The sequence below is a fragment of the Vigna umbellata genome, chromosome 10, assembly GCF_029865625.1.
Source record: "Vigna umbellata cultivar VRB3 chromosome 10, Vumbellata_1.0, whole genome shotgun sequence".
In the NCBI taxonomy this organism is placed as follows: domain Eukaryota; kingdom Viridiplantae; phylum Streptophyta; class Magnoliopsida; order Fabales; family Fabaceae; genus Vigna; species Vigna umbellata.
Genome location: NC_142174.1, coordinates 12,197,469 through 12,340,166, shown reverse-complemented (window position 1 = coordinate 12,340,166; position 142,698 = coordinate 12,197,469). Strand labels below are relative to the sequence as shown.

The window sequence follows — 142,698 nt, the reverse complement described above, 5'->3', positions numbered from 1 at the left end:
TAATTAAAGAGAGTTGTTAAATGTGTTTTTCAAGAGCAATGTCATAGCAATTTCCTACATTTGAATTGGTTCTAAATAATTTTGAATATCAAAAAAGATTTCATTGATTTCAATATTAATGAAGCTCGAATGTCACCTTATCATCATCTTCCAAGTATTTTTTAAAAAGGAAAAAAATATTTTAACAACTTTTCTTTATAATTTTCTTTTATAAATGTAAGTATGATTCATCAGTTTCAAATATTTTTCTAAAATAAATTCAAATAAATTAATAAAATGATCACATTGTTAAAAGAAAATTATTAAAAAAGTATGAGATATCATATCAGTATAAGTATCACGTATTAAGTTAGTATCACTATCACATGTCAAAATTAATATATTGTCACATCACATGTTAGTATACACAATATATGTCAATGTCCAATATTGAATTTAGTTTTAATTTTATTAATTATTTTTTAATTTAGTTCTAAATTTTATTAATTTTATTCAATTTAGTTCCAAATTTTATTAATTATTTTCAATTTAATTCCAAATATAGTTAATTTTGTTTAATTTCTCCCCATTTTAAATTTTTGAATGAGTGTTCTTCATTATTTGTGTTAGAAGACTTTGAACAATATAGATCAATATTTGTGTTAGAAGACTTTGAAAATTTATAACATTAGTTGAGAATTAGTCGAAGCGCAGAGCAAAAATGGTAAGGGCCTCGTTCATGGCTGTAAAGATAATTTAAAATTGATTCAGCAATGAAAATTGTGTTTTGAAAGATATAATTGGAAAATAAGATTGAAATGGGACATAGATACAAGAAAAAGTTGTTTTTAGATGCTTATTTGTAATTTTATGTTTATGTTTTAATATGTGCCAACAAACAAACCTCTTGCTTGTTTATTATTGAATTTCTAACTATTTCTATGAGGCTAAATATATTAATGTTCACCATATCTCTAAAAACTTTGAAGAAGGAAGAAATTAATGTTTACCATATCCAAGACTTGGTTGAAGTAATGTAGTGAAGGAGAGAAGTGAGAGAGGAGAGAAGTTGGAGAGGATTTTTAAGAAGTAAAGCTCACGGAGAAAGAGACTTTGACCTCTATTAAAGACATAAGAGAAAATTAAGTTTGCACAATAGAAGAAGAAGATGAACCATAATGACAAAATTCCAGTCACTTGTGTCATATCATTTAAAATTTCATATCAACGTAACATCAAGTCAATTTAACTGCAAAAATCCAATTATATCAATTTTTGACAAATAGAGATTCAATTAAAACAAATATAAAAGAAACCAATTTAAAACATCGAAAAATACGAATTTTGAGATTGCATTAATCTGTTTTTTAAATTAAATTTTAATATATATTATACTATATTTCTATCCCGAGGGATTCTTTCTTTTTGTTGTTTTTAATTTTCTTTATATAATATTTTTAAAATTAAATTAATTATTATACTATTTTACTCTTTAATTGATACAATTTTTAAAATTTAAATACTTTTTAAACTGAAATAACTATCTATAAAAAAAATTATGCAAAATAAATAAAATTTACTTACAATAAAAATATAAATTTATTTATATTTATTTCTTTAATGATAATAATAATTTTATTTTTTTATTGTATGTGTTGCCATTAATATAATTAAAGAGAGTTGTTGAATGTGTTTTTCAGAGAAATGTCAGGGCAATTTCCAACAGACCAGTTGGATTGGTTCTAAATAATTTTGAATATTAAAAGAGGATTTCAATATTAATGTGAAGCTCAACTGTCACCTTATCCTCATCTTCCAAGTATTTTTCAGAACTAAGACTTTGTCAAGCAGTTGTGTTTTATAACATAATAACTACCCATTAACATCTCTATTGTTCTAGCTTTGTTGTATTCAAACCATGGCTTCCTTAACCCTCCTTATACCAACACTTATTTGTCTTCAATTTCATTTTCTTTCATTCGCTTTTGCAGAAGTTGATATCGGTTCCACAATTTCCACCGACAACAATGGAGTGTGGCGTTCCCCTTCGGGTCATTTTGCTTTGGGGTTTCGTGCATTGAATAATAACAGGGATCCGAATACAAAGCTGTTCATGGTTGCCATATGGTACGACATGATACCCGACAAGACCGTTGTTTGGAGTTTAAAAACAGAAAAAAAAAAACTTGTAGCAGCACCAGCGGGATCACAGTTTCGGATTTCTCCGGCGGGGCTAATACTGGCGGGTCCCGAAGGAGATTCCATATGGCAATCATACCTGTCAAGTGTTGTCTCCGTAGGTTCTATGCTTGATACTGGCAACTTTGTTCTATGGACTGGGAACTCTGAAAAGGTGTGGCAAAGTTTTAATTACCCCACCGACACGTTGTTGCCTACCCAATCTCTCCAACTTGAAGGCACGCTAACATCTCGATTAACAGACACTAATTACACTACTGGAAGGTTCCAACTTTATTTTAAGGAGGGTAATGTCGTACTGAGTCCTCTTGGATGGCCTTCTCAACTGCTTTACGACCCTTACTATGTGTTGAATGCCTCTGGTGCTGCTTCAACGTTACTGTTCAATGAGTCGGGGAATATCTACGTAAGCACCACAGTTGGGACTATAATCCAACCTCAAGGTCCCCAATGGAATATCTTGGATCTCGATCCTGAGGTGAATTACTACAGAGCAAGGCTCGACTCCACTGGAGTTTTCACCCAGTATTATCATCCACGGAACAACACTTCTCAGTCAGGGTGGAGAATCATGAGGTTTGTTCCTGACAACATTTGCAATGCAACAATTTATCAGTATGGTAGCGGTTCCTGTGGCTACAATAGCTACTGCTCCATGGAAAATCAGAGGCCTACCTGCAAATGCCCTTATGGGTATTCGCTGCTGGATCCGAGTAATCAACTTGGTGGATGCCAACCAAATTTCACCCTTGCTTGTGGAGCTGATGTTCAAACACCGCCAGAAGAACTATATGAAATGCATGTATCTCTAGATTTTAATTTTCCTGGGGTGGACTATGAAAGGATACAACCTTACTCTAGGCAGGACTGCCAGCGGTTTTGCCTGCAGGATTGCAGGTGTGCTATGGCCATTGCAGGACGCGATACTTGTTGGCTGAAGAGATTTCCCCTTGGTAACGGTAGACAAATAAACGTCACAGATCATCATGTTGTGTATATCAAAACAAGAGTTGTTCGCGACTTTTATACAGGTGCAAACGGGGAACCTTCTCCTCTCCCGGATTCAAAGATAGAACATGAAGCTAAGCTGTTTCTTTTGGGGCCGCTAATTGGTTCTCTTGTCCTAAACAGTATTCTCTTTGCTACAGTTGCTTTGTTTATTCTCAAGATTCAGAAAGTGAATAGGGTTTCCAAAGCCGCCCCTAGTCCTTTGGAAACGAATTTGCATTCGTTTACTTATGAAAATTTGAAAAAGGCCACAGAGAATTTTCAGGAGGAAATAGGCAGAGGTTCTTTTGGCATTGTTTACAAAGGACAACTAGAAGCAGGTTCTTGTCATGTGATTGCTGTGAAGAGATTGGACAGATTGGTAGACGAACGAGAGAAAGAATTTAGGACTGAATTGAGTTCCATCGGTAGAACCTGCCACAAAAATCTGGTCAGGTTAATCGGATTTTGTGACGAGGGAATCAATAGAATATTGGTGTACGAGTTCGTGAGCAACGGCAGTCTTGCAGACATCCTGTTTGGGAAATCCAAGCCCAGATGGAATGTAAGGGTTGGATTTGCTTTGGGGATTGCAAGAGGGTTGGTATACTTGCACGAAGAGTGTGAGACTCCCATTATTCATTGTGATATAAAACCTCAAAATATACTGATAGACGAGTATTTCAATCCAAAGATATCAGACTTTGGGTTGGCCAAGTTGTTGCTGTCTGAGCAAAGTAGAACGATCACAATGATCCGAGGAACACGAGGATACGTGGCTCCTGAATGGTTTAAGAATGTTGCTGTGACGGTTAAAGTGGATGTTTACAGCTTTGGTGTAATGCTGTTAGAAATAATTTGCAGCAGAAGAAGTGTGTTAACGATGGAGCCTGGGGAAGAAGAGGAAGAAGAGAAGGCAGTGCTAACAGATTGGGCTTGTGATTGCTTTGTGGAAGGGAGAATAGATGTTCTTGTGGAGAATGATGAAGAGGCCTTATCTGACTATGTGAGGCTACAAAAATGGGTGAAAATTGCAATATGGTGCATTCATGAGCAACCTCAGATGAGACCGACAATGGGGATTGTCATGCAAATGCTCGAAGGCTTGGTTGAAGTTCCTAACCCACCATCTCTCATGCGTAGTTGATATTACTATTTTTTCATGCATTTTTTGAGTATCTTTGTTCGCATTTCTTAATACTTTTCATTTTATCTCTGGCATAGTTTTACTCTGTATGTGAAGTTTCAATCTTTTGTTTCCTGAACCCCTAAGTCATCACATGATAAAAAGGCTAAATTGTTTTTTTATTTTTAGATTTTACAAAATATGTTTCCACTTAGAATTCACATTTTTCATGTGGAAGTCTCTCGTAGGATAGGATGGGTGTTTTAAATTAGCTACGAAGCCTTTTATCCTTAACCTAAAAGTTGAATTAGATAAATAGCTTATGTAAGCAAATTCTAAAATTAATATGTACCAACAAAAAAACTTCTTCCATGTCTATTATTGAATTTATAACTATTTCTATGAGGCTAAATATATGAAATGATAGCCTTTGATATTACACCCTATTAGTTTAAACTGTATAAAATGTATTTATGCACTATGATAATCAAAATATTTTTTTATTTAAGAATGAAAAATTTGTCAAATGTATGTTGTTACCTTAAACTTAAAAAGAGATGACTTATAGTTTCACTCAAAATATATTGGTCACTTTATTAATTAGCACTGTGCATGCTAAAAATTGAGTTGATGATGTTGATTTGGTTCTTCACCATACATCATATCTAAACCTTTCCTTAACACTTTATCAAATTTTAGTTTTCTATAAGTTGAGTTGACATTATATTCTTGAGAGTGTATATCCCTCAAAATCCACTCATCTTTCTTTTTTCTGTGTAAATTAATCCTATCAAATTCTTCAAACGATTCTATCATCATTGATTTCTCCCAATCAAACCGTATGTCTTCCTTTGAAATATAACATTAAATACCTTTCCTTTAACGACATACCACTGATCCACATATCTTTCTAAAAATTTATTTTATTACATTCGTTTATACTCCATTTCAAATTACTAACATATCATGTTTTTGTCCACTCCACAAATAGTTCTAATATCTCTTTACTACCAAGACTCATAATTTGAATCATTTCTCTCGTCTAAGACTCTCTAGAATCTATACTTTGAATCTAAAATATCTTTCCATAACCATCTAGTCTCCTTTTCTAAGACTCACTTCCATTATTTTCCCAATAAAACATTGTTAAACAAATTTAAATCTTTTTCCAAGAGCACCCTCTTCCTTAGTTATACATCAAAGATATCAAACATGGAAATAAAAAATGTCAATTGCAAATGAAACAATAACTCAAACCTTAACTAAGCTAGATTTTTATGATTATGATACCATATTATTATAGTAGAACTTATGTCTAATTCAACCTTGTTAAACTTTTTAATAAATATAAAGTATTGAGTTGATTTAGTAAGATTGAGCTATACGTAACTTTCATTATCTTAATACGATATCAAAGAAAGTCATAGAAATCTATTTTAATTTAAATTTGAATATATCATGTTATCCGCTATTAGATTCTCAGTTATTAGACTTTCTTCGTCATGAATGGACAATATTATCCATATGAGAAAATGTATAAAAGTTTCGTATAAATTAAAAATAAAATAAAATTATAATACATAAATAAATACGTATTTTTACCTAAAATACATTTTATTTATGATGAGTAGAAAGTCTTTATTAGTCACATAGTAAGTCTTTATTAGTCTTTGTTTGTACCTGGAAAGTCTTTGTTCCACTTATTCTTCCTTTGTCTAGCTTTCTACGTTGCTTTTTTTTTTCTGTGAGATCAGTCAATTAGACTTGACTACTGTGGGTTGAAAGGCAATAGTGGAGAGACACCTAATTGTATTCAATTAATTATATAATATTAAAAATAAAAATAAGATATTTTTAAATTAATAATTTTCGTATATACTAAAGAAAGGTTTATGTTTTTTTTTTATATGAGATTTTTCTTTGAGTGTTTTTTTCTTTTTAAACTATAGGAAAAGAAAAAACTTTCTTGGACGTGTAACAAAATTACCATATATTTAATTCTAAACAAATATGTTACATGTATATGTTTACTCCTGTGAACCATAACATACATAATTTTATTCCAAACACAAATGTGTTACGTGGAAGGCAGGTGCATCTACAATTTCAATAATCCCCTTTTATCATTCTAAATTATTAGAATACAATTCTAATGTTTTCACACGTGAATGTTCTGAAATTATACGACTCTTTTGGAATTTTTATTTTATTTTAATCAAATGATCCGTATAATTATAAAATTTAGGAAATTTTTCCTTTCTAGACGTTTTTATATTATTTTAAATGCAATTTGGTTTTTATTTATTAAACTTTCTGTTTTGTAATAATTGCTCCTTGAAGCAATAATTTATGTTTTAGGATTTTCTGTTTTAGTGTTTACAGTTTTCTGTTAGGGATAATTAATTATCCTTGTATTTTCTTGTTCTCACCGGAACCTATTTAAGTAGGATTCGAGTATTTTTTTTAATAAGAAAAATTGAGAAGTTGCAGTAACAATACAATCAGAAATAACAAAAAAATTACAGCTTTCTCTTACCTTTGACATTGTGTTCTTCTTTCTCTAGCCTCTATCATCTCTTTTTCGTCTAGCCACTACCAATTAGTTGCTCACCGGAGCAACACCTTGGAGATCTCCTCTTCGCTTTTCTCTCTCGCGTTTTCTCACGAAGTCTGATCTGAAAGGGCTTCTCACGTGAGGAAGCTTATAGCGAGACCTATTGTCTCTGCTTCCTGAGCTAAAAAGGCTTTAAGGCCTCAAACTGTTGCTGAAAAAAATTTAACATGGTACCAGAGCCAGGGTCAGAGCCTATCCTAGCGAGTTATAAGTGGGTATTATATTATTCTATTCCACCCATTATTGGGCCGTTATCAGACCACCCAATTTCTACTATCACGTACGAGATGTTTATACCTCAGCGTGCATGGGGTGTGTTGGAAATCCCACATCGACTAGAGATAAGGTCAATTCATAATTTATAAGTGGGTGCAAACCTCACCTTACAAACTGGTTTTGTGGGATTGAATTAGGCCCAAAGTCTACTTCTAACATCTATTTTGTTTAATTTAGTTTTTTTTTGTGTTTAATAAGGTTTTAATTTTAATTAATTCAATTTTTTTTATAATGAAATTTAAATCGTTAATGGTATATCACGTGTAAGTTTCTGATTTTTATTTTAATTTTTTCTTAATTTTTAAAATAAAGTTGTTTACATATCAAATCAACATTGTATCACATGACAATGTAAATATCATGTGTCAAGTCAATGTTAGTATTAGGTGTCATATTAGTATGAATGTCGCGTATTAAGTTAGTATCATTATCACATGTCAAATGTCATTGTCACATGTCAAATCAGTATACACGACTTATGTCAGTGTCTTATATTGAATTTAGTCTTAGTTTTTGTTAATTGTTTTTCAATTTAGTTCCAAATTTTGTTAATTTTATTCAATTTGGTACCAATTAATTTTGTTCAATTTAGTCCTAAATATTATTAACTTTGTTTAATTTCTCCTAATTTTTAAATTTTTGAATGAGTGTTCTTCATTATTTTTAAAATTAGATGGTAATTATTTCATTATTTTTAAAGAAAAATTATTAATTATTATGAGAAGGGAAGTTCTTCATTCTTTTTAAAATTATAAGGAAAATTATTTATTATTTTTAAAATTATAAGAAAAATTCTATTTACTTTTAAAATTAGAAGGAAAATTCTTCATTATTTTTAAACCAACTCTAATCCTGTATTTTACAAGTAAAAAAATTAAACATAAATCTAATGATTATATACCAATAATATAATTACACCCGTACAAAAACAGCGTATAACGTCACACGTTCAACGTCCAACTATTGAAAAGCCAACGTTAAAAATGACCGATGACATTTTTGTAAATATAAGTGCAATTTAGACGTCAGATATAGACTTGTCCTACATCAATTGGTTATAAGACTTGAAAAGTTTGATGTCCTATTTGATATATTTTGCGAAAATATTTGGCGCAAAAGTGAAAATATACTTATGTATGACGTCGAATATCCTATAATTAAACGTCAAAAGGTTGTAAGACGTTGTTGAATGTCCTAGAATTAAACGTTATATGTTAGTGAGTTCAATAAAAATTTGAGCGGGAGGTTGAAAATTCATTCATTTTGTCATAGCGCGAGACTCTCTTCTTTGCTTAAACTTTTCTCGAATGAAGTTTGGCGACTAGCACATGAAATCTTTCTTTTTATACAAATGTATGTTGATTAACTACTTTATATATCATTTTCGTTTGTTTTGACCGATTGTTTTGGTGTTCTTCTTCATAGGTGTGTTATGGTTTCTCTCTCAATTGCATCAAACTTTATTTCGACGAATCCACTCTCAAGAAGTTTAGTTTTCGTTTTCAAGAACTTGTTTGTTGTATTGTTGAATTTGTTTAGGGTTTGTTTTTGTTTTTGTTTTCGTTTTCATACTACACTACACGTTATACATTGTCATAGCTTTTGTGTTTTTGTTTATAGTTCATTTTTCATAGTTCATGCTGTATAAAATACCAAAACCTAGATTACATTTGTTGTTTTTCTGTTTTTCAAGTATCATGGAATTATAAAATGTATTACAATTAATTAAAAAAAAACAAAAAAAGTTTATTAACGTCGTATAATGACAAAATTCGACATTAATTGATGTTAATTGACGTCGGACTAAAGCAATATCTGACATCATTTTGCTCTATGTTAGACGTTAGATATTCTCTATTGTCAAAGTCAATTAACATCATTTTTTAAATCTGACGTCAATTTAACGTCTTCTGATATAACGTCGGTATTTTTTTAGACGTTAAAAACCAAAAAACAAAGACGTCAAAACCTTTTTTTTTTTCACTAGTGTTAAGGTTGGTTTAAAAATAATGAAAGAAATATTAAATAAAAAATAAATTTAGTCTCAATTTAGAAAGATAGATAATTGAGACTAATTGAATAAAATTAATAAAAATTGTAATTAAATTAAACAAGATTATCAAAAATTAAGACTACATTAAATATAAGATATTGATCGTGACCCCAACACTAACTTGATACATGACGTTGACTTAACAAGTAAACAAGTTTTTTTAAATTAATAAAAAATTTAAAAATCACTGACACACGGTTAATCTACCATTATACGATTAATCTTACATTATCCATCTAAATGTGGTTACGCAAAAAACCAAATTAATGAAAATTAAATCTTTATTAAATATTAAAAATAATAATAATTAAATAAAATAAAATAGATAAGAACCAATATATTTTCTAAAACAAAAACATCAAGAATGGAAACAAATCCACAAAAGTTCCTAAGTTTTATAATTAGGATACGGATCATAAGATTAAAATAAAATAAAAATTCCAAAAAGTCATATGATTTCATAACATTTCAAGCACGTGTGAAAACATTAGAATTGTATTATAAGAATTTAGAATGATAAAAGGGTTATTGAAATTAATGGAACTCTTGTACAGTTTTTAGGACTCTGGCCACCTTACCCTCATCTTCCATGTGTTTTCCAGAACGAAGACTTTGTCAAGCAGATGGCTTTTATAAGTCATCGACAAAATAACTACTCATTAACATCTCTATTGTTCTATCTTTGTGGTAATTCAAACAATGGCTTCCTTAACCCTCCTTATACCAACACTTATCTGTCTTCAATTTCATCTTCTTTTATTAGCTTTTGCAGAAGTTAATATCGGTTCCACACTTTCCACCGACAACAATGGAGTGTGGCGTTCACCTTCTGGTCATTTTGCATTTGGGTTTCGTGCATTGAATAATAACACGGATCCGAATACAAAGCTGTTCATGGTTGCCATATGGTACGACATGATACCCGACAAGACCGTTGTTTGGTGTTTAAAAGCAGACAACAAACTTGCAACAGCACCAGCGGGATCACAGGTTCGGATTACTTCGGCGGGGCTAACACTGTCGGGTCCCGAAGGAGATTCCATATGGGCATCAAACCTGGCAAGTGTTGTCTCCGTAGGTTCTATGCTTGATACTGGCAACTTTGTTCTACTGACTGGGAACTCTGAAAAGGTGTGGCAAAGTTTTGAGCACCCCACCGACACGTTGTTGCCTACCCAATCTCTCCAACCTGAAGGCACGCTTACATCTCGATTAACAGACACTAATTACACGACTGGAAGGTTCCAACTTTATTTTAAAGAGGGTAATGTCTTACTGAGTCCTCTTGCATGGCCTTCTCCACTGCTTTACGACTCTTACTATGTGTTGGATGCCTCTGGTGCTGCTTCAACGTTACTGTTCAATGAGTCGGGGAATATCTACGTAAACACCACAAATGGTACTATAATCCAACCTCAAGGTTCCCAATGGAATATCTCGGATCTCGATCCTGAGGTGAATTACTACAGAGCAACGCTCGACTTTACTGGAGTTTTCACCCAGTATTATCATCCACGGAACAACACTGCTCAGTCAGGGTGGAGAATCATGAGGTATGTTCCTGACAACGTTTGCAATGCAATAGCTTATCAGTATGGTAGCGGTTCCTGTGGCTATAATAGCTACTGCTCCATGGAAAATCAGAGGCCTACCTGCAAATGCCCTTATGGGTATTCGCTGTTGGATCCGAGTAATCAATTTGGTGGATGCCAACCCAATTTCACCCTTGCTTGTGGAGCTGATGTTCAAACACCGCCAGAAGAACTATATGAAATGCATGCATCTCAAGATTTTAATTTTCCTCAGGGGGATTATGAAAGGATACAACCTTACTCTAAGCAGGAATGCCAGCAGTTTTGCCTGCAGGATTGCAGGTGTGCTATGGCCGTTTCAGGGGGCGATACTTGTTGGATGAAGAGATTTCCCCTTGGTAACGGTAGAAAACTACCCGTCACAGATCAACATGTTGTCTATATCAAAACAAGAGTTGTTCGCGACTTTTATACAGGTGCAAACGGGGAACCTTCTCCTCCCCCGGATTCAAAGATAGAACATGATTCTAAGCTGTTTCTTTTGGGGCCGCTAATTGGTTCTCTAGTCCTTAACAGTATTCTCTTTGCTACAGTTGCTTTGTTTATTCTCAAGAAGCAGAAAGTGAATAGGGTTTCCAAAGCCGCCCCTAGTCCTTTGGAAACGAATTTGCATTCGTTTACTTATGAAAATTTGAAAAAGGCCACAGAGAATTTTCAGGAGGAAATAGGCAGAGGTTCTTATGGCATTGTTTACAAAGGACAACTAGAAGCAGGTTCTTCTCATGTGATTGCTGTGAAGAGATTGGACAGATTGGTAGACGAACGAGAGAAAGAATTTAGGACTGAATTGAGTTCCATCGGTAGAACCTGCCACAAAAATCTGGTCAGGTTAATCGGATTTTGTGACGAGGGAATCAATAGAATACTGGTGTACGAGTTCATGAGCAACGGCAGTCTTGCAGACATCCTGTTTGGGAAATCCAAACCCAGATGGAATGTAAGAGTTGGATTTGCTTTGGGGATTGCGAGAGGATTGGTATACTTGCACGAAGAGTGTGAGACTCCCATTATTCATTGTGATATAAAACCTCAAAATATACTGATAGACGAGTATTTCAATCCAAAGATATCAGACTTTGGGTTGGCCAAGTTGTTGCTGTCTGAGCAAAGTAGAACGATCACAATGATCCGAGGAACACGAGGATACGTGGCTCCTGAATGGTTTAAGAATGTTGCGGTGACGGTTAAAGTGGATGTTTACAGCTTTGGTGTAATGCTGTTGGAAATAATTTGCAGCAGAAGAAGTGTGTTGATGATGGAGCCTGGGGAAGAAGAGAAGGCAGTGCTGACAGATTGGGCTTGTGATTGCTTTGTGGAAGGAAGAATAGATGTTCTTGTGGAGAATGATGAAGAGGCCTTATCTGACTATGTGAGGCTGCAAAAATGGGTGAAAATTGCAATATGGTGCATTCATGAGCAACCTCAGATGAGACCAACAATGGGGATTGTCGTGCAAATGCTCGAAGGCTTGGTTGAAGTTCCTAACCCACCATCTCTCATGCGTAGTTGATAGTACTATTTTTTCATGCATTTTTTGTGTATCTTTGTTAGTATTTTTCTAACCAAATATCACTACTTTTCATTGTATCTCTGGTATAGTTTTACTCTGTCAACTTGTTTTTGGTTTTACTTCTCTTATCTACTAAACATGGTAAAGTTGCCTATATTCTACCTTTGAAAACCTGTTAGGAAATCACAATTTTCATTATTACTGACAATATACGAAATCCGTCGTCGTCATAAATTTAACATATGTACTGTTTGTTTCTTGACTATGTTTGTTGGTGGTTGATTTTTCGTAACTTGATGTTTTGTTTGATTAAGATTGATAAACACTTACTTAAATATAAAGTTGAATTTAAACGCTTAATAAACATAACGTGTGGGAATCTTAAAGAAGAATTAGTTTGTCTGGTGTAGAATGTAATAAGCAAATTTGAGTTGTTTTACCTTTGAAATTGTTTAACTTCTCCTCCTAACCTTGCATTGCGTATACATTTTGAATTTTTAAATTTGATACATACAACGCATTGAAAATTAAAAACTCATAAGGAAAAGTCTTAGAAAATAATTCAAATTTAATATGTATATCGTAGAAGAAAAGTTTCACCTAATAGGTTTTAAAACTGAATTCTTGTATAACTTTGAGAAAAAGCATTCAATATAAGCGAGATATATTTTAAAAGGATATAAGACAACTAATGCGTATTTAAAATAAAATAAGATTTAATAAGAATGTTTTATAAGAATTTGTATAGTAAATATTTTTACATAAGTCGTATTCGGTTGCAATAAAGAAGATAAAAAGTACTTTTAATAAAAAGAGTTGTTTTTTTATAAATAAAAACATTACTTTTATATAGATTGTATAAACACGATTTCTTTGAAATTGAATACTATTTCTTATATAAATAACCTCCTTAATTTTAAGAAATTTATATTAGTAAAATTTTAATTAAAATAATGCTTTATTCATAAACAAGTTTTATAAAAAAAAAAAAAAAACTATAAGATTGGAAGAGAATATAATCACTTCTTAATACTTTCACCCACATAATTTTTTTTACATTGGACATTATTTTTCCTTATTTTATATTATTTTTTCTCTTATAAAAATGCAATTTTTTTATTATTATGTTAACTTTATAATATATGTAAAATAAATATAAATATATATCATCTACTGTTACTCAGCTTCAAAATTGTTAACAACTTCAGTTTTACAAGCATATGGTATGCGAGACTGTCAAAGTTTTAACTTTAATAAGTATCACTCATGACCTCCAAAGTCATCGCGTGACTTAACATTATTTTACTGTTTCAAATGTTAACATCATATATTACACTATTAAATTACAAAACATATAATTTTAAAAAATTATATAATTTTGTATAACTTTTTTCTAGATATAAATTACTAAAAGTTTTTAATGATAATTTTTAATAAATTTATTATGGAAGACAATAACTGATATTTAAAGATTTTTGTTTTCATTTTTAATTCTATGTATCAGTTCTGCTTTTCTCCCTTCGTGGTCTAATTAAACTTATTATGGTATAAATTTTGAAAAAAAAAATATATTAATGTATAACTATTTCTCAATAGAAATAGAGCAATCATTTTTGTATTAACAAATAGTGAATTGGATTAAACATATAATAGTACTAACTTCATAAAAATTTAAATAGATACTTCTCCAAACAAACTTTACTTACAAGACACATATTATCAAATAAAAATATAAAATTATGTCTAATACTTTAAGTGAAATACAATATTAAAAAATTCAATATCTATTACATTATTGGTCTACTTATTCTTCCTTTAAAGTTAAAATTCCATGCTATTAAAAAGTTTATATAAAATAATATAATATTAAAACTTTAAAAGTATAATAATGGATTTCACAATAATATAATAATAAAAAGAAATTAACACAATTATAATTAAATGGTATTGACAAAAAATAATTATTACACATCACTTGTCTGTGCCCAAATTATTACATACTATTTCTTATTTTCTAGATTGAAAGATCTATGTTCTTCCTTTTTTCTTTTACTTAAAAGTATTGTTTTCGCAAAAATATAAATCACATTGCAACACACTAAGCATCGTTATTAATTTTATTCTCTTATTTTCTTCTTTTTCATTAGGAGTAATAGTTATAGATAGAAAAATTATTTACGTATTTATCTGACTAATTCTGTTCACCTTTTTTAGTTGTGAAAACATATACAATATTTGATTCGAATTGTCAAAATCTAAGTAAGATTGATTATATCTTATAATAAAACGGAAAGAAAATCAAAAGAAGTCAAATTAAATATACCTGTCCGAAAGTGATTTTCTTGGTAGGTACGAAAAGAGAAAAATTCTACCAAGCGAGAGAGAAATTCTTTGTTTTTGTTGACTTTCGTAATTTTATATCCTGTGTTATAGCTACCAAGCAGTGAGAAATTTTACTTAATAATATAATTTTGAAAATAAAATAATATTTTCAAATTAAGTTCAATTTTAATGTGTAGTCTTATATAAAATTATTAGAGTTTATTTTCTACGTATTGTTGTAAAGTAGACTTATTTTGTGTATAAGTAAAATAGTGATATAACAGAAGAAGATGATAATGAAATCCAATTATAATCCTAACATCATTAAATTTATATAATATATAATATTATCAATATTTTTATAAAAAATCTCAAAAACAAACTATCAATATATTTGTTAAACTCTCGAAAATATAATAACTTTTATTTGATGAGATTTGATCACTAATAAATAATTGAAAGAATATTTTTGTAATTTACTTCATCCCATCAATTTTCTGTTAAGAATGTTTATTTTTCTTTCACATGTAAAATATACAACTTGAATATTTATATATATATATATATATATATATATATATATATATATATATATATATATATATATATATATACATTTTCGTAATACATTACGCTTTATTTAAAATTTGAAAATACAACTCGAAGTTTATCCATAAATCTTTAATTTTATTTGCCCTAGTTTTATGATGTTGGATTTTTTTTTAAAATAAAAAGAAGGAATTATCTATTATGGTTTTTGAATGTGTAGTTTCTGTTGATGTTTTTTATTATAAACTTTGTACAAACATATAACCGTATAACTTCCTATTCTCGGCTTACTACTTATTATTATATGAACCATTAACAATATTTTTTAACAATTTTTTGACAATAAATTATGTGTTACTATTTTATTGGTTCATATATTTGAAATGGACCAATCATGGACTACTATATAAACGATTATAAAAAAATTGTCAAAAAAATTGTTAAAAAACATTTTTCCTATTATATTCATCAGAATTAGATACCGTGTTTATTTATTTTATTTTTAGTACAATTTTAAATGAGTTATTTATTATATTTATTCCACGTGTAATTATATTTTCTTAATATATTATTAATGAAATACGTGCATTCACTTTTTATTAGAACTGCAAAACGGGTCATCTAACCCGATCTGACCCGGCCCACTACGGGTTGGTTGATCACTTAGTGAGGCAACCCAATTCGACTCATTTATTAGCGAGTCCGAAAAATTCGAATCCCGACCCACCATGGGTTGGTGGGTAAACGAGTTGGCTCACTGTCTCACTTAATTACAATTTTTTTAAATAAAAAAATTACAAACTTTCTATAATTTAAATCTAAACAAATTTCACTTCCAAGATGGGTGTTTAAGTAATTTTGAAAATAAAAAACTTAAATAATTTTTTCAAGCAAAAACAAAACAATAAATATTTTTTTATAAAACTAAAATTAAATTTTAGTAAAATAAAATTAGGTAGGTGGGTTGATGGGCCAACTCGGTCCACCACAGATTCAACTCGCATGAGCCGGATTTAAATGATAGACACAAAAAATATGACCACAAAAAAGTAAATCATCTTTATAATACTATAAATTATTATAACTATTTATTGTACTAACTTAATTAAAGAACGATTATATTGTCTCCTAATTGAAAATAATGACATGTAAAAGAATAATTTTCTGTTAAAAGAATCTGACACTTAAAAATGATTTATGTTGTTCATAATTTGTTATACTATATCTTTGCAATTATCATATTTATTAAAATATAGGGTTTTTTATGGCTACAACTTTGAGACAACCCGCTTGCATGTCTCAAAAATCACGTTAGTGTCGAGGGCAACTTACATATATATGACAAATTATAGATTTATTTATTTATAAATCATTAATTTTAATAAATAATTACAATTGATTTCTTCATCTTCTGAAAGAGACCACCGTGCTTAGAAACTCCAATGTCCTCCATTTTCATGCAATGAATGACATAAGCAGCTATAAATTCTCCACAATGAGAGAATATTCCAATATCATAAAAGGATAAGGATTAAAGTTTTTTCTGTAAATATAATTTAACTTATGTATATAATATTAAATAGGGTAATTAATGATGGAAATTGACTTAAAAAGGAAAGTTGTAAATACTGTAAAGTTATAGAGTTGAGTTTTGGTGGTTGAGTAAGTAAAGAGTCGTATTATATTAGAGTGGAAAGAAATAAAGAGGTGTACGTACTTATCAAAATAGGGGGTGCCTATAAAAATTGCCCCTTCCAATCCTCATTAAACTCTGCAGTTACTTCTAACCTTTCAAGTTTTGACATCTCACCTTCTAAATAGCATTAAACCATATTAACTCTATTTAACATATATTAAACTTAATTAAATTAAAAAATATAAAAACTAAAGTATTTTATAGACTAAACATAAAAACTACATAATTAATTAAATCTAAATTTAAAGTAGGTTAAACTTACAAGTCGTTAAATAAATTGAATCAGGTGCCAACCGAATTCCCTAAGAAAAACTAGAATTAGAAATTATATCGCTGGTGAAATTAAGGATCGCGCTAAATCACGTGAATAATTAATTAATATTTTTAGTTGTTGTCAGCATATTTGTATGATTTATGTCATGTGAACAAATAGTTACGGATGGATATTCTGAAAAAAAATCTCATCTAATTTATAAGTTGATTTCTAAAACTTATCCATTTGGCGCATATAATATTCAGTTATAAAAGTGCACAGTATATATTACATTGGATGTGGACATGAACAGTTGACGCATGCTAATTGGCTCGATAAAAAATTAAATCAAATACTTCACATTAAAAATTATATGATTCAACAGAAACGTTAATTTTGAGAAGCAAAACACACGAGTTTAAAAATGAATAAAATTATTATAATATAAAAAGGGTTGATAAATGTCATATTGTTCTTATTTATTTATTTTCAAGCGTTTAAACCAGTATGCTTGACATGTTTGTTTCGTATGTACAAAATCTAAGAACTACATCACTGTTGTTTCATTGCTTTGGATTGTCTAAAAGCCTTTATAATTGATTTATTTGGGACAGAATGTGGAGGAATAAAGTAAGATGCAACCCAATTCACAAATTTTATAAATATTGAACCAAAAAATAACAAATATTGGGACTGTATTCACAAACCCAACAAAACCTCCACCACTAATTTCTTTTTCCAGCTCTGTTTTTTTATTTTTTATTTTTTATTTTTTATTTTTTATTTTTTCTGGTTTAGCTTTTATGGCTTCCAATGTTTTGCACTGTGCCACTTTCCTTTCCTTTTTGGGTTATTGTTTTAATTTTTTTTAATAAGAGCTTCTGCCACTGCCACACGCATCTTCTCAGAATCGGATAACTACAAACCGGAATTTACAAAAAGAGCACTGAAATCCACGTCACCATAACGCATTAGTTAACCAACAACTGTTCCGCACGTGTGCACTGAGCCACTTGACTTCCCACTTGCCCTGTTCTCAATCCACTTGGAGCCGTCACAGTCGACCCCACCACTTTCTTCCGCCTCTTAGCCGACGATCCACTCTCCGACGAAGACGAAGGCTCCGGCGACGCTCGCTTCGACGTTATCCGAACCGGTTCGGGCTCACCCGAATTAATCCGAAGCGGGAAATTCAACAAAGCCCGAGACCCGCGCATTCTGTACGCTGCTCGGTCGTAAGCCAGCGCGGCGTCCTCAGCCGTCTCAAACGTTCCGAGCCAAACCCGAGCCCCGTTTTTAGCCGGGTCGCGGATCTCCGCCGCGAATTTTCCCCATGGCCGCTGCCTCACGCCGCGGTAGTGCTTCCCCTTCGCCGGAACAACTGCCGGTGCATCCTTGTGAACCACCGGGGGAGTGAAAACAGGTTCCGGTGCCGGAAATACATCCGGTTCGGGTTTCACGGTTACTTCCGGGATGAAACCCGAAGAAAAACTGTCCGGTGAGTCCGCGTTGAGAGAAGGGACCCACCCTACGTTGACGGCATCGCGAAGAACACCGTAGAGCACCATGTCCTCCGAATCATCTTCCTTGAGAGGAAGTTCTCCCCAGTCGTTACTCAAACACGGGTACAACCTACCGAAACTGGAGCTCCGAGAGTAAAGGGAAGTGTTGCCCGAGTTAACAATCGGGGGTCCGAATTTGAGATCCTCGGAGTCCCCGAGTAAGTGGCGGCGAATGGAATCCAAAAGAGCCAAATCAGACTCGTAGGTAGTTTCTTCGTACATTTTTGTAACCGAAATGTCTTTGTTTCTGTGTCTCAGGCAATCTGTGTTTTTTTATCGTTTGTGTTGTGTTGAGAGAAGGATCGTGGATTGTGTTGTTGAGGGATGGTATTAGGTTGTGAATTGAATATTGGAAGTTGAAAGAGAAAGTAGATGAGGGTCTTTATAAGAGGGAAGGTACATGAACTTGGATGATAAACTTCAGCTTAATATCAATGGCGTTTAGAAATATTTTAATTTTCAATTGGTGTACGGTTTCGGGTTTAAGTTAAATTCTTTGAGATTTACGAATGCTGTCACCCTTGGCTTCTCCGAAGGTTCGCATGTATGAATCGCAAGGTTCAGGTGCAAGTTGCTTGAGATTTATCACGTGCATTATTCCCCATATTTCGTAATAAAATATTTTCTCATGATGTCATTCGACTTGCACGCCCACACAACTTGTTTCTTGTCTGTTTCTGCTGTTTTTGTCGTCTTTCTGCCACTAAAATCACGCACAAACTTATCATTTCTGCATTAATTAAATCTCTTGTACAATATATTTTTAGCTTTATGTTTATAACAATTTGTGTAAATTATTGAAAACCCTAATTTTGTTTGTACTGAGAGAGGAAAATGAAAAGCAAAAGTTGTAATTTTGGAAGAGAAAAAGTAGAAGCAGAAAAGAAGGAAAGTGGAAGTGGACTAAGAGGAAATGATGCAGTGGATATGGACATGTTTGGTGAGGTTTGAAATTGCAAAGGATGTTATTGGTGGATATAAGTTTCTTGCAATGTCAATAACCCCCCATTAATTAGTCTACTTGCCAAAGACGACCCCACCCTCCTTTAATTTTCCATCTCACTGTAACTTCACTTTTTTTTTATCAGTGTTGCTTCCAGGAAGCTGGTGCTCATCACACAACATCAATTCACAAACCCTCACTTTTTCACATTTCATCATTTCCATCCCCTTTATCAAAAGATGCTACCACTCTATTTTCTACATTAATTAGATAATGGCCTTTGGATTAGATTAAACTAATCTTTACCGTATTAAATTTTACTTAAGTTCATGAATTCCTTTTAATTTTATCCCATGTCAACATTCACACTGGAGTATTGTCTCGAGTCTATAACCTTTTCAGGATTTGTACTCCTCAAATCTCAAACGATGGAAGAAAAACAAGGTATATTGCTGCTCCTTAATTCAACTCCTCAGAAAAACTATTGGTATATTGTGATAATTAATTAGGTCTAGGATTAGAGAATTTTTTGTTTCCATAAAGTTTAGATAACATAATTAGAATTATTGTATTGATGAATTGTTTATTTTGAAATTTTTACCATTGAAAAGATTGGAGAGAAAAAATATATTTAAACTGATTGGTTTCTACATTCTAATTTTTGTAAACTCTTATTGTTTAACTTCTTAAAAAGCTTGTTTTAACTTATAAATAAAATAAATTTACCTTATGAGATAAGCTTAATTCATTTTAAATTTTCATTTTTAAAAAATACTAGACGAAAATTTTATCAAAACAATTTTTATTTTGTTGTCGGGTGTTTTTATATTTTAATCTTGTAATTAAATAAATAATTACTCTGTTTAAAATACGTCTCGGTCAGTCATAAATCATCTTGAAATTTTATTCCTTAGTTCATATGTTCGATTAGTGGCTGCTACAACTACCACGCCACTATAAGAATACTTAATAAAATAACTGATGTAATATATAAAGTTTACGGATTCGATTGAATGGGTAATTTAAATTAATACAAAGATTCATATGTATTTTACATATTTATTGATTCATAATGATATCTATGAATTAATATTTTATACTAAAAAATAAACATAATTTTTACTAAGTGATGTTCATGGTGGACTCCATTAAAATTCAGTTGAGGCCTCAAATTGATTTTATATTGGAGCTAAAATAGTTTTTTTTTTTTAAATTTAACTGGCAATAAAAGGATATCGTGAATATTATAAGCATGTGTTTCCTTATTAAGTTTCAATTCACCACTTTTAGTTATAAACTTTTCACATGACAACACAATCTTTTATAATTAAGAATATAATTTATTGTATGACAATACAATTCAACATTCTCAAATGTCTAACCATTGGTTGAAATATCTAAACAGATGAAACTAAACGACGATATCAGGACACAATAGAACTTTTATTAATAATTTAATTTTTCTTTCTGATTAAAACAATTTCACAATTTTTCCTTTGTTTTTTAAACAACGTAATTTAAATTTTAATCATGTCTTATCTGCATCTTATTCTTTATTTTCTTACAAATTGATTTTTACTTTCTCTCTATCAAATATTTGAAAAATAAATGTTTGTTCTTGTTAATATATGCATCGAGAACAATGTAATAAATTTTGTAAAAGACCACATTCATCTCTAAAATGTGCCATGTAATGTTTTTTTTAATTAAAGGTGATCCATATGTTAAGTTGGAGAAAAAATGTAATAAATTTTGTAGGCAGAAGACCTAACTATTCTTTAAAAGTGTCATTTCATAATTTTTTCATTAAATTTCTATGTATAAATCGTGTACATATAAGGATGATATTGCAATGTATTATTTTTAATTTATTCTTTAAATGTAACTGTTAACTGATATTTTGATTAAAAGTAAATTACACGTAGATTATTACTAAACGGATAACTATTTTATCATTTTAATTTTTTATCTGTATTTGTGAAATAATTTATCTATTAAATTTAGAATTCAAACATTCTGTAGAATATTTTAAAGTTGCATGTTGTGTATATATCTAAAATATATAGATGTTGTGCATTTGATCCCATAACTAATAAACTAATTTAATAATTACAAATATTAGCAATTATTAACTAAGTTTAAGATACAGCTAACAAGATTATATAAAATTTCAAATCAAATAGTTTATCTAAACCAAGTTATTAATTTGTATAAAAAAATGTAGAGATATTTTTAAACTTGCGTGGTATTTAAAGGCATATTTTAAAGTTTATTTTGGATATCGTGAGTAGATTTTAAACTATAAATTTAATATAAAAGTTGACAATACGATGAATCATAATAATATGGGGAATGAAAATTTAAAATGTTAGAAATACAATAGTACAAAATTGAAAATGACATTTTACAATATTATAATTATTAAAAAAGAAAACAAAAAACTTTGACTTTAGAATGTTGTATAACTGTTATATTATTGTCTAAACAACCAACATGTCACATAAAAATAAAATTTATTTTTGTCTGACCTCTCTCAACAACTTTTTTTTTGCAAATAATAATTTTATTTTACTAATTATATTACTTTTAGTATTAAAATGATAATGCCACACACATTCAAAGACAAATTTAATTAATTGATAAAAAATATGGTATTCTCAATATGAATTTGAATCTTTATTTTCTGAATAATTAACTTAAACTATAAAATATATTTACTACTTTTCTATTTATTTTCTGTTGGAATGAAAAAAAGAATCTGTGTACCAAATGGTTTAAATTTAAAAATCGGAGTGTCCAACCTTTGAATTTTCAAGCTGACCGATGACCATAACAATGTGCAAAGTTTGATTTTGACTAGAAAATTCTCATTACTTTGTTAATACATAAACTGTTTTGTGTCCACGTGCCCATTCCTAACACGTGTATCTCACAATCTTTCGTTTTTTTCTAATATTTTTATTTAGCCGCATTAATTTATAATAGTCTGTGTATTTTTTAATGATAAATAATTAAAAAGTATAACTCATTATATTTACAATTTTAAACTTCAATATCTCATTACTATAAACAAAATGATTAAATACACAGTTTTGAAAATATAAAAATATTCTTTTATATTCATAATTTTCAGTTTTAATAAACTTTAATATAAATAAATAAGATCATACACAATTTATAGATTGAATATATATATATATATATATATATATATATATATATATATATATATATATATATATATATATATATATATATATATATATATATATATATATATATAAGAACTATTTATATAGATTTAGCTGGGCTGGAATCTGTGAACCAGTTTGGAATTTAACATGAGAGAGGCCCTAAAAACTCTTTAACAGTTGAATTTAGAATATTAAATTTTAGAAAAAAGAAGAAATAGAAAATTCACGCCGTAAATTGTACAAATAAAATTTTTCTAGTCCTTCTTCCTACCTTACCCAACTATGATTGACGAAATATTAAACATTTTTCTTCTCCAATGATTCAATGTATTCAACTTTTGAATACATAATATTTATCTTCTTCAATGATTCAATCTATTCAATTATATAGAAAAAGGAAAATACACTATTTTCTAAATCATCTTTTAATGTCATCGTTTTGTTTGAAAATTGTAATCTTTAATTAAATGAGATATATATTTTTATAATGATATATTTTGTCTCTAAATATAATTACTTGATTTCTTTATTAAACATATTTGTCTAATTTTCTCACTTAAAATAACATATACATATATCTTTAAATTTTTTTAATTATTTTATTTAAATTTTAAAAAATAGTGATATGCATGTATTTTTCAGGTAGTGTAAAAGATTATTAATTTACACATTACATAATCTTATATCCATGATTTATCTTAAAGAAACTACAAACATTTAAAAAATTACATGATCCATTATTTTATTTTATTTTAAATTAATGGTATAATAATCACGTATGCTCCATAGAAAGATGGTGGGTGTTCATCTGAATTAAAAATAAGTAAATATAAAATGTCATTCAAAAATTGTGTATTTTAAAAATTAATAATCAAGGATTTAACTCAACTCTCAGTTGATTGAATGTAATGACTTATGTAAACTCTCGAGTAATCCCTACATACAAAAACATTAAAGAAATAACCTATATATAGGAGTAATTTATTCACTTTAATTTTTACGCATAGCATATTTTATATTATTAATAATGATTTTAAATATAAACAAAATAAACAACTTATTATATATGGAAAAATTTAATATATAGAAAGAGCAAGCCCATCTATTTTGATGAAAGCAGATACTAAACCTGCTATTAAAATGAATACGTTTTATTTTTCTAGTGTATTTAATTTAATAAAATGCCACAATCGTTCTTTATTAGATGACACACAATTTTTTCTTATGTTATAAAAAGGTGTATGTTTTTAATTTTTTAAAATAAAATAATGGGAATGCAATTCGTCTTAAATGGACTGGTTCCCATACCCAAGTTTGAAATGTGATACATTGAATTTAAGTTAAATTTATATTTTAAAAATATTTTTCTTAGTAAATATTAATCACATTTCTATTATATTTTTTAATATTTTTTCGCCAGATACGAAAAAGTGGACTAAAATACCCCTTGAATTTGAGTGAAAATTTTATGGCTAGTTAGAGTTTTCACTTTGATGATTTAGTTAGAATTTTGAATATAGTGGTTTGTTTATAGAGTATGATTGGTGTGGCTATGGATGATACCAAACGTGTGAAATTATTCATGGTTGCTTAAATCCTTGTTTCACACGTGCACAGGTAAAAGTAAAAGCACAAAAACATTGTTGTTTATAACACTTATGTAGGTCAAACGTTTGGATGTAACAATTCACAACAACTCCTTCAAACGGTAGTTGGTTTATAACAGTTATGTTGACTTAATCATTCATTTACACCAATATATTTTCAATCTGAGTAATTCATCAGGTATAAGACATCAATTATTTCATCATGTAATTAATATTTCATTTTCTCTTACCCAATTTGAATACGGAGGAAATTTACTTTTAGTAAAAGAATACAAGTCCACGGTTAATAAAAATAAATAAATAAATTATCAGAGTTTAAATGAGGTGTGCTAGATCCCTAGAGATATTAAAGATGAGGAAAGGTAATATTTATATTTGAAGTAAGTTTTGATTAAAGTTTCAAGAATATTTATTAGAAAGATATACTGTTATAATAATATATAAGTCTAATTTATAAAAAGGATTGTATTATTTTTAATTTAAAATTTCAAATAATTTTTTTATGTATTATTCAACTTAGTTTTATATTCGAATATCTAACAATATTTTTAATGATGATTTAGATTTAAGTTTACTTATTTAATATGATAATGGAGTTTACTTTTATTAAACACATCATATTATTATTATTATTAACCACTATTTATAAATATATAAATTTACACAAATACTTATATACACCTTATATAAAAGTGTATATTTCACATTTATTTATTATTATTATTATTTATTTATTTTATTTTGTTTCAGAACACTTTATCATTTCATGTGTGTATATTTTTCATATGATTTCTGAAGGAGTATATTTCACTATTTTTTTTATATATATTTGTTGTTTACTTAATCTCAATAAAAAAATTTATTAATAGATAAAATTCGTCCATTATCGTAAGAATATATTAGTAAAGAAAAATTATGGATAGTTTACCAATAGTAAAAATTCTGTCAATAAAATATTCATGGATTAATTATGTTTTTTATTTTTTAATATTAAATAAATTTTTTAAAATTTTTAATCCAATTTAGTTTTCAACTTTATGCATGAATTTAGTCATTTTAATTAAAACAAAAATGTATCAAACAATATAAATAACTTAAATTTTACTATGAAAAATATTTGAAACATCAAATAAACACAATAAAAGTTGGTGAAAAAAACTAAATTCATATATTTTTAAAGCTTATGAACTAAATTTGACAAAAGTTTCAAAAATGAATAAATTTCAATTTTCACAAATTAAGAAACAAAAAACATATTTAACCCATAAATAAATTTCACCAAAAGATAAAAATTTGAGTGATAAGTATTTATAATCACAAATTTGTTTGTAATTACCATTAACGGAAAAAACTTATTTATAAATATCGTCAACTTGATTGTTCTTTATTCTCTCCTTTTTTCTTATTCTAGTTTTCTTTGTATTCATCTTTTATTCTTCATCTTGATCTCATTATTATTATTATTATTATTCTTTCTCCTCTCCTTGTTTACCTTTTTTTTTCTTCTCTTCCTCTTTCTTCACACGCGCATCTTAAGTTAATTTATAAATATATTATCATATTTAGCAAAAAAATTTAACACTTATTTTATAACAAATTTATTAATAAAAAAATCATAAATAATAAAAATTATAATTCATCAATCATGTATTTTAGTGTAGAATCTCTTATCTTATCGATAATTTTTTTTGTTAATAATAAAAATTTTAATTTATTGATAGATACTTATTAACAATTTTTTTATTAATTAAAATTTTAAATTTTGTTATATAAAATCAACGATAAATTTAATTTTGCTAATAAAATTTCGTCAAAATTATTGTAATGAATATTTTTTTAATAATATCATTTATATTATATATATATATATATATATATTATAAAATAATTATTGTAGCATTCTTTTATAATTATTTTATTCCCCCTATATTCTTTTAATTTTAATTAATTAGTTAGTAGTTAGAATTTGAATTCATGTAAAGCATCGTGGATATGAAATAAGTTTTTCCTGTTCTTATAAAATAAGTATATTTAAAAAATAAATTATTATATATTTATATATTAAATAAATACCAAATTAATTAATATGATTTAATTTTTAGAAAACATGGTCAAATCTACCTGTAACACTTTATACTGACATTAAGTGCATCAATTTTCAAACCAATATTATACAATAAAAAAATTGTAATTAATTTTTCTTCAACTTTCAAAGATATTATTTAGTGTACATAATAAATAAATTTCAATTTAACAATATAAACATTGCCTATGTTTTTTCTATATATTATTTATCACATGTTAAAAAACTGATATAAATGTTTGTAATTATTGTTTCACGCATTCACCATGATTAAAATAATTTACTCTTATCATGTGCTTGGTTCCATGGGTGGAAAAACTAGACGTATTGCAAAAATTGTTCGAAAAAGGAACCAGTTTGGTGGCATCTTAATTGAAATCTTTTCACCAAACAAGTTGAAAATCTTGTCCACATAAAAGTGCACTGTACTATCTATAATAACGGAGAAAACAAAACCTTATCCACCATATAATAATACAACTCATTCAATGCTAAACATGACTTTTCTATGTAACGGTCAAATTAATCATCTTTTCAAATTATAACATCAATAGTTATAATACATTAATAACCTTCATACCACATCCAATATGCCATTTCTGCAAATCAATAATTATTATGTAATACAATGCAATTATAATTCGGTTTCTTTCTTTTTAATTTTTGGATACCCAGTTATTTAATTATCTTCCTATCATGTTTAATAATTATACATTATTTAAAAGTTGAAAAACTTTGTTTAAATACTTTTTCTATCTTTCAATATATTTTTTAAAATTAAAATCATAATAAACAAAACTAAGATAATATTATATATAGAGTTGTCAAAACGGGTAATCCGGCCCGGCCCGACCCGACCCACCACGGGTTGGCCACTTAGTGAGTCAACCCAACCCGGCTCATTTATTAGCGAGCCAAAAAAATTCAAACCCGACCCGACCCACCACGGGTTGGTGGGTTAAACGGGTTAGCTCACTTAATTAACTTTTATTTTACCCTCTTCTCCTCAGATTCTTATAACATGTTACTTTGATCGATCAAATTGAAACCGTAATAATTGGACCAACCTAATCCGGTTCAAACCCGTGGTGAGCCGGATTGGCTCACGGGTTTCAATCCATTTTGACGGCACTAATTATATATATATATATATAATTTAACTTTAATGATATTATTTGACGAATTTAAAATAAAAATATTAATATTTATTATAGGATGATAATAAAATCGTGAGTATCTTAAGTTTTAAATTGAAAATGACCAATCATTATATTTTCGTCATTCTCTTTAAATCTTAATTGAAATTATATTTCTAAATCTAAAACAGTTTAGATGCATTTTTCATACACATTTTAAACATATAAAATTATAATAAATAATTTCAAAAACAAATAATATCTCCAATATATAATATATAATGATTAACTTTAATTCTATCAATCAAACAACTTATAATGGAATAGGATTATGTATAGAAAAATTGAATTATAAGCGGACTTATAATCGGATAAGATTCTGGATAGAAAAAGTTGAATGAAACTTCACCTGTTGTCGGCACGACCTGTTTTCATTGTAATGTTTTTGTTTAACTATTCTAGATGGTAACATAAAAAGAACGTGTGTTTTTATAACTTCAAATTTTTTCCACTTTCGGAAACTGAAGACTGAGTCATGTCAGTTAGAAATGTCTTCATGCATTAACTTGATGTTCTAATTTTATTTTACAAAATCGGGTTATGAACACTAGATCTGAACATTCAATTTGGGCTAGCCCAATATAGACAATGGAAACAGTGTTGAAAACTGAGCAAAGATCTTCTAAAGTTAATATTATAAACAAAAAATGACAGGGTTTAGAACATTTACAAACACTGTGCAATAGTATGAGACCGTTTCATCGGACTTTTTCATGATACGGATGAAGTCAAACTAGAATCATTGGGGTCTGAGGAGGCCAAAGTTAAAAAAAAATAATAGGAGAAAGCAACAGGACATCCAAATCAGCCATGACCATTCTAGAAGTTCTTCTATCCATTCTATGTATGACCGCATCATTCATTCAACTATTCTATGAACTGTTTATATTATTTAAAAAGTGTATTAATTATACTTATACAACACTGCTCTTCTTCTCTCTGTTATTAACTATGATTAACTTTTAGGGATTAGTTTCATCCATTGATGGGAATATATAAAACACTACTCTTTCCTCCTCCTTAATTTCAGATCGAGAAGGTTCTCTTTTGAGAAATAATGTTGGAATCTCAATTGATTCAAACATATTTGTAAAATATAATATATAAGATTTATTGGGTTGATTTTATAAAATTGAATTAAGTTTAAATTTTATTTATAATATAATTGTATAGTATGATATCTACGCCGAACGTTTAGCATCCAAAACCGGTCGCTCTATCTACTATAGAAACGCTCGTCGACTCTACCAAACGCTCGTCAGTTTGTTTTACATTTCGTTTAGGTTAAATACAACAGAGGCTAAGGAAAAAATGTACGTTTTGCTCTAAGACTAAAAAGACCTTCTTGTGAGAAAAAGATCACTTGCTTAAGAATTGAGGTTCCATAACTTACATCTGACTTTAGCATCAGAGTATCTTCGCAGGTACCCCCACTTCCATTGAGGCGGACGCAATACATCAGTGAAAGGAGTGTAAACAATTTCCAGGAGGATGAACATGCAATATCATTGGAGGAAGAGCAAGCATCCCTGACGTTCAACAGTAGTAAAGCATCATCAACAAGATTCGTATCTCGGTCCCAAATAATCATACTAAAACAATAATTAATTAAGTTTATTGTCCTAATTATAAGTTGGTTGAAATAATTTTGTTCTAGTTAATTATATTATTTAAGTTATTATTCATTTCAGAAATTGAAACTTTTTTTATGAATGTATCTTTAAAAGTATTTTGGATAATTAACAAATATATATATTTAAATTATTTTTATCTTGATTATTAAAGAATGTAAAATTATTAGATTTATCAAATTAAAACTTCAATTAAAAGTTATGAGGTTTTTATAAAGGTGCTAATGTTTCAAGTTTCTTAAAATAGCATTGTTTAAATCATTCATGGCATTTAAAATATTTTCTCCTTAAATCTCTTTCTTATCTTCATCTTTGATATTTTCAACTTAAAATTTACGTGCAAACATAATAGTAAGCAAGTTTTAGAAAATGAAATCAATATGTAATTGAATAGAGAGATTAATCTCTTGATGGGTTATATAACTGCATATTAGGCTTGCTTGATGCAAATCTACACAAAAATGATTTATGTGCTGTCCCAAAATATGGAGGGAAAATTCGTTTTAATTTAGATAACTTAAACTATAATATTTAAGAGAAAAAATATACTTTCTTGAAAACTAGATATGAAAAAAAAATCATACAAACTTGTATTATATACAGTCCAAGTGAACTAGAATTAACATATTAATATTCACATTAAATAATCATTTGAGTGAACATTAAGGATGACTGAACGATTTTAAACACTTAAAAATTTTAAGTATCCCCCATAATCAAAGTTATAAATAAACTATAAATAGGAATATAAAGTAAAGAGATATATGATTATACTGTAAACTTAAACTTAAACTTTTATTGTACTAGCCAAACAGTTTGGATAGTTTGGATATTAACTTGATCGTGGAGTACATTTGACAGAGATATAACCTTACATGGCTTGAAGATGAAGTGTTAAAAACTTAATAAAAATGTATAGGTGAAATTGAAAACGACCTTAAGAAAGTTAATGAAAAATTTGAAAAAGTATTTTGATTGTATTTTCTAACCCCACGCCCAAACCAAAACTCAATTAATTTAGTTTGAATAATCTTTAAGGATTTTCAAACATATAAATTAATACGATTCAGTTGTTAGTAAACAGCTCATATGCTTAACACAAACGAAGATAGCTTTTAGGCCTTCTAGAATTAAGCACTTTATACTAATGACAAATATACAGATAAATTTTGCTTGCCTTCCTTTAACCTTGCCAACACTCATGCTTTTATGTCTTTTGGAATGCACGATTATAGACAAAACAAAAACAACCCGAATCGGTTAACATTATTTTAAAACTATACTAAACGAAGGAGTAAAACATATCAGTAGAAATAATTATGTTCTATTAACAATGCAAGTTATCTCATTTAGTAATTTTTTTTTTTTTAAAACTGAATTCAACGGACAGACAAAGAGGGCCCTCTGACAAGTGACAGCAGAAGCAAAGAATGGGTATAATGATCCTCAAAAGTCAAAGAATATGCAGTTGACTAGGGCAAGGTTGAGACAGGATTAGGTTTGAACCAAACTGGGTCGGGTAATTAGGGAACGGAGTCAAGTTTTTGGGTCATGTATAAGCGGAGTGCTAGTGTCAAGAAAAGCCTGTCGGGTCGAGTTCTGGAGCAAATCCAAGTATCCGACCCAATTTAGAAAATGGATGCAGATAGAGAGAGATGATTAAAATAATTGAGAAGGTAAGTTAGTGGAAGGTTCGTGCAACAATCATTGCAGGCTCCTCCTTTGAAACTTAATCATCTTCAATGGCTATATATCTTAATTTTCCACTGTCTTTGATACACTCAAAATCTTCCTTCAGCTTCTTGAACATCTCAAGCACGCTCCTTCTCCATCTTCATCTTCTTCCTCGTAAGAAACCATTTCTAAATCAGTATCAGAAACCTCACTGATGGCAAACCCAAACCCTCTTCAACTTTCTGCTCTCAATCAAATAAAACTGCATCTTCTCGGAGAACTCTCTCCTCTTCCGATCACACCCTCTTCTGATCTCACCAAAAATAACTTCTCTTTTCTATTTGAGGAACCAAATCCCACCTCATCCCAATCGAGCTCCCTCTGTTCCCAATCTTCAACTTCTCAATCATCTGCAACAATGGACCAATTTTTCTCTGACTTTTTCGACTTCCCAACTACTTCCACGGAACACCAGTTCTCTCGTTTCGAAATCGAGTCCAAACCCCAAATAATCGATCGCCAGACTCCGAATCCACACCCTCAAACATCAACCTCGGATTTCACGTTTCCGAACACACATGACCGCAAGAAACCTCAATCAAATCGAAAAAAGTCGCTGCAAATCTCTCTCCCGCAAAAGACGGAGTGGATCCAGTTCGGAGAGGGTGAGGTTGCGGGAAAGGTGGTGCAGCAGGCTGCAGAAGAGAAAAAGCACTACAGAGGAGTTCGACAGAGACCGTGGGGGAAGTTCGCGGCGGAGATCCGCGACCCCAACAAGCGTGGCTCCAGGGTGTGGCTGGGGACGTTCGAAACGGCTCTGGAAGCCGCCAAAGCCTACGACCGAGCCGCGTTCAGGTTTCGCGGCTCCAAAGCCATCCTCAACTTTCCCCTCGAAGCCGGCGCCGATAACCGAAAACGCCAAAGGGAAGAGGAAGAGCCGGTGGTGGAAGTCGTTAAGAGGGAAAAGGTAGAAGATTTCGACGTCACCTGTATTAGGGATGCTCCCTTAACGCCGTCTAGCTGGCCAGGCTTCTGGGGTTCCGATGCTAACGGAATCTTCGCCGTGCCGCCTCTGTCGCCGCTATCTCCTCATCCGGCGTTGGGTTATCCACAGCTTATGGTTGTGTGAAATTGAAATCACCTTTTTTTATTCGTTTTTCCTTCTCGAAAATCGAGATCATTTGTTTATTCGTTTGTTTAAATTGAATCATTGTTTGTGCCTCTTCATTCTTACATTATTCGTGTAAGTAAAAAACATTTCCAGTTAATATGGGTCAACAAAACAACATTATACATGATGACGTGCAGACAAGCTATTAATTAATATTGAAGATACTGCAGAAACAAAACCTTCGATTTGTTTATTTACATGCTTATATAATGGATATATGCAAGAGCGTAAATGCGAAAATAACAAGAAACGCTTTTGGCTAAGAATAACCAAAGAGGAAATGCTTAACAATGGAAGGTAACATAGCCAGAAAATGAGGTTCCATGAGAGGGGCTTCGGATCTTAGAACAGTGCTTTCGCGCTTGCCATTATGGAAACACAATCTAAACAGTTTATGTTTTGCACTGCTCAACAAAAAATAATAAAGATACAAAAAGAAGAATAAATATTAATTATGTTTAAGATAGTATATATTTTTTAAATTTTATGATACTGAGCTTAAAAATTATTAAAAAAATTGGACTTATTGGATAATACAGCACATGTGAATTAATGAAAGAAAACAAAACTCTACATAGTTCTTTTTCAACTGAAGACTCTTTCCTACTTTTGACTTTATACCTTACTTTTTTAATAATTCAAAAAAAAATTACTATTTTCGTCAACTAAATAAGTGATGAGAGACGTTTTTTAGTTTTGTTATTTTTTGAAGGTTTATTTTTATGGGCATGGTCCATGAAGTTGTCTGACCTTTTTATATTCAAAATTCAAGCTGAGATGACTTCTGAAAAATAAATAAGTAAATAAGGGTGAGGCATGCAAGCATGATGGTCGGAATATTTTATGTTATCCACTCGTCAGATTCAACGGTTACCTGAACTTGATCATCCTTTCATGCTTTAACCAGTTCTCGTCAAAATAGTTTGGTATAAAGGAGGCTTGCTGAAGGCACAACATATAAACCATGCTTATTTTACGCCCATATTTAAACTAGATAATAGAATTTTAAATTCTTACAGATCAAACAACCAACAAAAAAAGAATATACTACTTTGAATGCTTCAACACTTCCATATTTCTTGTCTAAAACATCTTGGTTCTCAGTATGGAACACGTAAAATTGATCTTATGTTACATTTTTATTTAATAGAGGTTATTTTATTAAGAAATGATGATGGTCAGGTACAAATAAAGTCTCACAACAAATAAAATAAAATAAGAGATAAACATGAGTTTATATATACATAAGATACCTCAATTCATAAGAAACCTTTTGGAATGGTAAAAAAAACAAATTCGTGAGAACTTGACCCAAAACGAACAATATCTTATATATATATTGAATCTTCCTACAAAAATAGAGGGTAAATTTAATCGTTTGATCGAAGTAAAGACCGTCTTATTGTGTAAGAGTTATTTTCATTCCTTAATCAAAGTAAAAGTAATTTTAATCTTCTAATGACTATTTGTAATCGCTTAATCAAAGTAGAATTGTGGTTTTAATCACTTAATCAAAGTAAAAATGATCTTAATTGTTGTTTAACGATTATAATAAAAATATCTAATAAACGTGAAGATAACTTCTTTATTTTTTATTTGTATCTTATTTATAAAAAGTTTTGGTTAGGAGAGTTGTGTAATGTTAAACTCATTTTTTACTTTTACTTAATCTACAAAATATGACTGTGAGGATTATGTAGCATTAAAAGCAATTCTATCTTCTTTTTTCTTTTCTCCATTATACTAAATGTAAAAAATCGAATCTTAATATTATTATCAAGATATTTAAATTACTCTTGATCATATTAAAAAATATGTTTACTAATAGATGCAATCAACCTAAACACAAACAAGAAATATTTATATCAAAATAATATCCCACATATATTATTAAAGTAGATAAAAGTAACAACAACAAAAAAAAGCACTTTAAATGTTTAACTTAAGTCTCTACTCAGTTAAAACAATAATATATAAATAAGATGAAATTATAAATGAAACGAGTTTTGTGATATAGTATTAGAAATACGATCACTTATCCGACTGAAACCACTTACTCAATAATATCTTTCAAAAATAAATGTATACATGAAACTAAAACTCAAATTCTGAAAAAAAAATTATCAATGATATAATAATTTAATACATTTTCCAGCCGTATTCATTATTATTACTACGGGAAACCTTTTCTATTTTGTGGGACAGTTACTGCAAACCATTAATTTCAATTTGTAAATACATTTAAAGAACATTCAAATCACTTATGCAAATATTAAATTGCACTAAATAATGAAATAAAACTCACATATGTGGCATATTGAATCACTTATTAAAGTACACAAATATTGGATTTTATTTTTTATATATTCTAAATATTTTTATGAGAACTTTTAGAGTTTAATTACTAGTCAAAAAAGCTTTAGACGTATGTTATTTTGGTCTTTCAACGTCAGATCTAGAACCGACGTCTTTGTGGGTGACGTTAATCAGACGTCGGCTGAGTATAACTGACGTCTATATAAATGTCGGATATCTATACATCCAATGTCTACCGATGTCTATATAGACGTCGGATGTTGGCGTATACCCGACGTCTATATAGACGTCGAATGTATTGATATCCGACGTCTATTGCCCCAGAACGTTTTGTCCACTGTAACTCATTGGACATCTGTTCGTGCATTGACAGACGTCTATAGACGTCGGGTATGACACTAACAGATGTCCACGGGGTGTTTTTTTTTAAATTAATTTATTTTTACAATAAAACCACACCTGAAAAACAGAAAATTGTCCCAAAACAGTATAGTGTAATATATATATATATATATATATATATATATATATATATGTGTGTGTGTGTGTGTGTGTGTGTGTGTGTGTGTGTGTTTCAACTAAAGAAAGTTCTACTTAATCTATAAAACAATCCAATACCAAAACTATCAAAATATAAACTTAAACTAAACCTAATAATGTTCAACAACAAATATAAGTGTTCCTAGCTCCATCTTTGCAGAAGATAAGTTGTCCACTCCTGCCTTATCTACCTAATTGTGTCCTCTGGTATAGGAGATGTACTCTTGAAGCGCTGCAAAATGAAGAAAGATTCATTATGGTTTCATATATGTTCAAAGATGAATTTGATTTGTAATGTATTGAAGGTATGCATCACTACCTCATTCCAGTCATCTATAATGGAAGCTCGAATGGTCTTAATCCAAGACATGACATAGAAGTCACATTCCCATGAATCTAGCTGCTTGTTACACTAAAATGACAAACTAAATAGTAAAGAATTTAGATCATTCAATAATATAGACGTATTATTTTCTAGAAGCATCTCCTTCAAGAACTCCAACAACTCTGTGAAACTTTTATCGGTCCATCCATTCCTTGCTTTTAAATTAAACAACTTCAATGTTGCAAACAGACGTGTAAAGTTTGAGCATCCTGGAAACAACGGTTGCTCTGAATAATATATAAGAGAATCATACAGATTAGCTTTTCCAAAATTATCTTCACCAACATCACGTATCATGTCCTCTAAATGATCACTCATCCATTCTTCCACATAATCCGCTCCTCGTTACGTGGTAGGCTGGTCCAGTACTTCTCCATGCCAAGTCCAAATGATATAAGTTCTCATTATGCCGAACATGAATAGATGGTCACGCACATTGTCTAAGTCTTGCCGTATTTGATTAAGACAACGAACACAAGGACAAAAGTATGTCCCGTTCACAGACTTTGCATTTTTTTGAACATATTGCAAGAACACCGAAACACCCTTCTCATATTCTTCACTGATGCGACGTTCATTCATCCAACTTTGATCCATACTATGTTCATAACATACTTCATCAGTTTCAATTTTTTAACTCTCACAAGGTTAGGCCCTACCCATTCAGAAAAATTATTTTTCATAAATTGTTAAGACACATTCAAAGAAGTCTACATAATAAGTTTGATAAGATTTTGACAACATTTCGCATTGGTCTCCAAAATACACGAAATGAAAGTAGTCAATGATGACCACAATCAAATATGCATCCGGAGAACAACACCGATACTGAACCGAAATTTTATCAATCTTATCCATAAACTCCAATGTACATGTTATAGCAAATTATGAAAAATAATTTTCACAAACTGTCCAATCGGACAATTCAAAATTTAATACAAACGATTAAAAGATTAATCGTTTGTGTTAAATTTAAAACGGGAACTAAGTTTCACTCAATGATTTGATACTTATAATCTAACATGCCAATTATAATAACACAACTAAATTTTATCACATGCATATTCAAAAGTCAATAACACATGCATACCTAAAAGCCAAAACCATGCATACGCAAAAGCCAATAACATGCATACACAAAAGCCAATAACATGCATACAAAAAACGTTTTCAATAAAGAAGCTAACCTTTTTAGTAGATTACAAAAGCAATTGAGGGAAATGGAGGAGTGCACGACCTAAAACGTAGGCCAAAAAGAGCCAAAAACGCCGCCCAAGAACACGTCAGAAACTGTACCAAAACACAACGAAAATGAATTTTAATCGGTTCAAATGAATGATATTTCATCAAAGACTAATTTAATCGGAGTAAAACTAAATTTAAACAGTCCAAAAAAGAGAAAACGCACCTGAAAATTCAATGCCGCAGAGAGAAAACGCGAGGAAGACGATGAATAGTGAGCGTAACTCCTCGCGGGTTCGCGTTTGCAGTATATTGGGCTGTAGACGTCGGGTGCTTGGGGGGTCCGACGTCTATAATAATATAGACATCGGGGCCCTCACTAATATGATGTCTTTTCGATTTAAAAATTAATATTCGCGGGGCATTTAGACGTCGGGTAGGAGGGTGCCCGACGTCCAGGTTAATTTTTCACCTACCCTGTCAGCCATATAGACGTTTGTTACAGTGGGGCCGACGTCTATAATATTATAGACGTCGGTGATGGCGAGATCAGACGTCTATATGACGAAAAAAAATGTCTTTTCACCTACCTATCAGGAATATAGACGTCGGGTAGGTGGAGCCGACATATAATATTCTAGACGTCGGGCCCCCTATTAACCGACGTCTAAATGACTAACTTATTTATGAAAATGCCACCGATAATTTGTTTACATTTAATATTATGTAATCTGACGTCTAATGGACGACGTTAAAGGTCATTAATGTCTTGTAGTTTTTTTAGATTTAATATCTATTTTTGTTCTTCGAATCATAACATTTATTTAAAGTTATGTTACGGTTTCAAAATATTTATGTGTAAAAAATATTTAAATTACTTTTTTTTATAATATTAAAAACTTTAATAAATATAGCTGTCTTTTAACCACTTCTTCAATTAATAATTGAACAAGTCATGCTAATTTAAATGGCAACACAGTTTCATACACCTAAAATACTCAAATTTAAAATCACTTATTAAGTTTTATGTCAAGTTATTGCATTCAATAACTGTTTGGTATCATCATTATATTCAATAAAGGACTGAAAGTGACATGATCAATTAGGATTTCAATCGATTGTCACATAAGTTTAATTATCTTTTTAAACACATATTAAGTGTAGGTTAAGGAATTAAAAAATTAAAAGAACTATTTGTAGTTTTAACACCATAAACAGTGATTTAAATAAAATTATTTTTTAATTCGTAATATTTTATTTGGGTATAAAATAAGGATTAGTGTGGGCTGAACTTTTTTTCAACAATTGATTTGAACTCAAAATGTATAGTTAAGTTATTCTAACTTTGTGTTACTGGATTTAGTGATGGTATAAGATCTCAATTCGTGGAGATTCAAATTTTTATGCTTTAATATATACACACATGCATACATTTACTCTTTAGTTAATATCATTTAATTATGTAAGCATGTATAATCTTGTATTGCGTTTTAGCAGTATTATGCTTATTTAGAGTGAAATATAAAATAATGATATATTTTAAAATTGGTGTAGCAAGAAACATATTATATTATTAAAATTATTATTTAATATGTATATTTATTAACTTTATATTATTAAAAAATTAAAATTTTAAATTTTTAGAATTTAAAATTCAAAAGTTATATATTATGGAACGATAACCAAACAAAATGACAAAAGAAGATAGCAAACAATCACATCATCGTGATAAGAATGTTGTCGCCACATGTTATTATAATATTATGTTGTTAAAAAAATATAGAAAATAGATATTTTTATTGATTATATTATTTTTCGTTTTCCATCACATAAACATACTATTCAACTCAATATTTCTCTATTTCTTATAATAACATTTATTTTACATTAAAAGATCTTACTAATAAGGTAAAAGCATCACTTTTATCTCTTTCTTCTTCGGTTGTAATTTTTTCTTTTGATGAAAATTAACGTTAACTAAAAATAAAATCAATATAATGAAATATATAATAGATGTATATAAATTTTATGAAATAAATTATTTTTTGAGATTGAATTAAGTTCAAAATTTATTTTTAGTACTATCCACTGAAATGTTTTATTTGGGCTGAGAATGACATGAAAATTTCATATTCTAGTTCCGCAACAAAAATGATTATTGAAAGTGCACATGTGCAATTGGTCTATGACTAGACCTTCCAACAACGTTTTTACCAATTATATAAAAGAAAAGACTTTAAAAGTTCCTGTCGCTGTCCTTCCAAAAGAAAGTGACTTCACTGTCATCTTTTATTTGATGACTCGTTTCCCTCCTTCTCTTCATTTCTAGCAAAATGATAGATTTCATTTTCTGGGTCGGTCAATTTTCATGTCACTTTTGCCTTTGAGTATACAATATGTTAAACCGACATCATCAATTTAACGTTGTTCTAACAATTTGCGTGGCGGTGGCTACTAGCATATTCCAGCATGGGATAATGCTCTAGTGAATCACTTTGTCTTTATCAAGCTTCTTAACTCAAACATGGGATTCAAGTCACAGAACACTACCAAGCACCGTAAATCACTTCAATGTCATGCCCTTTTAGTCATACTGCGACACCTGCTAGAGGACTAAAGTAGTTTGGAATTTCGATTAAGATTCTTATATATGTATATATTCACCTTTAATTTTCACTTCTTATCAAGCTTCTGACTATTGATATCGATGGAGCTCAGTTCATTCTCTTCCAATTCGGCGTGCATTTCTGAGACTGTAAATGCTGGAAGAACAACAACCTATTCCTCTTTGCTCTCTAATTTCAGCAGCGTTAGATTCTCTAGACAGCTCAACTGTTTCGGAGGTAACACAAAATAAAGCCTCATTCAGGCTTTTCTTTCTGTTGGTTCTTCAGTTTTTGCATTTTCTTTTCCTGTATGTGTACGGATTAAAACATGCATGGTATAATTTGAGTTTTTAACTTACTCAATTGGTGCTGGGTTTTTTACTCGGCTAAACTTCAATGTCAGGGTTATTTCTGAGGAACTATGAAGCCTTGAATGACATTTACATGGCTCATAGAGCTGTCATCAGTTCAGTTGGTCGAGATGATCTTGCGGCAGAAACGAGTTTCCATCATACGAATGGCATAAATGGCTCAACTTCTAGCTTGGGTTACAGAAATCTGAGAGTACTTGATGCGTTTGATGATGTGTATGAAGGGATTGTAGTTGATTCAGATGGTTTACCAGACGACCCCACTAACTTCGAAGCTATTCTGCGTTTTTCTCTTTCTCATTGGAAAAAGATGGTAAAATCTCTGTCCATGTTCCTGGAACATCTAGCAGAGAAAATGTTAACACCTGATAATGTTGTCGATTCCTCTGAAATTAGCTTCTTTTATTATAACAACAAAAGAAGTTTACATATAATGTAATTGGGGAATGAAAGGCATGGATGTTTTCAGTTTTATTTTGTTTGTTGTCTCATGAAGTATTGACAGAAGGTTGTCTGATGATTGCAGGGAAAGAAGGGGATTTGGCTTAGATTGCCTTTAGAGAAGTCTGACCTAGTTCCGATAGCTATTAAGGTAACATAACTTTTTGATTGATTACTTAAAACAGATAAGTAATTGGCTATAAAAGTGTTTTGTCATATATTCAGTTCTTACTGTTCTATTAATTATAGAAGAATTGTTGAACCTATGACTCCTGCTCTCAGGAAGGCTTTGGATACCACCATGCAGAACCAGGATATGTGATGTTAACATACTGGATTCCTGAAGGAACTTGCATGCTTCCATTTAATGCATCACATCATGTAGGAGTTGGGGGATTTGTCATCAATCACAGAAATGAGGTACTGACATCAGAGTTATGTACGATGATACTGAATCGAAAACATAGAAGACAAACTTTAGTTGATTTTTTCCTCCTCTTCCCCCCCAAAAAATGATCTTCTTATTCTGCATTTCTAAACAAGAAATGATCATTTTATTCATGCTCTACTTAGTTTTTTGCGTTTCTGTTATATGATTTCAAACTTATATCCAAGTTAATTCATTTAAGCACTTGCATTAATATAATTTCATCTTATAAATTGTTTAAGGTCCTTGTAGTCCAAGAGAAGTACTGTGCTCCTGCAAATCGTGGTCTTTGGAAGATACCAACGGGATTTGTTCTACAGGTAGTTCAGTTTCACTTCACCCAAGTTTCTTTACATTTTATATTCCAACTCATAAATCTTTACCAGTCTTAACTTTTGGCAGTCAGAGGAGATATATGAAGGAGCCGTAAGAGAAGTGAAGGAAGAAACTGGGGTGAGAATGAGATGTTCCTCTGGTGTTACTTCATACTGAATTTGTTCATGCTGCATAATATAGCATCGTTACTTAAAGTCAGTGCTTTCTTTTACTGCCTTTTGCCCATGTTGCAGATTTGTACCGAGTTCATTGAAGTCATAGCATTCAGGTAAGAGCATGATCCACACTCACTTTTATGTAATTTTGAAAGTTTAACCAATTGAGTACAATGTGATATATATAAACCGGTAGAAGTTCATTAACAATACTCATAACGTTGTTAATAAAGTGTGCTACAAGGTTTCTAATGGCATGGTTGTGGTAATTTTCTTATAATTTTCATAACCAACAAAGTTTGATTGGTTGCATCATCAATTCCAGACACGCGCACAAGGTGGCATTTGAGAAGTCAGATTTGTTCTTCATCTGCATGTTAAGAGCCCTGTCAGCTGAGATCACTGTTGATGATCCTGAAATTGAAGCTGCCAAGGTTAGATAATCTTATTCATTGACGATGACAGAAATAATAACAACCAATTAAGATCGAGTAACCTTTCTTTTCCAATATATTGTAATATCTTATGCATACAGAAAAAATATTGTAATACTGACATTATTAATCTAATTCTAGAAATTGCATCTGAGATGGGACAGTCATAAACTGATTCCCGTCCCAATCATGGTTTTTTGTTTGTGATGAATCATGATTGTTTTGCTAATTAAGAATAATTGATGTGATCTTTTTATGCAGTGGATGTCTCTGGTTGAATTTGTAGAGCAACCACTTCTCCAAGAAGATTCAATGTTCAAGAAGATCATAAATATCTGTATTGCTTGTGTTGAGAAACGTTACAGTGGACTATCTGCACATAACATGGTTTCCAAACTTGATGGCAAGTCATCTTCCCTGTACTATAATGTCATCAACATGTAAGATATCAACTGTATCACTCAAATCTAAAAAGCATGAGCAAGTGCTCTTTTAGTGCAGCTAATTAATACACTATACTATTTTAATTCTTCTCAAATTTGAGCAACAAGTTGATACCAGAGATAAGCATACACACTAAGTAATGAAACTGAGATTTTACGTGGAAGATGGCTTTAAGAGCAACGTTGGAATGTAGCATGCGTGACTCTCACACTTGTTCATCTGTTCCTCGTTTACTGATCACGCCTCTGCAGTGGAAATTTGATTGTGTACGTTCCAACTTGAGCCAAGCAAAATGATTGTTGATCCATTCTGCAACATTTTCTTCTCCCAAAAACCAAGAAATTCTCCAAAGAAATCATAAGTGTTAGGGTGTGCATTTTACCATCAGAGGTACTGTTGGAAGTCATCTTGGAAATTATCAATTAGAAATAAAGCCGATTTAAATGATACAAATATTAGAATTTACATATTTTATAGAATAGAGAATACAAAACATAGAATAGAGGATACAAATTTCATCATTTATTGAATTGTTATTAGATTATTTATTGATATTTAGTTTTATATTTGAAATGTATATATTTTAACATAAAAAGTAAATGTTGGAAAATTATATTAACTAAAATTAAAATCAATTTATACAAACTTTACTTTATATACTGAATTAAATTTAAAATTTTTTATTCTAAGTTCTCTCAGTATAAAGTATACATTGTTCAAGTAGTGAATAAACTAGTAAATCTAATTTTTCACTTATGTTAGACAAAAAAAGTACGTAATGTATATGTCCTATCAGACCTAAGTGTTGGATGTGAAAGGACCTGATAGTTGCATGTGATTTGTTTTATATTTTAGACGTGAGTTTTCTATTAACGTATAACGCTGAACTAAGTCTTTGCATTTAGATTGCTACGCTGTTATTTTAGTTAATATTGATTTTTTTTTCCATCGTTTTCATCATCAACTTATTTATTATTATTACAAGAAAACTTTAAATTTATTACTGAGATTATTCGATGAATGGGACTGCAACGTCTGTTTTTGGAATTGTAAATTGAAATTGAATAAGTTGTAAGGTGTAGCATGATGTTCTGCCACGACATTGCCACTGAATTTGGAGTCAACAAGGCGAAGAACTTGGAGAGGGTTGGCTTCTTCTCCCAACCAGAGAACGACAACATCATGTGAGACTTCAGAGCTTCATCCATATCAAAGAAAATTCAAGACCACATTATTAACCTTCAATTATTTCCTAACCAAAATGTGCTCCATGCCTTGCAGTTTTCATTCAACAAAACTATGTAACAATCAGATTTTTGTTTACTTTTATTATTTTATAATAAATAACATTTTTTTAATTTTACAATAAATAAGTGGGTGAGTGAGGAAACCTTTTTAAAGAAGTGGCTATTATACATGATCATCCTAAATCCATAATCATTCTTTTTTTAATGTCAACTTAGAACATTAAATGTGTGAACACCAATATTATTAAATATTTAAAACTATTACCATTGTGATCTAGTATGTAAAAATGACAATTAATGTTATGGTTGAAGTCACTCACTTTTTATTTACGATACTTTGGTAACATTTTTTTGATAACATTTTAACATCATTTATGTAAAATGTTGTCAAAAAGATATTGTTAAAATATCATTATCTTTTTTATTTATAGAAGTTAAAACTTTTTGTTTTTAGTTTTCTAAATCTTTTTCTTACATTTCTCTATTCATCACCTCTTTCTCATTTTTTTTCTTTCCATTTTTAGTTTCTTGGATTTTCTCAAAGGTTAATCTCATTTCTTGGATTTTAAGAATGCAAAAGAAATCCCTTTTTTTTCTCTTTTTTTTTTTAAAAAAAAACCTTAATTAGTTTGAAAACTTTAACTTATAGATCACTACACCTTTACTCTTGAACTAAAGTTGATTTGCTTAGAAAAATCATTCTTCATATTAGTATTATAAAGGTCATGGATGCAACATGGGTCGGTAATGATTTTTTTTTAACTATATTTTTTATATGCAATATCACCATTCTGAATGTGAGTAATTTCCACCAAGAAAACCTGATTATTGAAAAAAAAACATTCAGGTTTTACTTATGTATAAAGTTCAAACAAAAACACTTTAGTTAAGAGTGGTAATTGCAAATAACTCCAACGAACAACGTGCTTTTACATGATCAAATAAATGATAGCATAAGAAATAAAATTTAAAAATGGATTAAAAAATATATTATATACCAGTATTTATATGACAGAGCAATTACAGTTATTAAAAAAAGTTATTGCTAATCGTTATAAAGCATCTCTTTCACCTTCATTTATGTGTTTGTGTTTTTAATCATCCATTTATTTCAAATTAATATTTTATATATTTTCCTTATTGAAAGAAATAGCTAAACAGGTAAAAATAACAGCATATCATAGAGCAAGTGCCTCTTTAAATTAAAAGTAAATTTTTTATAATAAAAGTACTTATTTATTATGAAATTTTAATTATATAAAAATGATAAATAAGTAAAGGATTAGTGAACATTGAATTCAATTATATTTGTTAACTATCTGACGACAGAAGAATCTAATTGTTGACTATTGGGCTAAAGTCTGAAAGAAAAATAAAAAAAGTTATAATTATAAATCTTATTATCCACAGTTAATAAATTCAGACAAACCGAACTGTGATTCTTGTTATGAGAATAATATAGTTGCAGTGTGAACTCAAATAATGACGGCGAAGCCACTAAACCCAAAATCAACCTAATTTCAAGAACCAAAATTTCCATATCCAACTTTTACTCCCAATTCCTCTTCAATATTTCACTCCCCACTTCTACGTAAGTTTCTCTTCTCTTTCTCGGTTTCTTTTCAGCGATCCTTCTCTACACACCTTCAATGTTCGCTTTTTTCATTGCATATTCCAAATCCGCAGAATTTCGGGGAACATTGAATTGAATCTCTTTGTTTTGATTAATTGATGTTTCTGCAGGTTTTTAACGGGAAGGGGATGGGGTTGTGATTTGTAATTGAAGAAGGGGTGAGGAGGGAGGACACGGCCACAATGCGGTGGTTTCCGTTGAGTACAACTTCAAACTCGGAACAAGAACGGGGTAGAGAGAATAATACTGCTCGTACTTCGGTGTATCTCAATGTATATGATCTTACTCCCATAAACAATTATCTTTATATGCTTGGCCTTGGAATATTTCATTCGGGTATACAAGGTTTGTGTCTGTTTTCCTTATATTTCCTTTTCTGTTCTTTTTTCCTTTATATGGATCTTTTTTCTGTTATTTTTCTTGTCTATGCTTATTTTGGGCGCCCCCGGATATTGCAAATTTTAGCTCATATGAGATTACATGTCACCATTGGACTCAGTTGAAAACCAAAGTTTGAGAAATATTATTTAGCATGAGATCTTTTTTGAGGGCTTCTTTCAAAGTCTTTATTGGTGTCCCTTCTTCTTTCTTCACAGTTAAGGAGAAGGGTTCTGTTAGGCCTTCGGCGAGAAACGTAAAATTTGCCCATGTTCCGATCATGAATTTACTGTTTATGATTGCTAGCAATGTGTGCTTATTAAAAGAGGAGAAATAAAGGGTAATTTTGAACGAAGTTGTTATATAATAAATGAATTTGCTGTGTGCGTTGTACCTGAAACGCGGCAGGCGTTAGAGAATACGTTATTAGCCTGCATTGTGTGTATTATTCTACGATTTGGAACGCATGATGTACAAGCAGCCGTTAGTTTGGCTCCTTAAAATTTTTTACTGAATAATTGGTGTCTTTTGTTCTCCTTCTGTCTTTATTCCTCTCTGATTTTTCGTCCTTGAATTTTCAACCATTTCTCTCTCTCCTCCACACCTAGTTTTATTTTGGGATTTTTTTTACGTACTTAAAGTGATGAATTTATGAACCATAGGGTGAATTTTGACATTTTTGACATGCAAATTTAAGCTTTTTATTGAATATTGATGTATGTGCCATTTTCGATAAGGTCATCATGCTAAAAGCGTAACTTCGTTATGTATATAGTAGTCGATGGTTTCACAAATGTGTAATTTAACAGTTTAAAGGAGGACAAGACTAAGTGACTTTACCTTCCTTCCTTTTTATTTCTGTACATGTTTGATTGCTTCAGTTGTTTAGAACAGCTACTATTGCTTATATCTAAAATGTGCTTTTTGATACTGTGAACAAACTTGATTACCTGTTCCATTTTGAATTTAGTTAGTAAGCTGACCCTGAAAAAATTTTGGGCAAGGAGCTTGGATGTACATGAATATTTGTCCTGGTTATTTTTCATTTAGTTCCATTTTTGTTGTTAAATACCATCTTGCAACAACTTTAAGCTTATTTTTTTCATGAACAGTGCATGATATTGAATATGGTTTTGGAGCACATGAATATCCAAGTAGTGGTGTGTTTGAAGTGGAGCCTAGAAGCTGCCCAGGCTTCATCTTCAGACGATCAGTTTTGTTGGGAAGCACTGATATGTCTAATTCAGAATTTCGATCTTTCATAGAGCGCCTTTCAGCAAAATATCATGGAGACACTTATCATCTTATTGCAAAAAACTGCAACCATTTTACAGATGAAGTTTGCCAGCATCTAACGGGAAGTCCTATTCCCGGATGGGTAAATCGAATGGCTCGTGTAGGTGAGCATCTTTCTGCTTTCTTATTCTTGTTGTAAATCACAATTTGATTTGCATTAATAATGCACATGTGTAGCATACGTTAGTATAGCACCTTCCATTTGCCTCTTCTATTTTGCTTTAAGAAGATACGGTTCAGGTTGCACAGATGTGAATTTCACATTCTGCTGAAATGGGTTATAAGAGGACAAGGGAAACAAGCATGCTTACATTGGGTTTCATTTTATGAATCTGCTGATTATGGAGACTAGTTTTGTTCTCATCTAATCAATGTGTGGTTTAATCTTTTAGGTTCTTTCTGCAATTGTCTTCTGCCAGAAAGCCTCCAGGCTGCCGCAGTTAGACATCATCCAGAACGTCTTACATTTTCTGGTAAGATGCTAGGATTATAATGGTCCAAATTGATTCGCATTTTATGGTTTTCTAAAAGCTAAAGTTAGCTTATATATTAGTTATAAACAAAAACTTGGAGAAGTTATGCGAGAACATAAATTAACTTACTTTCTAATTAAAATATATGACAGTTTCTACAAATTAGTTTATGCTTACCTTGTGTTTGGATGAGGTAATTCAAGAGAATAATTCATTTATTTGGTGAATTTAAAACTCCTTGGACTAAATTTCAATTTTAGCTTATGAAGAAGGTGATTTCAATTTTGTTTTCCTAGAAGTACTTATGAAGAAACTAGTCCAAATAGATCCTATGTTTCATTTCATCTTGTTTTATTGGCTATCCATGAAAGAGTATCTGTTACACATGGGCGCACAGAAAGCATAAGCGTGGCCCGAAGAACCTTAAGGACTGCAGGGCAATTGCCCCGACAAGATCTTTTTTTACTTGAACATATTTAATAATTTTTTTGCCCCAAATAAAAGAATAGGTGTTTCTCCCATGAGATATTTTTTTAAATAAATGTAGAAATGAAAAGAAATAAAAGAGAATAAATTGATGCTAATTTTATTGCTTAATAATATTGTTGCTGCTTGCTGCTATTCCTTGGGGAAAAAATTATCATTCCTCATCTCTATTTTGCATATTTCCTTTTCGCTGGAGACTAGTCTCTCAATATTTTAATAATATTGACAATAAAATCGTACAATATTCTCAAGATATGGAAGTATGTAGAGGGCAATTATAATTTTTAAGAGATTAGGTATTTTGGATTTTTTTATCATTATATTATTCATTTTGTAAAAGCATTATTTGACGAAAATATTATTGATTAATCTCTTGTCCTCACTATTTTCTTTTCTTAATCCATCACTGTATGTAAGCCTAGTATGCATTCTTATATGAAGTCCATTTTAATACTTGTGTAAAAAAGGTTGAAGAAAGTATGCACTTCATCATCAACCAAGAAGTAAACGTGGCTTTATTTCTTCCCTTGCGAAAATATCCATGGACACATGTTTGACATTTTAAAACACAATGATTTATTATTGAAGGATTTGCTTTTGAATTCCTTTAATATCTCGAAGAGATATCCAGCAACAACTTGTGGTGTTTTGTATAATATAAATTCTGCTTTTGTATTGTTCATTGGATCTTGTAGCATAATGGAGTCTGGTTCCTTGTTCCTTTTAACTAAACCATGTGAGGAAGGATCTAAATTTCCGCCATTGCAGATGATGATGGATCAGGATCTGATGGTCATTCCGCATCCATTGAGAGTGAAGAGGATGAGCCCAATCACCATTTGCTAACTGCACCAAATGGTGATGTTGCTTTCCTAAAGGAAAAACCAGTTCGGCTGGCGCGGGAGCACCTATGATTTTAGTTGGTTTACCTTTTGTTTTATATTCTTTCTTTGTTCTCTTGGCTTGTACGTATGTATGATCCTAGCTTTAGTGCAACGAGTTCTCTACTGGAATATTTAAGACTCACAATGCATGCTTTGTAGAACAAAGACTATAATCTGTTGTATAATGTCCTGTACGTCTCAAAATAAACTGGTTAGGAGTACAGACAAAAATGTTCGGGTATACTGTTAAATCTGATTGAGTGATTCCTTTCCCAATCCATCCTTTTTGTAACGCACAAAATGACTAATTAATGTAAACCCTGTGTTTGATCCTTATATGAATGAAAATTTGATCAGTTAGTGATTTGGACCTGCATCAGTTGAAAGTTTCACGCAAAGCTGGATGCTCTATTTTTCTTTTACAATGACAACTGCTATAAAGATAGATTCCTGGTAAGTATGTAGACATACGACTTGCTCATTCGTAAGAAACACGTTGTTAAGTGCTTAAATTAATTTTACACTAGTCTTGGTTTTCCCCATACTTTCTTCTTCAAACAGACACGCCCTGAGTTCTTCCATTTTCTGCCTTACAGATGCCTCCATTATGAGCATAACCCTCAATATATCAGTTATATTAAGCAATTATTTTATTCAAAACTATTACCACAATTTAGGTTTTACTGTGAATGATGTGTTGACGGAATTCAACTTCTTTGGATTGTTTACTTGCTTGCATCTTCCTCCTAGGAAGCTAAAAATAGTCTGTTGATGGTGCCCTGGATTCTTAAATAATTTTATTTCCTTTCTATGTGCTATATTTTTTATTTGGATACCATACCATTATCTTCAGCCGATTGGTTGGTTTATACGGTAGCATTATTAAGTGACTTACCATAAACATTCCTAAATTGCATGCTGTCCGAAACCGTTGACAAAGATGACTACTCCAAGTCAAGCAAATTAGCCAGAGAAATTTAGTTATAATAGTGGAAGAATTACGACTTGGGTGGGAAGCCCCTAGCTGCAAGGCGCTGAATTGGTCAACAATTGAAGTTCGGACACTTGATGTGACTTTTGAAAAGTTTATTCTACCTGTTTCCTCCTTTACAAATTGCTTCTTATATTACCCCCATCTGAAGCTTGTTGAAGCCTGCAAGAAACCAATGCTTTTAATTCTTTTTGAAAAAGCTCTTCTAGGCGGCTGAGGTTTCTTTGCAAAGTCTAGATCCATTTGTTTATCTTGGTCTTCGTCCCCACCAACCACGTACTTCATCATCAACATAGAAAAATAAAACGCCTCATATATTCTATTCCCTCGGTAAACTTGACCCAGCATCCTCTGCAGTCCCAACTGATGGGTGGATTCATCATTCTCTTCCTTTTCTGTGTTCTCATCTTGCAAAGCTCTGTTCTTGAGGTGACCCATGCAAGGTTCCAATCAACAAAGTGTGGAGATGCAGGTCCTGACATCCACTACCCATATCAGATAAAAGATCAGCACCAGCAGTATGAGTCCCTTCCTGGTTTTGAGCTTCTTTGCAAAGATAACCTCACCACCATCCACTTTCCATCTTATGGAGATTTAGAAGTGAAGTCTATCTCCTATGACACCAAAAACATTCACCTCCTTGACCCCAAAAAATGTGTCCATCATGTCTTTCTGAACCTCAATCTCTCCCTCACTCCCTTCCACTACTTTTATGTTCTTAAAAACTATACATACCTCAATTGCTCAACCACCCTTCTACCTCCTTTCGTGGAGATTCCATGTTTAAGTGCTGCTAGTTATCATGTCTACACAGTTGACCCTGCACTACCAGTGCCAGCTTCATGTGCGGGAGTTAAAACCGTTGCCATTCCTTTTGCATATAGCCCTTATCTCTCTGACAGTAAACTCGGTCTTAGATTAACATGGAGCATGCGTGAACCTGAAGACAGAGAAACAACAAACGGTGCTAGAGGTTCCCACACATGGCGTAACATAGGTAAACTAAACTAAACTTTTATTTTTTCTTGCTTCTTGTTGAAAATTTGGAATGAATATTTTTTACATCTCTGTTTCTTTAGATTATTACTCTTTAGTTTTCGATTTTCTTAACGATGTTATTGTTGTGTTGTGCAGGTATTGGGTTCGGCATGTTTGTTTTTGTGATGGCAATGTTATTGCTTATAAGAACAAAGATTAGTGTTGCCGCGAGGAATAACCATCTGAAAGAAGAACAGTTATTGCATACTTAGACAGATTTCTGGCAGACAGTAATAGACTTTTCAACATTATTCCTGTAGTTACATAATATTTGTTATATTTCTCTTCTAGCTGTACCTGTTACATCTTCCACTTAAATATATTTTGTTCTCATCTCACGTCAGAGGAAACCTACCAATCAGTGTGTATACGATATTGAATGACATCATTTTGTCCTCTTACCACTTCTTCCGCGATACTTCTTACTTCATGTTTGGATCTGAATTAAAAGATTGTTCTTGTTACAGATATTACTACACATGTAAATCATCAATTCGATTCTTGAGTGGGTGAGAGACATTGTATTTTAATGATAAAATGATTCCACGTAACTTAGTCACAGAAGATTATTGATGACATTTTATAGTCAAGGACTAAATAATTTTTTTTGGAACCTGATAAAATTGTCAGTGTTCTATGGGTACAAGAATCAAATTAACCATTTATCTCATTACTAATGAGGAAATAAAAGAAGGGAGATTACACTACACTCAATGAGAATGATGAACAGAGAAGCTAATATATACATACTTAGGGTAGGGGACACCTTTGTGAATCCGTAACAATAAGACAAATAGACGGAGGTAGGTAATGGGAATCGTGTTGAATTAATATTTGAATAATGGCAGCTTCTTCCTGCAATTCTATATAATTTCAACCCGCATTTCCATGTATTTGGAATTTTCAATTTTATGTTAGTTTAGCATTTTCATTTTTAGTTTCAGAATCCATAATTTGGAAATGTTCTAGAATGTATATGAATTATAATATATAATCGGTTGAATTTTAAAATGCAAAATAACAATGAAAATAAAACTAATCTATCCAATCAACATGGTAGGGAATCCAACCACAAGACAGCATCCTTAAAATTAATTATTGTTCGTTTTGAATATTAGAGTTTTGTTCATAAAAAATGTTTTAAGGATAAAAGTACTAAGTCAAGATCTAAAAGAATGAGAATTTATCTCGATTAAAACTGATTATTTCCTTTAATTGTTCACTTTCATTCTCCTTATATTTTGATATTGGAGTTTATATTTCGATATATCCAATAGCTTAAAAGTCGAAGTTAAAAACAATTTATATACTCCTTCTTTCTTTCCCTAAGATATCTTTAAAAATAAAACATCACAAAACTCTAATCTCCAAAGCTAATAATATAAATTTAACCAAAATAAAATTTCACCATTCCATAGGACAAAGGTTGAAATGTATGAAGGTCAAAGATGAAGCTGCCTTGGATAATAGGCTTTGGAGCCCAATTCCAAGCCCTAGCAACTCTTTTATTAAGGCCCATTTAAGTTACCAAAGCCAGAACAAAACATACTGGTTGTTACTCCTCCACCACCACAACTTGCTTCCTCCACCACCCCATTCCCCTTTTACCCTTTTCTTTATTTTTTCGTTCCTATTTTATCCTTATTAAAATTTTAGGGTTAATATTATTTAAAATATCACGTGGACATTCATTCTCTTTATCATTCTTCTCTCTTTCTCTTTATTATTTTTCTCAGGTTGTCTCTTACGTTCCACTACCCTTGGGTTGTCTCTCATGTTCCACTTCTTCTTCTCTTTTATAGAATTGTGACGTGAGAGTGTGGTGGACTTTGTGTTTAATAAGATTGAAAGTGGGGAAAGCAATTCACCTTCAGCCGTGAGTGTGGTGGTGCTTCAAGGTGTTGGTTCAGAGGCGTGAGAGGTTCAGAGGCGTGAAGGTGCGTAATAAAACCCTAAAATATAAACCATATAATCTTTAAACGGATGTTGACATCCGTTGACGGATGCTCACATCCGTTTAAAGATTATACGGTTTATATTTTACAGTTTTTTTATATTATACGGTTTATATTTTACGGACGCTCACCGTCGCACCACTGCCGCACTGTTGCACTGTTGCGCCGCGCACCGCCCCCACCGCCAAACCGCTGAAGGAGGAAGAAAACGAATATAAAGGAAAAATGGAAGATGAGAAACAGATGTGATGGAGTTTGGGTGAGAATCTGAGAGGGTTTGAAGGTGGGTGAGAAGGGGTAAAAAGATAGATTTTAGGGTTAAAGTAAATAATTAGAATTAAAAAGTAAAAAGGTTATTTTTTTTTAATTATAAAAGGTTAGTTTTGTAATCAAAAAATATGTAATAAAATTGGGGAGGTGGAGAGAAAAAATGTGATAATAGAGGGAGTAACACCCAAATATACTTTGTTACGGTAAGATGAGAACAACTTTAAATGTACATAAAGTTTTGGACCCTAAAATTTTCATATCAAAATTTAACGCTGAAAATACGCCTTCATTATTTTGACAAATTATTTGTGTTGCCTTGATCTTCAAAAGGTTTTGTTAGTATATATTATTTTATAAAACATTCACGGATTAAATAAAAAACTATTAAATTAATATATTTACGGATTTATGTATCAATCTGGTTCCAACGAGTGTTTTATTTATTTATTGTTAAATGCCATATCTGCCAACTAGACCAACCACCCAGATAAATAGAACATTTGCTGGTTGGTAGTAACTCGTATTGTGTTCATTTAATCCATTCACATGGAAATTTTCTCCCAATTTTTTTCATCATAAGTCAAAGAAATAAGTGTAAACTGCATCAATTATTTATGTGTTACTCACTTAATTCCTCCTTTGTCATTTATCAATCTTAACAAAAAGTTCTCTATCCGTTACAGCTCATAACACGACTTTCCTTTTCCCAATGAATGAAATTTCACTAGTTTTATTTTATTTAAAATCATACTATTTTATAACATTAAAATATGCATATTTTATGACTCTATTATTTCAAAGAAAAGTTTCAGTGCCTTCATTCTAAAGTCTCTTAAAATCATTAAGTTTAAAATAATAGTTTTCTTTAATTTTAAAATATTTTTCAGGAAATATCGCAACTTATAATTACAAACAATGAAAAATAATATCAGTCATATTGAAAAAAGTCATAAAAATAATTTAGTCTAAATACACGTTAATTAAATATTTTTAATTATTTTAAGATTATGTCGTATTTAATAATATCCATGCTGTTTATATAAAAAAAATATAATGTAAAAATCGTTAACCTAAATATAACTATTAATATTTTTTAAATAAAGATATTTAAATTAAAACCCTTTTAGTTCCCTTTCTTGTCTCGTGCTGCACGCTACCAATCTCAATCCAACAAGTATAGTTAGCAGTTGCTGGTATCCTTCACTAACAGAAAACCTTCCTTTCCTTAATCTCACAGAATCACACAGTCGTTCTGTTCGTACCGTTATGGCTCTTCCCTCAATATCTTTTCTCTTCATCTTCACCTCCTTCATCTTCTCCGTCTCACACTCACTACCCTTCATTGTAATTCACGGTAAGTTTTTTTCTTTTCAGTTTTCCAATCTGTTTATATAACCAGTACATAGTGTTGTTGCTTCTTGTCGTGATTGAACTTACTAGGGAGTTCAATTGTTATTATTTTTTTTTTGTTGAGGTTTTCGTTATGTTATGTCCTTGTTTGATGGGGTTGAGGAAAGTCTCTTCCTTTTGGTCGCCTGGAGATTCTAACGAATCAGTAGATATTTTAAGAAAAAAGAAACTATTTTCATTTTACACTCTTTTTTCTACTCAATTTATAGTTAATCAGTTGTCTTAGATTACGTTTGACCAAAAAATATTAGAGTAACCAGATTCATTTTAGATGGATGCAGCATTGTATTATGGAATTTTTTTGAACTCTGATTTACCTGGTGTGCTTGAATCCTATTTTTGGTATGCGATGCCTTTTAGTTGAATTATAGACTACACTGGTTCTTGATTGCAGGAATTGGGGATCAGTGCTCTAATCGAGGATTGAAAAGATTCACTGAGGAATTGAGCAGCTTTTCTGGAGTTGAAGGATATTGCGTGTATGTTTGTATAACTTTTTTGTGTTAATTTCTTGTAATGGAATTTCTTTCCACTATCTCCCCTGGCCTTTTTTTATCCTTTGAAAGTAGACTGTAATGTAGTGTTGATTTCACCACTAATAAAGTTTCCCTATTTCTTCAGCGAGATTGGCAATGGATCATGGGATTCATGGTTTGTGTCTTTGAAAGAGCAGGTAATAGGTCTGAAGGTTTTGCCTTATTGAGGTACTTTAAGAATTGACTATTTTCTAACTTATCGTGTTTTCCGTGGCTGCAGGCTGATATTGTTTGTGAAAAGGTGATAAAAGGATTTCTGCTATGGTGGTACTTCACATTTCTAGGCTTTTGAATTTAAACTTGCTACTCCACTTCCCACGTGTACAGGTGAAGAAAATGAAAGAATTGAAGGAAGGGTACAACATTGTTGGACTTTCCCAGGTAAAGCATGAGAGTTGGGATTTTCTTCATTTTTTCTCTTGTTATGTTCATGCAAAGTGGACCATAGTGGGATGAGACTTTTGTTGTTGCAGTAGAGTGCCAGAGAGTGCTGATTATTGCTCTATCATATTGGAAAGTATTTGATCATTGTTACATCACAAAAATTTTAAAAAATAAAAAAATCTTTGATGACGTCAACAAAGTGGTGAAATTATATTGAGAGAACCATGTTTGATTGTGGTAAAAACTGAAGTTGAACAGAGTTTCTTAAGCTTTGTTGAATTTCTAATTCATCCAATCCAATAAAATTATAGATCTTAGTGACCGTTCAGCCTCATCAGTGATCTTCTTTTGAATGCCCAGATATTTGTATTCCTCTTTCTTTGCTGACTTACTACAAGCCCTTGTATTATATAATTTTAGATCTTCTGTGATTCATTTTATTAATTTCTCATTTTACAGGGAAATTTAATTGGTCGAGGTGTTGTGGAATATTGTGAAGGAGGACCTCCCGTAAGGATCTACAAGTTTAGATGTGCAATTCTTTTTTTAATTCTCGTAACTTACTGCTTCATCTGTGTTTCTGCATATTCTACTGCTAAGTGTACTTACACATGTTCATAATCAGAAATACACTAGAGAATTATTCGGTTTCCTGGAACTATGAATTAGGAAGTCTGGTCCATAATTGAGAGGCAATAACTCAAATTGTAGGATTTTACTGCTTCTCTATTTTAAAGTGGGGGATTCGGTGCAAAGAAAAAAAGTGACTGGTACCAAGAAAATGAAGAGAGATTATTTCTGACAAATTCATGGTTTGTTACACATGTGCATATGCATTTTTCCATTACAATTGGAGCTTTTTATTATGTAGTTTTAGTTTCATCTTTCATTGTTTCTAATTACGATGACAGAAATAGAAATGCTATTATTTTATTTTCAAAATGTTATTCATCTTTCTTTGTTTCAAAATAATAAGAAATGGAAATACTTTCATGTTCTTTCCAAATGTATCAATTTAGTTCATTCTTATTGTTCTTCTCTTCTTTCTTGCACATTTGTGAAATTATGAGTATTCTACTCTCTCTCTTTCTCTCAGTATTCTTCTTCTCTGTATATTTAGTCTATAAATTCCCTCCCCGTTAACTTATTCATGGGATTTCTTATTTCTTCTTTCTTATTTTTGGAACAGGTGAAAAACTTCGTCTCTTTAGGAGGACCTCATGCTGGTACTGCTTCAGTTCCCCTATGTGGTGTGAGTATCATTGTCATTTTCCAGCACGATACCTTTACAATTTCTGTCTTCTATTGACTTTGGAAATACCATAAGCTATGTCATCAATTTCCTGTCTTAACACCACATCAAGAAGAGATACAAAGAATGTTAGTGTAAATGTTAGAATTGGAATCGAATGCTTAGTATTTGTATTATTTACTGAACTTGTTGGACAATAGCAGAGATGAATACAAAAAGATAAGAGTAAAACTCAAGCAAAAAGGAAAAGAAACTAAACCTTAGTCATCATTGAATACTTGACATTAGCTTAGTTAATTTTTTCCACTAAATTGACAAAGGAAAAAAATTGATTGTTCTGTATCCATATATATGCGCTTCTTCTTCCTTTTACAGCGCACTTTAGATTCACTATTTAGATAATGCCCGGTGTTATGGTTGTTTGCATCATATGACAACAATTAACATTATGTCATGTCTCTGAAAAGTATTGGTTATGCTGCTAATATATGCAAAGGAATAAAATAGAAAAATTCGATATATATTAAACTTCTATTTTGCCTAGTTCTAATGATTTTGAGTGGTGCTGTTTCAACAGTCAGGTATCTTTTGTATTCTCGCGGACCAACTTATCAAGGGAGAGGTTTACAGTAGCTATATTCAAGTATTATTCATTTCCTTCAATTTTTATTCTGTCTTTTGTCAGATCTCTACTGTCTCTGATTTACCTCAATTTTAAAATATTGCAGGAACACTTGGCTCCTAGTGGCTATCTTAAATTACCGAATGTGAGTTAGACTGTGCTAAATATAAGTTGTGATAACTAATAAATAACCTATTTATTTATCTAACAAATGCAAATTGAGTAATAAAAAGTAATCCTTGGTAGTTACTTTGTTTAGTTTTCAATTTCAAATATGTTTTTCTGCGATGGAATAAACTGCTGTGCTTCTTGTCGTTTTTACTCACAATAATTCCTTTTCATGTATCTTAGCTGTTCATTTGCTTTAAATTTGCTCAAAACCTTGAAATTGGTATAAATTTTGATTTCAGGCCATACCTGAATATTTGGAGAACTGTAGATTTCTTCCAGTGCTTAACAATGAAATACCAGACAAGAGAAATTCCACTTACAAGGAGAGATTCAGTAGCTTGCAGAATTTGGTACTTATCATGGTAAGTCCTCTAAAGTTATTTTTGTAGACATTGTGAAAAGAATATAGCTAATTTACTTCATGAGGAAAAATTACATAATTATCTTCTTATGTTGTACATTAACAGTTTGAGCACGACACTGTTTTAATACCAAAGGAAACTTCCTGGTTTGGATATTACCCAGATGGCTACTTCAACCCGGTTTTACCTCCACAATCAGTATGATCCTTAATTCAACCTTGTTTTCTTATATCATGTACTTGGAAGTGACAGTTCATCAAAAAAGCAAAAATAATTAGGTGACACCTTTGTAAAAAAAACAACAATTCTGCAAAACATTAAAGTACAAACGTTGGTCCAAGGTTTCTTACTATAATAGACCTATTGATTTTATTATATGGTATTAATCTGCTTCACAGACACAACTCTACATTGAGGATTGGATAGGCTTGAGAACTCTAGATGAAGCTGGTAAACTTCACTTCGTAAGTGTTCCAGGAAAGCATCTTGGAATCTCCGAAGCAGATATGAAAAAATATGTAGTGCCATATTTGAAGGATCAAACATCCCGCCAAGAACATAGCATCAATAAAGCAAGGTTAAGAATGCGAGGAGTTAATCAGAAAGCTATTCAGAAACCATCAACCACTCCATTACTTGATGGATCATTGTCATATTCGTGGCCTGCACCATTCAAGGCTTTCATTGGTGAATTGATTGGCATTAATGTAGATGAATCTACATGAAGGAAACAATCGCATTGAACTTCATTGATAAACTAAATCTATTCAATTGAACAAAAATGTGTGTTGTAACTGATCAAAAGAATTTAGTTGCATCATATTAGATAGATATAGCACAAGAGTATATCATATGTTGACATTAGTTTAGTTGATGATGTTCAAAATGCTTCACTTGGAAGGCTTAGCTTCTATCTTTTGTAGTGTTAACACCTAATTTTGTTTCACTTCCTTCCGCCTTATTTTTTTAATACATACTTATATGTATTAAACAATTCAGAATTATGTAGGGTGTTGCTCCCTCCACACGCCAAGCGCTCCTGCACCTCCTCACTATTTTCTTTTATTCCAAAAATACCCTACACCTCCCCACTATCTTATTGCAATGACTTTCCTTTATTGCTACGTGCGTAGGGCGGTACTGGCGCGGCGACACTGGCTGACACGGGAGGTGGAGGTGTTGTACGCAACAGAGATGGAGAGGGAAAGGGTGCAGTGCATGGTGAAGGTCACATGCGGTGGGAAGGTGGGAGGGGAAGTGCACGTGAGGGAGGTGAATCTGGTTATGGAGAACACAGATGGACGACAGCTGAGTGGGAAGGAGGGTGTGGCGATTTTGCTGAGAGGGATGGAGTGTGGAGTGAGGAAGAGAGTGGATGATGAGAGGGAGGAGAGATTTCAGAAGTTCGGATGAAGGATTCGCAATAAGCAAACTGACCTATGAGATGGTTACAACTTTCTCGAGTTCTATTCACATCCTACTGCTTAGAAAGTTTTGAAAAATTAGGCGATATTCGTGCACAGATGTTGATATTCATGCACGAATGTTGTCATCCGTTTAACGCATATTCACATTTCTTTTAAAGGGCAAAAAAGTAATGAAGAGGTGCATGGAGTCTTATGTGGTGGTGGAGAGAGTAACTCTCTTATGTTTAGTGTCGGGCCAAATGTGATGATAGTCTAATTATTTCTCCTTGCACCTTCATCCATTTCTGCCTGCACCTTCATATTTTTTAAAATTCTAAAATTATCCTTTGCAATTTAAAAACCTCTATACTCCGTTTTTCGTATTTCATTATATTTCAAAATTGGTTGAAGAAAAACATAGTTTTGAGACTATTTTTTAAATGTAGAAGTATAGAAATGATCGGAGGGGCATGGAGAAACAGCCTAATAGTCATAGAAATTAGGCCAAATGTGGAAAATAGTCATAGAAATTGGGCCCAAATTATTTTTGGTTTAATGATGATAGTCGTTTATCATTTGTTTAACATGGATCCAAACACTTAATCTAAGAACCATTTTGGGGTGTTTTTCTGTTTACCCAACATATTTCTTTTGTATCATCTCCATCCAATTTGGAACTGATATTACATTGTAAAAAATATTTCAAAATAAATAGAATTGATCCAAGAAATGTGTTAACTGTAGAAAATCATATTTAACATTTTAGTAATGGTCTTTAATTTCTTTAAAAGACTAATAAAAATACTCCTTTCATTCATAATCCAAAGCATGTGCGTGAACACACCATAAAAGAGAAGCATATCTTAGCTAAATATATCTTTAAATATAAGTTAATTATTTCAATCTAACGCAATAAAAATACTATTTGAAAAGTAACCAAAATGTGCTTTAAAATTAATGGTATATTAGTATGTTACACCTTCGTAGCATTTTGACAAATTGATATTTATGTAGTTTTATCACACGTGGTTCGTGCAATAACTTTCTATAGGTTCTTTAATAGCGTGTTGAAAATTAGTGAATATCCAGATGTTGTTATACGAACAACTGTATTACAAATGCATAATTTTAAAAGTTGAAAGCAAAAAATATTTGTGAAAAATTATACATGTAAATTCAAAACTGGCGTTGCTTTATTTGAACCAAATATGCATTACAATATGTTAGTGATAATAAAAGGGCATTAAACCCCTTAATAATGTGATTTTAGGTTTCGATGATTGATTTGATAATCCATTATTTTTAGAAGGGTTTCTACTTTCTTACTTATTTTATGTCAAACAATTTGTTTTCCTCAGATTTTTTTTATTGTTTTGCAAACTAAGAACGTTAGGTAAAGGTGAAAAATATTTAGTTGTAATATTTCTTACCAATATTTCGAATTTAACATTTGTGTGCAGTTCCCAACTTTTACCAGTGAAGATAATGAAAGAAATGAAAAAAGAGAGAATGAAATATCTTAACACTTACTAAATATTTTTACAAAGTCGAAATCACTCTCTAAAAACTTTACGAGAAGTCTTTCTTTGTGTTTTTTAGTTTTCAATTCAAAATATTTTTTCTATGTTTTTAGATATTCTCATATGTTTATCCGTATTTTGAAATATGTATAGGTTTATATGTCAATTTAAGATGGTTAATGTGTTTGCAAAAGGTCATGTATGTTCATTAAATATAGTAATAAATATTGAAATAAATACATAATTATTTCGTGAATAGTATTATTTATACTGAATTATGAGTTTTTATTAATTGGGTTTTACTTGTCTAGTGGTTTACTTTTGTTAATTTATTTAGGATTCTGGTAATCTTCTTACGCCTTCACATCTCTTAATTAGTTTTATCTCGGTTAGCTTTTATGGATATTTTTAGTGACATGATATTACTTTATTAACTCCGAAATAATCCTAATCATATATAATACACTAACTTACCAAATGTGATCTAGGTGAGAGTCTTGTTGTGTAAAGAAAATTTATATTTTTTAATTACTTTATCATCCTTTCATAGGTATAAATAAATTAAAATATGTGTATATCAAAATCCTATTTTTCATAAGGATCCAAACTTTGGAAGCTCTTTAAATAACAATAGTAGAGAGGACGACAAAAAAAAAATCTCCAACTCTTAAATCTCCTGTAGCACCAATATAAAAAGCTTTAGGAAATTCATAGATATTCTCCCAGCACCAATAATAGTAACTTGGAAGAAAGGGTTTTAGTAAAGCAAACAAGCAAGAATAGCCCCAACATGTATGTATAATATGGTAATGCAAGTAGACCACGTTTTACTAAAAATTAAAACATCCTCAGTAGGGGACACACTGCAAATAGAGTACCTTACGCATTATTATTCAAACCTAACAGGGTGGCCCTCTCATGCTCTCAACAAGCCACCAACTATCTTTCTTAACCAATTCCATGTGGGCCTTCCCATTATTTTGGGTTCCGATACTTCGATTTCAACACCACTTCCATCAACACAGAAAACCAATTCCTACGCAATATATTCATATACTAATCACATTCGAACCTTTCATCATTTGAAGAATCAGCAAACCAAATCATTGGGTTAATGCCACCCAACGTTCATGCTGCATCCAATAAACAAATCGGCTACTCCAACATCATCAAATTTATAAATAATCATTGCACCATCATGTCCCATAATACACAATATTCTCTGCTGTTCCTCCATTTTTAAATCCAAGCTTTTCCACCCGCGAGGATCAAATCCTGCTTTAACCAAATACTTATACAAAATCCCTTTCTTATTTCCGACCATACCCTTCATTTGTGAAGGTTTTTCAGAGAACATGGCAATGGGTACCAGAAAGAAAGCAATGCACGTGCAAGGCAACATGAAGTGAATCATGGATTAACGATATAACCCAACCAATTAAATCATTCGTTTAACCGCTAATCACATGATTACCAGCTCAGCCGCTCACATGGCCACGTCTTTAAAACTAGCTTGCATTACAATATCATAGTATCATAAACCAAGTTGCCTCTGCAAATGTTCCTTCGAGTGGTCTTGCACATGCACGTGTGGAGAATCACACAATCTAAGACTGTGGGAAACTCCGTTTTTTGGTTAAGAAAGTGTGAGGAAGGTAGCTTCAGGGAAAATCGCCATTAGGTATAATAATTACGATAATCATCATCATTACATGGAAAGTGAGGTTTGACCGTGGACCAGATCAAGCAAACACTTATTCATTATAGTTTCATTTAAGTATTTAATCAGTATGTATGCTTTTTTAAAGACATTTACTACTAGTATATGCTTTATGTGTTATATATTAGTTTAATACGTAGTTAATATATAGTACAAGATGAAATTGGACAGAATAATTTTAAAGAAAAGTACACGTGGGATAGACATTCTACACGTGCGCTTCGGTGTCCGTCGGCAGCAGTTGGACATGGAAATTGGTGAGACAAGTAGGATCCATGTGGGTTACTGACAACCCGAGGTGAAGGACATGCACAGCATTGCTTTTGCAACCATGCAACACTGTTAATAAACTTTGTTTTATTTTTTAATTTTTGCTTTTCCCCAATCATTAATTATTATCTTGATGGGCAATATTATTAAAGTTGTCTCGTAATGTTAATCAAAATAAACAATTTTTTTTTGGAACAATGGAAATGGAAATGGGTGAAACAAGAGGAATTGTATTAGCATTAGAACATTAATCTGTATTAAAGAAAAAAAAACACTGTAAAAACCAGATACATTTGAACCTCGAATTTAAACTTGATCATGGCGACATTATGGTACGAAAATGCGATATAATGATTAAGGATGAGATTACTGTGGACGAAGGAGACAATAATCAAATAGCACCATCATTTGTTTCCGAGGGAGGAGGAGAAAATAAGCACCATTAGTCCACTTTTAAAGCTATTCCACTCTCATATTTCCAAAGAAAACAAAAACGACGTGATAAGTCATATATTGATTTTCGGGGAGAGAATAGAATGGTCGTTGGTGCAATCTATTAATTGTTGAAGCATGATCATCTTTGACAACGAATATACTATTAAATAAACAAGTCATACTTGTAAAAACCTTGTAATTGGTGTTCGTACGTTGTCGTTGAAGATGCTGACTAGATTACGATATTTTTATAAGATGAACCACCCCAAATTTCTGGCCTTAGAGATACATATCGATGATAATGTGAGTTGACACCCCCTATCGTAATTTGGTTGGCCTAAGTCAATTTACATCTCTTTTAGACAAAAAAAGTAGTGTTATTAAAATGGTTCGATTCGTTGTTATTATACTATCTCCATTTTCATCCTGTTTTCTTATCTCTTTTGTCGCGATAAGAACACAAAGGACAGAACATGAATATAATATTATAATACTCACAATGTTATTTTCAATTAAACAGTTGAGTGTTATACCTATGTCGATAACTTTTGTTTTCTTTCCAATTAAAGTTTATGTTTCAGTAATTGGTATTGTACTTTATATATTATTTGGGTACAGTGTTATAGTGCTGGTTAAACTGTGATAGTGCATATTGTGTCCATTTTTGAGCGATGAGAAGAATCCCTTTTACTTTAGTTGCTTCTTCTTGGAATCGTTTTTTGTGTCATGATTTGCAAATAAGATCTTATTGTCACATAAGTTGGAACCAAGTTATATAGCGTAAAAGATCTAAAGTTATACACCGACAGCTTCGCGATACTAAAGTTGATATTAAAGTGCACTTTCTTTGTGCATGGTAAAGTTGGATTATTGTTTAATTATTTAAACAAGAGATATTGGGTTCCAAAGTTCAAGTGGCCTTTAACTCAGAATTTTAAGGATTTTATCTTTTTTTAATTTAGGCAAGACAACAAATATGATAACATAAAAGGAAAGGAAAACGTAAATCTAAGTTATTTCATTATGTACATTTACATCTAAAACTCACACAAACGCATACAAGATGAATAATATTAATGATAATAATAATAATAATTTATTATTATTATTATTATTGTTATAATGGATAATGATATGAATTATATATAGTAACCTTTATAATAGAAAAAAAGAAAAAAATTGTTAAATAGTGATATTGATTATAATTGTTAAAAAATGGAATTCAAACAAATAAAATTTATTACAATGAAAAATTGAACCGATATTTTATTTGTTTTTTAAAATTAAAATGGTCGTTGTATGGTATAATAAATTTATGAGATTATGTTTTACAATAAATTAGATAAATTTTTTATTATATGAATATCTATTTTTATTGTTGATACGATTGAAATTGTTGATAATGGAAGGAGTGTCATAATTTATCATGACATGGCTGTGAGAGAAGTCACTGACAGGCGTAATACGATTGGTGGGGCAGATAAAATCGAAACGAGATTCTTACGAAGGAAGACATGACTAAGTGCGGTGTGAAGTCTAATCAATTTGGGTTTGTACGCGCGCGTGTACAAAGGCTCCCAACTGAAAATTGTAGCGTCCGTTGTCCATAACCACAACTGCCACTATTTATTTAGCACCAAAACCGGTTAAAAAAAATAAACAAATTATTTTTAAATCATCCTATAATATTTTTATTCAAAAATAACAAAGAATTGAACATAATGATATTTCTATCTCGTCTTCAATATTCAACATGAATCGTTGAAAACTCTTATAATAATATAATAGCTAAAGATTTTATTGATTAAATCCGTGAAAAATAAGGGCAGCCGATAGAACGGAAACGACAAAGCAGGGCAAGTTCGTAATTTAACTAATCTCCGCATATATCTTCTATTGTCCACACCCACAACTACCACTGTTTAGCACCAAAACCAGTTAAAAGAATATTTTGAAATCTTTCCATAATAGTTTTATTCAAAAAATAATAAAATTATGTATACTAAATATATTTATGTTGTGTTCAATACTGAATAATAAATCGTTGAAAACTCTTATTATAATATAATAGCTAAAGATTTTATTGATTAAATCCTTGGAAAAAAAAACGCAGCCATGGAACGGAAAGGACAAAGCAGGGCAAGTTGGTAGTTCAATCCATCTTGGCATATAAATCCAAAGTCGAAAACAAACACTGTGGCATGAATGAATAAATGAACATCACAGAATCAGAGTCCGGAGTTCACGCGCGCATCACGTGAAGAACGGACCCAACGGGAAAACATTGGCCCCATAATTCTATTGTCGTTAACAGAGTGAGTTTCTATTATTGGATGCTCAATCATAATTAATTGACACAACCTTTTTCACCATTCAACTTTTATATTTTCCTTCACTGAATAATGAAATTGGTACAAGAATAAGTTCATCCCTTTTTGACTTCTTTTATAAACTTCTCCCATCTCTTTTTAAGGAAAGAAATACATGATTCATCATTGTTATCATACTTCCCTGCCACAACCACACCACAATTTGCGCCAAAAACTGCAACCTAAATTTTAATCTTGTTTTTAATGTTAATGAATAAATAAAAAGTTTTACTAATACAATTAAAGTATACAAATTAAGTTTATTTATTGAAATTAATTATCCACCTTATCTATATTAGTCCTTGTTGATCTTGAAGACAGTAAATTCTGACTGCAAAAATGGTACTGCTATCTCAATTTCATCATGGTGTTTCATCTGACTTCCGTTTCAGCATAAAAGTAAACACCAATTCTCCCCGAATCCCTCGACAAAACGCCATTGTACGTGCTTTTGGAGACCATTTATAAACTCCTTCCGACAAAGAAAACACTTATGAAACGTGAAGATTTTCATTACCATCTTCTGAAAAAATATTTAAAATGTTAAAAATTACACTCTAGCATGGAACTAAAGACATTATTGATTAACATATGCACAGTAAATGCGCCTATATATCAGTTTCTCTTTGGCTCCATGAGTTTGCTCAAATCCTCTTCATGTTCAGCTTATTTTCCGGTTCCAATCACTATTTTTTACGAGAAACCACTTGTAGTGTCGCATGCTTACCCATACACATACCATTGTATATATCTCATATTTAAAAAAATATTTTATTTTCGTAGTTAATCCCCTTATCATGCATAAAACCATAAAATTAATCCTCATTTAAGAGTGAAACAATTATCATCACCATTGTCGTAGTCATGTTTATTATCTGTTAAAAAATTGAAAAATGAGAAGCTTAGTATTCATGAATACTGATGCTAATGAGCAATAGTTGTTTTGTTGTAATATAGACCTGATGGCCCTGGAGTTCAACTCATCATTCGACAGAGGAATTTTCTTAATGCCTATTAATAGACCTATTAATGGCACGCGTGTAAAGAATCTATAATGCAAAACTTGCTGTCAAAACCAGCAAATTGCCCAGTATTCAAGATGCGAAGCTTTGTAGAATAAGTCTGTATCTTTGAATTTTTTTTTTTTGTCAGCAGATATTTTAAAATTAAAAAGAGAGAGAGTATAATCTAGTACGCTATTACATAAATTGAAAAAAAAGAAAAATTCTTATAAAAGAGCTAGAATTAGTTTAACTTTAAACAGGGTATCGATAAATTAATATGGATTTTTAAGAAAATTTTTAGGGTGAGGAGATGAGAAGAAGAACATATTTTGTGGTTGTGAAAGGAATTGAATCGATTCGTGGGAGGAAAGGTGGAATGGAAAGAAAAGAAAATAGAATAGAATAGAATAGGGAAAGATGGAAAGTTCCTACGTGGCGTGGTCCAGTGAAGAAGAAAATGGGTGAGTGGTGGTAAGTACTGAATAATGGAAAATGAAAAGGAAGGAGTTCAAATGATTGTGATGAGGAAGGTGTTGGTGCGTGAAGGGACAAAAGAGGGCGACACCCACGAATTTGTCCGAGAAGTGGGGCCAGCTGTGGAGGTGGAAGCGGTGGTTGGAGCACGTGTGATGGAGGAAGCCATGTTGGTCCACGTGAGTTGGGGCAGCTCAGGTTTTTGTTCCACACCTTCCTTCATTTTCGTAGACCCTCTTTCCCACGTGAACTCGACTCATCCCTGTCCCCCCTTCAAAATAATCACATCCATCACATGATACATTGCAACTGCATAACATAATGAAAGTAATAATAGGAATCGGGACCCACTCAGGGACATGGTAAATAATCAAAACCTTATTATCAATTTCCTTCTAATCATGGCCATCTGCTGTGTTTCTTGATTTCGACAACAGGTGATGGCGGTAAAGCGTAAAACAAAGGGCGACGATGGGGTCCCTACCGTCGACGTTTGACCTCAGCCGTTGATGTAGGGGAACTTCCATTTCATTCAGGTGCAACCTGCCCCACCTCGTTAAATGCTCAATAATATTTCTGATTAGACAGACATCAGAATGGAACAAATCCACTGCCTTTCATTGTGTTTTCTTGCTGGATTCACTCCTCAAGGAATAATAATACCTTTACCGTCTATTTTTCTCCCAGACACCTCTCTTTCTTCTTCATTCTCATCCTCTAAACTTCAACGCTTTCTCCTAACATTCAAATTTCAATTAACTGTGTTCCCACTTTCAAACTCGCATCAACGTACTCAGCGTCAACCCTACCTATAATGCCTTTTTACTATTACTACACTCGATGTCAAATATTCATTTTTATAACTTCGATATTCTAAATTCGAACAACTTGCCTAAGCTGTCAAAAGTCAGAACTAAACCTTAAATTTGTTTTTTCAATTTCAGTTCCCACTTTACCACTGTTTTCTTTCTTAATAGTATTTAACATAGCTGATCAGGATTTAAGTTTCATCAGATTTGTATAATGAAAACAGATATAAATAGTATTTTAGTGTGGGAGATGTTTTCTTTTTTTGTTTGATAGTTGAAATACTTTGTACCTTTCAACAGTATTTCGTAAAATATAGAGCAGGCTGGGTTATACACGTTTAGATTATGGTGATGATAATAATATAAAAAGGAAGTGTTTATGTGGAACAGTAGCATCTATATTTGAAGTGCATGAAAGGTTGTGTGTAGGAAATGGTGAAAAGGCAAAGAAAGAGGTTAGAAATGGAGGTGGGAAATAATAAGGAGAGAGAATGGAAGTTGTATTATTTGTGGGGCAAAAGCCATGATTCAGATAATTGGAGCTTCCTGACATAAAGTCATGATTGAACTCTCCACTCCCACCCATTTTCCCTCCTTTCTATATAATCCCTCCACACACATCTCTTCTCCACTTCATACTCACCCATTAACTCTCTCACAATACCTCATTCATTTCACCCAATCTCTCACCAAAATCCAATTATCTTCTCTCACAAGGCTTATCACGTTATTTGAGATGACGGCTGAAAAGGAGGATTTGGGTTTGAGTCTAAGCTTGAGCTTCCCTCACAACGCTCCAACTCCTCTTCATCTCAGTCTTCTCTCCACTACTTCAACTTATTCTTCTTCTCCTTCAAGCCACAACCTTCACAAACCCTCTTGGAACGACCCTTTCGCTTCTTCAGGTGCGTATCATCCCATTCCCCAACCTTCGGTTCTCTGTCCCGTGTTTGTTTCCAGATCTGCTCCAATTTCCTCACACTCTTCCTTTTCTCTTTTACTTTAACCACGTAGTTTGCTTCTTTCTCAAAGAACAAAACACCTTAGCCCTATACTTTCTGACTTTTCTCCTTTTACATTTTCCACAACTTTTACTATTCTGCACTCCTTTTCACTTCTTTCCATGCTCGTTCAAAGCTTCCTAATTTTCCAAAACATCTCAACTTTCTTCTTTATCGATTTCTGTTTTTCCTAAACGGTGTTTCTTTTGGCATGCAGGTGAAGCTGGATCGTTCCTCCGCGGAATCGATGTGAACCGGTTACCTTCTGCGGTTGATTGCGAAGAGGAAGCGGGTGTCTCGTCTCCAAACAGCACGGTTTCCAGCGTGAGCGAAAAGCGTAGCGAGAGGGAAGCCAATGGGGAAGAAGAGCACGACACAGACAGAGGTTGTTTCAGAGGCATCAGCGACGAAGAAGAAGGTGAAAATTGTAGAAAGAAACTTAGACTCTCCAAAGACCAATCCATTATTCTGGAAGAGAGTTTCAAAGAACACAGCACTCTTAACCCGGTAAGTGACAAGGTTCCGATCAATTTCGTACATGCTATGTCCAATGTGTATGTTTGGTTTGTTTTTGTTTTTGTTTTTGTTTTTCTCTCTAACGTGAGTGCGTGTGTTGCGTGCAGAAACAAAAGTTGGCACTGGCGAAACAGTTGGGTCTTCGAGCAAGACAAGTGGAGGTGTGGTTCCAGAACAGAAGGGCAAGGTGGGTTCATTTCATTAATATTTGTTCGTGTTTTAGTTTGTGTTGTTGTGTGGTCTTTTTCACGACAAAAAATAAAGTAAATTAAATCGAAAACTAATTTCAGGACGAAGCTGAAACAAACGGAGGTGGACTGCGAGTTTTTGAAGAGGTGCTGCGAGAATCTGACGGAGGAGAACAGAAGGTTGCAGAAGGAAGTGCAAGAGCTCAGAGCATTGAAACTTTCCCCACAGTTTTACATGCACATGACTCCACCCACCACTCTCACCATGTGTCCCTCTTGTGAGCGTGTCGCTGTTCCCCCTTCCGCTGCCGTTGATACCGCCGCGCGTCACCGTCACGTGCCCCAGACCCACTCTCGGGCCTTCCCCATTGGCCCATGGGCCACCTCTGCCGCTCCTATTTCACACAGGCCCTTCGATGCGCTCCGTCCCAGATCTTGACTCGCGGAAAGAAAACGACAAAATTAAAAAAAAAAAAAAAGTGGGGGAAACGGTTGCAATAGTATCGGAGCCATGAATTCTGCGTTCAAAGTGTGGTCTAAGATATGGTGGTTAGGAAAACTGATTTTGTGGGTCTCAAATGTTTTGTACCAATTGACCCTTCGTCTTTTCTTCTGGGTTTCGGGAGCATGACCTGGTCTAGCTAGTTTAGTTAGGTTTTTTTAGTCTCTAATACTTACTGCGTTAAAAAAAAAACTCTCGGAGGAGACTTTGTTGTAAAGTTCAATGGTCTTGATTAATTAATTAATTAATTAATTATATGTAATATAGCTTTGTTTTTGTGTAAGCAGATTTTGTTCTCGTATAAAGTCAAAATTTTTGCATGTTGAAAAGATCCTGAATTGATTTGGATGATGCTGGAAATAGTGGGGCTAACTACGTGTTTTCGGTACGAATTTGACAAAATAAAATGGGAATTAGACCTTTAAAAGGAGTTTGCCCTGAATGACCAGACAATGGTTCAAGAAATTTTGGTGAATATGGGTCCCAATTCAATTTCAAAGTTCTACATGCTTGTTTTATTAAAATTTCCTTCTCTCTCCCTCGTAGGCCTATCAGGCTATTGTCTGGTTAAATTGGTTAATAAAAATGTCTTGTAAGGTGTGGTTCCCAACATTTACTCCATCATGTTCATCTCGACTCGTTAAATCTAAATACTTTCTCGTAAAAGCTAATGTTTCGGTAAGAACTCTTGCTCGCATAAACAACTATGACCAAATCATCTTCACAACTACAACAAGAAATCAAAATTTCTGACACTTGTTATGCTCTGATGTTTCGGTGTTGCGTGACTGTATTTTAATATTCGGTTAAATATATGAATTCGTTTTATTTTAAATTTTGATATATTTTTATCTTTAATTTTAAAGGAATAATGAATAGATATGATCATTTAAATTAGAATATATTAAAGATATAAATAACTTAAACATTATTAATATTAATTTGTAACCTTTTCAAACTTAAAATAAGTATGGATTTATGTTTCAAACTAATTTAAAGTAAATTGAGAACTAAGGTAATGTTTTACTATTGGGGTGGAATTATGAAAGTCCTTAAATCTTACATGAAAAATAATATGGATCTAAAATAGGTGTCCAATGTTTTAAGGTTGTTTCTCTTTGCACATCCACCTTATATTCTCCTGCACCTCCACATCTCAAAAGTAGTATCGATTACGTTTTTTATTTCAAAAATAGTTTTACATATTTTTTAACGGATTTTAAAATTGATGAATAATTTTTTCTTCGTTAAAATTTTAAATAATTTTAATAAATTTTAAAATTTGTTGAAAAAAATAAATTTTAAAAATCATTAGAAGAAAATCTTTCAACAAATTTTGAAATCTATGGAAAGATTTTTCAAATGCTTCAATGAATTTTAAAATTTGTTGAAAAAAAATTCAAAATATATTGAAATACAAAAGGATTTGAATTACACAAGGTGATTTTGAAATTTTAAAATATTTGAAAATACATAAAGAAAAGGATGGAGGTCTGGAATTTTAAAAAATATGGACACACCGAGAAAGAAGAGAGTTGCTTCCTCCACCACCCCAAATGCTTCCTACACCTCTCTATTACTGTTTTTATTCCAAAAATATCCTATTTTAATTTAATTTTTATCCTTTAATTTTATTTACTTTTTTTTAAAATGGACATGGACATCCGTTTTGTACATTTGAAACAATGAAATGCAAGAAGCAATGTTTCACATAATTATATAAATATAACCCATTATCGGTACCCTACCTACTACCACTTTGCTTTCCTTGCATTCTACCCTGGGTCCTTAAGGAATATAACAACTTTGTTTCTTCTGAGTCTTGCTCAATCATTCTTTTTCCGTAATTTCTTCTAAAGGCATATGATGAATTGAGTTCAAGACAATTTCTTCAAATATACATTCAATACACTAGAGGTTCTGTAGAGAAATGGAAAATCCTTTTTGCTTTATACCATACAGGTTAAGTCATGTTGTAATAAACTAAACCTCAGTTTATTTCTGACTGTAACATTGGGAAGAAAACCCGGCTGTTAGCTGATCTACCTTCCTCCCGGCAACCCTTATGTTAGTCCACCACTCAGAGCCACTACCACCAGTACCCGAAACAACTCCTTTACTGGTGTCAAAATTGAATTCTTTATAACAATTTACAGAAATCTGCTTATGGAAACATTGTTCTCCTTCTCCAACACGGTATGACTTGTTATCTATTTTTCTCTATACACACATTACAACTAGTATCGGTGTCCCTTTGCACCCTTTCTCAGTCAACAGGGTCTTTTCCCAGTATACACTGATAGGACTCTGGTATATTTCAAAGCAATACCCCAAGTTTATTAGCAAGACACCGAGCAACGTTTTCTCCAATTAATTCAAATGAAAACTCTGTGATCAACCAATGTTGCATTACTTGGATGTCCACTGTTTGAGTTAGCAAGAGTTGCTACCTTAGAAATCTGATTTTCCACATAGATGTTTTGATTGGTTGATTCAGCACCATCGGGTGTCAAGCAGCCATAACCTAACCTGGATTCATGCCCCATACCATCAGGTGCCCCACATCCGTTGAACGTGGAAGGATGTCCGACATCCGTTGAAGGTCAAACGAATATCCCACATCCGTTTTGGCCTTCACGGGCTCTATTGAGGCGATCACCAATAGAACCAGCAGAATCGACTCCTTACACCAGGGATCATAAGTAATGGAAGCAATGAAACCCAGAAGGAAAATAGGGAAGAGACAAATGAAGGGAAGAAAACAAAGGAAAAAGGGATGAGAGGAAGTGAAACAGAAATAAGGGAAGAGAGAATCCGTGAGAGATGAGGTGTAGTTGTGAGTAAATAGTAGAAGTAGGGTTTTCAAATTTATTAAAAAATCATAAATGGTAAAAGTAAAAAAGTTTTAACCTAAGGATAGAATTGAAATTAAAAGAATTTGGGGAAGTGTAGGAAGTAGGGTGTGGTGGTGGAGGGAGCAACACTCGGAAAGAAATGGACGTAGGTGCAAGGAAATACAAACCATGTTTTAATATATATGAGCCCAAAGAAAATTAATATGGACCTAAAAAGAATAAACAGGATAGCTGCTCCCTACACCACCACAGACTACTTCCTCCACTCCTCCTCTCTCATTCCTCATTTGCCCTTCAGTAATATTTATTTACCGGGATTAATTTTCACCAACATTCCAATACACCCCCACACCCCACCCCACATCTGTCAATGAATGTCTAGATCCATTCAACTTTCCCACTATTAACATTCATCCTACTTACTCTTTCCACTACAAAAGCACACGTAAGTCAAGGTCTTCTCTTTATCTAACATATGGCCCCACATAAGGAACACACCTAGTAATTCACAAATTCAACTACTACAAACACACTGTGTATGTACAACACAATAGAACTCGTTAGTGTTTAAATTCTCAACAATTCAATTAATGCATTCTTATATTTGCTTTCATCCCTTAAGCATATTTCAACCCCTTCAACGAGAATGAGACAAAGATAGAGTGGGGGTGGGCTGCAGAGAAATAACGAAAGGGAGAGAAAGAAAAAAAGGGAGAGTAGCGGGTGGGTAAGAGTAGAGAGAAAGTGAAAGAAAGAAAGAGAAAGTGTGTGAGGTGGGGCAGAGAAAGAGAGAAATAAGAAATAAGAAAGAAAGGGAGGAGAGATGTGAGAGTATTGCTGCTGAGTAAAGTGAAAATGAGAAATAAGAAAGGAATTAGGGTTTTAACATCAAGTTAAAAAGGTAAATAATGAATATAAAAAAATAATAATTTTGGAATAAAAAAAAATTGAAGAGATGAAAGGAGCATGGGTGTTGCTCCCTCCACCACCACACCTTTCTCTCTCTACCTCCCCAATTTATTTTAATTCCAATTATATCCTCAGATTAAAATTTTTTACTTTTACTATTTTAATTTATTTCAAACCTAGTTCTCCTACTCCTACTTTACTCCTGTACCCAACCTTTCCATCTCTCATTTTTGTTTAATAATTTGTCTTTCGTTTTACTCTGCAACCCAATCTGTCTTCTCCATTTCACTTCTCCTCCTCCGTTTCTTTCTACTTCATTTTCCTTACATTATTAAAATACATTAAAAATATATTCAAAAATAATAAATCAAACATTTAAATTAAATTATTAAAATATTTCCAAAATAAAGAATAAACTAATAAAAGAAACCCTAAAATAAAAAACGTATCTTTTAAACGGAGGTGACATCCTTCAACGGATGTCGACATCCGTTTTACCTTAAACGGATTTTGACATCCGTTGAAGGATGTCTTAAAGGTTACGTTCTTTATTTTAGAGTTTTATTTGAAAGTTTATTTAAATACGCACCTTGAGGAAGCAAACCACTCCACACACTGCACTACGAGAGCGACACTGCACCACCAGAGGGAGACTGCTTGATAATTCTTTCCACCACCACGAACCTTTGCAACTTGTAAAAGAAAGAGAGGAAGGATTATAATGTTAAAATGAAAGAAAAATATTTTACTCATAGTGGAATAGGTTGTGAATGAGTAAAATTAAAAAATAACTCCAAAAATAAAATTTTACTTAGGAACAAAATAGTAAATGGGAAGTGGAGAGAGAAAGATGTGGTGGTGGAGGGAGCAACACCCAAGGAACATTAGGGTGGTAGAGGGAGCAACTCTAAAGAAATAGACGTTTAAGCCCAATTAAATTGGGCCGTAACCCGACTCATATACGAACCCATTAAAGTGAAATGTTAGAACGAAAAATCAAAAACAGAAAAAGTGTTTCAAAAACCCTCCAATTCCAATCTGTATTTCCCTCTACGAGACACAGAGTAGTTCTGTTGGGAGCATGGACGCCTTCCTTTGCTGAAGTAAATCCGCACCGTTTTGTAATCTCGCACCTCATTTCGGTCTTCTGTAAAATTTATCTGAGTTCACCGTTTGGTTATCTCTGAGACATGGACAGGCGGCTCAACGGATTCACCGTTCCGTCGAGTTCCAACGGCGGCACCGCCGCAGTAAGATCTTCATCTCCGACGCTGCAACCGAACTACAGTAGCCGACTAGTTCAGGTACGATCTAATTCTCTCAATTTTAACTTCCGCGCTCCTTGTTGCTGAACTACTTCGTAAACCCTAGCTGTCTGTCACCAACATGCTGTTTGGTTGGGAGTTTAGTATTCCTACCTTTTCCTCTCTCATTTCAACTGGTACAGATGTTTTGTTAATGTTTGAATTATGAAAGGCTTCTGCTACTGTTGCTGTTTCTGCAAGTCTAATTAGCCGTATCAGTTTTTATTTTCTTTCATTGAAATCATGCGCTTCAGCTATAGTTTTACTCTTTCGGTCGGCGTGCAAAGTTGGAGTGGACTTTTTTTATTCTGTTTGCAATGCTTTTAGATATGTAGGTGTTGTGCCAACTTTGAGCTGTATACTGTGAACGGAGATCATCAGTGTAGTAATTTAGGAGCCAGACCTAATGAATAATTGAACATTTGTCGTTTAATTACATATTCTTAATTTTATTAAGGTTTTACTTCTCCATCCTTAAAAGACCAGAGGGGATGATTTGTTATTGTTTGTGGCCTGCGTACTTGTTTTGATACGATAATGAGTAGTGCATCCTACTTAATTATGTTCATGGATTTGGTTGTATGGCATTTCACTGTTTCTTTTCACATGCTGGGAAATGAAAAATTGTATTTAAGCTGCAAAATTGAAAAATGGATTACTTGTTGGTTTGTGACATGACAACTTTTTATGGTAACCTGATAATTTTTATTTTAAGAATCATGCATCCTGGTTATTCTTGTCAAAGACTTCATTTGGTTGGTTTAAGTCTGAGTGCCTGTTGTGCCTTTTTCCGAAGCTGGAAAATTACAATATTGAATTTATGCTTTAATTGAGTTAATTTTCACGTTACTAATGCAATAGAGAGGTTAGTGTTTCAAATTTGCGAAATATATAACTACCATATTGAGGTAATATCAGAAAATAAACCACTTTTGATGTTTGATTTCAGGATACACTAGAACACATGGCATCCATCGATCTGATTGACTTGTGCAAAGAAGCCAAAGTTGAGCGCTGCCGGGCAACTCGAGACTTGAGAAGCTGTGGTCGCTATGTCCATCATGTCTTGAATTCATGTGGGCACGCTTCTTTATGTGAGGAATGTAGTCAACGGTGTGATATCTGTCCAATTTGTAGAGTCCCAATATCTAAAAGTGGTGCTAAACTGCATCTCCGACTTTATTATGAGTGCATTGAAGCTGGCCTTATTTCAAAAAGGTTTGATGAGAGATTTCAGGAAATAGAAGACGGGGAGAAACAACTAAATGCTGATGTCCATCATCTTTATTCTTTGTTTGATGTTGCGCTTGAGAATAACTTGGTTTCTTTAATTTGCCATTGTATCCTTTTCTGCATTACTCCTTTTTTTTTTGCATATTTAATTTTTTTAGTAATTCGTTTATTAATATTCAAAATATAAATGGATATCAATTGGTAAGTACGGTGAAATGATACAAATACAAATTTTTTCCAATTAATCCTATCTACCAAGAAAATTTAAGTGTACTTTTCTCCTCTATCCCCCCCTTTTCATATTTGTCCCACTGTTTTGTGGTGTTCCCTTGTCTCCACTTTTGCATTTTCTTGACCTTAAATTTTACAGACATCACAGATGTCTGTATGGATGAAACTGCTGTTTCCAGTGATCCAGTCATAGCGTTTTTGTTGGATGAAGTGGTAGTGAAGGACTGGTGCAAGAGAACGTTCAAAAACATCATTACTGAACTGCAGGGAATTTGTATCCTTAAACCTTCTTTTATTGTTGATTTTTAAAGCCAATTATCGGTATGACCTTTTTCCACAGTATAAGTTGTGGTCCCTTACATTTTTCACTAGATAATATGGATGTTTATGCCATGAAAGAGAGATTGAGTTTACTTCTGAAATTTTCATTACACTTGAAAGGCATATCAAATGTGCTAGACATTTTGGATTCATCTTTTAAGGGTACTCTTTCAGCACAACTTCATGATTTGCACCATCTCCAAGAGAGCATCTTAAAGACAAAGCAGGTTTAATTTGCTAGAATTTATGTTCAATGGAGTTATGTATAACTGTTGTGCTTATGGCTTTAATAATTGAGCTTTTACACCTTCCTTGCATGGCTGATGGGCTGTCAAGTCATGGGGATAAAAAACATGTGCTTATTATCTAGTTTTTAAATGGTATTGTTATTTTTGTTTGTTGTGTTATGTTCTTTAAATGATATCCCCTGTTTTTGTTGAAAGGCGTTCTATACCCGATCTTTAAAATTGTGGATCGCAATGGGTAACTATTGTTGTGCTTCAGCTCACTGTGATGTAGCATGTAAGAGGGATGTTTGTAGAAATGACTGATATTTGGCCTTACACTATTATTAATATTGCTTATAAAGAGTGGTTGACTAGATTTATACTACCTCTTTCTGTCTGTATATTGCTTAAAAATAGAGTATCTCATCACAATGTTAATTAATTTAAATGTTGTTATACACAGCATATGGATATTATTATTTGGTGTATAAGACATGAATTTTTGGAGGGAGTGAGATCACGTTTTACTGATAGTTCATCATGGTCATTGGATGTTCGGATGCGGAAATCAGAAGCAATAAGACGATCCTGGCCTGATGCAATAAATCAATCTATGGAGTCATCGGGACATGATGGGTCTCTATTTATTGAAGATGCATTGAATAATCTTGATCTGGAGGAGGGGTTTATGAATGGAACCGTGGAAGGATTAGAAATTGCATCCTTGCAAAAGGATGGTGCATCATTTTTTGGGTCAAATACTGACCAGGTGCTGGGTTATTACCCATTCAAAAATCTACGTTCTGCTGCTGACTTGCTCTTTTTACATGGAGGCTCTGATATGGTGATTGCTAAACAGGCCATTGTATCCTTTTACCCGGAACTTCTATTGTTAGTGTAGAACTATGTTTGTTTCTGCTAATAAAAGTTCTTATTTAAAACAATACTTCTTCCATTCCTTAACATCTGTAGTTTCTGTATTATTTGTATGATCGTCACTGGACAATTCCTGAAGAAGAGTGGACATTCATACTGGAGGATTTCGCAGCTACATTTAGTATTAGTAGGCACTCATTACTTGAGTCTTTGACTTTTTATCTTTTGGATGATCACACAGAGGAGGCTTTACAGGTAACATTTTACCCAATATTGAAATTATTTATATCCATGTTACATTACTGATTTGCCTTGTAGTGCTAACTAATGATGTGATAAGCATTATAATTAGGAAAACGTATGGGGCCCATATGGTAATAATCATGTTGGAATTTCATTCGTGACCTTGATTCTAGAGCTGTAAAGGTGTGATCAGCATTTATTTTTAGGTGTTATTTGGGTCTTCCTTTCATCTCTTTTATTTATAAGGCATGTTATCTTGTTTTTACTCAAAAGTAAAACGTGTAATTTGATAATGGCTCTGCGAGTCTCCTCTTCCCCATATAGGAGGTTAAAAGGAATCTAGGACTTTGCTGGAAGTATTTTGTATCATGTTAGTATTGGATATAGAAGGCACTTGTTCCTTCTAGAGTTTTTTAGTGAATTTAGGCTAATAATATTATTATTCTGTTAGGAAGCTTGTCGCCTTCTTCCTGAAATAACTGGTCCAACATCACATCCTAAAATTGCCGAAGTACTGCTAGAAAGGGGTAGCCCTGATACAGCTCTCATGGTTTTGAGGTGGGCCGGGCGTGATGGTGGACCACATATGACTTCACTCAGGGATGCTGTCACTGCAGTGCGGGTGAGGGTTGAGTGTGGGCTTCTGACTGAAGCATTTATGCATCAGAGAATTCTCTCCACCAGAGTGAAGGAAAAGAATTTCAATAAAAGAGCATCTGGGGATGCCTCTCAGAAACTAAAAGGCCAATGTAGTAATTGGGTGGAGGTCCTGGTGACTGAGATTTGTTGCCTCTGTATTAGGAGGAACTTGGTGGATCGAATGGTAGAATTGCCATGGAATTCTGAGGAAGAGGTGTACATACATAAATGTCTTTTTGATTTTGCTATTGAAGACCCGATAAGGACAACTGGAAATCTACTTGTGGTGTTTTATTTTCAGGTACTTAATTTAATTAGTTGGTTTCTTGTCCAACATTGCTGCTCCTGGTTTATTGATCTTGTTAGTTAGTGCATTTGTCTTACAGTCTTTTCTGTTTTTACATTTGGAATCTTGACGTGTTATTCTGCCAGCCAATGTTGAGTTCAGTAAAATATCATGCATATGATACAACACTATTGAGCATCTATTTTACATGGCTTAAATTTTTATAACAAAACAATTCCTCCTTCATCAACCTTTAGCATCTACCATCTTCCTATCTTTGCTAGGCAAATCCCCCATCCAAGGGCAAATATAATTCCTACTCCCTTGACATGTTTTGATCTACTGCTGAGAGAGAATCATATGCAAAAAGTCATGCGATCCTTATACTGAATTTGTATTCTGTTAGCTTAACATGCAACTTGCTTCCTGGATTTTCTTGACAGAATCCTCCTCTATAATCTTGTATATGGTTAGCACATCCATACCTACAACACAGCAAAAAATATGGATATGAGTGATGTAGCCTGACCTTTACCTCTTTCTTGTATAGATGTGATATCTGGTTTCTGAAGCTTGATCTATAGATCATAAAGTTCCGTTAGCCTCAATGTCAATATGAAATTTCTACATATCCCACTTCTCTACTTGATTATCATTTCCATTGTAAATATGTATGAAGTTCATTTTGCTTCTTAAAAGGTATCAGCGTAGTTTAGGATACCTGTGAAAGAATTTCTCCCTTATATATTTATCTGGGTTTCAGCGCCACAGATACTCAGAAGCATATCAAGTTCATATTAAACTTGAAAAGGTGGAGCAAGACAGCATTTCAAAAGGTTCTGTAAGTGAGGAGTTTCTGCCAAAATTAGAAAAGGCTATTCAGTGGAGAAGCAATTTGATTGTAAGTGATTTAAATTATTTAATTATTAAGAAAATGTTCTCTGCTGCAAACTTTTTATTTAAGCATGTTCGGAGAAAATGTCATTCTTAGACTGGATTTTTGGTCATTTGATCTTTTGAATAAAACAGAATAGATGCTTGGAGTTGTTGCCAGAAGTTGAGCAGCAGCAACTGAGGAGTGGAAACTTGACTGAGGGTGTTGTGAGTTCTTCTGAAGAAGTTGAAGTTCCGGACAAATTTGATATTCCTCAGATTCCGGATTCCTTGTCCACCAGTTTATTGATTCCTTCATCTGTAAATTCTTCCCTCTTGTTGCATAGAGACCATGGCTTGTTGAGTTCATCGACTTTTGGAACTTCGGCCAAAATAGGCATGTCTTTCCCCAATACTGGCCCTGAGCTTGCTAATTTTGGTTCCTCGTCTCATCATCATGATGGGTTTTTTACCAGTAGTGCGAGGGTTCTAAGTCATCAAGGTAAAATTGCCAAAAATTTTAGATTTGATAATACTCCAACGAATAATAGGATCCATTTCATGAATGGTTCACCTCTCAAGGGATTTAAGAGGACATCACCAAGCAATTCCCACGACAATATGTCAGATAAAGTCTCTCCTGGAGTTGAAAGAAACCTACGCTTTGGACATAATCAAACTACCAGTAGTCCTTTGTACTCATGGAAGGCTGCAGTTAACCCTGTTATTAGATCCACACTTAGCTATCCTAAAGAATTTGCAAATGATATCCCAAATGTATCTGGTAGGAGTGTCCGATCACATAAAGATGATAGAAGTTGGAACGTGGGGTCCACTGATGATCCGATGGATGTTTCTCACGGGTAAATATCTAGCTACCCATTTCTTTCTCAATTTTTTTGTCATATGGCGTTTTTTTAATATTCACCGAAAATGTACTATTTTCGTAAACTGAATCCATTGTTTATTTTATATCTTTAGCCTCGCGGAGAAGAAATTAAACATTGAAGAAAACATCAATGGTGGTCCTAGATGGAGATCTGATGAAGCGAGTGATGAGGAATACGATGTGAATCTGGGAAGAGCTATGGACATGGCTTATTATGCAACTCCTCAAAATCGAACAACAAGACGAAGCAGAGTGGTCAGAAGATGAAAACTAAACTTTCTGGTTAAAGGTTTCGGTTAAATTTTCCGGGAAGAAACAAGAAAATGCATGTTAGTGAGTTGTTTTTAAGATGAGAGCTTCGCTTTTTCGGAACTCGGGAGTTTTTACTTATAAATTTATGCTGGTCTCCGTTGTGCAGTTAATATTCGATGAAGAAAATTTTAATGCAAAAGGTGCATTTTTTGTATCCCATTCCTTCAACGTTAATCCACGTTATTTATTTCTATTTTGGGAGAGTGGTTCGGTTAAAATGAAAGTGAGATAATATCGTTTCGTGTTGACGACAATTACTTGTGTCGATGACATCATTTAGGTTCAATCCTATACATTTTTCATTTTAAAGTGAGGCAAATTTAACCTATCTATCTATTATTATTTTTTATCTAACATTTCATAGATTATGAAGTTCGGGTTTAGAAGAGAAAAATTGAGAATTTTTTTGGAAACTTTTTTATATTATGGTTGTTTAGTTTATGAAAATTTTGAGTAAAAAGTGTGAATTTAAGGATTTTGGATGTAAAAAAAGAGATTACTGAAAAAAATTGTTTAATTTAAAAAGAAAAAGAAGTGAATTGCTTCGAAGAAGTTTAGAAAATAAGAATTGCGCATAAAGTACAGATCTGGTTGATGTTCTGCAGAGATAAAGTAAAAGGCGAAGCTTGCTGGTTTAAAAAAAATGAATAAAATAATATACATATACAATAAAAAAACATATAAAATAATTATAATGATAATAAAATGATAAAATAAAATAACAATAGAATACGAATTTGGATATGGGCTGATTCATTCTAAAATTTCTTCTACACCGTATGATTTCACATTACACCACAACATTTTCACTATCTATCTGTTCTTTGTACCACAATTTTTCATTTACTCCACTTTCACTTTCTAGTATATTTTGGGCCGTTGCACGGCAAATTTTTAGTCTGTGACTGTGTGCAGTATTTGTTCTACTATTCCCACTCCCTTTTTCCTTATTTTTATGACAGACTTAATAACATGCACCTCTACATTTTACCATCCTTGCACTATTCTTTAATATTTGGGCTGAACTTATGTTATTTTAGCCCTTGTCTCAATTTTTATACTCGCAATGGTTTTACTATTTATCATTCCATATTTTCACATATACCATTTTCTTTACTTTTAGTCAAAATTACAAATTAAAATTGTTATGATAATATTGGAAATAGTTAATTATGATGTTAAAGTCTTTGACTTAATTGATAACTAGAATTTTTATTTTTCATTTTTAATTTTTATTCATTTAATTTTTTAAAAAACATTAAATATCACGTTAAATCTTGAACTTTTTGATAATTAAAGTTTTCATTCACTTAATATCTTTAAAAATTGATTATCATGATGGGTTTTGGATTTGTTTGTTAATTAAAATTTCATAATAATTTTGAAGATTACTAATTAGCATGTTAAGTTTTGGATTTGCTTAATAATTAGCATCTTCATAAAAATCTCAAAATATTAAAAATATATATATATCAACCCTCAAACCTATTTTTTAAAACAACTAAGAACTACGTGTTATTTTTTATTAAATCTTTTTTCTCAAATAATTTTTAAAGAATTACATAACTCTCATTTCCTCCTACTTGCTAGTAAAATATTAATACTTTTTCATCCATATCTAACTAATTTACAAACTCGATTCACCTACTATCATAATTTAGATTTTTTTATAGATTTCTTTAATAAATTATGAATGTGACTCCTATTATTTATAATTTATTATTTGGGTCCCAACGTGGGTTGGTTAATATATAGTAATACATAAAAACTAGGAAAACATGTGATAATTAACGTGTGCTTGCATTTTATATTGCTTTGGCATCTTTATGTTTTAATTTTTTTACCACATTATTTTATTTTAATAAATTAATTTATTTTGCGTTAAAGCAGAAGATACATGGTTTAATTTCTAACAATATATATTAACATATTTTTATTTGTAGAAGATAGATAAATTATTTTTATGAAGTAGTGGTAATTATTTCCTCTTCTGTTTTAATCATCCCCAGTCTGTGTTATGATTTTAAAGTATTATTAACATAGAAATAAAAAAATACTGTGTATACTAAGAATAGAATCCTTAGTTAATAATTGGGAAATAATGGTGCTCAATCCCGCATATCTAGGTTTTCCTAGCGTTTAGAAAAAAATAAGACAGATACACAAGCAACGTTTAAAAAATAAAAAAAATAAAACGTTTCTTGTGTGCGATTTATTCGTATACTGCTCTAATTATTATGATAATATTGCTGATATTTTTATCATGGTGTAAAAGTCAAGAAAGTGAAAGGAATACGTAATAGGATGATTAGGCAGGATATGAATGGACACAAAATATATTCTGGATTTGAACAGTTGGAGCTTGAAAAACCTCAAAAACTATTAGATGTATAAATAGGTGAGAATCAATTTATCTCATCAATATTGTTGTCGAAAATTCTATATAAAATATAAGACAATTTCATTATATATAAAATAAATGAATAAGGTTATGGAAAATTTTAACTTTACTTCGAAACCATGATATTTTAATAATTTTTTTAACAATTTTTTGAGAATAAATTACTTATTACTATTTTATTGATTCTTACATTCTAAACGGATCAATCACGAACTAACACGTAGACGTAGATAGTTGTAAAAGAAAGTTATTAAAAGAACTTTTTTCTTAATTTTTATCGACAATATTAACTAAAGCCAAAAACTCCTTTGTAAGGAAACAAACCCCATGTGACACGAATTGCTATTAATATTAAGAAAATTGGAGGGAATCCCGAATCGTGATCTTATTTCGTAAGGAAAAGAAACATATTCAATATAATAATATTGACATTAATATTAAAAGATAATGATGGAGGGAACTACATATACATTAATTTGGCAAGACTGAAGAAGTTGTCATTAATGGAAGTAAGAAGGAAGAAGAAGATATGAGCAACATGAAGCTCCCTGTAATAGATCTCTCCTCGCGTGATTCTCTTTCCAGTGCCATTGCTATTCGTCAGGTTCTTCCTTTCTCTTTTAATCATCGATTTATGTTAATAATTACCATTGCATGCATTGGTGATGTTTTTGAATTGTGGTAATATAACCTAATAGGCGTGCATTAAGTATGGTTGCTTTTACCTTGTTAACCACGGGCTGGAGAATGAAGTGGGCAAAGCTTTTGATGAGAGTAGAAGGTTCTTCTCACTTCCAATGGATGAGAAAATGAAGTTGGCTCGCAAGGAATTAAGAGGTTACACTCCTCTCGATCCTGCCTTAGGCCTCCATGGTATATTCTTCCTTTCCTTTTTCGTTACTTTTATTTCAGATATTACTTATTCCTATTACGCCTAATAATTTTTCATTATTTAGAAGTCGTATTGAAACTTTCAGATTTCAATAGATATAAATTTCATCTTTCAAACCAGTTGGTTTTATAGATTGAATTAAATTTAAAATTTAATATCAGAACCAATTAGACTTAGATTTTAAAGTTCATTCTTTAACGAGTCAAGACCTAAAAATTATAATAGATTCAAAATAGATAATACTTTACGTGTATGATGATGGACTCTGTTGATGTTACTTGACGGACTGGATTCGATGAGTATGAAATGCTGCTTCATTTTCTAGTTACATAGACAGCAAACTAATATATTGTCATGCATCATCGTGATCAGGTGATTCAAAAGAGAGCTATTATATTGGTTCTATTGCAGATACAAATGCTAAGCTTAATCAATGGCCTTCTGAAGGTTTAGTCGTGCTGTTTTCGTTTTACATATATTTGTTCTAACATCTACATGAGCTTTATTTGAGATATTTGTGTTGCAAGGACCTCAGAATCACTTGGAAATTGGAGACCATCAATGGAATTATTCTACTGGAAACTCTTGTTAGTTTCTTTTGCTTTAGCAGTCAAATATATATATATATATATATATATATATATATATATATATATATATATATATATATATATATATATATATATATATATATATATATATATATCATGAATATTGTTAATAGGAGCATTTTTTTCAGTTTTTTTACCCCTTTTCAATGTAATCTAATCAGAATACTATTTCTTTTCTCTGAACTGTAACATTTTAATTGATGTATTTTATTATTATTATTATTATTATTATTATTATTAATATTTACATGAAATATTACAGTTCTGAATATATATATATAAAACAGTGCTTATTGATTGGAAAAAAGTAAGAACAAAAAATTTAGTCTTCTAATTAGAAATTCTGATGTGTATTTAATTGGAATTAGAATTATATTAAAGAATCCTATCTGCATGTGTATTTTAGAAGTTATTAATGTTGTTTTCCTGAGCCACAGTGAAGCTGGAAAAAAGCTGTTTTCTCTATTTGCCCTGTCCTTGAATTTGGATCAACATTTCTTTGAAAAGATTGGTGCCATTGATAAACCATCAGCTTTTCTTCGCCTTATGCGCTATCCAGGTTCATTTTTAACCTCCCAACTTCTTCCGGTTACTCCGATCATATAGCATCACACATGTTTGTTAATTTGCTTCAAAGAACCTGCGCATTTGGTAGTGCTTTATTTATCTTAGTTATTAACATAAATGGTTACACTTGTTGATATTGTTGGTAGGTGAAATGGGAGATCATGAAGAGATATGTTCTGCACATACAGATGTTGGGGCACTCGCCCTTCTCATCACTGATGGAGTCCCCGGACTACAGGTTCTTCTCACTGCCCCTTTTCCTAATCCTTTACACTTATTCATATTTATTGTTACTATTTCATTCACTATTTAATTTCTACTATTGGTATATTTTTAATTTATATATCAAAATCAATTTTTACATTCAAGGACTCGAGTATTTCATTATCCTATTTTCAGATCTGTCAGGACAAATCAAAGGAACCACAAATCTGGGAGGATGTGCCTTACATGGAGGGGTGAGTTCATGAAGATATATGATAAGTTTGTGCAGAAGTTATTGATACTTGGAAAACAGTTTGAATCTCGGTCAAATATGTTATCTTACACTATCACAATTAAAAATGTACAATTATAGTGTTCATGATTTAAGTTGCATGTTCAGGGCATTTGTTGTGAGCATTGGGGACTTGATGGAGAGGTGGACAAATTGTTTATACCAGTAATCTCATCACCCATTAATCTTATCTTGTTTGTTTGTTTTACAAATAATATTTATAAATTTCAATTATCTGCCATTAATTTTATAGGTCAACACTGCACCGGGTTAAACGAACTGGCAAAGAACGCTACTCAGTAATCCACTAATCAGAAACTACTGTGTTCTTTATTCACACCAAAATTTTGCAATTTTTGTGGTTATGTTTGGTAAATTTTGACGAGATCTGAGGTGAATTTTTCACTTAATTAACATGATTTGAAACTTGTTTTTGGTAGATGGCTTTTTTCTTAGACCCTCATCCTGACTGCGTGGTTGAATGCATCGAAACTTGTTGTAGCCCATCGTCCCCTCCAAGGTAGAAATAAATTCGTTCTCTTACTCTGATTCAAATGTCTCATAACAATTCATAGAACATAAACATGACCTAACAACATTATTTTAGGTTTGTTTCTAGTTTCATGCATTTTTCTTAAATTTTATTTCCTGGATGTAGAAACTTTGTCTGTGTTTCATTGCAGATTCTCTCCAATCCGCAGTGGAGACTACATGAATGAACGTTTTGCAAACTCACCAGTCTGAAGTTGATTTCAAAAGAAAAATATGTTATTAGCAAAAGACCGATTAATAACGAGAAGTTGTTGTGTATGATGGTGGTAACTATGTAGAATGGGAGTTGTTTTATACATTTAGCAGTATTAATTTTAAAAATATATTTATAATTATTAAAGTGAAAAAAGAGAAGATATAACTATCATTCATTAATTATATTTTTCAAAATCTATCTATTTTAATAGCTTTTAATGAAAATAAAAAATAAAAAGCATTCCTCGTCAACAGAAGGAATAAAAATCCGTCCATGCCTTCTAATTTTTCCCATTTTTTTAAGTAGAGGATTTCATTACTTTTTAGGATATTTAAATTGGCTTTATTTTAACTTTTCTATTTTTTAAATATTTTTGTTTAAACAAAATTCATTAAATTATTATCAAATCCAAATTCAAAAAATATTTAAATATTTACATTCAAAAAATTTAATAGCAATTATATACACTAATTTTGATAAATATGTTTGTTGAACATTTTCTAATACATTAAAAAAAATTAACGAACTATAAACAGATAATAAAAGTTATATTGATAATAAAAAAATAATTTTTGTAGATATAAAAGTAAGAATGATGATAAATGTTAAAAGAAAAATTTACTTTATATTTGTAAAAACATAGTTCCTCTAATAAAAAAAAATATCAAAAAGAACAATAATTATAATTAAAATAACCTTAACAAACTAAACAAAATATAATTTCTATTAATGTTAATAAAAAAATTTAATCAATTTTAACTGAAAAAAAAATAATCACATCAATAATGTTTTAATTTTATAAAATCGATAATGTCTCGCCTAAAATTGAGTTAAGAAAATAATACTAAATATAAAATTTGAATTACGATGTATTATAAATTATTACTTTTTAAATTCAAAACCATCTTTTTACAAGTATTTCAAATAATCTTATGAAATTTTAAAATTTTAATTTATTTTAAAATATCTTACTTAAAATTTTCGTTCATGTGAAAGTTTTACTATAAAGATAATATAAGGGTGGCTTAATCAAATTAAGAAATTAGATTTTGCCAATAAATTTAAAATATTTTAAATAATAACTTAAAGTTAGTTATTATAGAAGTTGATAACATTAATGATCTCATTTTGTAAACAAGATAGTCCATATTAATATATTATCAACATTTAGATATATCTCTCTCTATATATATATATAGAGAGAGAGAATGTATATAAGAAAATTATAGAAAATAATAAATATTTTAAATAAAAATTTAAAGTTAATTATTATAAAAGTGGATAACATTAATGATCTTATTTTGTCCCAAAAAAAACATTGTCCGTATTAATATCTTATCGATATTAGAGAGAGAAAACGTATAGAAGAAATTATATAATAGTATAATAATAAAATTATAGAAAATAATAAATATTAATTAAACATATACATGTAAGACCCTAGAAAAACGAGCGCCATTAATCCCTGTCTCATCCTCATTAATTTCCCTAAAAACCCTTCTGCCGTGCATTTAAAACGCACTTCCAGACTCATTGCCTTCCTGCCAGGTGTCGTGATGGAATGTTCCTAAATCAGTAGTGGAAGACAAGTGGCAGCAAGAGAACGGACGTTGGTTTTTAAACAAAAATGAATTTTCTGAAGTCCGCATCACTCTTTGCATGCACTCTTCTTCTTCCTCAGATTCTAACTTTTCATATTCTTCACATTCTCTCTAGAAACCTCTACCTTCTCTCTACTGAAACTTCTTCTTTCTCTTCTCCGTTCACGTTTCAGAAACCGTAGAACCATTCCTGGTGTCGTGAGCTTCGTTTTGAACCGATCACCTCAACATTCTGATACTGGTAAGTCTCTCTTCTTCGTCGAACGTTTTCTGTCTCATGCAAAGCCAAATCCTGGTTGCATGAAGGGTTGAGTTCTTAGTATTTCTTGGTTTTATGGTTAGATCGGGTTGGAAGAATTAAGTGATCCTGTGTGAGTAGAGAACTGTTAGCGGACGAACCAAACACCTTGAGTTAGGACGTTCACTTCTGATCCAAGGTAAGGGAAGCTTATTAAATTTAATTCTTGAGGTATACTGTGATGCATGACTATTCTGTGAGTTACACTGTGTCGGATGCCTGTTCTATGAATTTTATTGAGTATGATCTATGATATCAAACTTTACTATATGATTTTGATGATGAGATAATGTACGAAAAATATGGATTATGCTATGTTATGAGTAAATTAATGTATGAAAGTTTATACTGAAAAATGTGTTTACCGTAAGTTGAATTTAAGTACGAAATTCTATGATAATGAATGTTCGATATCGAAACGGTCTTTGACCGATCGGTATTTTCAGTAACTCCTTTGAAATAGTTGAACTCTTTCAATTGGGAAGAATTCTGGTTGAGTATGTGTTGTGTCGACTGACAATGTCGAGTACCATTGTTAATACAGATCATCCATCTGTGTCGACCGACAGTGTCGAGTACCATTGTCAATACAGATCATCCATCTGTGTCGACCGACAGTGTCGAGTACCATTGTCAATACAGATCATCCATCTGTGTCGACCGACAGTGTCGAGTACCATTGTCAATACAGATCATCCATCTGTGTCGACCACCCTTCTTAATGTAGGTCGTCCATCTGGGTCGACCGACCGTGTCGAGCCGCCTTGTAATATAGGTCGTCCATTTATCTTGAAGCCGGTATTACTTTATCTTGGAAAGGGGCAAGTTCTTCGGTCTCGTTCCTCACATTAGTTCTCGTTATAAAGAGGTAGTGATTTTATGTACTTGGACTGAAAGACAAAAAGACAAGAATGAAAATAAAAGTGAAAGATTAAAAATGATGAACATTATATGAGGTGAACTATGGTTGTGAATTTTAGACGAGTGTTCCAGGGAGGAACGACTCATGGTTGAATATGGAATTTTGTAAAGTATGACTGTGGGCATGCTAATGCTGGCTTGGTCCATCCTGATATTCCGTGATACTCATCTTCACGTAGAGGAGAGTAATTCATGTGTGGGAATGGCAGGAGGTCCTTAGTCCATAAGTTAACATGGGCGACGTAAGAAACGGACTAACCTCGGGTGGCAGCTGTCGAGTGTAATACAGTTACTACACCACTCGGGTGCAAGGACGCCTGTAGCTACACAGATTCATACAGTCCGGACGGTCAGTCTAGTATTAGGAATTGATTTGAGTTAAGGATTGATTTAATTATATGTTGTGAAATACTTGATATGTTGAGATACTATGAAATGAATGATTTTACTTGAATTAAATTCAATAAGCTTACCCTGTGTTCTCTTCCTTGCGTTGTCGATCGTCTCTGTACATCCGTCCTGTTTATGCAATGATCATCCGTGTGGATGTGAGCAGATGGTGAGGCGTTGCTCGAGGAAACACTGGAAGAAGAAAATTTGGAGGAAGCAACCCTTGTAGATGTTGAAGTGAAGGCCGAACAGTAGACGTTCGGTTAGCTGTTTGGACTAGATGTTTCATGGTACTAATTTTTGAATCGACCTTTATATTATTTGGTCGATCGGTTTATATCTGTGCTTTTTTAACCATTGGTTGGGTACGTTTATGTCGAGCGTGTTTTTCTTATTTAACTTCTTGTAAGGCCGATCAGCCAAAACCCTTGCTTTCGTTAATTTAAGACTGATTTGTTTATCATTAAATGTAATTAATTCTACTATATGGTGTTACTGTATTTTGGGATGTTACATAAGGTTTCTATAAATTATCAAGAAATGTGTTAAATATTATTATTAGATGTGTTAACGCAAATAATTGTTTTTAATAAAAAAATAGTGGACTTGGATTTCAATTTCATATTACATATGGTATATTTGTATTTAAAAATATTATAAATTAATAACAATTTTTTTCTTAAAGTAGTCAATAACGAGAGAAGAATGGTTATTTTTTTTCCTTTTATCCTACTAGATAGAACTTAATTAATATAAGTATGAGTTGTTTGTTTCTGAGTTTATTATTAAGATAAACATTATTTGTTTAGATTTATTCATTGTTTGGATTTATTAATTAATTACTTTTCTTTTCTTTTCTTCCTTCTGATTCGCAGCCGCCTAAAAGAATCTTGAACTTATTATAACAGGTCTCTGATAAAGTCATTGCCATCTCAGCAGCCAAATTAATATCAATTTCCTTTGTTTGTCACCGACCATTAGACAGCCGTTATTTGCTCTATTTGTCACGTTTCTCCATTTTTGTTTCTTTTACATAAGCATCAAACGCAAAATGAAAACTCAAAGCAGAAAATATTATAGTGACGATAAATGTGAAGAAAAATAAAATGAAGGTGGTGACTGAACAAAAAGAGTGAAAAATATTAATGAAAAATGAGAGGATGAGAAGAAAAAAAGGACAGAAATATCTATTTCCATTTAGGATTGGGAACAACAAGCATGATTTATACCAGACCAGCGTGTCGGCCAACACAACACTTGTTTTTGGTAAAAGAGTTATCACGTTTTTTATTTGTGTTTTTGGTCCTTTGAAAACATGGTATAAAACAAGGCAAACACTATTTTCGTTCATTCTGAGGGAGGAACTCTGAATTAAAAGCTTAGCTGTGGTATTCAGATTTCAGAAGACGTTGTTAGGGTTTGGTGTGGGGAAAATGGAAGGTGTCGATCACTTGGCTTTCGAGAGGAATAAGGCTCAGTTCGATGTGGACGAGATGAAGATCGTTTGGGCTGGTTCTCGTGAAGACTTTGAGCTTTCTGACCGTATTTCTCGCCTTGTTGCTAGCGATCCGGTGAATTTCCTTCTCTACTTCTTCAATTTCCTTCTTCAATCTCAAAATCATTTTTTTAATCGTGTTGTCAACTTTACTGAAAAGTGATCTTAATAATCATGTTATGGTATACCCACCAACAATTTATCTACAATTTAAATATAGCTGTAGATTATTGGGATCAAATATTAATAACCTCATTACACACTCACGGTTCTTGAAAGAAGAGAGGAGGAGAATTGACACGAGTGTATCACTCTATAATTGATTTCACTCTTGCAAAATACATGTTTGCAGGCTTAATAGGCGACGAATATCAATAAAAAAAACTATATTCTTCACGGTGAAGAAATGGCAGTGGCCTGTGTAGCCGAGATCAGAAAATGATGAGGCAGTGTGCAGTGAATTTATTTAATTATATTTAACAAAATTAATTGAAAAGAAAACAAGTTTGTATGCTAGGTGGTGAAATATATATCTTTTATATTAACTTGATTTAACTTCTATCAATAGTAAAAAGAAAATTTACATAGGTCCTATTTGGATTAGTAATAGTAAAGTAGCAGTAAATAAAAAGATAAAGTGAATCAAGTTTCTATGTGCTGAAGTACAAATCAAAATTCAACTTTCCGGAAAGTTAAATGTATTAGTTTTTATAAATTAATTTATATGTAACTTAAATTTTATTCATGCAAGAAATTAGCTGTTTCTACTTTCTTCCTTTACAAGAGCTTACTGTGAAGTTTATTTAAACAAAACATAAGTATTTCGAGCTACAAGCGGGTAGTTAATGTTTCACAAATCACTGTTCATCTCGAGCATGCAAAGTAGTTCAATTCTATTTCCTTCACTTAAGTTATTAGTTTGGTGTGGTCATGGTGTCTTTCAAAATCTGAAACCTGGACTGGTTTGTCTTTGTTTTGTAGGTGTTCAGAAAGGATGACAGAGCTGCGCTTGGTAGAAAGGAATTATTTAAGAACACTTTGAGGAAAGCAGCTCATGCATGGAAAAGGGTAATCGAGCTCCGTCTCAGTGGTGAGTTTTCTGCTCTTGGTATTTTGCATTTGTTTTTGGATCTTATTTTTGTTCCTTTGGAAGCATATAGTTTTCTATTATATTAACATTTATTGTTCTCTATAATTTCGCAAACTGCATTCTTACAGAACCGGAAGCTTATAAGCTCAGAGCTTTTGTGGATCAACCTGCATTTACGGATCTTCATTGGGTATAATGCAAACTCTTGTCTTGATTGCATTTTTCTTTACATGGGATAAATCACGGGGAGGGGATAGCATTCCTTTCTGTACTAAGTTTTAGTTATTTATATTCTTTTGCAGGGAATGTTTGTTCCTGCTATCCAAGGACAGGGCACTGATGAGCAGCAGCACAAGTGGTTACCTCTAGCTTATAGAATGCAAATAATTGGTTGCTATGCCCAAACTGAACTTGGTCATGGATCCAATGTTCAAGGGCTAGAAACAACTGCAACATTTGATCCCAAAACAGACGAGTTTGTTATCCATAGCCCCACATTGACTTCCAGCAAAGTGAGTGAAATGGATGATCACTATGTGTGCTTTTACTAGTCTCTTACAATTTTAACCCTTTAAGAATCTACGTCTTACATGTTGCCTTGTGCTTAACAACTACATTCACCGAAAAAATTTGGATTTTTCTTATGCATTCACTGTTTGTACTTTTTTAAAAGGTATTTGGATATATATATATCATGCTTCTGACATTGATTTAATCAGTGGTGGCCTGGTGGATTGGGTAAAGTATCCACTCATGCTGTTGTTTATGCCCGTCTAATTATTGATGGTCAAGACTATGGAGTGCATGGTAATTACCAACTGTACTCATCCAAATTTCCGGTGTTAGATTCAGAGGCAAATTATGTGACTATAATTATTTGTCCAATTTGAAGGTTTCATTGTGCAGCTGCGGAGCTTGAATGATCATTTACCTCTTCCAGGCATTACTATTGGTGATATTGGCATGAAATTTGGAAATGCAGCTTATAACACCATGGACAACGGAGTACTGACATTTGACCATGTACGAATTCCAAGGAATCAAATGTTAATGAGGTATTTCCGTTTTACATCTCGTCCTTCTCTAGCCTGGCCAAAGGAAAATCCAATAATCCAAGTTTGTGGTTTTATGGTGTATAATACTGATAATGCTTAAATAGGGAATGTGTTGAAATTAATGTATGAAATAGTGTTTCTAGCAGTGGTCTTTTGCCAATTCTATCATGGGGTGACTGCTCTATTCTTTTAATCTACCAGGGTTTCACAGGTTACCAGAGAAGGAAAATATGTACACTCCAATGTTCCAAGACAACTAGTTTATGGCACCATGGTAAATGTGAGACAAAAAATTGTAGCTGATGCATCAGTTGCTTTGTCTCGAGCAGTTTGCATTGCTACAAGATATAGTGCTGTTCGAAGACAGTTTGGGTCGCATAATGGAGGTCTAGAAACACAGGTAAGCGTTAAAAGTCTCAACATTGATGCATGCTGTTGCTTGTTGATAATTCTTATTTTATTGAGACGTGCTAATGAAAATCTCTTTTAAAAAATATTATAAATTTTAGAAAGCAATAAAAAGGAGGCTAAAACCAAAAGTACATTCTGAATTTTAAAATAAGATGCTTTGCTTTAATGCTAAGTTTCCCTCTGGTTGTCTAATTCTGGAAGTCTCACTTTTAACATTTTTTAATGATATGTATAATGGGAAGTGTGACGACATCCCTCCTTATCTGGTGTATTAAATTTAGTTGTGTGGCGTTGAATTCTCTATTTATATCTGCCAAATGGGAAAAATAAAAAATGTGATTCTAATTAGTTTCATTCAAAGTTTGGTCTGCTTAATTCGTGGTTATGCATTTCTTTTAGGTGATTGATTACAAAACGCAGCAGTCTAGGCTCTTCCCTTTGCTGGCTTCTGCTTATGCTTTTAGATTTGTTGGTGAGTGGCTGCTATGGCTTTATACGGACGTGACAGAAAGATTGAAAGCTAAAGATTTTTCAACATTGCCTGAGGCTCATGCATGCACTGCTGGATTGAAATCCTTGACTACTACCGCCACTGCTGTATGTTATTACTTCCGTATTTCTCTACTGATTGGTCTTAGACTTACTCGTTTAATTTAATTAACTGATAGGCTGCTTTATATAGCACTTAAACTATGGTTTTATCTTGGGAATTTTCCCTAACTTTATATGCTTTGCTCTCCTAACTGAGAGTCCACGAGTGATATTGACAGGTCCTCCTTTTACTTCTCTCCATATGTTGAAACTTATTTTTTTCTCATTTCTTTGTTGGACCCCTTATACATTTAACATTTTTGCTTGAAATATGTTATTATTATTAAGACATTGATGGTTTTGACTGTTCCTCAAAGCTAAAACCTTTCAAATGAACTGTGTGCAGATTTTAAGTGCATTCGTATGGAGTTTTGTAAAAAGCGCTTTCATGATTTAGTTTTTAGAGCTTGCTGTTACTCAAACTACATTTTTCGTTTAAATTAAAAAATAGTAAAATATTTGTCTTTTAAATTAACATAATTGTTGTAAAAACATTTTGTTTTAATTTAAAAAAGGGATCTTTTTTATATAAACACAAACAAACAGGTCCTTACAATAATGACCCTTCACGCATTACAATCCTGCATCTGCTAGTTGTCAATTTGAAATAAAAACTAACACCACAGAGCAGCGCGATCAGGTCTATATATTTTGAAAGCTCAATTTTGCATAACAGTTATTTTAAATTATGGCTTCTGATAAAGAGAGCTTAATATTCCTGAATTGCAGTACTGTAATATATTTCCATTAATGAGCTACTCAGTCATCTATTTGTGTGTCAGATAATTGAATGGATGAGTAATCCCTGCATATAAATGGATTAATTGTTTCTATTGTTGTCGTTTTTCTATTATCCTTTTATGGTATCCTTATAACATCATTATGTAACTCTGAACTTTTATGCTCGATTAAAGTTAGATTGAGTCAATTTGCAGGATGGAATTGAAGAATGCCGAAAATTATGCGGTGGTCATGGTTATCTTTGTAGCAGTGGTCTCCCTGAGTTATTTGCTGTTTATGTTCCTGCTTGCACTTATGAAGGTGACAATATTGTGCTGCTGTTACAGGTTTGTTAAATGTTAAATAATGCATTCTATTATTTTGTTAATCATTATTTAATTTAGTTTTCACTGAGCCCTTCCCCCGCTGTGAATAAGATTTAGTGTGCAGCATGAACACTAACTTCTTTTGCTTGAAAGCTAGGCTTTTGTTTGTTTGACATAGATTCATACATTTCGTAAAACACCTATATTTTGGGGGCACCGTGGGTTTCGTATAGTTTTAAATTCGAAGTAATACTATTTTTTTAAGAGTGCTTCATATTACATCCCCATGCATTCTCCTTTTGGAGGTTTTCTTTAGGAATAATTAAGGAGTTTTGACAACTTCTAGAAAATCTGATGTAGGTGGCAAGGCATCTCATGAAGACTGTTTCTCAGCTGAGCACTGGAAATAAGCCTGTTGGTACTACAGCTTATATGGCTCGACTGGAACAACTGTTGCAATACCAATCTGATGTTAAAAAGGGTGTGGTATCCAAATCAAATGTGTTTAGTTAATATTACTAATACTAACTATGAGTTGTAATATTATACTTGTTTTTATTCCCTGCAGCTGAGGATTGGTTGAAGCCTAATGTTGTGTTGGAAGCATTTGAAGCTAGGGCTGCTAGGATGTGTGTTGCCTGTGCTCAAAATCTTAGCAAGTTCTCTAATCCTGAAGAGGGTAAATGATTCGATCATCTCAAGATGTAAACTATTTGTGACTGGACATTGATTTATTGTTGTAATTCGTGCAACATGGATGGACATTATTTCGCAATTTGCTAATGGCTTTTCTGACAACAGGTTTTCAAGAACTCGCAGCTGATTTAGTTGAGGCAGCTGTTGCTCATTGTCAGCTAATTGTTGTTTCCAAGTGAGCTTCTTCCATTATCTCATCTATAGATTTACAATTGCATTGCTTAGTCTTGGTAAAGAGTGAGTCAAATACTTATCAAGATAAACACATAATAAGATAATACTAGGCTCCATTCCTCTAAAACTTTATGTAAACGTTAATAGTAGAAATATAGAGTGATGGACTTTTTTAAGGTGAAAAGGAGCATCAAAGTGAAAGTAGTCCAAATAAAATAAGCAACTGTTGTTGTTATTTTATAGCGTACATTAGGGTTCGTTATTTAAAACCAGGATTTGCTTGAATATTCTACACTTAAGTTTATCAAACACTGTTAGAGAGCTCTACATTAATTAGAGAAAAGATCAATTTACACCGTATAACTCAGTGTAAATCTCATCTTAATAGTCGATTCTCTAAGATTGAGTTAAACTTAAAGTTTATTTGTTAACATGTTACCAAAACCATGAGTTAGTCTATGATGAGGTATGTTAGAAATCTTACGTCAACTTGAGATAAGACTAATTTATACTATATAAGTGGGTGACAGTTTTGTAAGATCAAGTTAAGTTCAAAGTCTATTTCTTAACAAACATTTTTTTCTTCTAGATTTATTGACAAGCTGCAGCAAGATATACCTGGAAAGGGAGTGAGACATATATTAGAAGTTCTCTGCAGCGTCTATGCTTTGTCTCTGCTTCATAAGCATCTTGGTGATTTTATTTCCACTGGCTGCATTGACCCAAAACAAGGATCACTTGCCAACGAGCAGCTAAGAAACTTGTACTCACAGGTTTGTCCTCAACAATTCAATAGCATCTTCTGGTTTTTACATTTTAGTCAATTGTACGAACACTAATTGATGATTTTACGTGTGGTCAGGTTCGTCCTAATGCTGTTGCACTTGTCGATGCATATAATTACACTGATCACTACCTTGGTTCAATTCTTGGACGTTACGATGGAAATGTGTATCCGAAGTTGTACGAGGAAGCATGGAAGGATCCTTTGAATGAATCAATTGTTCCTGATGGCTTTGAAGAGTATATTCAACCCTTGCTTAAGCAACAACTACGCAATGCTAGACTCTAAGAAATTTACCCTTGACGCCATAAATAAGGTCAGTGAAGTTCTGCGGAACGATAAATAAAATTAGGCGTTCATACGTACAAATGAAAACAATTTTTCATTTGTTAGCAAGCTTGTTTTAGCAAGCTTGTTTTCATCGCAGTTAGGTGCATCTGGAACTGAAAAAACTTATTTATTACATTAATCATGCTTAATGTCCAATTTCGTGTCTATAATTTTTTCTTGTGTCGTACTAATTCACATATGTTTATGGTTATGGGTTACGAACTTAAGATTGTTAGTTTAGTTTTTTATTTTTTTTAATTTGGTTTTTGTTCACAGTAGCTCTTATTTTCAATTTTCCAAAGTGGTGCTACGAAAATTTCCCTGATTTCTACATAAATTTTATTTTATTAAATTATAGTTTGAGTGAAAAAAAAAGTCATGTTAGTATATTGATGAACTACACATGTAAAGAAAGTAAAGTTAATTAAAAAAAATGGTGAAAAAATTGATTTTGATTCAAATGTATTATGAATTTATTGTTGATATTTATGAACAAAAAGTTATTTAAGTGTGTTCCAACTTGTACCCAATCTAATGATTGAACTCAATTATTTAATATATTTTCTTTGATCTTCTGAAGTGACGTGGTTGATGCAAACCTGCATATGCCTCTTGGTAAGTTTGAGAGACATAAAACAATCCATTATTATTTTGATAAAATATATTAAATAATAAAAATTCAAAAGAAATAATATATTTCACATAAGTAAAATATAATTAAACATAAATATTAAATTAATATTTACTAAATTAAATCATATTTTCTATGTAAAATTAATTATTGTATTTAGTAAATTTAATATAAAGGAATCTCTCTGTATTAAAATCTTATCAAATGAAATAAAAAATTTAACATTTTATTGTATATTTTAACTGAAAATCTGTATTCCAGAGTACTTTAAAGAATACCTCATAATCGTTTTAAACTAAATTTACGTTATTTTCGTTCAGACGGTAAAAAAAAATTTATATGCAGTTAACTTTAAATTATTTTACTAAAAATAATTAAGAACATAAATTATTGTGTGCATTTTATTTATTTATTTATTTTAATTTTTGTAGGTTTTTCAGCAGCACACAACAATAATAGCTTTCTTTATCCATCACATCAACCAAAAAGCTAATCCATATGGGTCAAGAGCATTTAATGATGTAGGACATCTAATTAAGCACGTTAGACTAAAAATGAATGGGCAACAAATAATACACTTTTGCCAACTAATTTTGGTAATGTCATAATTAATTCAAACAAAAACAATACATTGTTCCAGTATATTCTTACAGTACAGGATAATTGATGTCAAGTGTTAAATTATTAAAATTTATATTATTTAATATTTTCAAATATGATTTTAATTGAGGACTTTAGTTTCCATTGCTAATGTATACATTGGTATACAGTCAACTCATTAATCAGTAATTGCATATATAAATTTTAAGACAGATATTGCAAAGATTTAAAAAATTATCATATTTGATAATTGAAAATATATTGCTATTGTATATATTTTTTTTATGTTAAACTAACTTTTAATAAGATTAAAAGATAGTCTTAAATTACTCAATAAATGAATTAATTAACTGTTTTAGAAGTTATTAATTGATATAAAACTTTGACACTATTTGTTATTTTTTTTTAAAAGATGGAAAATATAAAAGTATTCTCAATTGAATTTTTTGATTTTTAATGTTGTTTTAATATTATTTCTTCAAAAATATTTTATATATTTTATAATATGAAAAATCAATGTATTCTAAATACTAACACGAAAATTCAATAAAAAGAAATCTAAATTCTATTAATTAACTACTTATCACGCATTACTTGATTTCAGCAATAAATGAAACAACGTTAAATTGTGAATAATTTGAATTACGTTTAGTTCTAATTTCAGAAGTATTTATTGATTTTATGATGTGTCGCTGATTTTGAACTTTATTTTATAAGAAATTTTTATTTTTCAAAACCCGACCATTTTTTTGTTAAGTACAATTTCCCTTTATTGCGTTATCATCGTGTTCTTTTTTTTAATTTTGTGTATTATTTGTTGCTGAAAATGATTTTTTAGAAACAAATTCTTAGTAACAGTTTTTTATACACTTTTATCTGTATTAAATTACTTTATTAAAAAATAAATTTTTACAAATTGATGTGAATATATTGAAAAATATATATTTAATTTAATATTTATAAATTGTTTGTAAATAAAAAATTTGAAGAGTGATTATAATAAGTAAGATAATTTAAATATATTATAATTATGATAATATAAATATTATCTTTCTATTATCATAATAATATATGATAATTTAAATTTAAAAATTAATCACATAGACTGAGTAGAAACCACTGTATTCATAAGGGATACTAAACGACAATGGCTTTACTGTCTGGGGACAAGTATACAATATAGTATTATTTTTATGGGCCCACTTCGAACAGAAAAAAACACGTGCAAAATTGAAGATAAAATAACTTTTTTAAAAAAGTGAAATAAAATGATATTGGCTTAGTGGTCCGCATTATCTTTTTCTTTTTGATATTTTGTTTTTCCATTTTAATAACTTAGGATTAATTGAGGACAAATACAGTGACGTGGACAGAGTGACACCTAACGTTTGACAAAACATCGATTACGTTGCAAAAAGATTTTACTTTATAGTTATAACTTTTGCACGACACTTTATTTAATTAACTTTCCACTTTCTTTAGAAAAATTCATTTTTCAATTAAGAAATAACTATTTAAACTCAGTAAAACAAGGTGTTTAATCAGAAAATCTCACAAGGTTATTTTAATAAATTTATTTTTACAAATATAATATTATTATTTTTTATTTCATATACTTGAAAATTTGTTAAGGCAACCGGATTAGTACACTGTAAAGCTTAGGATTTGATATGAACATTAAAAAGTGAAATAAATATTGTAAATTTTATAAAAAAAAATGTACTATATAACTTTGCATATATTATAAAAGAAACATTTTGAAAACGATGTAGCAGTATAACAAAACAACAATACAATAAAAAAATTGATAAACTGTCACTCAGTTGTAGAAAATGCCATTTCTGTGTTGGAATAGGACCCATTTCTTAATGTGGAAAAATTGAAAGTAGCAGGAAGCATTATTTGAGGGCAGCTAGCTCCATTGACTCCATAACTTCTGAATCTAACCGGCAGCCACATGGAAGAGAAGAAGAGAAATGAAGCAGACGAAGCAAAGAAGAAGAAGAACAAGAAACGAGAGAGTGAGGAGAAGCAGCGAATGTACCGTGGGGTACGCATGCGTCAGTGGGGTAAATGGGTGTCGGAAATAAGAGAGCCCAAAAAAAAGTCCAGAATCTGGCTCGGCACGTTCCCCACGCCAGAAATGGCGGCTCGAGCCCACGATGTGGCCGCGCTCACTATCAAAGGCACTTCCGCTTTCCTCAATTTCCCCGAACTAGCCTCACACCTTCCGCGCCCGCCCACCACTTCTCCTAAAGACATTCAAGCCGCCGCCGCCGAAGCTGCTGCACTCAATTGTGACGCCCAGCCTCAGGCCCGAGCTCAAGCCCGAGCCCAAGCCCAGATTATGCCCGATGGGGATGACGCGTTCTTGGACCTCCCTGATCTTTTAGCTGACTCAAGTCAGAGTGCAGGTGGCTTTGGTTACTCTGCGTCGTGGTTCGTAGCCGCACCTGAACATCTTGACTCTGCTTTTCGGCTCGATGACCCTCCTTTCCCCTGGGACTCTTCACTTTAAAAATTGCATATATATCTTTGTTTTGTCTCTTTCTTTTATCACAAAAACTTGCGTATATAATTCTTTAGGCATGTTTGGCATAATGTTTTTCAACTTCTTCACCATCCACTCCACTCTTGTGGTAACCTTAATGCCTTTTCTTTATTCTATAAAACTGTCTCAGTAAACTATTTCAACCATATTACACATCTCTTTTATTCAATATCAAAACCATTATTATACATTTGTGACACGAAAATTGTATTTGTTCTTGCCCCATCTAATAATATCACACCGTTTACGAAATCAATGTCATCTAATAATATCATATTATTTACAAGATCAAACGTAATTTAAATATATTTTAATTTTTTTTTACTTTCTGAAATATTTTTTAAACATAAAATCACAATAAAATTCTAAAATAAACAATATTTAAAAAATATATAATAATTGATCTTAATAATATTATTCAACAAATTTAAAATTTAGATTTAAATTGAAATAATACAATTTATCGTGAGACCAATAATAAAACATTCTACTTTTATAATTAATTCTTACTATATCGCTTTAAGGATTAAAAAATAATATTACTATTATTATTAGTTTTGTACGAATGTTGATGTTTTGGGGTTAATTATGGAATTATGAAAATTAGATTGAGAATGTGATTTGACGAAAAGGAGTGTGGGGACATTGCATATTTTGGCTGCATGCCGTTGTGTAATGGCAACGAGTGAAACGAAAGAAATGGGTCTCTCTATTATTGGGTTTCATTTAATGTTAGCCACCACAGTGTAGCCACGTAGCCACCAAGTTCGTACTAATGCATGTGTTTGGCCACGGTAGCTACCTAAGTCATCCCAAACATGGCAACTGTATGAGAAAAGATAGTCCCATCACTGTCAGTGTCATTCATTCTAGTTCCCTAACCAAACAGGGTGCATAAATGTGGATCCCTCTTTCTTTCGTCTTCATCTCCCACTTTACATATCATGCCTTTTTTTCTCATTTCCAAATTCATATTTTCAATTTTTTTATTTTTGCATTATTTTATATTTTAACATCGAATATGTTAAAATAACATTGTTTTAGATATTATTTATTTTTAAATTTATTTCTTTTCACATATTTATCTTTAAAAATAAAAATAAAAAATATATATATTGAAATTAATCTTAACTTCAAGTCTTAGAAGAAGGAAGAATATTATGTTGGAGATCATTTTAGTTTTTTTGTTTACGCTAGAACCGAGCATTATACCTATAAGAACCTCTGTCTATAGGAACCCTAGGCACTGAAATATATAATATTTAATTATTTAATATTAAAAACCAAACTTTCATTTAAAGTTTTTTTTGGGAGTTTAATATCTGGATAATTATTGCGATGTTAAAATTACAAGTGCCAATTTCAGTGACAGGTTTTAATTCATCTAATGTTAAGAAATTAAATTAAATTCGTATATAAAAGCAAAATTAGAGTAGCTTACAAATACAAATTAAGAAATTAGGCATGTTTATACAAAATTAAATTTATGTTTTATGTGAGAACCAATTAAAATCCACTAAAAAACCCAAGTAGTGGAAACCAAGTGTCAAGGAGAGAGAGAGTCAGAGTTTTGGTTAGTGAAAAACAAGTGGCTGCAGGAGAGTGGACGTTCGGTTTTGGGTGACGGCAGTATTTAGTGTCAAATTTCAAATGTCGTGCCACTTCTCTACATGTTTTCTTTCTTCTCCAAACTGCTGAAACCATTTTCTCCTCCTTCTCTCTAAATCTCCTTCATCTTCTCTCTAAGAAAATCTCATTTTTCCTCTTCCGATCACCTCTCAGACACTGTTTGAATTCTCTCGGCGTCAAGAGCTTTCGTTTAAACCGATCGGATTGTGATTCTAAGCCAGTTAGTTACTTTCTCCTTAGCACGTTCGTTCTTTTTGCATACAAACCCATATTTCTGGTCACCTTAGCGAATCATATTATTCTGAGTATTTCTAGTCTTCTGTTTGGTTCGGTATTCCTAAAACGTGACTGTCGAATGTTAAAGTCTTTGGTAGTGGTGAGCTATATTCTGCATCTGTGAGCGTTCGATTACGTCTAGAGGTAAGGGAAGCTTATATAATTTGATTAAGATTTTGTTTTGAACGTTTGTATGCTTGTATGATACTTTGTTTGACTATTTGATGATTATGAAATATGCGTGTTACTGCATGTTTGGATGTGTGGATGAACGATTATTAAATGGTGTGATCTTCAAACTGTAGTATTCTGAGTAAATGTTGTAGTATGGTCGAGCGTCATTTGTGATCGTTCGATTCTTCATGGAAGTACATAGTCTTGACTGATTTCTCATGCTTTAGGGATATTGTCTAAGAGTCATTCTGTAATACTCTGTAGAAATAGGTAAATTGTGACTGAGAGTCAGTATTAGCCGTTCAGTTTTCCTTTGGGCGTCCGTCTATACTAAATTCTTCTTCTGGAGAGAATTTCATTCATGAAGATTGTTTTATAATATTAGATATACGTAAATGAGCGTTCGGCCTAAGTGTAGTTCTCCTTTAGGCTTCTTAAACAGTTTAGTTAATGTATACTATACTACTTAAAGTCGTAGATATTATCGTTATTCTTCATTAAAAATTAAGTGTGGCGCAAGTGTGTGTGTGCATGTGTGTGTGTGTGTATGTGTGTGTGTATATATTCATTCATTTTATGTAAATTCAGTAGTGTTCGGTCTTTGACCAAGCGTTCGATTCAGTAGCGCTCATTCTTGATAAGTGTTTGGTCTTAGACCAGCGCTCGTTCAATAGTATTCGGTTTCTACAAGGCTCGGTCTTAAACCAAGCGTTGAGTCTCGTTTCAGTTATTACCGTTTTTAGAATAAGAGACTTCAGCCAAACTCAATAACGTTCGTTACTTCATAGTTTCTCATCAGTTATTAGTATTGGGTGTCAAACACTGTTGGTCTTTAAAAGGTGTTCGGCCTAGAGTCTTAATACTCGGCCTGGGCTTCGTGGCGTTCGGTTTGAACTCTTAGGGTTCTGTTCATTGAAGTGGATAAATTCGTAAATAGCGCTCGGTCATGTTAGTTTCTAATAAGTGTTATTCGATTCGGACTTGTGCTATGAGGAAAAAGTGTGATCTTATTTCAGTTGAATATATTGATGATGAAGTATAAGAGAATTTGAAATGTGATGCGAATGAAATAGTTTGGTTATGAAAGAGTATTTCAGGGAGGAATATCTTAGAAAGTGGTTATTGATTGGTAAAGTATGAATGTGGGCAAAGCTTAGCGGGCGTTTATCCTGATATTCCGTGATTACTCATTCTCACTTAGAGAGGAGTAAGTCATGTGTGGGAATGGCAGGAGACCCTAGTCCATAAGGTTAACTTGGACGAAACGGATTAACCCTAGGTGACAGCTGTTGAGGGTATCTCAGTTACTACATCACCCGGGTGCACAAATGTCATAGCTACATAGGATTCATACAATCCGGACAGTCAGAGTCAAGTGGTCGGTCTTTGTATGCCATTACGCATGAATTATGATTTGGGTGTTGTTGATTTAATCATGAACATTGTATGTTGTTATTGAATTAATTAAATTACATAAGCTTATCCTGTTTATCATTTGGTCTGGATTGTTGTCCTGTTGCAATGATCATCCGTGTGGATGTGAGCAGAAGAGGAGGAGTTGCTGGAAGAAGCATTGGAAGAGGTGGAATTGAAGGCCGAACCTTAGGAACGTTCGGTCAGTTGTTGGCTTCATCTTTTGTAAGATCATTCGGTATAAGTTTATTTGTAAACCGTTCGGTCTAGTTATAGCCCGTGTGCGGTTTTAATTCTCTGCTACTATGTAAGACTGTTCGACCATAATAGTATCTCGTTATGTATAGAACTGATCTGTAATATTACTAATATGTGACTATTCTCGTATATGGTTTTATACTATATTTTTTGGATGTTACATTTTATTTATATTTTTTGGATGTTTCATTTTATTTGAAGTCTTTCGTGATAAATAAAAATAAATAAAGGTATAAAAAGAAAAAATAGTTTTCCTTCACTTATAAATTAGAATTTACCACATATATCTTTTATTTTTTGAGTCACAATTACATTTTTTTATTATAAAATTTAAGTCTCGAGTTTTTTATTCTCCTAACGGTCAATTCCTTCAATATTGGTTCATATTTCATTCTTTTGGTAATGCATACATAAATTACGTGTGAGATTCAAGCATTGTGGAGTTTGGAAAGAATCAAATCTATGGTTTTGAAATTTAAAATTTTATTAATCTCTTAATTAAATTTAGGAAATGGAAATACGGACGCGAAATGTTAAGTTTTTCTAAGCAAGAATTTAACTATTTAAGCAATAGCAAATTGCAAAATAAAATAAAATTGAATAATTATAATTTATATTAAAATTTATATAAATTTTATTATCGATCAATTTAATCTAATTAAATATTAAATTTTATTTTTAAACAAAAATAAATAAGTAATAACAATTTGTAAAAGTAAATAATTTAGGTAATTATAAACTTATATTAAATATTAATTTAAAATTTGCTATCTTGTTTATTTAACCTAATTAAATATTAATTTTTAAATAAAAACTTATCAATTTTGTTAATAACATTTAATTGTTATTAGTCATATAATTTAAAACAGAAATATGTTAATAGAAAATTGAAGAAAAACTAATCGCACTGATAAACTTGTCTACACCATTTTTCACTGAAATAGGTTGAGGATATAAAAGTATTACCTAAACCTATTAAACGTAATAATTTTATAATCGTTGTTTAAAGATTAAAAAAGATAACAGCTATAAATTTTTTTGATACGTTAAGACACATTTATATAAGATAAATAATACTTTTTATATACACAAAATTTTTACATTTGATATTTCTTTTCTTATTATTTTTTTAAATAAAATTTTATTTTTTATAACTATTTTATTCGTGTGTAAAATAAATATAAATGTGTTATTTTACTATTCATTCTTCCCTTCCCCTTCCCTCTTAGACTGAAAAATCCCTTTCCTCCCTCGTAGTATACCCCTGTTTAACAATACATCCTGCGTTGTGTGGTTTCGTATTCGCTTCCACATTGTCACCGTCGTTGCCCTGCAAGTTCTATCGTCGTACGTGGCCCTGCAAGTTCGATCGTTGGTCTTAGCTTTGGTACGTGTTGCTATGTGGAAGTTGTGTGGTGAAGGTTAGTATGTAATTTAGGATTTTGCCTTTGGTTAGGTTAATTTGTTTCATTTCGTTACATTTTGTATCTTATCCTACAGGTTTTTCAGCAAATTCCTGGGACATTGTTGGTGTTAGGTTCATTACAAGACAAGGATAGCCCGTTATTAGGTTTTTCTCTAACTTGCTTTTATTATTGTTGATATGTTTTTAAATGCTAAGGTTAAGCTCAAGTGGCAGCACCTCTGCTATCTATTTAGTTCTGGGTTGTTTTCTGTGCAGGAGCATTCTCGGTGATTTTCCAAAAGTTAGAGGTGGAGTAAATTTTTTACTAAATCATTGTGTTTTTATTATTTGATTTAGTTGGCAAGCGAATGTATATGATATGGGATGTCGAGATGTTCTTGAATACTAATTTGGAGACTAATGATTTATATAAAGCAATTAGTGATGGTTTTGTTTTGTTCACCAAACAAACAGTTGAAAATTGTACCTAGTAGGATCCTCTCTAGGATTTGTTCGTAGGACTTAACTATTTTGTCACAAATTTTAATCTAAATAGAATTCATAATAGTGATAATTTTTTTTTTTAAGTTTCTAGCTAAGCAGTGCCCGGGGCACATTAAAAAAATCAAAAGCACAAAGTTTTTATTAAAAGTCATATATGAACGCATTAAAAAATTACGGGCGTGGACATCTTTACACATCTCAATTAAAAACTTTGTCCTCTTAAGTCCTTAAACTGTGTCCTCGCGTTCCTTTTTAATTAATTCATGGAAAAGCCTATCAGATAAGATATTTGTATTCTTTTAGCTTACTCAAATAAGTTTCATATTTAATCTTATGAATAAGTTCTCGTTCGTAAGAGCCCATGCATTGGTTGATTAATTAGTATATTTACCGAGATGCATCCTAAGTAGATATTTGGAAAATAGAGCTAAATATGACGTGGCTGCTGAATCTAGTTGATTTGATTCCCATCAAACTGGAGGTTCCTATTTCTTAATTCATATGAACTCCTGCTCCCCCTAAATCAGTTATTTATCACTTGAAAAATAAATGTTGTGGCCATTTAATGTAATCAATGCTTTGTTCCTTGATTGGAGTGGCTTTCTGCCTTGATTTTTCACTGCTGTATTATTGTTCTGATTTTAAAAGCAGGGAAACTGTCAAATTATTAAACTAAACTTTTTTTTTTTAAATTGGCTGTAGGACCAAAGAGCTAGAGCAAAAGGGTTGGAGTGTATTTTGTCAGTTATCAAAACTGGTTTCCGATTTCTGAAGTTGTTATTGTGCTTCAACAAATACAAAACTTATTGGGGATACTACAATATTAGGTTTGTGATTAACTCACAATAGCCAATTATGGAAGATGTTATTCTTATTATTGTTTAAACCTGTTAATTATTGAGTCACTTACAATAAATTATCATCTTTTAGACTAAATATTATGGACAAAGAGCGGACTAAACTTCCAACCTTTAGTAAAGAGTATGTTAGTGGTATTGAGTTATTTTTAGATTTTGCATATTCTAGAGGAAGAGCTCCGGGGAATGAGATTTTATGCCCTTGTTCCAAGTGCAGAAATCTTTATTGAGCAAGAAGAAATGAGGTCCATGATCATTTAATAGGTATCGGATTTCTAAAAGGATACAACATTTGGGTAAAATTGTTTGATTCTGCTCTACCTTGAATCTGCTCCCTTTCTATTAGTTTGCTCTACTTTGATTTTGCTTCCATTCTGCTTTTTCAGTTTTTTGTCTTGTCTCTGTTTAGCTTAGGATTGTCTCGGGTCTGTTTACCATGATTCTTGTCACTTTCTGTTACTCTGCTGTACATTTATTTACCTTTATGAAAGCCCAAACGTAGGACTGTAATGACTATTGGTTTATTGAACTGGCTGCCCTGCTAGAAATCATGCCTACCTACTAGCTTATGCACCCGTATCATATGACAACACTTGATGTTCAACTTTTTGTTTTCATTTTCCTAATTCATATAGAAAGGAAGAAAAGAACAAACGAATAAGAGAGACAAGAAAAGACATTGTCTATTATGCGCGATGATTATTTGTTAAGCAATTTGGAGAATATGCAGTTTTATCATTTAGAAAATCCAGAGGAGACAGTGAGGGCTACTCTTTTAACCTTTTTCAATGTACAAACAAGGGTGCAATTTCTACTAGGGCCTACAAAATGATACAACAGTATTAACAGAATTTTACATCCATTTAGAGTTGATTCATAGATAGTTTTATATATTTAATTATATGAAAATGTTTTGTTGCATATAGCAATAAAGCAATACGGGTTTCCTCAATAATGGGGGTAATAATAGTGGGTCTTGCGTTTTATGCTAACTGAACTAAGTTAACAAATGATGTTAATGTTTCATCTTCCTTATTTTCTCTGCAGTACCGATTAACTATTGCCAGAAAAAATTAGTAAGTTTAGGAATCATTGTATAGTTTTATGAGTAGTATTTTGTTGCCTTTAATCATTGGTTCATGCCATAATACCATAAATGCTTAACATAAATTGTCTGTCATTCTCGAGTTTGAAAGGTAGGGATTTATTAGGGACTATGATATTTCCTTTGAGAATTTTAGGAAGTTCATTATTATTGGATTTTGTTTTAGAAAGGTGGGAATTTATCAGATTTAAAAAAAAATAAAAATTAAGAAGTAATATAATGAAATAAAATAGTGGGTAATATAGAAAAACTGTCATTTTCCAAGGAATGTAAAACTAAACTTTTTGTTTGTCGACAAAAAAGAGGTTTGAACCAAAGTCTCAATGAAGTTTAATCAACACCTCAAGGACTGGCCCAAAAATGTAACAAAGTAGAATCCCAATTGTGAAACTGAAGGCTTGTACTTGCAGTGGTAGCCCTATAAAGTATTTGAACTTATTCTAAAACCCTGGGTTTCAGTTGGCATGGGTGAGGTTGAACCCTTCCACTGTGGTGACTGCTACATGGGTATGTTCTCTGTCCACCTTGCCATTTGGTTTGAGATTTGTTTTCGTTTGTCAATTATGATATGTTAGATCTAATGCATGAATGCGATGATTATTTGGTTCAGTAACAACGGTTAATTAACCTTCCCTCCATTGTTTTGGTAGAGCTTCCTCAAGAGGGTTTAGGGTTTTAGTGCAAAAGCTTAAATAAGAGAAAGATGGTTGTCTATTTGCCAAGTCCAACCATCTTGGTTGCTTATTGCTGTGTCCCAGTGTTAATGATTCTTTGTTTTTGCTACTGCTATTTGCAGCAATCAAGGTTTTAATCCCGCAATGCGCAATTTTTTCTTGTCTGAAACCGTGCCCCCTTTTTTTTTTTAGTTTCACGTCTCTTGTGTTGTTTAATGGCTGCAAGTGTTATTTGTGCTGACAAAGTTGGAGTGTAGGATCTGATAACCTTGTTTACTCTCTACCCTGTATATTTTTTATAGCTGATAGTCAGATCCCAGGGATTTTAAATTGAGTTGGCCTTTTGGAGGGGTAGTTAATTGTTTTAGCAAGATGGTTTTTTGTGCTGCATGTCTGATTTTGGTAGTGTAAATCTATTTCTGATCTCGCGTACACCAACCAGAAGTTAAATATTGGACAGGTTTGAGCTATGGCTGCAGGCACTACTAGAATGGTATTGGTAGTGAAGGAGATGTTGCAACTCTCTTCTTCGACACTTCCCTTTACTTCGCTTCGTCTTTGCAGGGTTTCTCCTCTTTCTTACTTCTCACTTCAACTACGACGCTTGTTGCCACCTGCAATTCGATGCGCTTCCTCAGACTCTGATGGTGCCAACAGAGTTTCGGCTCGGCTGTCGCAGGTCAACCAACTTCTTCAACAAGCCGAACACTACGCTCTCTCCGCCGACCAAACCCCTCCTCCTAAAATCACCATAGGTTCCTTATTACGCTGATTATTGTTTGGACAGTGCACACCAAGGTGGACATGCGCTTCAATGTTAAAAATGCACATTGGTTGAGTGACAGGGTTAGGGACAAGATTTTGCAAACGGTATTTTCTGCTGCAAAATTTTTTTCGTCATCTGTTTACCCAAGCCTTAGATGTTGTGTATTAAAATTTGATGCGCACATCTAGTAGTGCACAAATTGCATACTGTGTATGTTGTCTGGTCACCTTTTTTGGCCTTAAATATCGTTGTTCTACTCTTGGGTTGAATGATCATCTGTCTCGTCTTTTTGAATAATATTTAGTTTTGTTTGGTTCTGGGCAGGAGAAGAACCGTATTAACAAGGACGGGGATCTTGTGATTTCATCAACCAAAACTAGAACTCAAGTTTGTTTCTTCCCTTTTATACTATTTGCTGTTTCTTTACGTTGTATGTTGCAAGATTGGTTGCCTTATTCTACCATTTTTGTTTTTCTCTCGGGTAACTTTGAGGATGCTTTGGCAAAGCTTCAGGTAACATAGCAAAGTTTAGATATAATTTTTTTTATTGAAATGTTCAAAGAATGTTTTAGCAAAGCATCAAGTGTTATTGTCAAAGTGTATTTTTGTACTATAATTCTTTGTTTTTTGCTTCCCTATTACTTATTGGCTGTCTTTTCCTTCATTGTTGAGTTTGTTGATTTTCATTTCCACATTTTGGAACTTTCATTCCAATTGGTCACTTGTTACCCAAAATACCCATTAGCGTCCCTGTATTGAGACCTTGTGGAACATAGGACAGCGACTTTACTCTGCTTCTGTATATGTGATGTGTCGCTGCTTCTGTGTTTGGGAAGGCTCTGGAATCTGTATCCGGAGGAGTTGGCCACTAGGACATAGATAATAACCGGTTGACACTTTTAAAACAAAATCTGACTGATGCATTGTGCAAACAAAGTGCACAGCATCAGTTGAAGTCAGTGTCCAAATAATGTACCTAGTGCAAACACAAAAACTTTCTTGCTTCATATGTTGTTAATTTTAGTATGTATTAGTATAGTAAAATTTAGTGTCTTGCACTTCCAAATCGGTTTACCCCTCTGTTCCACATATCTAGAAAAGTCTTGTCCCACGTTCCAAATTGTACTACGAACCATGTATACCATTAGTGCATGGTATAATTGTTTGAATCCAGTATAAGGACTAGTGAGGAATACGTAATGGGAAGAGAAGTTTCTTAGTTTTATTGCAGTGTATGCAAAATATTTTGAGAGAACATGAATGCCAGTGTCTCCCTTTAAAAATATTATTATGCTGAATCCCTCCTGGTTAGGGTCATCCTTTTAAACAACAGAAATTGATTCTATTCGTATCTTTTCTTGTTCCTGAAAGCTGGCTTTTACTTAGCAACGGTGCTTTTCTGAGTATTTACTGGCAAAAAATAGGAAATCATTGATGCAGCATCATATGTCCCGCCACCTCCCTCAGAAGAGCAAAAAAAGAAAATTGCCAAGATGTAATAGCACTTCGCTTTCTATGTTTTCTATTCTTTCGTTAAATACAATTTCTTATTTTGGGTACAATTTTGCTTGTGTCTTCTATTACACTAGAATCATTTGGTGGTGAACAACATGTAACTGAGCGGTTAATCAAATTTGCAATTTTGAAGGGCTGTTATAGGCGAACAGAAACGCCTTAAAAGCAAGAAAGTGCTTTCAGATAAGAAAGCATTTAGGAGGAGTAAAAATAGCTGGGACTAGCATGGCCAGAATCTTGAGACTGTTATATCAATTTAGGAAGTTCTCCACTATTAGTTGCTTTAGATTCATTTATCAAACATTATATTATCGATTTCATTTTGTCTATATTCTCAATTGGTGTCATTTCTGAATCACTGGGCTGCAGGTTGCAGAAGCACAATCCTCTTACACTATCATACTGGATACACACATTAGATTAATGGTTGAAATATAACCATGAATTCAAGGAACATTTAGAAAGACCTTACAAATGGTTTGTAGCCGCTTACTGGTAGTTAGCCAACATACAAAAACTTAAATGTTCCTGTGCCAAAAGGCCTTTTGCTCGGAGAGTCTTGTCGGTCTTATGGGTTACACACAAAAAGAAAAAGTGATTTTGAATTTAAATTCATGATGAACTACTATCGAAAACAACTTTGTATTACCAGAGTTCACACTAACAATATTTTTACTAACTCTCTAACTACATAAAAAGAAAGTTGTAAGAAAATTATGAGTAAACAAATCAATCCTCCATCCCAAAGACTCTCGTGTCATTTCAACTTTTCTTCACATGCTTATTCTGAATTTTCATACCAAAGTGCCATAATGTGGAAAACAAATAATTATTTCTGATACCTAGCTTGTATAATATTATTTATATTTATAGAAGAGACCTAAACACGACACTATAATTGTTCAATCCTTTTTGGTGATAAAATAAGAGTGGTTAAAAAAATGTTTAGAAGAGATTAATGATATCATTTGTCCTTTTCAATTCAATTTTTTAGTTAAGTTTCATACGAGTCTCAGTAATACAACGAATGTTTTGTAATCAAATATTGATTTTTTTAATTAGCTAGTCACTGCTATGTTAACCTTTACTTTTAAAGTTTTTCTTTTTATCAACAGGTATATATATACGAAATAAGTTCGTGTTGTTCAAATATGCTTGGTATGAAAAGTAGGATGGTCATACTCTTGTTAAAAAAAGTAACCATTTAACAAATAAATACATTCATATTTTAGTTATATTTTTTCTCAACATAAATAGTAATGTATATTATTATATTATTATATTATTAAAATTATGTGAAAGTGGATTTTTTAGAGGGTATCAAGCTATCATTTTTCTTAAAAGTAGATCACTTTTGCTCTCCCTTCTGTGTTTTCTTTTTTTATCTTCGCCTTTTTTCTTCTTTTTTCTAATATGGTCAATGACCCAACAACCGTTGACCTTACTATTTTCCACTATATTCTTGTGTTTTCTTATTAATTCTGGTTTATTAGACAATACGAAGGATAAGTGCTAGAAATTACACCATTTTCCACTACGTTGCAAGAAAAATACAGTAATTCACGAATTTATGTATTCATTAGACTAGTCTTACATTACATTAAAACAACTATATATTTAATTTATGAAAATATATTTTCTACATCTATTTAAACTTAGTCCAAGATAGAAAATACTTTCTGATTACCAAATGTAATTAATGTAAAACCTCTCCAAGAAATAACCATTTTACTTTTTCCCTCCAAATCCTCCTCCCTTTCCGAAAACCAGCAATCTACTTTAACCCAATAATATACAATAGATAATGTAATTATTGTATTAACAGCAAGATGTATGTAGTTTTCTTGCTGGAAAACGGTGTAATTTGTAGCACTTATACTTCGTATTATCTAATAAGCCATAATTAATAGGAAAACACAAGAGGTATCTTTCTTAATCCACCACTTTAGTTTTCACCATCTGGGTGCATATAGTAAGGTCAACTGTTGTTGGGTGACCATGTCAGAAAAAGGAAGAAGAAAAAGGGCAAAGATAAAAAGAACACAGAAAGAAAGGAGAGCAAAAGTGAACTATTTTTAAGAAAAATGATAGCTTGATACCCTCTTAAAAAACCACTTTCACATCTCATTTTAATAATTTGATATATGTTACTATTTTAAGTTAAAAGAAAAAATATAATTAAAATATTAATGTATTTATTCGTTAAGTAGTTACTTTCTTTAATAAGAATATCCTCATCCCACTTTTCATGCAATACATATTAAAGTAAAACGAACTCATTTCATATATATATATATATATATATATATATATATATATATATATATATATATATATTTACTTCATCATTAGTTGTTTTACTTTTGAAATGTCTTAAAGAGATGATGAGGTGGGGTGGGAAGAAGAATTGAAATGAGACCAGAACAGTGCATTGGAAGCCAATAGAACCTGCGAAGTACAAATTCCTTTTTCAACATAGAAACTTGTGTTCTTACTGTTCAAACGTTTGTTTAAAGCTGCTATCATGCATGTTGCTGGATTCCCACTCCCTCGATATGGACAAAGCCACTAATTATTGTTATATGAGACCAATCTTAGAAAACATTCAACTTTTTTGACAACATAGGATACAAACAGAAGAGGAGATCAAACTACGAATGATCCGAAATAAAACATGTGTCATACCTCTTATTTTTCCTCCAACTTATACCTTTTTGACAATTAGCTTCTTCAGAAAGTTTATCTTTCATTAAATACACTAATTTAGATGAAGTAATAATAACCATTATCTATGTTTGAATATATAACCCTAAAATGTTGTCATGCAAAGGATTGTCTTCCCCTTCAGTCCACAAACAGAAGAAAGAGAGAAAAAGAAACCCGAAAATATCATTGGTTGTTTGAGAAAAATACAGTATCAAGTGGAGAATCAAAAGACATTATTGTACTTTTCATTCTTGAACCGACAACAGTAGTGGCGCCTCGTACTTAAAGCATTGGTATCTCATTTTGAACCCCGAATGAGTGACGAACAATGATGAACCCATTGAACGTTCAAGCCTACAACTTCAATCAATCAATGGCCAGACTCTCCCATAAATAATGTCATAACCAAACGCTTTTCACAGTTCAAGGGTTTATCCCTCTCATATATGCATGGCATCCCCCAAGAAAACTAACAGCAGAGGAGCATGGACCGCGGAGGAAGATCAGAGACTAGCTCAATGCATTGAAATTCACGGTGCAAAGAGGTGGAAAACTATTGCAGTTAAATCAGGTTAATCATGTATCTTTGGAAAAAATTACTTTGACTTGCATGCATTAATCCTTCTTGACATGCATGTCTTTCCTTCCATATGTTAACAGGACTAAACAGATGTGGAAAAAGCTGCAGGTTGAGATGGTTAAACTATCTGAGACCCAATATCAAGAGGGGCAACATATCAGTTGAAGAAGAAGATTTGATTATTAGGCTTCACAAACTGCTAGGAAACAGGTTTTTGTCGTATTAAAAACCTAGGATATTTAATATTTTATGTTGTTGACTATGAACATATTTATGGATATATTATTGTTTGTGAAGGTGGGCATTGATAGCTAAGAGACTTCCAGGGCGAACAGACAATGAAATAAAGAACTACTGGAATACTTGTTTGTGCAAAAAAGTTAATCATCACAAAAAGGTGAAACCAGAAACTTCAATGGCGCAACCGACAAATTCGACTCAGAATACCGAGGAAAAAGTAACAGTAGAGCATAAAGTAGCCACTGATGATGGAAATGGATACTCAGAAGTTAACTTTGATTTCAACGAATTCTTCAATTTCTCCATTGAAGGACTCTATTCGTTCGATTGGTTCAGGAGTTCTTAACTTCACGTGTCTTGGTTAATCTGTGTGTTTTTTGTTCGATATTACTTCTTCTGTGGTCATAAGTGGAGTCAAGAAATCTATGTGAGTTCCATTAAATAATTTGAACTCACATCATTGTATTTAGTGGAACTTACATCATATATATATATAATTAAATTAACTATAACAACAAGGTGTTAAAGAGTACTTGATAAGTTTGTTAAATGCCTATTCCCGTGTTTATAATAAATTTATGAACAATTTCGTTAATTATTATCTATTAAAAAATTATGAGGAACTGTCGTTAATTTATTTATTTACGGATTGCAAAAATGAAAAGTTCATCATTAATTTGATATAAAAGTAAGATTTTCAAAATTTGTTTAGAATGACTTAATTTATATATTACATAAATATGTAATATATTGTATTGTATCCTTCGCTTATTTTTATATTTAAATTCATCATTGATAAAAAAAAAATCTACGATTAGAAAGTGATTCTTGAGTAGTAATGCTTTTTATTTCATAATACTTAGCAATTAGTTGGGAAATTCTGAAAATCATATGTAATAATTTAAATGTCACACGATATCATATATAGTAATATAAGAATTTTTTTCACTTTAAGTTAACGATATTACTTTATCAGAATTTCTTTTTAATTAGTGGCTGCGAAAAAGAAAAAAAACTTACCAAGGAAATATGATCATTCGGTTTAATAATTTTTTTCAAAAAGATAAAAACGTTATTCAAATTTTCAATGTTTAATTTTCTATATTACTATAAGATGATATTATAGTGAAATGAAGCTATACTAAGTAAAGGTATTTTTCAAAAAATGAACTAAAAGTATGTTAAGATACTAATTAGCTATTTATTTAATAAGATTTCAATACATTGAATTTCTTTATTTAAATTTTAATTATGTTTAAAAATGAGGTTTATGTGTAAGAATGAAATTGTGAAAATTTCTTATTAAAGAAACACATAAAATATTAATAATAGTGTAATTAATTAATTGGTAATAATAAATACAAAGATAACAAATAAATAATAAAAAATATATTAAAATGTTAAAGATAATAATAATAATAAAAAATACTCTGTTTAGAAATAAGTTAATAAGTTAATGTTATATAAGTTTAACAAATAAGTTAATAAAAAATACCCTATTGACTTATATAAGTTTAACAAATAAGTTAATATTATCAAATACAACCAAAATCTATTTCAAGTTGATTTTTGGAAATTTAGATTTTTTATTAAGATTTTTATGCTGTCTCTCTAGCGACGGCAAGTATATAACATTCTATGAAATTCAGTGACATAAATCATGCTAAGCTGATTAGATAATACAGTGATAAGAGGACAGGAATGTTTGAAAATAGTGATTGGATGAACATGATTTTTTTTATACCTAAAATAACTGAAATATATGTTGTTCATTTTGTTTTACAAGTGGTATGGCCTGAAATGATGTCAAACATGAGTACATAGGCATTAAAGCAAAAGTTGATAAGATGTAGAAGGAAATATAGACATGACATAATGTATTTATATGAAAAGTTACCTCACCAAATTTCATCAACTTTTTGACTCTTTCGTCTTTCTTTTTAAAAGGCTATAGATTTCAGGATTTCAAACGTTATTGTTGTGTTGACCACCATGCTCTCTCATTCTTCTCCTATAATGATTGAAATTAATTTATCTCCTGTCTCAAGGGAAACTATATTTTCATTAAACTGAAACTAATACTAAATAAAAAACTAAAAATGTTGTTCAAATTAGAAACCATACAAGATAGGACATAAAAATGAGTTTCAATAATTTACAAGGTCACGGTGAGTTAAGTAGAGTTGAGTTGTAAAAATATTTAATTTTTTAAAATGTGAATCTTTAAACACAGTTCTTTAATTTGTAAATTAAATTGTTGAAGTTAGATTGAGTTGAGTTTGTAAATTAAATTCTTGAGTCAGATTGAGTTGAGCTGACTCAATAATAATTTTTTATTATTTTTTTTATCATTTTTCATATTTTTTTTATTATATATGTTGATAATTTGATATTTTTAAATACATAAATGTTGTTTAATAATATTTATATTGTTTGGATAATTAATTTAATTGTTTGTTAAGTTATTTCAACTAAATATGTGGATGTGTTGATTATACTATCATGAAAATTTAAATCACCAAAAGTATTGAGCAAATATATATTGTCTTGTTCTGGTTTCTTCAATAAATAATAATATAAGTACTAGGTATGAAAGAAATATCAAAGAGATCATTATTTCTTTTCCACGTTTTGACATTTTGCTTTGCAAATCCATAATAGCATGTGAAGAAAAGTTGCAATGTACATACAGTCTTTGGGGTGGAGGATTGCTTTGTTTACCCATAATTGTTTTACAACTTTTTACAGTAATTCTCATAATTCAAAAAATAAATAATTTACCATTTAATTTGTAATAATTTTAAATAATAATTTTTCTATTTTGCTTAGTTTGAATGAATTTCATTGCATCCCATCATAAATATTAACCATACATAATAAAAAAACTAATTCACTAATAAAATAGTATATACTTAGTTTGAATCATCATGATCAAAGTTTAATCTTTATTAGAATATTTATAGTTACACAAATCTAACAATTATTTTTTTCATTCACTTTTAGATCTATATAACTCTTAGATTTGTATGACTGCCTCGTCAACTTTCTCATAAATTTATTTTAAATTATTTGATTATTTTAAACTGTGTTTGTAGATTTTACTGTTCATGCGAGTGATTAATCCAAACTACATCCACGTTCGGTTACCTTATACTTAGGACACCCCAAAATTGTTTTCCTCTGTTCTTAGTCGTTCGAGCTGTTCTGATCACTGTTTTCTCTCCATACAGACAAAAGGGTGACACACCACGAAAAACGACATTGGGGTCTCCATTCCGTCAGCCATTGCAAGTCAAAGAACAAGTTGAATGTGAATTCTGCATTTGATTCTCCATTGCGCATCCACTCGAACAACGTCTTCACCTTGTGAGACGACACGAGCCCTAAACTAGAAAATTCCCCCAATTTGATTTTAATTTCCCACTTGTAGAGATGATGCATGTTTCAGCAAAAACAACAATATCATTTTTCATCTTTTCCCTTTCTTTAATTAATTTCAACAAAAATTATAATATATTTACTTAATTCTTTAATTCTAAATTTTAAAAAATCGCATTCACACAGGCCACGTCACACACTCGTTAACGCCGTTTTATGAAATTGACAGAAAATGATTTATTTGCATCAAATTAATAAAAATAAAGACCTAATTAAGACGAAAAAAAATGACCTATTTAAAATTATAGACGAAAATAGAGACCTATTGAGACATTAAATCTTATAATATTTAATAATTTTTCTATTAAAAAAAATGGGAAAGAGAAACAACAAAAGCTCCCCTGTTTTGGGTATATTTATATTAACTAATAGTTGGATGCTAAATAAGTAGTTTTTTTTAATGAAATAAGGTAGATGATTTGGTTTTATTCTTAATTAAGACTTTTTGTGCAATATGTTTCACTATTTAAAGATGATGTTTTTTAATATCACTTGCATTGTGAAGATTTAGAAAATAACTTTAGATAATTTATCTAATAATAGAATACTATAATATCTTAATAATAAAATATTAACTTATATAAAAATAATAATAAGAAAAATTTTATTTTTATAAAAATTATCACTGTTTTAAAGCCATTTTTTCACATTGGTTAAGTTATATAAAGGAATATTTAAAAAAAAAACTATTTTTATAAAATCACCATTATTCTATTATATTCTTACATACACTATGGACAACCTATTTTTAAGGGTATATTTTGATTATTAAAAATTTAATTTTTATATTTATAGAAAAATAGAAAAGTTAAAAAGTAAAATAATAATATAAATTGGTAAAACAATTTCAGATGTGAAAATAATAAACTTGGTACATTCTGTGGAGTGCAAACATGAAATTAACTTTTACTTTTTCTTTACAGAAGCCCTTCTTTCTGTTATGTTCTCTGGCAGTGACGTGATACAAGATGCTGCACCAACAAACATTCATCCAAAAGCTTCTGTCACATATCAATACTCATTTTCAATTTCATTCACTCTAAGGCTTCTCTTTCAAACCCATAGAGTAAAAACATTATCATTCTTAAGTTTATAACCATTATCATGTGGAATATTATCGTGGAATTCTATGTTGTTTAGAAGTTAAATTTAAGAATAGAGTATAAACATTATCATTCTCAAGATTATGAACACTCGAATTCTTCAATTCCTTGCTAATTCTTTTTTATATTAAAATTTTACATATTAAAATTGTAAAGGAGTAAGAGAGTACTAAAACGAACAATACATCACAAGCATGAACTTTTAATAATATGTATGCATACTTAACCTCAACACATTAATGTTAAAAGAGATTTTGAAAACTTCAAAGGATTTTTGAACATATCAAAGCATGTCATATGCCTCTCTCTCTATATATAAGAAAAATATTTAAATAATTTTATAGTTTCATGATGTTTTCTGGTAATATTATAAATAATAATTTATACTATTTAAATTATTGATAACCATAAAAACTCAAGACCATTGTTTCACTTAAAGTACTTTTTTACCATTTAAAACAAATATTATTTCATATAAAATATAATAAGCCTTTTGTTTAGTCACAGAACTTTTGGAAGTCTATAATATTATTATATTAGTTTAAATCAACATCTAAATTTAATTATGTAAAGAAATAATGGGTAATTAAAAAAAAGGTCATTTTCCAAGGGATAAAACTGCACTTTTTGTTTGTCGACAAAAAAGAAGTTTGAACCAAAGTCTCATGAAGTTTAATCAGCACCGCAGGCCTGGCCCAAAAACTAAAAAATAAATAGAAGCCCACTTTTGAAACTGAAGGCTCTATAAGTATTTGAACTCGTTTTGAAACCCTAGTTTTCAGTTGGTGTGGGTGAGGTAGAATCCTTCCACTGTGGTGACTGCGCGATGGGTATGTTCTCTCTGTCTACCTTTCCATTTGGATTATGTTTTGTTATCGTTTGTCAATCACGTTATGTTGGATCTGATGCATGAATGCGAATGATTATTTGGTTCCATAACAACAATTGCCCAACCTTCCCTCCATTGTTTCGGTAGAGCTTCCTGAAGAGGGTTTAGGGTTTTAGTGCAAAAGCTTAAATAAGAGAAACACCGTTGTATCGCCAAGTTGAACCATCTCGGTCGCTTCTTCTTGTGTCTCAGTGTTAATGTTTATTTTGATTTTGCTAGTCCTATCTGGCAATTAAGGTTTTAATCCTGCAGTGAACAATTTTTTATGGTCTGAAATCGTGTCTATTTTGTTTTCTTCGTAAATTGTTCTTTACTTTTTTTTTTTAGTTTCACGTCTCATATTGTTTAATGGCAGTAAGTGTTATCTGGGCTGTCAAAGTTGGAGTGTAGGATCTGATAGCCTTGTTTACTTTTGCTCTGCATATTTTTTTATAGTTGATAGTCAAATCCAAGGGTTTTTAAATTGAGTTGGCCTTTTGGAACGGGAGTTAATTGTTTTAGCGAAATAGTTGTTTATGATGCACTCTGATTTTGGTGGTGTAAATCTATTAAAGTTAAATGTTGGACAGGTTTGAGGTTTTTCATTAAATTAGGTTTAAGGACTCTTTGTCAATTTCGAATCTAATTATTAATCATATGTATCCTATCCTCTTAATTTGTGGGCATTTGTCACAATGTGGAAGTTGTAGTGTGTGGCTATTGAGGTCGACAAGTTGATATATATCTCTTGGTTATATTAATAAAATTACGTGGTGTATTTGTTGGAAGTGGTATTGATAGAGTTTTTTTTGGGTGTGATTGGCACAGGTGCCTACAAGTATGTTTCAGAGCTATGGCGCAAGAAGCAGTCAGATGTTATGCGCTTTTTGCAGCGGGTGAGGTGCTGGGAGTACAGGCAGCAGCCCTCCATTGTTCGTTTGACCAGGCCAACCCGCCCTGACAAAGCTCGTCGCTTGGGCTATAAGGCTAAGCAGGTAACTATTTATTTATAATTTTATTTTATTAATTACTTAAGTAGTAGTATACCATTTTATTTCAACCACTGTATTGTTTCAAATTACTTATTTCAATAAAATAATCGCACCTGGTATGCGTGTATATGTTGTTGTAAAGCTGTTTGTTTCAGTCCAGTGATGATTGTGGTTATGACACGACAGGGTTACGTTGTGTACCGTGTTCGTGTGCGTAGAGGTGGCAGAAAGAGACCAGTGCCCAAAGGTATTGTTTATGGTAAGCCAACAAACCAGGGTGTTACTCAATTAAAATTCCAGCGTAGCAAGAGGTCTGTTGCTGAGGAGCGAGCTGGACGGAAGCTGGGTGGACTTAGGGTCCTCAACTCTTACTGGGTGAATGAGGTTTGTTACTCACTTGTTGAGATTGAAATTTGATTGTGAATCATGTGCTGTTGTTGGTAAAATATTACTGTTATTTGTTTCAGGACTCGACTTACAAGTACTTCGAGATCATTCTGGTAGATGTTGCCCATGGTGCTATTAGAAATGATCCCAGAATCAATTGGCTCTGCAATCCAGTGCATAAGCACAGGGAGCTGCGTGGGCTTACCTCTGCAGGGAAAAGCAACAGGGGTTTACGTGGCAGAGGACATCTGTACCACAAGGCTCGTCCATCCCGCAGGGCAACCTGGAAGAGGAACAACACCCTGTCACTTCGCCGCTATCGTTAAGTTTGTGTTATCTTTTTTTGCTTCAATTTATTAATACTATTTTGAGGACATAGCACTTGTTTGATGTTTTGACTTTGGAATGAGTTTTGAACGCTTCAATACATCCTTTTCGATCAATGTCGAGTTTTTTCTTTTAATGGATATTAGCTAATCTACCACCATTTGAAATGAGTGGCCTTAGTAATTTTATGAAAGAAAACGATTTTGTTTATGGTCTTGTTTCAACTGCCAATTTAGATGAACCATTCGCTTCAATTAACTTCTAAAGCCAGTATAAAGGTTCTTATAAAGTAAATGTTTTTGTAAGTACAATTAGGCGAATTTTGGTATTAACTATGCTTAGGTAGAAACTATTAGCATAATAAATAATTAATTATTAATTATATTTGAAGCTCGGGAAGGCTTCGTTTATTTTAGCTTTTCAATATTATTTGTATACTATAATTCTCATTAATTTTTTTTCATTCTCTTAAATATAATTAGTTTAATTAAAGTTTTTAATACGGTTATTTTAAAATAAGATAATTAAATCTTCTATACGTAAATTAAGTAATATATTTGTATTTGACATATAGGTATCAATAATTTCCTTATAGTATTTATAATTTATTATAGTTTTAACTTTAAAGATATATATATATATATATATATATATATATATATATATATATATTGTTATAATATACTCTTAAATTATTTTATAATGATTTAATATTAGGGTGATGAGACAAACACCAAAAATTCAAGTACACACCTATTCAAGTTCAACACCAATCACATCATATTTTTATTTTAAAATATGTAATACGAAAAATCACCTACAAAATTAAAAATATTTTTATTAGGTGTTATAGGTATAGTAAAATTTAAAATTGTTTATGTAAATTTTTCCTGAATATTACACTGTCAAATTTAATCTGTAGAAAAAAGTGTTATCTTTAAGTGAAATGTAATGATACAAATATTATAAAAAATATATTATTTACTTAAACTAGGAAAAAAATTGTAATTGTTGTTTCAATTTAATAATAATCTTAGTCAATTTTATTATATTAATTAATGCAATATTTAATATTAAATTAATTATAATTCGCAATAAGATTGAGAAAGTAAAGTCACTTTTGAAACTAACATTTTTTCTAGACTATATTACAATTAAAGCCTTTATTTTACTCTAAATTATGATTGTATGTCGTTTTGATTAAATTTTTAGAATATTCTTAATCATATTGTTTAATTTGAATTTATGAATAGGCATTCGAATGTTAGATATTTTATGTTATATATATAATCCTTTACTCGATAGACCGTTTAAAAAAAAAGAAACCCAATGTACAGTTTTATGAGTAAGAATAGAGATGACAGTTTATTAAAAAGTAATTCTGGGGTTTACGTGGATTTCAATGGTTGGTACAGCTTTCTTTAAGATTCAGCAAAGCTTGCCGAATGGTATCCTCATCTTGGTTGCAATATTTAAGGCATAGCAAGCGCTGTGCAGCATGGTATATCCTCTGGATTGAATAGTGCTGTATACAGTTAACTTCCATTCTCTTCTCTTCCTAATCACACCAACAAGTCCACACAATATGTCAGTACTAGTTTGTATTTCAATCTTAACAGCTTCTCCACAACTAATATCAATGGATATGGACCAAATGCATCAAACCAATACTAACGACTTCAGATGAATTTTACTGTTGACAGTTTCATTAAAACTTCGGCGAGCTAATCCCCCAGTACGCGTTACTTAGAAATGGCTTATTTCAGTGTCGTTGACGAAATAGGAACTAATAAAAAATCAAAAGACCTTTTCTGCAATCCTAGTTGTGATGGCTCTGGCAGTCTCAATAACCGAACTTGGTAGTCCTGCAACTTCTGCTAACAGAAGGCCATAATGGGGGATACGTGTCGTTCCTTCCTTAAGCTGAAACTAAATTGAAAAAAAAAAAACAAAAAATTGAAACTAAAGAAAGCAGAATTTCAGCTCCTAGATAATTGTCCCAAACACAAAAAAACAACAAAATCATATTATAATAATATAAATAAATAATTGATTAGTTAAAAAAATATAATATTTTATATTCTGAAATAGGATTGTTGATAATATCATTATTTAAAAAGTACATAGAAATACCACCTTGAAGTCCAAGTGGTTGTTTTTTAAGTCCACAAGAAAGTGAAGAATTTTCACGTTGGGATAGATAGTTGCCAACTCTGATATGTTTTCCATATGACTGGCAAATATGGTATACCTGAAGAAGGATGGAAAAAATATGATTCAGGGAAAAGAAAGATCATCAGTTCAATAGCAACAATATGTTTTTTGGATGTTTGATGAAAACTTTACCAGCTTTAAGTTTTCCTTCAATTAACAATTTAACACCAAATCCATGTAACTTTTTTTTTATCAGTTGAAACCCGTGGAACCAATAACAAGTTTAGGATTTCATGTGCCTCTTAAGAAAAAAAAAAAGTCTGCAAAGGAACGTATTTCAAACAATAATTGATGTTTATAAATAAAAAGCTGAATTTTAAAACGGGAACCTTAGTCCCAATAAAAAAAATATATTAATGTTAGATGAATTTAAATATAAACAAAACTTAACCAATTCACTGCTAATAAATAATAGCATAATCTCCAATTAACATAATTAAGTAGCGTAAAAAATACTTTTTCCTTTATATAAAATTAAATGAACTTAACAAAAAAATCTAATACTTTTAAACAAAGTTTCTATTAATGTTTAGGTCCGACAATAATAATAATTTCTACATCTTCTCTTTTTTAGTTTCAAACTGATTTTTTATTTTGTTAAAATTGATTGCATTATTTCATTCCAATAAAATTAACTACTTAAAATTATATTTAACGAACTTATTTAAACAAAAAATAATTCTGATTATGTTCATTTAACATAATAATTGGATTTTTGTAACTTTCGATCGAGTTACAATCTAAGATATTATTAGTGCATATTGATAATAAAAAAGGAAGAGAGATTACGCTTTTAGTGACAAAAGATGCTCGCAGCAACTCCACGCCATTGCAAATCCATCTGTGGATGAAGTAGCCCTCCCAAGTTCATCCATAACAATCAGACTCCTGCGCCCATCAAAATTTTTGTACGAAAAAATTAAACCTGTTGTGTATGTAGAGTTTAGCAGATAAAAGGTGCAGCATTACCTTCGCGAAACATTCTGCATGATAAAAGCTGTTTCTTTCATCTCTGTCGTGAACTACATATCCATATAACTTAATCTATAATTCTAAACCACATGATCGGGATCAAATTGTCTCACAACGCGGCTGTTTAGAAATTGTACCGTGCTAGAGTTGGATTCAAGATTATCAACTGCGCCCATCCTTGTAAACATACGATCAACTACCCTAAGAGTTGAGAAACGAGCAGGAACATAACATCCAACTTGAGCAAGAATAACTATGAGACACAGTTGTTGAAGGTATGTACTCTTTCCACTCCTGGGGGAAGGGAATGTAGAAAATAAATCTCAATTTGATATTCTTCATGTAAGCAGATATCTATACAAATATAAGGTACTTTTTGCACTAGCTCATAAATATATCAAATTTCTTACATATTGGGGCCCATTACAATCACCATGTTTGAGGCTTCCGACAAAAATATATTATTGGCCTGAAATGCGAAAAGATTAATTACTGCCAAAAATGGTGCAGAATCCATCTACGGGAGAAAAATGTGGTCCTGTGGAGATAAGTTATAGTGACTATTGGATATGTTCATTACGTACAACAAAGTCATTGTGTATGCTCTCCAGGATTGGGTGTCTACCAGAATCAATTGCCAATGGCCCATTCTCTATCCAAGAAAAATATGAATAATGAAATTTCTTCATTGATGAACAAAAAAATTATAGAAACGATCAATTTTTTATTACCTGTAAATTCTGGTCTTGTATATCTATCAACGGGCTTAGTTGATATCATATGAGCAAATGAATTGACAATCATATCCAGCAAGCACAAGACTTCAGCAAGTAGTGTCAACACAGAGACATTCTCACGAATGTTATCCATAAGTTCTGCATTTTTTTTCTATTACAATTGATATAAATTCAATGCTTGAAAACATGAGATAAAGCAAGTCCAAGGAACTAAATAGATACATCTTCATCGGGATATGTTGTAGTTAATTTTACAATTGTTAACATCTACAAAGATAAAATCCAATCTAAATTAATACATCAGTTACATGCTAAACTATATCAACTTAATCATGTGAGGTTAGATCAATTTTAAAATAATGCTAGCAAAAACATGGTGATAACAAAAACATTGCATTATGTTTGCTGCATAAATGCAATGCAACAACCAGAATTTTCCAACTAATGCAGTAATATTTCACTAGTTTCCTTTCTTGTCAACAGCCGAAGTCAACACAACTAGTTTAATATATGCAGTCATTTACAAATAAACAAAGAGCAAACATGCCAAGCCTTTGAACATTTGTACTGGCAAATGGCAGTGTGTCAAGTACTACCTTCCAGACAAACCTCTGTTCTTGTATAGCATTCTGCAGCTGCAGATTTATTCCTAGCGTTCAACTGAAATTTTCATTAAAATAAATGAAAATGGAGATCTTCAAAAGCCTAAACAAGCTTCTGAATAAAGTAACAACTTATAGTCTGGTATCATATCAAACAAATGCAACAGCATTTTGTGTCATACTTCTAGCTAGAAGCTTGAGTGATATTTGAGAGTTTGGGAATCAAAATCCGTTTTGGGGCCAACAAAAAAACTAGAAGGTGATTTCCACAATTAAAAGCCAAATGTCTAATCAACAGGACAACTTACAAGAGTCCTTAGCACAGGAGCCATCTCATAATAAAAGAATCTCCATAAACTTGAAGGAGGCAGATGGAACAGAAATGTATCCTCATGTAAATGAATTTCATGATTTTATTCTGTGGTGAAAATTAGTGAATACCCCTTTCTTCATGGACATTCACAAACTTTGACAGGGCCTCCATCTATTTAATATTTATGAAGGGAGAGATACACAAACTTTTCACATGACTTATCACGAGAAAATCCATTCTTGTTTACAGTAATCATTTTCTTCTTGGGATAAAAGAGTTGGCCTGACCATGATCTCATCAAAATTAATGTACACACAGTAAAGTCTATGTAAGTAATTACAAGTATATAGTCCACAAGCACAATTTGTCAATTTCAGTTATCGGTATTATTTTATCAATTCATCAATATTGTAAGGTCAATAGAATTCTTATGTTCATGAAATCCAAATAATCAAACTACTCACAGATGCTAGTTCCAAAGTCGAGCAATGAATATTGTTGCCATGTTTAACAACCTAATATAAGGCCAAAAGAACAGTAGGTTCTTAGAAGATAGAAGTTTTAAAAGGATACTTATCAAAATATAGCAACAAAAATTCAATCCCCAACCTGAATGAACTTGCTTGGAAGCTTTCCTTGAATATTCTTCTGTGGTATTACAAAGTGAAATCCTTGTCTGTTTTTAAAGATAAGCTTTAAATTGGGCAACTTAAAATCCTCTCGATAATTGTTTGCAAGATTGTGGATGGCTGTGAAAGTAACACCAATTTCTTTGAGAAAAAATATATGATATGCTGCATTAGAAGAAATATTATACTGGTGACTGACAGGAAAGAAAACTCAAGTAAGAAAAATATCAAACCTTCACTGGTTTCACAAAATGATCTTCGTGAAATGTCCAAGAGGCCATCAATTCCAGCCTTAACAGCAAAGCATTGTTGAGTACAGGCAACAAAAGGAACACGTGCATGAAGTACATCTTCATCAATAACCTCCCCTATCCTGTAACAAAATAACTCCTCAATGCATGGCATGATTGGTCCTCTTGTCTTGGTTAGAATTAAATACAGTATATAAGCTTTTCTTTCAGAATACTTTTTGTCTTCGCAAATATTTTTGCTCATAGCATATGACCATATAGGGTATACAGCTTATTTTATCAAATATGTTTATTCAAAATAATAAATAGATACCTTTGTCCTATGATAAAAATTGACCAATTAATAATGTGCAAGTATAATGAATTATGACAAAGTAATTTCTATCAGTAAAAATATAGAATTGTTGACTATTTCATGTCATGATATTTTACTGTTAATATTCTGATCAATTTTTTTTCATCATTATAACTTGAGAATTATGCAAACTCAAGTAGACAATGGATTTACAAACAACATATTCATCATCTAACACGTAACTGTTGCACATACTCATACAGAAGAAAATCTTAGCATACCTTTTCTTAATAAGATCATATTTCTCATTTTCACAAACTGACTTGTAGATATTTGAAAGAAGGGAACTTTTCACATCCTTGAGCACCTATATTTTTAGCAGAAAATATGATAATCTGTAACCTCTTTTATATATTCAGTTCCTTCAGAATACCACCTTCCTGATTCTAGCGTGAAAGGATGAGAGAGAGAGAGGTACCTTAGATAGTAAAGGAAGGGCGTCCAAGGCAGTCTTAAGGAGGATTACACCAGATACTAGCACTTGACTCTTTTTAGCCCGTTCAACTGCCAAGGCCTCCGCTATAACCTTTTTAGGCTTAAAGCAGAAGTGACATAAGACTCTATCTGAAACCATACAGTTCTGCATTACAACTAAAGATGTATAAACTACTTAAATACTGATATCTGCACAACTACTGCTCTTAATTACCAGTCTCTTTTGGAAATTTACGCAAAATCTGACAAAGGCCAAAAAATAGTTGTTCGTTGCTCATCAACTCATCCTGAAATTAAATATTAGAAGGCACGTAGAGTAATAAATACAAAAGAACTCAGTTAAAATTCTGTCAGGTGGTTTTCAAGCTTGAAAATTAAAACCAGACTACAAATATGAGTGTATCTATTAACACATTAGTAAGTTTCAGACTAGAGCACTGAAGCTTAATGAAGAATAACATCTGGACAGAAATCTATAGGGCGGACTTGTAAAAATGGTGGAAAATATAAAGAGAATCGTTAGGCTAGAAAATAAAGGAAGGAACATATCTAAATCTTAACTAATAAATGGAGTATATGGCATATCACAAAAAAGAGAAAATTAAAAAATACGATTGACACTGACTAGGCAATCAAGTCGAGCATTGATTGTCTCAATGTCTTTTAGAGGCTGCAACAGATTGGCACGAAGTAGTCTAGTCCTGAAGGAAACAAATGTACAATGTCAAACAATTAATGCTGCATGAAGAAACTTGGGTGAATCATCACATACCCTCCAATAGTTTTTGTTGTCTTGAGCATGTGAAACAGACTTCTCTTTTGTTTGCTTGTTCCCAGTAGGGAAGAATGAAATGGCTCAATAATTTCCAAATTATGGACACTGTCATTAAATTTTAACCAAGAAATTCATAAGCATAGACTAAACAGATAACAGCGAAAAGTAAATTGGACGTTATATTCAAAATACTTCCCCTCAAAAAATATTCTATGGAAACAAATCCCTTAGAAAGTGGCTATCAGTTCTATCAATTATTATGAAATCTCCCTTTTTAATTAACCATGTCTGTCTGCTGAAAAAAATATTTTATTTGAATTTGAACTTTAATCAGCCACATTATAGACTGGTTTTAATATTAATCTCATCTACCTAGATTAGTTGTAAATAGAAATAGTAGCATCATACTTTTTTAGCACACTCTTCACTGGATATAACTCGTGAAGGTTCCACAAACTACGAGTCCCACTTTCTATTTAGAATGTCTCATTTTCTCTTTATTGATTCACAGATGAATTTCACTTAACAAATATTAGTACAACACTAATTAGGGTTACTGCAAAATTAACCCATGACCACTATTAGGATTTTATCTGCTGTTTAAAAGCATTCAACATATACATTCAACGTAATTATTGAACATCATTATGATTACAAAAATTTAGTTTACAGTTTTAGTTAGGAATGCCACAAAATCTGAATGTATGATCTATAAATGAGAAAAGTTTCCCTAAATTATGCGTGCACAAATTGTATTTAAGGTCTTTATAGTAATGTTAGAATGTCCAAAGAGGGTGTCATGTTACCATTTTTCTTACAGATACTGGTTTTCCAAAAATAGAAATTTATATTATAGTGGTTTAGGGACATATTTCTAGATTAACTTTACAGTTAATATTAAATGTGATCACCTTGTACTTAGGAGTTTCTTTTATATACTTCCTTGTTCAGATTCACCATGTAATGTAACCGTTTCCTTGTATAAATTTATAAGACTGTGTCCATACTATATCAAAAAGTCAAACTAGGAACACTTCTAATTTATTGTTAAAGTTTAATTAATTGTTTGGTCTCTATACCTTCTAAACTTGTTTTAACATTATAGGTAAAATTATGAGTTTTAGTTTGTAGAGGGGCAAATTTTAATAATTTTTGGTTCCTACTATTAAGACTACTACAATTTTTTTGTAAAGGTTTTACACAGCCACCAAATTTTTATGATGTTATAATAGCCAAAGTCAACAAAGATAGAAAACAATTGAGAATAGAAACCAAAATGCATTAAACTAAGGATTCACTCCGTTAACTATATAATACACTAAAGTTTTTTCGTCAGAGTCTTTAAGGGAAAGGCACATTTTAGATTTTATATCCACAAATATGAATGTAATGCATTAGCATTCATTACTAAAGGACAGCTAATAACACAAAATAGCGAGCGAACTCACCTAGTTGCATCAATATTCATGTGATCAAATGATCCATTAAAGGTGACCTGAAATAGAGAAAGGCACAAAAAAAGGATTGAGAACAATCTTCCATGGACTAAGTGCTGATTAAAATTTATATAAAAATAGATACAGGATTTGCAGCTAAAGACTTAAAGTATAAGAGTTCAAACATTAGCCGCAGTCTAAAATAACAATAATAGTGATATGATAATGGGTAGAAGTTATCGGTGAAACATCTTGTGTGTGAAAAAAATATCATAAGGAATGAATGTACATGAAAACTAAACATATTTAAAACCACATATATAGTTATGAAGAGTTTTAAATAAAAAAAATTTAAATATACAACCTTATTTCCTTTAAGGGACAGAAAATGTCACTGATAAGATAAGCCCAATAATATGGACTTAAAATTAGAATTAACTAATTAAAATTTTAAAAAATCAATACAAAAAAATTGTGCTGAACAGAACACATACCAACAATGAGTGATTCGTAACAACAATTCCCTTTTCTGCTTCCGTCCTATTCAAGTACAGTCAAAACTTAATTGCCGGCAATCAAACAATACAAAAATAAGGATTTAATATGCATGCATGTATACATGTAAAATAGTGCAAATACAGACAACAATGTGTGTGTATGTAGTCAAAGTCAAAGTTCAGAATCCCTGATAATTCAATATAGTTCGCTCGCTAGGACCATATTAAATTAATATCTAGTACGGGATTCCACGATGCAGTTTTTCACTTAGGCCGTAAAGTTAACTTAAGTCTTATGATAGTTTGATTCACAATTACACATTGTTTTGGATAAAGTTTAGGCTTCATATGTAGAACATATATTCATGTTATGGTTCCATAGGTCCGACATCAGAGTTATGCACCTGTATGTTAACAGTCAATCGTCTTATTTTTTTCATAAATAAAGCCAGTTGCTGAGTGTGTGCCAATCAAGTCCACTGACAGTCTAAAGATCAATTGAAAGATCCTCCACTTTTTGGAATAACTCCCAATCCCACATTTATTAATTTCTTATGTAGTTGATATACTATAATGTAACAAATGTAACACAACTATTAAATGTATCAAATACAGGTATTACAATCAACTAATTATCAAAGTTCATCATTCGATATAATCTTTATGAATATTTGGGTATTGAAAATACCACTTTAAAGTGGCAGCAGCAGCAGCCAGACACAGATAATACTGTTTATAATAAGTGTCCAAACCAAGTGCTGAAGGTTCCTTGGCAGCGAGGTTTTTTATCAAGATAGCACCCTAAAGCACATAACTTAATGTATGAGCAAGAAATATCGTTAAAACTTCCTAAAACCTGAAATCAACTCAAAGACAAAAGGTAAGTGATGAAACCTTTGTGTCATCAAAACAACCACGGGCCAGCACTACCTGCACAAATAAAGACTCAAAGGAAAATGAACTTTGTAGACAGATAAGCGCCAAAGTTTTTCATTTAAAGTATATGGGAAAAAATGTAGGGACAAAGAGAGATGGTGATATTACCTTCCTGACCGAACCATAAAATCTATCAACCAATTCTGTAACTGCAGACGAACAATTGGATGCTAACTTGTTTGGAGGAAGAATGATCACTATGGGATCATAAAAATGCAGTAGTGTCTTTGTGTTTTGATATGAACTGCTAGTTTCAATGTATTGAGAAAGGTGCAGCGAAGCTGATCTCAAATCAAAAGCTGCTAATCCAACCTGTTAGATAATTGATTGATTTGATTCCATTTAGGCATTAAAAAAAATCATTTATTTGCTGAAACCCAAAAGTTCATCAAACAAAAAAAATGCATTCAAACCACCTAAAAATTGCTTTAATCCAATTGCTATATCTTATGAAAAACATAAAATAAGGGAACTTCAACCAGTGTATCCCTGTATTTATTTGATAACTGATAACCAACACAATACAACATAAAGCCTCTCTGTCTGATTCTTCTTCAACATCTATGATGTCCCTCAGGACATTACAAAAATCCTTTCAACCAAAAGTGCCTTGGTCATTAATTAATGGAGGATATATTTTTACCGTGGAGTTTACAATCTGTCTTGTCAATCATATCGTTAATAACAGAGTTTTTAATATTTTTCCAATATCAAATAGCAAGTGCCGTTCCATTTTTTTTATGTTAAAAAATATTAGAAGACTGTAAGCGAGAAAAGAATCGCATGGTGGTTTATAGATAGATTACTAATATCATGAAATAAATAGCCGCAGAACCCAAAAAAAAGCGTGGGGAAACGTTAATTATGCACAATTAGCGGAAAATGTGATGATTCCTTGAGTTAATGTAATTTTAGTGACATGTAAAATAGCATTTAGCTTCAGTGACAAAAAATTTGACCACCAAATGGTGCATGTAATTTTGGTCGTTTACAGACAGTTCAGAACAATAAGTAAGAATTAGGGACAGAAAATTAAACAAGAAATACACACATTTTGATACAATTAAAACTAACCTCCGATTCACCCACTCCTTCACAAAATAACCATTATGTGGTGGATATGAAACTGATTTTCACCCCCTACATGCACTCAGTGGAATGGCAATTTGAAAATCATATCTATATTTGCGTTTCCTACGCTGGACTGAATTTCCCACCGCAAATAAGTTAACAAGAACAATTATAACCTTAGTATAATCCTGGTCGTTACGTGCGTTTCACGCAATCAACTACAACAAATATTACTAGCTGAAAACGACATAATATGTGACTACGACAAACGACTTGCAGCTTGCAAGATTGAATAGAAAAATTGAAGCAAAAGCAAACGGGAAAAAAAATGTTTATCAAAGAATAGATTTAGTAAACCTCTTTCGCTCGGTTCTCGATGATACCGACTACGAAACTCGAACTCTCTCCACCGTCGTCTTCCATTGTTGCCTGCTTTCAATTTTCAGTAAAAATTTTCGTATATCCCTCCGTAATTTCTCATTTATAGAACCGTTTCTTTATGATGCTTGGACAGAGGTGCAGTTAGCTTTATGGCGCCGACGTGGATTATGGCGGGAAATTTAACTTCGACCATAAGTCACTTTAATACAGAGTGCACATTTTAATAATAATTTATCGTTGCGTTATTTAGACGCGATTGATATTTATATTCAATACTGTTAAATTTTAAACATATATCATTATTATATATATTTTCAACAATGTACTGTTAGTTTGCTTTTTACATGTTAAGTATCTCAGTGGTATATTTGAATTTTAGAAAATAAAAATTGAAAACAAATGTAAACAGACATTTCTTTCATATAATAATAGTATAAATTTTAAAAAAAAGTTATAAAAAAAATGAAAAATAAATATGTAGAGAATAAGTGAAATCATTATAGATATTGGTTTATGTGCAACTTTGTTAAGAATAAAATTATTTTTTGCGCTATTCGAAAAATATAAACTCGACGTTTTTGCGTGAAACTTTTCGTTTCCATAGTTTGGATTTGAAGTCATTTGTAGCTTAGGTCAGCTTTGTCTTCGTCTCTCAATTTTCTTACATGCTACGTGCTACCTGCTTTCGTTGATTCTTTCTTTCATCGACCATTTTTCATTTGCGACCCAAATCCCTCTTATGGTGCTAACAAAGAGGGGATCTGAGTGTGAAACCATCTCAAAAAGTTTTTTTATTAAGAAATGTATCTTATGTGTATATAAACTCATGTATATTTCAGAATTTATTCGATGTAAAATTTTGTTTGTATCTAACATATCCAATATGAAATTTTGACTTACTTTGAAATTCAAACACTTATGTCATTATACATGTCTACGTTGATTGAACAATAAGTCATTTACATCTGAAATTCGCTTTAAAATAATGGCTCTTATAAGTTGTTTTGTCAACGGAGTTTTTTGTTTTCTCAAAGTATATTTTCATTTGATAACGATACTTTTTTACGCCCAACAATTTAAATTTCTTTCATTTGCTTGTGTTTTGTACTAAAAAATCTGGGTGTTTTCATTTTAAATTTGAATTACAATCAATCTATTTACTTGGTTCCTTTTGACAATTGCCAAGCCCTGAATCAAGTGATTCCTTAATTAATGTAACTAATCAGCATTCTGCCTGATTTTCTAGAATTAAACATGCTCTGAAGAATCGGCCCACTGTGAGTTAAGTTTTTTCATTGTTACATATTATTGAATTTCTCTTAAAATTAATTAGTCTCTATTGGACCAAACAATCATATATTTTCGTCTAAGTTTCTATTGTCTTTTCCCTTTTGGGCTTTCATTTCTATAGAAACTACTCCACAGTCCTCATTAATACATGATCGCACAAAACTAATAAAAAAACAAGAACGAAATGGGCTAAAAAAATGTTAAAAGTTTTTATGACCAAGGAAACGAGGTCATGTATCATCTTACTTTTATATGTCTTCTTCGATTTACTAAATAACACAAAAGAACAGAACAAAACACCAACTCCCTGGAAATGCACGAAACAGAGACGAAGGGAAAAAACAAACATCTACATATTGATGTATGATATGTGTATAGAGATAACAGTTAAGTTAAAGAAAAAACTAAATTAAATTATTTAAAAAAACCAAATTAAACCAATTGAACAAATACTAACAAAAAAAAATTATAATTAAACCCGATGAACACTGACCTACTCTACGCCTCTTCACGGCTTGCAAAAATGAAATATAGGGTTTCACACAAGTTCCCAGTGTTTCCTCACCGCACCCATCCCTTTCAAAATGCTCGTTACATCACATCCTTCACCAGAAGGTTTCTAATTCGTCGACCTCGTGCTTCTATCAATGGCGGAAGCGGAAATTCCCAAGGTCAGTACAGTTGCTTCTCCACTTTAATCCATACACAAGTTAAACTGTCATAAGTTTTAAGGACGATGAATACATTTACCTACGATAACTTACAAAAGTAATTTATTTTTTTATTTTTGAAAGGGAATGTTTTTGCTGTGAATTGTGATGGTTATAATCTTCGCAAGGAAACTAGTATAGGAATGGCCGTGGATTTTCAAATTGAACGGAGTTTTGAATATGTTGTAATTATTCATGCTCTGAAGCGTTGTGCTTATTTGCTATGAGAGTGTGCAGGGGAGTCTTTTCTTGTACCTGGCGCGACGGTTGCTACCATACTTATGCTTGGCGTTCTCCATGGCCGTAGACTCTATGTTGACAAGAAGGTACATTCAATTTTTATAGTGTTAAGACTAATTGGTAAGGCAAGGTTTAGTCGCCAAACTGATTCTTCTGGCAACATCAATGGCCACATTTATTTTTTCGACTTGCCTACATTGGCTCTGATGGACCTGAAGCTTCCCCCGAATATCCTTATCCTGCTTAACCAAGGTTCACATGCTTGGGGCATGCTTACTGGTTTATCAACTAGTAGAGTCTAATTGCATTGTCTACGAGCCTGTTTGTTTTATGCCAAACCATGGTTGCATTATATCAACCTTCATAGCCCATACAGAAACCCTGTTAAATGAACGTGTTATTTTTTTCCTTCCACAAAACATGCTGGAGACACTATGACTTGTCAGTGATTGATCATTGCCATTCCTCCTCCTTTTATAAGTCCGTTGTTATTTTGGGTCATTGCAAAAGTAAAATAAATAAAGAGAAATAGAAGTATATTTTTAACATTCTAGACAAGTGAGAAGTTTAAGCTTATTTGTTGGTAGTGAGGCCTTCAGTCTTTTCCACACTGTTTTCAGTCATGATGCTGGAAATTTTTTCGCACTTCAGTAGTAGAATCTTTTTTAGGTTCTGTTTGCTCAATTGGAATTCTAGCCTTAAATGCTTTGTAGTTTACATAGTCTCTACAGAATAAATTTGATTACCCTTGTGGCAGACTGAAGAGATGAAGGAAAAAGGAATTGAAGTGGAATTCCAGCCTGATATAAAGGTAAAACTTGTGCATCAGTACAAAAAGGAAACATTTGAGTTCTTGTATGTGTGTGTGTATCATTACATATTTGTTTTGATTCTGAGACATGTGCCATGGCTTTGTCAACACTAGGCTACATTTTTGAGATTACTGCCTCTTCGTTCAATTTCTAGATGCTGGGGATACTTGACAAGCATGGTAAGAAGTCAATGTGATATTGGAATATCCTTTTTTAATATATATTTATATGTATTAATCAGTGAAGCTTTATCTTTTTATGTTTGCAATTTTTTTCGCCTTTTGTTGCTACTGGTAGTAAGTATTTGGAAATAGAAACAATATTCAGAATTTATGAGTAATTTTAGCATTAGAGACCTGATGAAGAAATAAAGTTGACTTTTAATACGTGAAAAACAGCAATATTATTAGAAGGAAAGAAGCGAAAGTAAATAATAAAGGATGAGAGACAAAGCAGCACTCCTAATCAGAAAATAGAGAGTACAAGATAAAAGTAATGCAGCATATTTTAAAGTACATTTTTCTATAATGTACTTCTCTCTTCTTTTATCAAGTCAAAGCTAACTCTATAATTTGAAAATGATTATGCATGTTATATTATTTATATGATTTTACTTATTCAGGAAATACCAGTTTGGCTGAGGCCCGTTATCTATAAAGCTTGGGCTCGGGCATTTCATTCAAGTATAATTTATATATCTTTTAATCATTTTCTTGTTATTTGCTCCTATAACCATCATCTCGTGAAACTGGCAGAACTTGCTCATGATAAACTATGATTTATAATACATTTAAGAATATTCTTATTGTTATAACATTGTTGACACCTCAGATTTAGAAGAAGCTGGTTTACCTCTAGACCAGTATGCCACATTAAGGGACTTTTTTGTTCGCACTTTGAAAGAAGGTTCCAGGCCTATTGATGTTGATCCGCAGTGTCTGGTAACTGGTAACAGCTATTTGAAATTATCTAATGCCTTTGTGCCATTTCCAATTAATACATAACCTGTTTGACCATACTTATTTTCTGCAGGTTAGTCCTGTGGACGGTACAGTTTTAAGATTTGGGGAGTTGAAGGGAGCAGGGGCAATGATTGAACAAGTTAAAGGGTTTTCATATTCAGTTTTTTCTCTTCTTGGTGCAAGCCCTTTCCTTCCAACAACAGCAGATGGTGATGTGCAAAAGAAGCATAATGAATCAATAACAACTACTGAGAAGAGCAAGAAGTCATGGTGGAGAGTTTCATTGGCTTCACCAAAAGTTTGGGACCCAAAATCATCATGGTAATGTGGTCAAGTATTTCTAATTGTCTTCTGCTACCAATGTCTCACTGTATCTGGTTGTAAGCATTTGTAGTTAAGGAAGGGTCTGTTTATTGAAGAAAATCATAGATGGATAAATTTATCTGTTCAACCTCTCAAATTAACTGCTAAATTTTCATCATGCATCTACTCTTAATTTTTCCATGATGCATATTATCATTAATATTTATGATCATTATTTGAGTACCTCTGGTAGGTTTCAAAGGTATTTGAGTTTCTATCGTAAAGTGGCTTATTCACTTCAATTGATAGAGACTTTATGATTTAGCAAGCTTGCTGCAGCTGCAATTGAAATCAAAATTGTTTTACATAATTGGAGGAATCTTAGGATTCTATAAATTCTATGCAATGAGATTTTTTTTCCTTTTCTAACTGAAAATTACAGTTTTTTTTGTCAACTTTTCAAGAAATAATCCCAGCTTCTCTCTCAGTATGGTTCTTACCATTTTTACCATTATAAAGCAAACATAAGAGTAGTTTGAATTGCTTTCATGGTTTAGGAACATGCAGCCCATATTGAAATACTTTGTCTATTATCAAGAGTGTGACCTTTTCACAATAAATGCTGATTGTTGTTTTTTTTTTTTTTAACTCTGGCCCTGAATGTATCTGCTATACTTTTATCGTCAGAGAGGCTGAATGTGTGGCATGACAATTCATACGTCGTTAAATTTTCCATTTCAGCCCAAAGAGAGGACTTTTTTACTGTGTGGTTTACTTGAAGCCTGGAGATTACCATCGAATACACTCCCCAGCTGATTGGAACGTTCTTGTGCGCAGGCATTTTTATGGTAAACCATCTCATGAAAGCGTTAACAGTCTAAGAAATTGACAAGAGCACTTATTAATCTTCTGTTTATCCAAAATAGCCAAGTAATTTCTAACTGTGGTCATAAAAAATATCCCATGCAAGATAGCAAAGAAAAGATTCATATAACATGATTTTCATGTTGAATTTTTTTACCTTTTTTTTTTTAATTTTATTTTCCTCTACGAAAACTTATAGATTTCATTGGTGATGGGTACAGGTGCACTTTCTCGATTTATCATGGATAACTGTTTTATAAAGCTATGCGAATCTATTTCTTCCCCTTACATAACATGAAAATAGTTATTTGAACCAGGTGGGAGAAAATGATGAAGTAGATCTGCAGATTTTCAAGTTTTGCATTTATTGTATATCATGCTGCACAATAAGCACGTTAATTAATTTCTATTTAGTTTTACTGTATTCTTATAATCTTTTTAGTTTATTGTTTATGTTGCAGGCCGTCTTTATCCCCTGAATGAACGTGCTACTAGAACAATTAGAAATCTTTACATTGAGAACGAGAGGGTAATTTATATCTGCTTGCCATGGTCAATGTCAGAGTGTTGTGCTTTTCTGTTAGCTTTCCTTTCAATGTCCTCATGTTTCTATTTATATATTTATTTTGGCAATTTGAATAAAAATTGAACTTCAAGACTTTTCTACCTTAATTAATCCGACCCAACATTCACTGCTTCAGTTAAACTAATTGGCACATTGATCTAATTTTATATTGAAAATAAATCTATTCCTGAAAATAAATTAGATGTTGTTGCACTAATGTTCTAAGTGCAAGGGGACTCTTTATCTGAATTTACCTATTTTTCTCATTTGGATATTTTTCGTGGGAAACAATTAAGTCATGAGTTCAAGTTCTTGGTAGGAGTGGCATTCTTTCTACTTAATACTCCATATGAACTCTGAAGACTTCTCTAATCCTCTCTTTTACCACCGTCTTGCTTTTATTTTGATAAGAATAATGGTTTGTTGATGAACTCATTCATGAAGAATTCAATAACCTAGTAGTGAATTCTGTCATAACTATTTGCCAACTATCTCAAGTAGTTAACGATTCCTTCATAAATAATTTCATCACACTGGTCTTTGAATTATAAACTTTATTTTTTTCTTTGATGTTTTTTACTTTTTCAATTCTTGATTGATTTGAATTGAATCATAAACTTTATAATTCTTGATTGACTCTAAATTCTTCAGGTCGTTCTTGAAGGTTTGTGGCAGGAAGGATTTATGGCAGTTGCTGCAATTGGTGCGACAAATATTGGGTCGATTGAGGTTTGTTCATTCTTCCTTAAGGTTGTAACTATTGTACTCTAACGTCCATTGAAAAAAACAAGGGTTATATTTTAGTGTTAACTCTGGGAAAAGACTAATGTATCTGTTGATTTTTAAAATCTTATTTTTCTTTCCCCGTAAGTTCACTATATATGCTTTCATGGATCACCAGCAACTTTTCTTTTTAAGGATAAGGATAGCAGAATTAAATGATAGAAGCCATCTGACCTTATATTTAGAGATAACCGATTGGCTTGGAATGACTTGTATTTACAGTTCCTATATCCTTTCGATGTCTTTGACTGAATTATTTATTGATGTCTTCAGTTTAAATTTAACATGACAGCTTTTCATTGAGCCTGAACTTCATACAAATAGGCCAATGAAGAAGTTTCTACATTCAGAGCCTCCTGAAGAACGGGTTTATGATTGTGAAGGTGTAGGCAGAGTGCTCACCAAAGGGGATGAGGTTAGAAGTGTTTTTACGTTTTGGAACTCCTGCGCTTGATTCACTGTTATAGATTGAAGTAACACTGAGTACAAAATCTATACAACTATGTATGAGGATCATATGATTGAATATTGGAATCTGTATACTTGCGAAAAGTGTTATCTTTTCTTTTAAGATTAAGTATTGTCGACGTGCTGTTGAATTTGGGTTCCTTTTGTTTATTGTACATAAAGTTTAGCTTACGAACTTAAGAGTTGACAATACATTTTGCATACCTTAGTTCCTTTTTTCTTTTGTTAATCCAGTTAGGTGCTTTCAACATGGGATCAACAGTTGTACTTGTTTTCCAAGCTCCGATTTCAAAACTCAATGAGGGCGATTCATCTCAAGAGTTCAGGTTCTGTGTCCAACGTGGGGATAGAATTCGTGTTGGTGAGGCTCTAGGAAGGTGGCATAGTTCGTGACAAGGTTAATTTTGTGTGCTGCTCATTCTTATATTTGTGAATGTACGCTGCATCAGACTGTTCGGTATTGAAACTTCAAAGCATTTTGGGTAATCTTAAGGAGAATCATTGGTACCTCTTACTGGACACTGTGATTGGTGATTAATTTATGGGTGTTACATGGTTATTTAGTTTATGGCCGTCTGATTTACTACGGTAAACATATCTAAGAACGTTGAATTTAAACCATTATGCTTGGAAAATTGGGATATGGTTTAGGATTTTAAAGTAAATACTCATAATTGCTACTAGAAAGGCCTGTGCCATGTATGTTTCTAAACAATGCCCAAAAGTATCCAAATAGCGCCATTGTTATGTCATAATAAAATGATGCAAGTTCAGAAAACTGAAAAATGAAATTTAAGGTTATCGAGTTCTTAGAAAAATGAAATTTGGTTTTGATTCTTATATAAAAAAAAAACTGTTTATAATTTTTTGAAATAATTATTTAGTTCTAATAAAGTCTGCGAACTTTAATTCTAATCCATCTAAAAAATTCTAAAATTAATATTTTTATTTTTTATATTAACTAAAAATATATAAATGACGTTACTTATAAGGATGTTAAGAGCTTTTAGGTGTTATTAACATAATATCACAGCAATAGAATGTATCACTTCATTACTTAATTTAAAAAAAAAAGATATATAAGCTATTAATTTATAAAAAGTTAAGGATCTAAAAACAATTATTTCAATTATTTTGCGCTAAAAAACAAAGTAATTATTTTAGAGGAGTAAAATCAAAATTTTGTCAATGAATAGAAATATTTTTAATATTTAAAAAAAGTAGAACACTTTTATATATTTCAAAATTTTAAAAGAGTGGACATCTCTTAACCATCATTCCTAGGGCAGCGATTATAATTTATAAGACGAAACAAAACTTCCAATAATTCCAAGTCTAAAAATTCCGAGCCTGTGTTTTCTCAAAGCGACGTTTATAATAATATCAAAACCTTGTTCCAGGAATAGAAACACAGTATGAAGATGAGTCCCTGGGCCACACGTTCCATCTTTCAATATCTTCCGCCACGTTCAAGATTCCTAATTTTGGAGCTATTGTCTCTGAAATCCAACGAGCACACCAAAACAGAAATGACGACGACGAGTATTACGATTCCGATCATCATTATGATGGCTTCGACTAAGTATCTGAGTGGGCTTGATGGGCCCACGTTCATGAACGTCCTAATCTCATAACTTCAAAATTGATCACAGCAAAATTGGTGGTGATGAATTGAAACCACAACATAATTTTACCTTTATTCGATCTACTTTGTTCAAAGATGATGGAGACTACACTGCGAAAAACGACTTGGACGCATTATCCAAATTCTACAAGGTGAGAACCAAACAGAAAAGGGATAAAATATATTTCACAATTAAATTTATTTAATATGCATGTAAATATTT

General features: G+C 31.8%; 17 protein-coding genes and 1 pseudogene across 20 annotated transcripts; 16 read left to right on the top strand and 2 right to left on the bottom strand.

Annotated features, from left to right (window-relative positions):
* The first annotated feature begins 1,799 nt into the window (after positions 1-1,799).
* On the top strand, positions 1,800-4,667 carry LOC124830756 (G-type lectin S-receptor-like serine/threonine-protein kinase LECRK3). Its single transcript, XM_047304559.2, has one exon. It carries the CDS (start codon positions 1,898-1,900, stop codon positions 4,310-4,312), a length of 2,415 nt encoding a protein of 804 aa, XP_047160515.2. The 5' UTR covers positions 1,800-1,897; the 3' UTR covers positions 4,313-4,667.
* A 5,145-nt stretch (positions 4,668-9,812) lies between these two features.
* On the top strand, positions 9,813-12,490 carry LOC124838741 (G-type lectin S-receptor-like serine/threonine-protein kinase LECRK3). The gene has a single exon (XM_047314422.2). It carries the CDS (start codon positions 9,934-9,936, stop codon positions 12,334-12,336), a length of 2,403 nt encoding a protein of 800 aa, XP_047170378.1. The 5' UTR covers positions 9,813-9,933; the 3' UTR covers positions 12,337-12,490.
* A 5,297-nt stretch (positions 12,491-17,787) lies between these two features.
* Positions 17,788-19,164, bottom strand: LOC124838740 (ethylene-responsive transcription factor 2-like). Its single transcript, XM_047314421.2, has one exon. It carries the CDS (start codon positions 18,938-18,940, stop codon positions 18,128-18,130), a length of 813 nt encoding a protein of 270 aa, XP_047170377.2. The 5' UTR covers positions 18,941-19,164; the 3' UTR covers positions 17,788-18,127.
* An 11,616-nt stretch (positions 19,165-30,780) lies between these two features.
* Positions 30,781-32,267, top strand: LOC124840128 (ethylene-responsive transcription factor 6-like). Its single transcript, XM_047316127.2, has one exon. It carries the CDS (start codon positions 31,261-31,263, stop codon positions 32,173-32,175), a length of 915 nt encoding a protein of 304 aa, XP_047172083.2. The 5' UTR covers positions 30,781-31,260; the 3' UTR covers positions 32,176-32,267.
* Positions 32,268-39,006: 6,739 nt separating this feature from the next.
* LOC124840129 (nudix hydrolase 8-like) lies at positions 39,007-42,365 on the top strand. Its single transcript, XM_047316129.2, has 9 exons — positions 39,007-39,483; positions 39,650-39,930; positions 40,144-40,209; positions 40,341-40,478; positions 40,728-40,805; positions 40,888-40,938; positions 41,055-41,089; positions 41,302-41,410; positions 41,672-42,365. Exons 1-9 carry the CDS (start codon positions 39,348-39,350, stop codon positions 41,852-41,854), a joined length of 1,077 nt encoding a protein of 358 aa, XP_047172085.1. The 5' UTR covers positions 39,007-39,347; the 3' UTR covers positions 41,855-42,365.
* A 2,168-nt stretch (positions 42,366-44,533) lies between these two features.
* Positions 44,534-48,627, top strand: LOC124820261 (deSI-like protein At4g17486). Its single transcript, XM_047291925.2, has 5 exons — positions 44,534-44,692; positions 44,845-45,079; positions 46,225-46,512; positions 46,801-46,881; positions 48,136-48,627. The coding sequence occupies exons 2-5, from the start codon at positions 44,917-44,919 to the stop codon at positions 48,279-48,281; spliced, it is 678 nt and encodes a 225-aa protein (XP_047147881.1). The 5' UTR covers positions 44,534-44,692; positions 44,845-44,916; the 3' UTR covers positions 48,282-48,627.
* Positions 48,628-49,343: 716 nt separating this feature from the next.
* LOC124820260 (RING-H2 finger protein ATL22-like) lies at positions 49,344-50,681 on the top strand. The gene is made up of 2 exons (XM_047291924.2): positions 49,344-50,239; positions 50,377-50,681. Exons 1-2 carry the CDS (start codon positions 49,609-49,611, stop codon positions 50,490-50,492), a joined length of 747 nt encoding a protein of 248 aa, XP_047147880.2. The 5' UTR covers positions 49,344-49,608; the 3' UTR covers positions 50,493-50,681.
* A 2,965-nt stretch (positions 50,682-53,646) lies between these two features.
* LOC124820263 (uncharacterized) lies at positions 53,647-58,188 on the top strand. Its single transcript, XM_047291928.2, has 12 exons — positions 53,647-53,859; positions 54,310-54,394; positions 54,537-54,588; positions 54,672-54,692; positions 54,779-54,832; positions 55,295-55,345; positions 56,025-56,087; positions 56,665-56,730; positions 56,816-56,854; positions 57,120-57,242; positions 57,348-57,440; positions 57,641-58,188. Exons 1-12 carry the CDS (start codon positions 53,772-53,774, stop codon positions 57,965-57,967), a joined length of 1,062 nt encoding a protein of 353 aa, XP_047147884.1. The 5' UTR covers positions 53,647-53,771; the 3' UTR covers positions 57,968-58,188.
* A 9,412-nt stretch (positions 58,189-67,600) lies between these two features.
* LOC124820262 (homeobox-leucine zipper protein HAT4-like) lies at positions 67,601-69,739 on the top strand. Its single transcript, XM_047291926.2, has 4 exons — positions 67,601-68,154; positions 68,468-68,757; positions 68,874-68,953; positions 69,057-69,739. The coding sequence occupies exons 1-4, from the start codon at positions 67,809-67,811 to the stop codon at positions 69,391-69,393; spliced, it is 1,053 nt and encodes a 350-aa protein (XP_047147882.2). The 5' UTR covers positions 67,601-67,808; the 3' UTR covers positions 69,394-69,739.
* A 4,484-nt stretch (positions 69,740-74,223) lies between these two features.
* Positions 74,224-80,847, top strand: HOS1 (ubiquitin-protein ligase). The gene is made up of 10 exons (XM_088100672.1): positions 74,224-74,524; positions 75,474-75,864; positions 76,128-76,262; positions 76,361-76,536; positions 77,000-77,401; positions 77,509-77,667; positions 78,107-78,595; positions 79,344-79,481; positions 79,610-80,316; positions 80,435-80,847. Exons 1-10 carry the CDS (start codon positions 74,411-74,413, stop codon positions 80,607-80,609), a joined length of 2,886 nt encoding a protein of 961 aa, XP_087956798.1. The 5' UTR covers positions 74,224-74,410; the 3' UTR covers positions 80,610-80,847.
* A 2,669-nt stretch (positions 80,848-83,516) lies between these two features.
* Positions 83,517-86,469, top strand: LOC124839747 (kihadalactone A synthase LFS-like). The gene is made up of 11 exons (XM_047315657.2): positions 83,517-83,659; positions 83,754-83,928; positions 84,320-84,394; positions 84,483-84,534; positions 84,996-85,117; positions 85,272-85,363; positions 85,525-85,583; positions 85,730-85,786; positions 85,875-85,920; positions 86,062-86,141; positions 86,305-86,469. The coding sequence occupies exons 1-11, from the start codon at positions 83,585-83,587 to the stop codon at positions 86,363-86,365; spliced, it is 894 nt and encodes a 297-aa protein (XP_047171613.1). The 5' UTR covers positions 83,517-83,584; the 3' UTR covers positions 86,366-86,469.
* A 4,382-nt stretch (positions 86,470-90,851) lies between these two features.
* Positions 90,852-97,491, top strand: LOC124839743 (peroxisomal acyl-coenzyme A oxidase 1). The gene is made up of 14 exons (XM_047315653.2): positions 90,852-91,150; positions 92,056-92,164; positions 92,293-92,354; positions 92,467-92,676; positions 92,884-92,971; positions 93,057-93,219; positions 93,421-93,619; positions 94,030-94,227; positions 95,157-95,288; positions 95,628-95,748; positions 95,836-95,946; positions 96,069-96,138; positions 96,727-96,910; positions 97,000-97,491. The coding sequence occupies exons 1-14, from the start codon at positions 91,013-91,015 to the stop codon at positions 97,207-97,209; spliced, it is 1,995 nt and encodes a 664-aa protein (XP_047171609.1). The 5' UTR covers positions 90,852-91,012; the 3' UTR covers positions 97,210-97,491.
* Positions 97,492-100,191: 2,700 nt separating this feature from the next.
* Positions 100,192-101,200, top strand: LOC124839751 (ethylene-responsive transcription factor ERF039-like). The gene has a single exon (XM_047315662.2). The coding sequence runs from the start codon at positions 100,440-100,442 to the stop codon at positions 100,998-101,000; it is 561 nt and encodes a 186-aa protein (XP_047171618.2). The 5' UTR covers positions 100,192-100,439; the 3' UTR covers positions 101,001-101,200.
* Positions 101,201-105,991: 4,791 nt separating this feature from the next.
* LOC124839740 (uncharacterized) lies at positions 105,992-111,940 on the top strand (annotated as a pseudogene). The gene is made up of 8 exons (XR_015782595.1): positions 105,992-106,204; positions 106,284-106,353; positions 106,465-106,496; positions 107,395-107,519; positions 109,789-110,198; positions 110,419-110,607; positions 111,519-111,589; positions 111,743-111,940. The product of XR_015782595.1 is annotated as an uncharacterized LOC124839740 (transcript).
* Positions 111,941-114,011: 2,071 nt separating this feature from the next.
* On the top strand, positions 114,012-115,561 carry LOC124839739 (transcription factor MYB114-like). Its single transcript, XM_047315645.2, has 3 exons — positions 114,012-114,886; positions 114,976-115,105; positions 115,193-115,561. Exons 1-3 carry the CDS (start codon positions 114,766-114,768, stop codon positions 115,479-115,481), a joined length of 540 nt encoding a protein of 179 aa, XP_047171601.1. The 5' UTR covers positions 114,012-114,765; the 3' UTR covers positions 115,482-115,561.
* A 4,812-nt stretch (positions 115,562-120,373) lies between these two features.
* LOC124839748 (large ribosomal subunit protein eL15z-like) lies at positions 120,374-122,366 on the top strand. Its single transcript, XM_047315659.2, has 4 exons — positions 120,374-120,506; positions 121,373-121,539; positions 121,723-121,920; positions 122,004-122,366. The coding sequence occupies exons 1-4, from the start codon at positions 120,503-120,505 to the stop codon at positions 122,247-122,249; spliced, it is 615 nt and encodes a 204-aa protein (XP_047171615.1). The 5' UTR covers positions 120,374-120,502; the 3' UTR covers positions 122,250-122,366.
* Positions 122,367-123,526: 1,160 nt separating this feature from the next.
* MSH4 (MUTS-like protein 4) lies at positions 123,527-134,006 on the bottom strand. 2 transcript variants are annotated; one of them, XM_047315675.2, is made up of 24 exons: positions 133,831-134,006; positions 132,511-132,714; positions 132,361-132,396; positions 132,155-132,267; positions 131,464-131,509; positions 130,982-131,028; positions 129,531-129,638; positions 129,384-129,459; positions 128,973-129,045; positions 128,742-128,887; positions 128,545-128,630; positions 127,951-128,090; positions 127,698-127,837; positions 127,553-127,603; positions 126,770-126,833; positions 126,168-126,311; positions 126,021-126,088; positions 125,847-125,905; positions 125,574-125,730; positions 125,434-125,486; positions 125,254-125,352; positions 124,387-124,501; positions 124,057-124,179; positions 123,527-123,808 (listed from the first exon to the last, which is right to left on the bottom strand). In XM_047315675.2, exons 1-24 carry the CDS (start codon positions 133,894-133,896, stop codon positions 123,650-123,652), a joined length of 2,373 nt encoding a protein of 790 aa, XP_047171631.1. In that variant the 5' UTR covers positions 133,897-134,006; the 3' UTR covers positions 123,527-123,649. The 2 variants fall into 2 exon arrangements, with proteins under 2 accessions (XP_047171631.1, XP_087956220.1); XM_088100094.1 differs by lacking the exons at positions 132,155-132,267; positions 133,831-134,006 and having other exon boundaries at positions 132,511-132,621.
* A 1,422-nt stretch (positions 134,007-135,428) lies between these two features.
* Positions 135,429-141,417, top strand: PSD1 (phosphatidylserine decarboxylase 1). 2 transcript variants are annotated; one of them, XR_015782728.1, is made up of 12 exons: positions 135,429-135,815; positions 136,092-136,180; positions 136,852-136,905; positions 137,020-137,085; positions 137,529-137,589; positions 137,738-137,847; positions 137,939-138,189; positions 138,913-139,019; positions 139,497-139,564; positions 140,265-140,329; positions 140,676-140,798; positions 141,086-141,225. XR_015782728.1 is itself a non-coding variant. In XM_047315660.2 (12 exons), exons 1-12 carry the CDS (start codon positions 135,626-135,628, stop codon positions 141,242-141,244), a joined length of 1,356 nt encoding a protein of 451 aa, XP_047171616.1. In that variant the 5' UTR covers positions 135,431-135,625; the 3' UTR covers positions 141,245-141,417. The 2 variants fall into 2 exon arrangements, 1 of the variants encoding a protein (XP_047171616.1); XM_047315660.2 differs by having other exon boundaries at positions 135,431-135,815; positions 140,252-140,329; positions 141,086-141,417.
* Positions 141,418-142,698: the final 1,281 nt, after the last annotated feature.

Bases quoted from the DNA above. Each gene is read 5' to 3' on its own strand.
- LOC124820263 (XM_047291928.2), top strand. From the start codon at position 53,772: ATGGCTCTTCCCTCAATATCTTTTCTCTTCATCTTCACCTCCTTCATC. The intron at 54,693-54,778 runs GTGATAAAAGGA...CCACGTGTACAG, and splicing joins CTGATATTGTTTGTGAAAAG to GTGAAGAAAATGAAAGAATT. The intron at 57,441-57,640 runs GTATGATCCTTA...TCTGCTTCACAG, and splicing joins CGGTTTTACCTCCACAATCA to ACACAACTCTACATTGAGGA.
- LOC124820262 (XM_047291926.2), top strand. From the start codon at position 67,809: ATGATTGAACTCTCCACTCCCACCCATTTTCCCTCCTTTCTATATAAT. The intron at 68,155-68,467 runs GTGCGTATCATC...TTTGGCATGCAG, and splicing joins CGACCCTTTCGCTTCTTCAG to GTGAAGCTGGATCGTTCCTC. The intron at 68,758-68,873 runs GTAAGTGACAAG...TGTTGCGTGCAG, and splicing joins AACACAGCACTCTTAACCCG to AAACAAAAGTTGGCACTGGC.
- LOC124830756 (XM_047304559.2), top strand. From the start codon at position 1,898: ATGGCTTCCTTAACCCTCCTTATACCAACACTTATTTGTCTTCAATTT.
- LOC124840128 (XM_047316127.2), top strand. From the start codon at position 31,261: ATGGCAAACCCAAACCCTCTTCAACTTTCTGCTCTCAATCAAATAAAA.
- LOC124838740 (XM_047314421.2), bottom strand. From the start codon at position 18,940: ATGTACGAAGAAACTACCTACGAGTCTGATTTGGCTCTTTTGGATTCC.
- MSH4 (XM_047315675.2), bottom strand. From the start codon at position 133,896: ATGGAAGACGACGGTGGAGAGAGTTCGAGTTTCGTAGTCGGTATCATC. The intron at 126,089-126,167 runs GTAATAAAAAAT...TTTCTTGGATAG, and splicing joins TACAAGACCAGAATTTACAG to AGAATGGGCCATTGGCAATT. The intron at 125,487-125,573 runs GTACAATTTCTA...ATGGATATGTAG, and splicing joins TTGAATCCAACTCTAGCACG to TTCACGACAGAGATGAAAGA.
- LOC124839743 (XM_047315653.2), top strand. From the start codon at position 91,013: ATGGAAGGTGTCGATCACTTGGCTTTCGAGAGGAATAAGGCTCAGTTC. The intron at 92,165-92,292 runs GTGAGTTTTCTG...GCATTCTTACAG, and splicing joins AATCGAGCTCCGTCTCAGTG to AACCGGAAGCTTATAAGCTC. The intron at 92,677-92,883 runs GTGAGTGAAATG...TGATTTAATCAG, and splicing joins CCACATTGACTTCCAGCAAA to TGGTGGCCTGGTGGATTGGG.
- LOC124839747 (XM_047315657.2), top strand. From the start codon at position 83,585: ATGAGCAACATGAAGCTCCCTGTAATAGATCTCTCCTCGCGTGATTCT. The intron at 85,364-85,524 runs GTTCTTCTCACT...TCCTATTTTCAG, and splicing joins ATGGAGTCCCCGGACTACAG to ATCTGTCAGGACAAATCAAA. The intron at 85,584-85,729 runs GTGAGTTCATGA...TTGCATGTTCAG, and splicing joins GATGTGCCTTACATGGAGGG to GGCATTTGTTGTGAGCATTG.
- LOC124839748 (XM_047315659.2), top strand. The intron at 121,540-121,722 runs GTAACTATTTAT...ATGACACGACAG, and splicing joins TGGGCTATAAGGCTAAGCAG to GGTTACGTTGTGTACCGTGT. The intron at 121,921-122,003 runs GTTTGTTACTCA...TATTTGTTTCAG, and splicing joins ACTCTTACTGGGTGAATGAG to GACTCGACTTACAAGTACTT.
- LOC124840129 (XM_047316129.2), top strand. From the start codon at position 39,348: ATGGAGCTCAGTTCATTCTCTTCCAATTCGGCGTGCATTTCTGAGACT. The intron at 40,939-41,054 runs GTGAGAATGAGA...CCCATGTTGCAG, and splicing joins AAGTGAAGGAAGAAACTGGG to ATTTGTACCGAGTTCATTGA. The intron at 41,411-41,671 runs GTTAGATAATCT...CTTTTTATGCAG, and splicing joins CTGAAATTGAAGCTGCCAAG to TGGATGTCTCTGGTTGAATT.
- LOC124839751 (XM_047315662.2), top strand. From the start codon at position 100,440: ATGGAAGAGAAGAAGAGAAATGAAGCAGACGAAGCAAAGAAGAAGAAG.
- LOC124838741 (XM_047314422.2), top strand. From the start codon at position 9,934: ATGGCTTCCTTAACCCTCCTTATACCAACACTTATCTGTCTTCAATTT.
- PSD1 (XM_047315660.2), top strand. From the start codon at position 135,626: ATGAACACTGACCTACTCTACGCCTCTTCACGGCTTGCAAAAATGAAA. The intron at 136,906-137,019 runs GTAAAACTTGTG...TGTCAACACTAG, and splicing joins AATTCCAGCCTGATATAAAG to GCTACATTTTTGAGATTACT. The intron at 139,020-139,496 runs GTAAACCATCTC...TTTATGTTGCAG, and splicing joins TGTGCGCAGGCATTTTTATG to GCCGTCTTTATCCCCTGAAT.
- LOC124820260 (XM_047291924.2), top strand. From the start codon at position 49,609: ATGGGTGGATTCATCATTCTCTTCCTTTTCTGTGTTCTCATCTTGCAA. The intron at 50,240-50,376 runs GTAAACTAAACT...TGTGTTGTGCAG, and splicing joins CCACACATGGCGTAACATAG to GTATTGGGTTCGGCATGTTT.
- LOC124839739 (XM_047315645.2), top strand. From the start codon at position 114,766: ATGGCATCCCCCAAGAAAACTAACAGCAGAGGAGCATGGACCGCGGAG. The intron at 114,887-114,975 runs GTTAATCATGTA...ATATGTTAACAG, and splicing joins AACTATTGCAGTTAAATCAG to GACTAAACAGATGTGGAAAA. The intron at 115,106-115,192 runs GTTTTTGTCGTA...TTGTTTGTGAAG, and splicing joins CACAAACTGCTAGGAAACAG to GTGGGCATTGATAGCTAAGA.
- HOS1 (XM_088100672.1), top strand. From the start codon at position 74,411: ATGGACAGGCGGCTCAACGGATTCACCGTTCCGTCGAGTTCCAACGGC. The intron at 77,402-77,508 runs GTATCCTTTTAC...TAACATCTGTAG, and splicing joins TGATTGCTAAACAGGCCATT to TTTCTGTATTATTTGTATGA. The intron at 77,668-78,106 runs GTAACATTTTAC...TTATTCTGTTAG, and splicing joins ACACAGAGGAGGCTTTACAG to GAAGCTTGTCGCCTTCTTCC.
- LOC124820261 (XM_047291925.2), top strand. From the start codon at position 44,917: ATGCGGTGGTTTCCGTTGAGTACAACTTCAAACTCGGAACAAGAACGG. The intron at 46,513-46,800 runs GTGAGCATCTTT...TTAATCTTTTAG, and splicing joins AAATCGAATGGCTCGTGTAG to GTTCTTTCTGCAATTGTCTT. The intron at 46,882-48,135 runs GTAAGATGCTAG...CCGCCATTGCAG, and splicing joins AGAACGTCTTACATTTTCTG to ATGATGATGGATCAGGATCT.